Raw genomic sequence first — 139,873 nt, forward strand, 5'->3', positions numbered from 1 at the left:
TCTGTAAGTGAACGAAGCGTGGGAGGGAGGTCGAGAGGTGTGTGTGTGTGTGTGTGTGGTATACAAAGAGTTGAGTTTCTTTACAGCTGCCTTCTCCTACTGCAACAACTTTCACTGAGAAAGTTGTTTTAAAAACAGCTGAACTCGGAAGTTTCTTGGTTCACTTAATCATCAAACCATTTATTTCATCCAATCACCTCCAGATAAATCCTTTTTACAACTACATGTGTCTGAATAATGTAATGAACAGTCTGCGGATAGGAGGATTTCAGAAAACTACAAAAATGACAGTCACGTGAAGTGACAGTGTGCAGTGTAGAATTTTCTTGTGTGAATAAGTACTGGATAAAAATAAAATAAAATCATGGTATCAAAGTGTGAGCCCCTGGAGGAAACCATGAATGCCTCACTCCTCTCCTGTTCTCCTGTAGAGGCTGTAATATGAGGTTTTACCGCCCCCTACTGGCAACCAACGACCACAACAACATGTGTTACAGCAGTACAGTACGTTGTTTAATACAGTAGGGGTCGCTGTTTACTCAATTTAAGACATTTCATTGCGTAATGAATTACTCTAGATTATTAGATGCCATTTTGAATATATATATACAGTATTTATACTAAATATTATGTGATGTGAGATATAAGTTTGCCTATATTAAGTGGAGGGTAACAGTTTTTAATTATAAATGTGTTTAATGATAAATATGACGATGTCAACAACACAGAACAAAGTTGTGGAGGATTTCGTGTGATTTTTATTTTGTTTAAGCATTTATGGGGATACGTAATCTGTTTGCTGCACACTGCAGCTGCAAATTGCGCTGGAATGTTGGCGTTGTTATGTCAAAACAGACTGTTTGGTCTTCATGGTAAACATCAAACATTAGTGTCTTTTTATGAGGATTCTCTGTGCAGGTTTGTGTTTTTTCAGCTCAGTCATTAAAGATGTCTGGTTTATGCTCACAGCAAGCAGGCTGGGGAGGGAGGCTTTTTCTCAATGTCCGTAGCCAAACTCTGCTTGAGGGGCGCTTGCTGTTGTGCTTTTTGTGGAATTCTTAGATTAGATTTTAGGTCTTCTGGCAAGGAATCAAAGCAGTTCTTGATGGACCAAAGTATCTTTGTATTTAATGTACAAAGCAATCTCTGCGTAACGAACCCTGGAAAAGTGGCTTGTATAACAATTAGCCTTTTCCCTCAGTCCTGCACCTTTTGTTTCCAAATGACACATTTGGAAACCTAATTGACAGAACTGTTCTGCTCTTAGTGAAATTTTCAAGACTTACAAATTTACCTCATTCTTTGATTTGACATTCTACTTTGATGAGTCATCTTGCTGCTGATGGCTTCAGCTGTTTCCAGATCTGCCGTATGCGTGTGCTTTGGTGGGAAATGGATTTAAAGGTATTTGCTGGGTTTATGTTTCATTTTAGTGGAAGTCATGTAGTGGAAATGCAACCTACATCATTAAGTGAATCCATATGGAGAGACAATGTGGAAGAAGCATCCAACATTGATCTGCTGCTCATCTGTACTAAGCATTTGGATTTTGCAAATAATCTGCCATTTCCATTGCCTCTGTGAAATGACTCTGCGTGGCTTCCCTCCCGGTTCTCCGGCTTCTTCCCACCACCAAAAACATGCAATGTAGGTCAAGGAATTGGGGACTCTAAATCAGCCATAGGTGTTAAGATGATTGTGATTGGTTGTTTGTCTCTCCATGTGGTGACATCAGTTGGGAGAAACTCCAGAGCCCCGGTAACCCTTCACATGATAAGTGGTTTCAGGAAATGATTGAATGAATAAATCTCTTGAATTATTTCTGTAGGAGATCTTTAATGTTATAGCAACAGCCGGGCTCTGTAAGGAAGTAATTAAAGTGATTGGAGCTCCACGTCAGGATGCTATGTTTTATTATCTCAGCATGCAAACATTTCATAATTAGTACAACACATTTACAGGCCGAGGCAGATAGCATATCATTAGCAGCTTTATGGTCAGAAGTATTTGTCAAATTAATATTTTCACTTGGTTATTACCAAACTGGAAACACGGGGAACATTGTTGTCTGCAGCAATTTTAAGGGTAATCAAGTCAAAAGCATTTTAGATAAAAAATTCCATCTCTGTATAATTACAGATGGACATTGCTGTCCTTGGAGCCACACCAGAATAAGTATAAATCAACCTGTGACTCAACTGAAAAGCACTTTATTATTGTTGTTGTTGTTGTTTTTAACAGTGTTAGAATAGTAGCGAGACATAGAATGCTGGTACGATTAGTAATCATATACAGAAGCACTAAAATCAATCATTCATTTATTTTATACAGGCTACATACATACGGTATTGTACAAATGATTCTTTAAAACATCTTTGGATAAAGCAAACAACCATATTATTCCTCTAATCTGCACCAATGCCCATTCAATATTTAGCACACTGTTTACAATTCAAGTATGAATATTAAAAAATACACTTATCATAAGTTACAAATCTGAACGGTTATTACAAAAAACAAAAATAATGATTTTATTTCTACAAAATGTATGGCACATAGTGCATCAAGTATTATTTAACCTTCTGATACAGACTTCATAGAACAATTGACCTTCATAAAACGAATAACGGCCAAAAGGTTTTCTAGCTGCTCATTGACATTCTTTAAATCAAAAGAAGCTGCATTGTCAGAGTACATAAAAAAAGAATCGCCATCTATCTTCTAACTTTGGTTAAAGCCTATGATCGGAGTACAAACATGTTAGGTTGCTTCATAGTTGTAGTAGCGGTCACGGTGAAAGTATTTCATGCATGCTGAGTTAAGCACTTATTAAGGGCAGATTTCCTCATGCTGTGATTTATCTGCTGCTGCTACATTCTCAGCTACGTTAATGATGAGAGGATCTTTACATACATTACAGGCAAAGCCCACATCTGCTCAAGAGCCAGTAGCCAGTGTATTCCTTCCAAGATCAGAGGTAATTTCAGTAGTTAAAAAAGCACCATTCAAAAGATCCTCATTACAGGTTAGTGGTTATGCACTATAAATAATAAGTCTAATGCCTTTTCAGCAAGAGAGACAGAGGACAAAAAAATCCTTAGACAATGGCTTCTCCATTGGTAGTAGTCATTGTACGTTAAAACACGGAGCCTATCTATAGTCGTTACAGAATAAATATGGTCACACATAAATATATTACAATGCACATCTCAGAAGAGTATGGATGTTGGTGAGAGGTAGGGGTTGCAGGTACCTAAGTTAGGCCCGATAGGTGTGTGTGAAATGAGACGCCACACCTGATACTGTGTCACGGTGCAACAAAACGAGAACGTGTTTGTGCGGCGTCATTAAAGAGAAACCTATCCTTATTGTAAGATTTCGGCTTTCTCACAGCTCTGGTGTGTAATATGTATCCGTGTGATAGTTGTGTCGGGATAGTTGGTGAACTTTCTTTGCGTGTGTCAGCAGATTGGTGACATAACTGATGACAGGTGACGGCAAACAGACTAAAACGAAACACTAAAATGAGCTGACGTTGTTCTATCACGTTTTCCTACATTTTGACCTCTGACATAAAGCAGGTCTGGATATCAGTAGTCGCTATCTAGTTGTTGGTAGTAATATTTAGCACCAAAGATTTCAAGCTTGACATTTTGGGAAATATACTTCTTTTTTTAACTTGTATGGTAAATATAAATCTGCTCAGTCTGGAGCCTGATTTTGTTATATTGACAGTAACACGACTAACAAACATGCAGCAGACGGTTCAGAGTCAGCGGCATTGAAGAAGGACCTGACGGTGGCCCTGTAGCGCTACACAGTGTAGTTAAGCCGCCGTTCACTAAGTGGGGGGGGTCCAGCAAATCATGACTATTGCATTGTCTTCAGGGTAGGTTTAAGGCTTTGGTCTCGCCACGGCCCTCACTGGACTTGAAGGAGTAGGCCGTTGTGAGCCTGGGGAATGCACTTCCCACAGAAACCACCACAGCGACCGTAGATTCTTGTCCCGTCCTACAGACATAACGCAAATGAGTCAGGAAAGAGTGGGCAAAGGCCATCTCCATTACGCAGAGAGTGGAAGCTGGAAAATGTCAGTGATGATTCCTCTTCAGTGATTCAGACGACATTTCAGAGCAAACAATCCCATTCCAGTGACGGACATGAAGCACGGTTTCCATCCCAATAAAGCAGCCGTACATTTGCAACGTTAACCACTTTTAATTTCAGTTCCATTCCTCAACATCTTCACAGCGTCAGGAATAAAAAAGGAAGACTGTGTGCATTCATTTATAGCTTCTTACCTCAGATCTGTGGACTTTGACAGATACGTAGTTGCCCTGAGAGGTCCACTTGGTGGCCTCAGCCACTTTGAGGCCGGTGCCACTCAGATTAATGCTGAACTGGCCCTGTGGGAACACATCAGACTGCGTTACGTCTGAGCAGTGATTTAACCCTTTCAAGCCCGCACCATGAAGTAATTGTCAGAAAACTCATTTTTGGAAAATATGGTCTTAATGGAACCTTCTGACAATTTTGTCAAAAAAACTAAAAAGTAAGTGCTATAATTTATGTAACTTTCGCAAAATCTGGATTTTTTTTAATGGAAAATGCAGATGCATGTGTTGGCTTGTATCTATCAGCTTTTTCGGTGACAAAAACAAAAAAAATCAAACTTCTGAAGTATAAGTCGTAAAATCCTGAAAGGCCATGCGTATCAAATATGATACGTTTGTCGATAAAAGTTTAACCAGGAAGGCAGAGCTCTTTTATATGTGCAGAAAATGTCTGTGGCAATAACTTCATAAGGAGCACGGAGCACTACATGGTAAAGACCTCCAGTAGAGCAATAAAGGTTTGGAAGTTATTGCTGAGGTCGAGGATGTATTCCCTGCAGGTCCAGGGCCTTGTAGCAGCAATTATATATTTTTCATTACAATGGTTCAGTCTACCAGACTATTTGCCTGTCGTATTTTCCCCGCCAAGCAGGTTGGGCTTTCCGTTTGATTTATCTCTTTTGGAGAAAATACACTAGACCAGCTTTCATTCGAAGCCATGGGAGGATGCGCCATCAATCGAGGGAATGCACCCAGATGTTGGGTGAACACATTTTCATGATGATCCAGATTGCCATGGGGATGGTGTAAATCCAATTACGAGGGGAATGAGCTGCGGAGGGCTGCGCTCTCTGAGTGCTTTTCTAGTTTTTTTTTTTTCCACATTACAGTCTCATTCTCTTTATGTGGCTATTATTTAGACATATTTATAAGCACTCTTCGTTTTCTTTCTTCCCTTTAACAATCATATGACATATAACAAACAAAACATTCCTCTGAGGTCCAGTTTTCCACCCACCTGTGGACACCTGGCTGCACTATAACAATCTCCCGCCGTAGCAAAGTGAACAGGTCGGCCGAGAAGAGTCTGCGAATACTGGAGGTCTGTGACTGGCAAACAGCAAAGACACAAATCTCGAGTTTGAATGTACAACAGCAGAAGTAAACAGACAGAAGGCAGCTGCTCTGAAGTAAACAGGCAACCAGAGCATCAACAACTACAGTTTGTGCAACTGCTGGGTTCATGCCGCCTCGCCGTCACATCACCACACGTCTGAGATATGGAGTTGATCTTTGAATTCTGTGCTTATTCTAAATTTTTCTTATTAAAATCATGGACCAATCATATTGAATTCATTAGTTTTAGATTGGAAAAAAAAAGTAACCCCCCCCCGAAAAGACCGGAGATTCACGATTACCTAGTATGAATGACATCCATAATCAATGCCTTCTCCTGCTCTGCATCAAATAATGACGACATTGAAGAGATGCTTCCCTTCATGCTGAACCCATTACGCCCCACCCCCAGCTTTCTTAAACGTGCCTGAGAGCCAAATCAGTACCATTCAGAGGGAGGGTGGGAATATGTGCAGCTGGACCAGGCACAGCGGACAGGACGATGGCAGTGTGGGTTCAAATCCAACTTCCCCTCAACACACACATACCTACACACACACACTCCAGATACTCTAATCAAAGGCATACTTGGATGCAACAGACTTAAGTCATGAGCAGAGGAATATGGCTTGAAGATATGTGACTATAAGAATTTGTGATTGTGATTGCACACAAGTACAAGTAAATGTATGACATTTGTGCGGGCGCACGGTTGGGTGGCTACACTGTTGTGTCACTTCTTCTGTGTGTTCTTGCCAAAATAAGATGCACAAAGCTTTGATTTCAGAAGTGTGGGCGGGGGGCCGCACACACTACGCTTGGACAGCTTTTTGGATGAGGCGTTGAAGATGTGATGTCAGAAGAGGGGGTTAAAACAACACTTATGTGTGCTCTCAAGGCAATCACACGGTAATTACGTACTAATTATCCTCAGGGAGTTCAGGTCCAGGCGAACTTTGCTGAAGAGCGTGTATCCTGCTGGCGAGTAGTCGTTCCTACAATCACAGTCCTGCCTCCGGCTGCCGTTGTACGGACATTCAAACGGGTTCATCAACCTGTTTTTTTTTTTTTTTTTGAAGAGAACGTTTATTTTTGAAGACAAACGAAGGGATCTGAGGAGTCCTAAAAAACGTCATATTTTATACCAGAGATGCAATACAGCTGAGCTATGAGTCATCACACCTGTGGCCATACACCTCGGAATAGTTGTCTGTCTGACCGCTGTGCAAGGTCACATACTCCTTGGGGAAATCGGTCTGCATCTCCGCACAGTATATCTGAGGAAAAACACATTGAGCCAACAGATGAGCGTCTGCGGTGAGGACAGGAGGGGGGGCTGCAGATTGATTCACCATGTGTGAATTCTGACACGCACACACACACACCTGTAGGATCCGGGACTTGACTTTGAGATAGTATTCCCCATCTATATTCACCCCCTGTCTCACCTGGGCCTCTCGACAGGAAGTGAACAACTGGCCTGGTAGAAGAAAGTTGAAGGGCGTGACATCAAAAAACGCTTTGACATAAAAATTAAGGAGAAACTTTAGACAGTTTTCAGACAACGTGGAAAAAGTTGAGTGGGAATGTCACACCACAATGATAGCGCCTGTGTGGGTACCAACAGATACAAAAGTATTTGTGCTCCAGCGCTGGATGGGAAAACTCTACCAGTAAGTTTCATCATAACTCTGGCTATCACTGAAATGAATTAACCGGTTTCAAACACTCGCGTTGCCTCCTCTGTGCTGCGGAGCTGCTGTCAGACTGATTAGCTGATGAGTATTAATACTTGACCACAGTACTGGCTGTCACCCGAGCATATCGTTTTAATTTCGGCAGTTCCTGACTTGGCAGAAGCCACATCGGGAATGAACAGCCCAATGCACCAGTACTGAAACATCACAAAACCATCAGGCTTTGGCCTGCTGCCGGGTTTTCCAGCAAGTTGACAATAGACAGTGCCTCTGCTGCGGCACACACCCCTGAGGCATTTAGATAGATAGTCTGTATCTATTGGTTGCCACGTGTACAGCACAGTCAGTTTGATACCACCTCTCGACACATTTCCATTTGGCAGCACTGGTTTTACGAGGTTTGCACTTAAGAACCAAAAATAGATTCCTGGGTGTCTGAAATTATGCCGGCAAAGGAATCTCACATTCTCTGTCTTGACATGCAGTGTGAGACTCAGGTCTTTCTGCAGGACGGCAGTGTTCAGACGGCAGGCCTTGGGAGGTCACACACTCGACTCCTCGCTCCATCACTCCGGCTCCACAAGTCTGTGAGCACTAGTTCACACACAAAGGTATTCAGCTTCATGCTTGCTTACAAATCTACAAATAAGAGGCATCAGCAGCCATAAAATCCACACGTGTCAAAGGGTTTTGTGAGATTTCCGACATCCCGACAAGCCTTTTCTGTTTCACCTTGCTCCACATTCCAGCCTTCCAGTAGGATCTCTGTGGGCAGTCCCTGAGGAGGCACGTTCGCGTACTGGGAGGGTGGGACTCGGGGCAGTGGCTGCCGGCAGAGGAGGACTGGGCTGCAGGATGTGGGTGTAGGCCATGCGTGGAGGGCATCATGGAGCAGGAGACTATTCGCTGCTGGTAGCCCACACCGCAGGTAGCAGAACACTGAACAACACACAGACACTTTGTGACAATGCAATTTATTTGACCCCTTTTTTTTTCAGGTGCATTTTGTGCAGAACAAAGCCGTTTCTGTCCTTTGATTCCTACCTGTGACCACTGCCCTGTGGTCCACATGTAGCGGCAGGGAGCTCCTGTGCAGGCGCGTTGTGATGGAGGCTGAGACGCCGTCTTACAATAATCATCTGGGACGGGTGTCACACCTGGATCCATGCACCTCACCTTCCTGCTCCTCACACCTTCTCCACAGGTTGCATTGCACTGAAATCCGACAAGAGAAAATTGAGAGCTGTGCCGCGATATTAGATCTTAAGAAACCCTAAATGTGGGTTAACTCAGAATCCAGTAAGAGGTTATGGGACTATTTAAAGTAATAGTAGTAAAAGTAGTAAACACTAGTTTGTTGTGGAGTTTATTTCAATTTATTACTTAGGTTCTCCTGAGACCTGACCGTACTTCAGAGCCAAACTATGAAAAAAAAAAAAAAAGTTCTCGAGGCAAGTCAGACTCGAAGTCTGAACACTGCAAACGTTCCTGAAGCAGGAGGATACTACTGTGTGTCCCTACATGGTGCCCCTCTTTTATGTGTTGCGTTCGAGGACTAAAGCACAGGACGTTAAAGAAAGCTGGGCAAAGTAAAGAAAAAGCGCTAGCGTGACACCCAACAGCGATATTCCCCCCTCACGATTTCGAGGTTTGACATAATCTACCAGATGATAGTTATCAACAAAGGCCTTACGACTGACGCAAGAGTATCTGCAGGCCCTCTTTTGAAATGGTGCAGGAAAAAGATATGAAGACCAAAGCTGTGAGCCAATAAAAGCTTTATAGAGATAGCTAAACATCTGTTCATCTGCCTCTCGCTGGGAGACTGAGGGTAAGGAAGAAGGGAGGGACGCTTAGAGAGAAGGAATGAGTGCTTGCTTACTTCTTCCCATTCGCCAGCCACCCAACTGTAAAGTGTGCACTCTGCAGTTTGGCATGGCCGGACAACGGCCGGGCGACGGGCGGCATCGCAAATATCCTCCCTGACCCGTCCGGTGCCTTTCAGTCTGCAGTAAACATCCCGAGCCTGAACTCCGACCCCACAGGTGACGGAACACTGGCCAAAAAAAATAAATACATGAAGGCGCAGGACACGCAAATGATCAAGAACCATGCAGTCACTTCATACAAATTCGTTACGATACAGACAGAAGACATGGTGGTTTTAATGGGATTCAAACCTCAGGTCTCAAAGATGCGCTCCACTGACATCACACGTGATTAAACTCAACCAACTCAACTCAAACCAACATCGTCCTCTGACTTTACGCCGCCAGATCTTTGATTTAACTTTTTTCTTTATTTACTTTCCTTCTTTTATTTAACCTGATTTTCAGTCTTTTTGAGCAGTTTTTCGGAGTACTATGACATTTATAAAAACTTGAATGAATTCTCCTGATTCACTTTCGTAAAACTGAAGAATGACTAATATGTTTTAAGATTTGAAAAACAAAACAAAACTTGACAATAGAGGATTAAGAAAAGGGAAATCCCAGTTGTTGGATGTCATCTCAATATGAAGTCCCCCCCCCAAAAAATTTAAATATCCTTGAACGATTATTGCAAAGAATGAAATGAAGCTATTTGTGCTACAGCAATGGAGATGAGACGAATAATAAAGTAATAAAAAGGCCTCATTTCATTTCTAGTGAACTGAAGTTGTCATTTCACAGAATCAGTTTCATATGACAATGTTTAGTAAAGTATTTTTCTCTTTCATGATTTCGTTTTTCCATGAAGAATTTACCCCCCAAAAAATCCAAAGATATTCTGTTTCTTTTTGAGCTGCACCTGTGGGGTCGTGTGAAGGTCTATCTGAAGCATCTCTTTGATGCGCTTTCGGAAGCATGCCTGCATACTAAGGGAACCGCTCGCTAAGGCCCGAGCTGATCAGCCTGATTCCTCTCCGGCTCGCCGACAGACCTCAAAGAACATCCCCAGCCTTCAGACGTTTTCACGCAGTCAGAAAATCTGCACGTTATACAGCGAGTGTCAGATTTCCAGAAAACCTCCAGATGTATTTTTGTTGTTCATGTCTTGCTGCAGTCGATGTGTTATCATTGCCCTGTGGCTGAATGATAGGGGTCAAATCCTTTTAGTTTGGAAGGACAACAAAAATTGAAATATGACCTTGGAAAAAAAGAAGCTTTTTTAAAATCCTACAAAGCAAGAAAATAAAATACTGATTTAAGTCACTGTTAACTGCTAAAACAAAAGAAACCAGGTTCTGTGTAAAATTTTTACGGCAGTAAAGAAAATCATGAAACCATCCATTGATCCATTTCCTTGACCGCTTTATCCGTAATCGGGTCACAGGTCGTGCTGGAGCTGATCCCAGCTGTCTACTGGCGAGAGGCGGGGCACACCCTGGACAAGCCACCAGTTCATCGCAGGGCATCATAAAACTGCTGATGAAAAATTAGAATTATTGTGTTCAGGTTGAGTGCAGAGTCTGAAAAGGGACATGGAGGAATAAAAAAAGCATTTGGATGATTTACTGACTTAAGTGAGTCACCAGTCATTTGCAGGTTGGATGACTCCATGTATGTGAAGGACGCTCGTTCGAGATCTCACAAAAGTACATCTTTACCTCAAGACATAAAACATGCTGAGGATTTCAGGGTTGCTGGTGGTATGTGGAGGAAGATGATTGCTTCCAGACACCAGTGAGGGAGAGAGTGAGAAAGAGGGGGAGGATATCTCCAAGAATGGGGAGTGGCAGGAACCCGGGAGGGATGCGTTGGAATTTAAAATGTTTTTTTTAAAGAATATTTATGGAAAAATTGAAGACTTTATAGCTTCTACTCATCTTAGAAAGTAACTTTGCCTCTTCTGATTTCAGAAAATAAGCCATGAAAACCGATAGTACCCGACATGCCCAGCGCCTTAGACTGCGTTAGTGCGACATGGTGAACTATAGTGCAGCTTTTAGCATCTTAAAACGCCAGACTTCACCCCCAGGAGTTAGTGAGGTCAATTCAGAGCTAAAAAAAAAAAATTAGCTCCTTAATGGATGAATGAAAACTCATTGACTCTCCAGATGAACACTAATGTGCACCATGTCTGCTAACAAAGTCTGCTAAGTCAAAGTTATGTTGAAGAGGCAAACAATGCAAAATATTTATTTGACTTATGTATTTTTTTTGTACTTGTTCCAAAGAATGACAAAAAGCACAGCAGTCTATTTTTCCTTTCCGTCTGCGCTGAGAGTGAGACAACGTGATATATATGGCTTCGGAATAGTTTCCTCCCTGTGGGAATTCAATGTGACTCTGAGCCAAAACTGAGCTGTAACTCCTCTTAGCAGCACATATCACGGTTTTGTCGTCGGCTCCACAAAGACTGGGATGATCAGCAAACATAAAGGAACCTGCAGCAGTCCGGGTTCTATCAGAACATCAGGGTGTGGTCTGATAGAACGCTTCAATAGAAAGAAATCACTCAAATCTACCACTTAACCAGACATCCACACATCAGGCTCACCACACAAACAACTTGACGCCTGAGGAAATAAAGCGTTGCACTTGAACAAGAACTGAGCGGTGATTGGACAGGAGCTCATCTGATATGTCAAAGTATTTGCGCCTCTGGCAGCAGTTTCCTTTGATGCGGTCCCTGAAGAGGTAGAGGAGACAAAGAAGTGCACACATACCTCCTTCCACCTGTTGGCCTTCCATCCGGGGCATCCCTGCGCCCGGCAGGTCTTCCGAGAGCGGGGTCGAGGCAGGCGGCTGCAGTGCTCTTCCTCGACTTCGGTTTGGTTCTGATAAACACACGCTATCTCCCGCTGCTTGGTCCCCCGACCACAACTAACAGAACACTGCAGAAAGAAGGACAGTGGAGAGAGAGGGGGGGGGGGGTGTTGGATGGAGAATGAGAGACAATTACAGAACATCAATGAACTCTCAATGTCTACGTGATGAAAGTTGTGGGAGAAGTCCAATTCTTATTAGAATCAACAAATCCGTCAGAGGGTGGATCGACTAGGAGTGTCAAAGTCTTCCCTTTCTGTTCTTTCATTTGTATATTTACTCTCATCATAATCTTCTGCTACTCTACTGTCGGCTTGTCCCGTCAGGGCTCGCCACAGCAAATCAACCTTCTCCACTTCACCCCTTCGTCCTCCGCAACACCAGCCACTACGTCCATGTATCTTCTCCTAGGTCGACCTGTAGATCAGAATATCCTCCTAAAATATGCACACACAGCATCTCGATGTCAAAACGAGGAACGCTTGTACCTCATTGTATTTCATGGCCAAGTCAAATTACCATTGACAAACACCAAACAACTTCAACTAAAGTGTTGCGTCGAGCTCACACAGACAACCGTCCGGTTTGAAGAAGGAGTCGAGAAATGACTCAAAGAAAGCCGCAGAAATGAAGAAGGTGAAGAGAAAAATGCTCTGAACAAAGAGGAGGCAGTCTGATAAATACTAAAAAAGACATCTGCTCGTGAGATTGGTTTCAATGGGGCCAGACAGCGATTAGGGTGCCTGCTATTTCTGCTTGGCCAGTGAGAACCCCCCCATACAAAAACACTCCAAAAATGAGGTGCTGGAATAAAATTCACAAGATAAAGAGCGTTACATTTTGCCTTGATGCATTTTCCAGTCCAGATAATAAACATAATATTGCATTGTCCTCTAATTATAATCTCAGAATGTTGCATAACGCCGAACCCGATTTGTTTTTCCAATGTGCCGATACTGATCTCGCTACAAATGCCTGGCTGTGGAACTACGGGGAGGGGGGGGGTGGTTGGTTCTTCCCCTATCCCCTCTTAGTTTAGTAAAGTTTTTAGTTTCAGACAAAGCCTTCTCCACGGCTTTCTTCTGGAGTGTGGTGCAGGCTGCGGCTGACCCTGCGCACATATGCATCATGCACGTTGTAATTACCGAGGCATTTTAAACACAGGGCTGTCTCAGCTGACGGAAAACATCAAAGCCGGGGGGGGGACAGAACCGAGCGACTCGTCCCCTGAGCCCCGCAGTTTCACCCTGAGAACTCGTCCAGTGATGACAACAGCACTCCCCTCCACCTTAGACAAGGGCAGAGACAGACGTTGAAGGGGGTGGTGGTGATGAGGCAGAGGGTTAGCCCCTCCTTTCTGCATTAACAAAAAAGAAAAGGGGAAAAAGAGAGGAAGAAAGGAAATCGCAGCCATACGGGCTGTGCTGCCCTGAGCCGTGTCTTCATTTTAACGGCGGGAGAAAAGGCGCTACATGGCGACGTGCTCCTCCCTCCACCCTGCCAACCTCATCTGTCAGCCATTAGTTAATCAGGACTGGTCATGCGGGGGGGGGGGGACCGGTGGACAGCCTCACCTTTGAGAGCAAGAAGAGGGCAAACAGTCAGAGACCTTTGCTTCATCGAGCCACAGCTGCACCCACTCAGGTAAGACCACTCCTCTTCTAGTTCGACTCGTGTGAGACAAGTTAACGTCTCTCTATTTAAAAAATAACACCGCCTCAATTTGGAAAAAGTCGCTTGAAAAAAATGGCCAAGGTCAGTCATTCTGATTAGATGCTGTACCTGATTTCACACGCATGTCCGTGTTATATTCATGCTGTCGAGGCTCCTCTCAGGTGCTGCTGATAACTGACGAGTTTAGAATGCAAACACTCTCAGAGTCACTTTAACGAGAAGGAGAGGAAAAAAAACATAGAAATCAAAGCGTCTCCTGGGTGGCGAAACACTCCCGGGACAAATTCGCCCTCACACGTTGCCCCCGGCAATTAATTTCACATGATCAGCCGATTTAAGTCTGGTATAATCCAGTGAGGTTCATCCAGGGATAATGAGGATTACTATAAAATGGAGGGACTCGCCCAGTTTAGATTTGGCACAAAGCTGAAACTCTGACAAGCAAAGCAGCTTTTGTGTGTGTGTGTGTGTGGTGTGTGTGTGTGTGTGGGGGGGGGGGGGTCACCCTACAGAACGTCTGCAGAGCCGAAAGAGCTCAAATGAATTCCTTTACTTAAGTGACAATCTTGATATGAAAGCTCGGGAACAAATCATGTCAGAATCACCAGATGAATACTTTATTAATCCCAGAGGGAAATCCCATTGCATCATTTAGTGCTAAATCAGAAATCAATAAAATATCAATAAAATAATGCTGAGAGTTTTGAGCATAGATGTTTAATTTAGATTAAACTATAATCCGATGCAGATTTCCCTCAGATTATTTCTCGCCAGATGATCAGAACCAGAGCTTTGTGTCAGCATTGACGTCTTTACTTCGAGGTGACCCCCACCCACCGCCTTACCATGAACAGGTAAGCTCATGGGCGCTGTGGAAACCTTCTTGGCATCCGAGAGAAACTGAACAAGATTTTGAATATATGTCGCTCGTCCAACACGGCAAATCAGAGCGAGGAGGTCAAATTCCCAAAGAACCAATGAGCCTCGGTTTAGATCAAAACCACCTTGTGAGTAAAGATGCATGTTTATTGGATCACTGATTACTGCAGCCTTAAGCGGCACATGAAAACCATCGTTACTGTAAGAGCTGTAATTAAAACATAACAAATCTGGTGACAAAACAAATATTAGTTTTTTTATGGCGAGGCTTAGATATCACAACTGTGGGCATTCGTGCCAGATTTCACCACATTGGCTTGACACGCTGTTTATTTTAGCTACTATAATGTTTTACATAATAATAATAATAAAACAGCTTTTACTGCAAAGTCTGCCAACAGAACAACCAAGTAAGGAGAATGCTGTAAAGGTTCAAAAGGAAACGATGCATCCTCAGGTGAGGATGAAACCTGCACAAAGGTTTGCTTCTTTCTCCGTTTCCTATATTTAGCCATTCCAAGTAAGACGATGGCCTGATGTGGAAGCCAAGGCCGAATTCCGATCGCATTGCAGCACGTTTGCACTGCCAGCGGATGTAATACTAAGCACATGGCTCCGTAGACTCTTCAAAGGAGCTCGGTGTTGACCTGGAGCAAGAACAAACTCGCAAGAGCAGACCGTGAAAAGGGAGTGTAGAATTAAAAAGCAAGGCTCCATGTTGCCAAGGCTGCAAGATACAGAATCCCAGGTCAGATGCCCTCGTGCAAAACATCAAAAAAATCCTGCAAGGACAAAATGCGGCGTCCAGTGATTTGTTACAGTCTTCTTATCACCGTGTTCTTCGGTGCACAAGTTTAGCTGTAAATCACAGAACGGAGGAGGCGAGGGGCGGGATGAAGGGTCACAGGACAGTCAGGCTGTTTAACCGCTCTCGGTTCTGTCTTGCAGACGGAAAAACGACGCATGTCGACAACATGGGAACAGCTGGTGAGCGTGGCGCCACAGGGCAGAGGGATGTCAAGACTCGCAGATCTTTTATCCGTCCGGCTTAAAATAGACACCCCAAGACTTGTTGGGCACACACACAGTGTTCTGTCCAAACCGTCTCTCACTGATCACAGCTGTCGTTACCAAATGAATAATCTCAACACAAAATACGACAATGCTGATTTTATCATAATATTGAACTCAGTAAGGGAAAGAAAGAATGCGTGAATCACTTCCTGTTTGCAGGAGCAGCAGTGCTCTGATTGGCTAGTCCTGAAACAGCCCTTTGCATTTTATTTACGGATTTAAATAAACGAGCGGCTGAGTCGGAATATACAATTTCTTCAACGTGGTTTCCTTTTTAAGTCAACACCACTCAGAACAGATGCACCGAGCATCAAAACGAAACGACAGAGCAGTCGACGTTTCCGTCCGCGTCGACATTTCATCGGCAGCCGTTTCCATTACTGTGACACCGAGACATCCAGCGCCGCTCAGCACGCGGCTCGAGACGTGGTAAATGAGTTCAGAATAAAGCAAAGGGAGAGCGAGTGAAATTGTTGGTGACAGAATTGTTAAAAACATAAGGAGTAATTTGGAGCCAAATTGAAGGACACTCATCTCCTTGTTATTTAAAGTGGGCTGGAACAAAAGAGGAGGGGGGGGCTATTTGACACACGTCAAGCCCCACAAACTCCATTACACTCCATCAACCGGGTAGCGCCGACAAGCCCCGACAGGACCAGGCCCCACCGAGTCTGATGCGGTATAAACGAATAAACATGGAAGACGGGACTAGGAAGAGATTCCTCGAGGCTTAAAAGAACTTTATAACATCTGCCTGATGAGTTGAGGAAAAGCAGCGATCCCCACCTGGGATCGCCTTCTTAATGGTCTCTACCCTCTTCTCATAATTTTCCCAAAGGCAAACCAGGCTCAGATCAGACTTTGCTCCAACAGGAATAACATTCGTATCTTGGGGAATAATAAAACTTCTCTCTAAGCAGCCGTAAATTCTGCTGTCAAAGATCTTTATGACGAGCGTACTGTGCCAGAATGTATTTTCACAATGCTTGTCCTCAAATGTCCGATCCTGAATGACGTGCTGTGACACAAACATTCTGAATCATCTGATAGCATCGCACACCATCTGTTTTATTGTGCTCCCCCCCACCTTCGTCTTTGCTTTGCTTTGCGTCCAACACTGTTTGACTTTTAACCAGCAAATCATCATCTTCATTATTTTGTTTTCTCTCAAAGGACAGAATGAAACGTTATCTCCCAACTCAGATTTAAAATCGAGGGCCACAACTAGAACCGTGCCTATGAGGACCCAGCGGGAAGGGGGGGCCCTTCAGCCGTTCACACCCGACTGGCGTACGAGCAGGATCATGAAACACAAGCCAATGATGTCACGACCGAGTGACCCCGGGGTTGACAGGTTTGTAGAATGTTTTTGCCCACTGCCCTCAGGCCAAAGTAAAGTATGTCTACGTTGTGCATGTGGATTTCATTTGAGAGCTCATCTGCGATCCCTTTCCATGGGAACCCGACTCTCGACAGGAAACGGTATGTTTTTGTTAGCAGCAAACAAGCATAAATTACTGAACCGGCGCCTCGGCTACTAATTTATCACACACGGCCTTGCTGATGCCCCTCGCACACATTTAACGACCTTGCTTTAACAGTAATCACCATTAGCTAATGATATTTTCATTCCTGATAGTTTATGTTGAACTTTGTGACTGCAGTCCTACATTTGTGCAATAAATGTGATAATTGTCTTGTGTCTTTCTTTCTTTTCTTTTTTTTAAATATGGCAAATGTGTTTTTGATGACCTGTATTTGTGAAACTAGGGTGCTATATATATATATATAGATGGTCATTAATAAAGTCTTTGTTTATTTCCAGGATGGAGAAAATTAATAATCTTGCATCATAATTATTCTGTTTAATTGCATTCTCAGTAATTATAAAAGTTTACAATTATATACTGATGTAATGCGCGATTGTTCCTTTTTAGTCGAAACCAAACAATTTGATTTTGGTGACATCTGGATGCAGAATACATTTTAAAGAGTTCTCCACAAGGGCGCCATGGGGTCAGTTTCAAACCTTTTGCTAGAGATTAACAGCTAAAAATCTAATCATAGCTGAAACCGATTCGGTTTAGGGTAAAAATCTGATGCATCTAGAATTCAATTCTAAAGTCCAGGGGCTGGTTTTCAGTTGTATTGTAGGGGTCAGTGTAATAAATATACATATTTAGGAGTTGCTTCCATCAGAAGAGGCCGTTGAAAGGTAAGACGTATTCTGAAGCCATGAGAAATACAATACAATGTCATGTAATAAAAGCCCCCAGATTGTTTTGTCCCCCTCTCACATATAAGATAACATAATTATCGAAAAGGTTCAAATGGGGCAATAAAATATTTTTACAAATCTATCAAGGCTTCCTTTAATTTATGATATAATAACTTATGTGAAGGTTTACAGCTTTCCTCGTCGTTTTCAGGTGAATCCTGCTGGAGAATACTTCCTGATGTTACTTCTCACCAAGGTATTACCGGTATATATTTAAAGTTAATTTAATGCAATTCAAATGATCCTTTCTGTGCATACTGGCTTTTAAGGGGTTTGAGATTTGAGAGCCCCTCGTCTGAGGAATGCCAGCAGGAATCAATAACAATTATTGTTGTAGTATAAGTAGTCCTCGGGCAGTCGCCCTCCAAATGCATTATAGAGAGCTCCATTACTGGTAAGCAGATGTGCCACCCAGCGATGGTTTGATTCCGACTGTGAATGTTGTCTCCGGGGAGATTGTAGAATAAAATGTTAAAATGAATAGATTGCAGCATTTATACACTGCACTATGTTGAGGGGTATAAAGTACAATGGGTACTTTAGAAACAGCACTCCACAGAAGACCGAATTATTATAAGAATTACTGCAAAAGGCCATAAAACACAATCAAGTCAATGAAGTGTCAAATACTAACATTTAACATCAGGATCTACAAGTTAAATCTTTCTATGAGCCGTTTACACTGACTCACTCACGAACTGTTACTGCCAGTGTAAATATACAACTGTATTGTATACAGTTGTATATATTGCTTTATTAACAATAACTGTTCCCAAGCAATTATATATTCCACTACTTCCTCATTTTATATATGTATATATAAATATATATATATGTGTGTGTGTGTGTATTAGGATAATAAGTAGCATACTCTGCCTTTAGTGTAAAACATATTTAGAGTATTTTGTTTGTCAATAAATACAATATTGTATTGAGAAACAAGACAAATTTCACAGTTATGTTTCTTTAATTGTTTTTTTTGTTTTTTTTTACAATGGTAAAAAGCTACTTTAACACATTTATGTAAATTTGCATGTGAATGAAATAAATATCAATAAAGAACAACAAAACATGAACAAGAACGTTGCTCTCTTGAGTTTGAGCAACTTTGCACCAAAGGGTTTAAAACAGAGGAAGGCGGGGGAGTGAAAATGCCCCGGCTGAGGAGCCCAAAAGAAAAGAGGCTGCAGGTATCTTCAATGAGAGGACGGCAACACAAAGACAGACCCAACTGTAACACTTCACCGGAAATACGATACAACGCATACTCGGACTGTGCATGCTAAAAGTACTGCGAATCCTGCAGCGAGAGTCAAATGAGTTGTCAAAGGGCCCTTCAAATCTGAACTTTCCTGGAAACGAGATGAACGACACGATTCCTCACCCCGGCAGCAAAATCAAGAGTTGAAGAATGAATCGCTTTCCGTACTCTGGCCTATTCCATTGACATTCTTCATTCATTCATTTTCTGTGACTGCTTATCCTGTTCTGGGTCCAGTGGGGGGCATCCTGGCTGGTTTTGGGTACACCCGGGACATGATAGACAAAGTCAAACTTTGTACCAGCCCTGCGATGAACTGGCGGCCTGTCCAGGGTGTCCCCTGCCTCTCGCCCATTGACCGCTGGGATTGGCCCCAGCTTGACCCGCAACCCGATAACGGATTAAGCGGTTGGGACAATGAATGAATGAATGAACTTCGTACCAATTATTATTGTAACAATAATACATGTTTTTGGCGGCTGGAGGAAGCCTCAGAACCTGGAGGGAACCCACGCAAACTGCACACCAACGTTCCAGGTCCTCCGGTGGATTTGAGCCCAGGGGCTGTGAGGCAACAGCGCTACCCACTGTGCCGCTACGAGGGTCACATGACTGCACGGACCAGATCAGGGTATTCAGGTGACAGTTGTGTGTTATGACAAATAATTCAAGTTCGGTGTTACATCGCTCTAAAACATGACATCTGCAACAATAAATCTGTTGTAATCAAATAAATAAGTTTCATTCGAAGAAAGAAAATAAAAATCCTTCAGAAGTACAAAAACTGACTAAAGGAGTAAAGAGACACAGCAACAAATGACTAAAAGTAAAAGGAGGAGGTATCTGTGTGCTTTAGTGTGTTAAACCGACAATGATGAAAGCTGATGACCTCAGTTTACTGCACTAACAGTTTAATATCCAAGAAGATGCACCCCGGCCGCCAAGCATGAGCGGAATAAATAAAGTCCCTCTGAGCCTGGAAGCATGTAAAACTGTCTTCATGACACCGTCAACGCACCATCGTAGAATGTAAAAGGAAATAGCACCACAATATCATTATATATCACAAAAACAATTGCTTGTGCCTGGTGGCTTGATTGTATGTAAAGTCAGAACCAGGTGAACAGAAGTATGGATACGTAATTACATTTAGTTAATAAGCATTTGGGCCTCTTTTCCTATATGATCTAGACTTAATCATTTACAGGACAATATATGTTATTGAAATATAATAAACATAATATTTTAAGAAATATTATTTCCCTTTTTTCATTCTGATTTTAAGGCATTTACATACATTTTTAATTTGGGATGTTATTTTTAATGCTACATTGAGGAATAGTTTCGAATAGTTAAAACTTTATATTTAGGGCTTTTAAATTGCAACTTTGAGTGAAAACACATCAAAAATAGGACAGAAACATGCCTTTGAAAATATTTTCCTCTGTACAAACTGTATTTACTCAAAAGGGAGGTCTGACCAAGAGCACCAGCAAAAAATAAAATAAAAAAATAAAATATAATATTTAGTAACCAAAAAAACGAGCTAGTTGAAAAACAACAAATCATACTGTACAAAGATACATATACAAAATACACTCATTTGTTGCTGTTCGATAAAGTTCAGAATATTAACTCTTATACACAAATATACACTTGTGTACCTTGGATACAGGGTGAAGAAAGCAACAACAACAAAGAGCATTTAACTTCACGCCTTATATAGGAAATAAATATGTTCCAGAGTTATATATATGGCATTATTGGACAACACTGTCCTGACTTATAGGGTTTAATTTGGAGCCTTGGCTCAAAATGGGATCCATGTGTTTTTCATGATCCCAGAGGTGGAGCAGCACCGTGTTTTGTGTATTTTCTCTTTCTCACTCTCTCGATTCTAATCAGCACCATGCCACTGCAGGGCCCATCTGGGTGGGCTGGAGCGGTGCAAGATATCTAGCGCCTCACTTCCGACTCCCCTGCAGCTCCGGGCAAAAAAAAGCACATGCAAGCACGCAGGCCTGAAGTCTTTCAAAGCACACACCACGTCTACTCACGGAGACCTCGGCGAAAGGGAAACGAGTGAGCACTATCGTACCGGCTTCCACGGGCGGCGATGCCAAGAGGCAGAGCCCGGGCAGGGCTCCCGGCTGCATTGCTCCATGTCGAGCGGCTTCTCCAGGACGTCGCAGTTGTAGTCGTTGAGCCTCTGGCCGTTGGGTCTCTGACAAACCACGAGACGAGTCTTCCGTCCTCCTCCGCATGTCTGGGTGCACTGAGGTCAGCAAGCAAAATCATGTTAACAATAATACGAATGTCTTAGCCTGAGATCGGGCAAATGCCAATTCTTGGGAAGTATGAGGTTAACGAGGAATTAAAGGCCTCACCTCTCCCCAGACGCCGTAATTCCAAATGGGGCAGGGTCCCGAGTCGCAGCTCTTAGACTCGGCCGGTTTGACCCGCTCATCGCAGTAGCTGTTGCTGCGACCGTCGGCATCCTGGCAGACCACCACCCTCCTCTGGAAGCCCCCTGCACATGTACTGGAACACTGCAGAGCACACAGTGTGTCAGATTGGTACACACACACACACACACACACACACACCAATTTATTGTTGATTAATCTCACAAAACTATGAATCAATTAACTTGCTTGCTTGGAGACGTTGCAGACCGGCTGCAGTTATTAGAGTGAAAATTAACTCACATTCGGCTTCCTTCAAAATACTGGAACACGTTATTCATTCATCCATTCATACATTATCTTAACTGCTCAATCTGAAATCCGGCTCACGGGATGTACTGAAGGCTATCTCAGCAGCCTATGGGTGATAGACTGGGTACACCCTGGACTAGCCGCCAGTTCATCGCACATGTGTGCAACCTTATTCTGCGTTTACCAGAGTCCAAATGAGAACAGAACCAAAGATGGACAATCAGCCGTGAGACACAGCAGTAGTCCGCCCTGCAGCCAACTAAAGCTCAAATCCCATCGACATCTCTGCTGTCAATGGGATTGAGTGCATCCACTTCTCACCCGGCGAGGGAGGACAGCACAGAGTCGGAAGTGTTTTCCATCAAGTTCATTGTGTGACACGCAACCGCGCATGTGGACTCATGCCTCTGCTGGGAGGGCTTCGGAAAACACGATAAAGTTCTTCTCATGGTTGTCAGAGAAACAAGATAAATTCATAAAAATGTTTTATCTCCTCTAAAATAGTTTCACAATAAAAAAAAAGAAAAACAAAAGCCCACATACCGAGGATGGGGTAACATTTATCTGTTCACCAGTATGTGCAACAAGGTTGAGCATGTAAGGAGCATAAGTTAGACAAACACACACACACCGTACACACACTGCATCTATCAATGCAATGCATTTAACACAATCAATTAAGCTTGAGCCCGAAAAGCAAGCATTGTGTTACCTTTTTCTTGACAATCTGATTTATTGATGGGGATTTGAAGAGGATTATAAACCTAACTGCCCCCAAAACTCAACAATTTTAATTGCAAAGCAATTGGATTCCTGTGGGTTGAAGACAGAGACAAAGAATAGGAGGAAAACGAGGACATCAACAGCGAGAGAAGAGGGAATGGAAGAGTTTAGGAGTTCTTCTATGTTTCTGTAGACACACAACACTCACCATCCATACAGTTTCAAAACATTTCACTTGGCTTTTGGCTGTCGCGAATTAACTGACTTTTGTACATGAAGTCTCATAAAAGTCTAAAATGAATCCACCGCCAGACAGAAGAAGAAGACGATCTGAACATACTGCGCCCCAGGGTCCGGTCCTCCACTGGTTGTCTGCTGAGGGGACGTTCCAGCTGCTGTGTCCAGGATGGCCCCCTGGGTCCTGCGGGTATCCGTAGGGCTGGTCATTGATGCGCTGGCGGTGGTGGGTAGATGAGCATGGCGCGGCGGCGCACTCCTGTTCCGTGGCAGGCTTCTCGTCCGGGTCGCAGAATAACTGGTCAACCGGCAGGTGGTAGTTGGAGCAGACTACATGCCGGGTGATTCTTCCCACACCACAAGTCACTGAACACTGTGGGGCAAAGAATGACGGGGGGGGGGGGGGGGGGATTGTTGATGTCAAAAACAAAAACAATCATATAGTAATAAAGAATTTTATCTGATTCTGATAATTTACTTTGAGTGCAAGATCTCGAGATTTCTTTCTCTAGACTTGAGTGCTGGGATAAAATTCATTTAAAGGTCCAATATTATGCAAAACACAATCTGTAGAGGCGAACAGACGTAAGACAAAACCCTTTCACTTTTTTTATTTACTCCACATATCAGACAATATTTCCTGTGATACACATTTCAGACCAACTATGACATCATAGCAGGCTCACCACCATAACACATCCTCCCCTGAGGAGACACAGCGGCTGAGAGTTTACTACGCCCACACTCACGCCGGAGCTAAACAGTGGCAATTTCTTCCACTTCTGGAAAGGGGTGTGGCTACCCTGATTTAATTTTAATTTTAATACACGATACAAAGGGTGTTTGAGCAAGAAACTTCCAACATTTTTGGGGGGGACTTCACTGCCATATATTGCATTTTAAATAAAGAGTATAATTTGAATCGTTCTGTTGAATCCAAGTACACAGTCTACATTCATGTTTTTGACTGCTCTGACAATTCTATGATTTTTAAATGTGACACTATGCTGACATTTGAAGTGTAGCCACACACTCATGATCCGATGTGCAGCACAGGACAACGACATTGCTGTGACGTCGTGCTAAAGGGCTAGAAAAAAGAAGCGATGAATCGCAAATCAGAACGTGTTTGGAAATGAGTTTGGTTTCACAGACTCCCTCCTAGAGACGGAGGATGGGGTGGTGGGTGGTCCGTCCTGAGCAAATGGCATGAGCAAGGTCTTTCCTATACAGTTAATGAAGGCTGACTCTATGTTGACTTTAGCCTTGCAAGGTTCAGGATGGTTTCAAACAACAGATAATGAGCTGAGCCTTTTTCAACTCACAAAATGCAGATTTTTTTTTTTACATCAAAATCAGCCGGAATGATTTCCATCCAAGTCACAGAATTCCTCATTATAGCTAAAAAACAGCGACAAAAAATATCCCCTTTTATTTATCAGGTGACATTTTCGTGGGAGGTTTTCCAGGTTCTAAATCAGATTTAAAGTTTGAGGAGTGCAGTTTTCATTGGCTGTTCCCTGCATTGCTTCATCGCGTGAAGCTCTTTGAGGCGAATGCCCGTTATTCTGTAACTGCAGCTGCAGCAAGAGTAAAAATCTACTTCAAACGACGTGAACTGAATATTTTATCCGTCATCTCATGATTAAAGGACTGACAAAAAGCTGGTCTTTCGAGGACATCTCGAGTTTTGATCATCTTGTCAAACAATATTTCATATGATTTTAACTCAAAACGGGAAAATGCGGGCGATTACCAAAAGTCCCCAGAGTGGAAAAACATCAGTATTATGATTGGAAGAGTTTACTCACGGGAGACCACTCCCCGGCACGCCATTGGCCACATGGGCTGAAGCAGGCAGAGGACTCTGGGGGGCGGGGCAGGTGGGCGCAGTGCGATTCGTCTGCAACTCCTTCTTGAGCGTCTCTGCAGCTGACATAACGCGCCCGCTTCCCCTGCCCACATGACACAGAGCACTGGGGAACAGACAGATCGGAGAAGTGCAATTAAAAAAAACATTTGTTTCACGTCATTCATTCACATCCTGCTGTCCGACGGGAAAATACAAACGCTGACTTTATTGTTGGCAGAGGAGGATTTTTTTCCTTCCTTATATAATGTGTTTATGTTTCAAGAAATAAAGTTTCTCATTTCTCAAAACACATAATGAGCCTAAAACCCTCACCTTGTAATAGATGAGGTCATAATAAGCGTAATAACACTGTGGAATCTACACCTGGAGACGAATGTGATTTAGTCTGACATTCCTCGTGTCCCCAAACGACTCCTGGATCAACTTTCACCCACTTGCACTTCACAGCCCTTCTCTTAATGTGCCTCATTTGTCCAGGGATGAATTGCTAACGCAATCAAATGGCTCCGGCTCAATCAGACATGTTAATATTCCTCTCGTATCAATGGCGCTCCAAAGAGGATGGACGCGTCCCTTCTCAGACGGGGGGGGTGAGACCACACTGATGCCGGCCTCTTTGACATGTGAGCTCATACCAACTTCCAGCTTGACAGACAGTGAGTCTTAGAAACCGTAGACTCGTGTTTGGATGAAATCTGGATTTCATTTTGAGTCGAATAACAATGCAAATTATCAGAGAACGAGGCGCCTCTCATTCCAGATGGCGGAGCCTGTGTGTGTGTGTGTGTGTGTGTGTTTGAGCGTCCGGATGCAGTAGGAGAGCTAAAAAAGGACTGTTGTTCTGGATAGTACATACGTCTAAAAAAAATATATATATGCTGGGATATACAATAAAGTTTTAATATGTCAACTTAATGGCTGCAAAGAGAGGAGGAGACATATCGGTACTACAGAGTGCTTTTCCTCTATTAAACGCGCAATAACACACAGAGCAATATTTATGTCATCAGTATTCTCATTTTTCATTCTTTGTCAAAGACAGACATAAATCTAATCCCAAAGCCCATCAGATCAGTTTGCCTGAAGCCAAACACAGAAAGAAGAATGACAGAAGATCTTTACTGTTTAACGCAAACCATATTGCTTTTGTATATTCTTTGGTCCCTATAAAGTAAACCCTCTGACGGTAATGTGCGCTGATAGACCCAATAAACCCGGCTGGTTTCCTTACTGCGGTCCAGGAGCCGTATCTCCACTGAGTCAGGAGCTGAGGACGAGGTGTGCTCTGAGCCGGAGACGCCCAAGGACACGCCGGCATCTCGCAATCCTGCAAAAGCAAACATGAAAATGTGCACAAACTGGTACTTTATTAGGACCTTCACTGCATAAACCAAAAACTAAAGTCAACATGGAGTCAGTATGTGACGTGCACAAACATTTACTTTTGTCATATTTTTAAAAAGCTGTTGTTATGTCCTTTCACCGCACCCAGTGCTTGTGGATCTTTCGCCGGGCCTTAATATAAACCACCCTCAGGATCCAGGAGGTGTATCTAACAGAATGCGTCTCCTGCACACACTTGGAGCACCCGTCGTGCATCCCGTGCATGCTCCCCCCCGTTTAAGCAAGGCGACTGACTCTGGGAGGGGCTTAGAAGGGAGGGCCGACGCGCAGTGTGGAGACAGGGGGAGGTGCCTGGAGACTGTCGACGTTTAAGTTTTCGATTTAAATCCTCTCTCCTCTCAATCTTAAAGAATTGCATGTTTAAGGGATTGGATGATTTAAATTTAAAACATCCCAACATTTTTTACTTGATCAAGAAATGTCAAAATATTTGAACCGTTAAAATAGTGAAAAATAAAAACCAAACAATTGGATACAGGTGAAATAATTACTGGAAAAATAAAATGTATTTAATGAATTAAATCAAAACGCTGCCTCTGGTGAAATCATACGTGCTTTTTTGATTGGTTTATATACCTGGCTGTCTCTCGGCCTTGCTGCAGCGTTGCACTCTCTGTCATCTACTGTGTCACCGTAGCCCCCCGACACACACCTAACAGCTCTGATCTGGTAGCCATGGCCACAGGTCACCGCGCACTGAAAGACAAAATCACACACATACACACAAACATGAGAAGCTCAGTCGAACTCTAAGTATGTCAAGGTTGATACCTTAGACGAAAACCTCGGTCAAGGTTCACCTCAGCGGGGCCTGGGTAAGACTCCGTCATGCATGTACAGACACACACAGATGGAAAACATTGTCTCAGCTCGGTTTGCCTGATCCTGAACTCGCATGGAAAGTTGATCCGACCACGCTGAGGTGCAACTCAACAGCCGAGGAAGTGCCACAGGATGGGTTTATTTGAGCAGCAAATTATAATTACATAGGCTGTAACCACCCAATATATTACAGCTCTGTAAATACGACTGACTTCACAGAAACACATGTGGGAAGGCATTATATATATATATATATATATATATATACATAAACTAGACGGTGAGTGGCTGAAGACACACATTATATGTTTCATGCATTGCACCGTAAAGGGCATTAATCTACACACAGAACCTTGAAATTAAACTTGAAATGTGAATGCGAATGCATAGTGTGTGTGTGTGTGTGTGTGTGTGTGTGTGTGCGTGTGTGCTATGGATCAACTTTGGTTTTAGAGGATATAAGCACAAAGTCAAAGAACCATGGAGGAAAGGGAAGCTGGAGACAAACACACTCCTCCGTAACTCGCCATTATATCAAGTTACACATGCTCACACACAAACTTGAAATATATACCATCACTCCTACACACAGCATGGCTCTTTGCGACGGCGCACACACGCACACACACACACACACACACACAGAATTACAGATAGGAGTCAAACTTCCAGGGAGCAAACCACACATGAAACCCATTTGTTCAGTAAAACACTGCGTCAAGTCACCTCGCCCCAGTGTGTCTACGTCTTATCTGTGTGTGTGTGTGTGTGTGTGTGAGTATGTGTTTGTGTGCGTGTGTGCGTGCAGGACTCACCGCTCCCCAAACGCCGACCTGCCAGGAAGCACAATCTGGAAGCTCGCAGCTCCCCACAGCTGAAGGTTTCTTCGATGGTTCGCAGAAGTGCTCGCTCAGCTTTTCATGCCCTGCTCCAGCGCTGCAGGTCACTTGTCTGTGCCTCATCCCCTTCCCACAGGTGACCAGACACTGGGTGAGGAGGGCGGTGAAAAAGAGCCATAATATCAATAGAACCCCAATGCAAGTTCCAACTAGGAACTAGTTCCGACTAGGAAAGCACTCAGAGCGCAGACCTCCGCCGAGCAGCTCATTCTCCTCCTAATTAGATTTACGCCGTCCACATGGTGATCTGGATCATTACCAAAAGGCTCTAAATTGTTCTCAGGGTCTTTATACATCAACCAGTAAAAGTGAATCAGAGTTGGTGTGTATTTTTACTGATTTTTGAATCAGTAAATGGAGTTTTCAATGTTTTTTTCCTGACCTCATTCTGGATCCAATCCAGATGAAATTTGGTGGTGAGTTAGAGCCCCCCCCCCCCCCCCCCCCCCTCCCCCCTACATGACTGTGTCAAATTCCATAAACATTTGTCTATAAACGTATAAACATATAAACATCGGCAAAAAACACAACCCCCCCCCCCCCCCCCCGGCTGAGGTAATAAAGACAGGATGTGCTGCCAGACTAAAAACCCCTGACTTTGCTAAAGGCTAGTGTCTCGCTCAATGTGTGCATCCATGCAAAGATATACTCTGCAGTCTCCTTCTCGGGATTAACAAAGATTGATTATAAACCTCTTTGTGCTTTCTGTGCATGCCCACCTCACTCCACTCGCTGACGATCCACTTTGGACACTGCTGCTCGTTGCAGGGTTCGGTGACCACCCTCTGGTACTCATCGCACTCCCTGTCCACCAACCGCAGACCCAGGTTGTTCATACAGTAGGACCCCCTGCTGCGGCTTCCGCGTCCACACGTCTTGGAGCACTGCGCGCCAGAACGCATTGGATTTTGCTCGGTTAAACTTTCACACTATATCCTGCCCAGCATATGGAATACAGGTCTTCCCCTGGCTGTACCTGAGACCAGGCACTGTACTGCCAGCTCTTCAGCAGACAGTCTCCATGGCAGGGCTCTCTGGTCTGAGGTTTGGCAGCGTCTCCGCAGACGCCGGCCTCCATTGTCTCGCTCTGTCTCTTTATCAGGCTGTATTTCATACACTGGACATCCAGGCTCCGGTAGCCCGGGCCGCACTTAGCAGAGCATTCACTCTTTCCAGCCACATGCCACCTGCATAGAAAAGTGTGTCAGCTGTAGGAATTCGTTTTATGTGTGTGTGTGTGTGTGTGTGTGTGTGTGTGTGAGTGTGCTTCTGTCTGTCTGTCTTGCACAGACACCCACCTAACTTCACAATCAGTGTTGCAGGGCTCTGCAACAGCAACGGGACGAGGTAAACGTTCACAGCGTTGGTCCGACACTTCAAGGTGATCACTCTTACGCACACAGACTGCCTTTCGACTTCGTTCACCTACGCACACGCACCCCACACACACAACCACAAATAGCACAGGGACAAGCAAAATGACAAATTAAGAAAAGAAAGGTTTAAAACAGACCAAATCCTGCAGACAACATATCACATTTCTTCACCTTTAACAGGCCTGTCGAGCTGACTGACATCCAGCACTTCGTCGTACTTAAGAGTTCACGTCAGTCTCAGACCCCCCAAATGCAGCTCATTACAGGATCCTACAGTGAACTCTGACCTGCTGGGCGCCTGACTAGTTTGTTTCAAAAACGGAAATATGAGGCGCTCAGTCGGGTTAAGGGCCACGCTAAATGGAAGATGAGGCTGGGGTGAAAACGGGATTGCTGGGAAGGGGATTTATTTATCCTTAGAAACTGTGAAACCGGCGCATGAGAAATGCTGATCGTAATATGCACTGACACATAGAGCTTTGCCCATGTAAGAAGAGGTTTGCAATTTTTTTTTTTACAGATTTCTTCCAGTAGAATTCCTTGATAAAATATGTACTTGTATGTACATCAAGTGGGACAACCCCTACCAAATATTGTGGTAAATCTTTTTCACATTTACCAAAGCGAAGGAGATGCCGTCGCCCTCTGTGAGCGGGGAGATTCATTACGCAAACTGAGGCCGTACCTTTACAGTTGCGGTTGCATTCAAGCCAGGGTCCTGACGGATCCCACACAAACTGCTCCCTGTGTTCCTCGATGGGTATGTTAAAGGAGTAGCGGACATCTGGGTTGTGCAGGTTTCCCACGCACAAGACCTGTGCAAGCAATGGGGTTTTCACATTTTAAATATGCCGGTGCGTGAGGAAGAATCCAAGCTTTGACACAAGTTTTGAACGGATGAGTCAAAATTGAAAATGAAAGCGGCAGTAGAGGAGAGGAAAGCTTTCCGTCTGAACCTGCAGAACGAGCTCCTCCTCGATGCGTTCGGTGCAGTTGATACGCTCCACTTTAGTGTCCGAGCCGCTGTACTCGATGACGGCTCCCTTGAAGTTGATTTCCCTTTTGAACATGGCCACCACAAAGTTCCCGTTCAGGAGAGCGTTGGACTGACTGTCAGATAAAGCTGGAAGAGGAAATTGACAGGTTAGGACTCACCATTGATAATCAATCTGACTACACCCATAAGAAATGCAGAACTCCCAACGTGACAGAGTTCAGATGGAGGTGAAGAAATGTTCTCTTCCTAAAATGAGTGTGTCTCTAGCAGAACTGAGGTCTTGGGAATGTTTTTGAAATGTGGGATTTATCATTTCAGACTACGTATAAGTTAAGTAAACAAGCCTTTGAGTTGCCAGCTGATTGTTCACAAAACCATTGCTTTTGGGGTACGAATGTTGAAACACTGGTGGCATTTAATTGCCGTTATTCAGGGTTAGACTGCGTGACCCTTCCTAATGGCTGATGCTGCAACGCAAGCAAGGGCGCTCAGCTGATTGCAAATACAAACAAGCACATAAATAACACTGAAGGAGCCCATAGACGCTCACACCTGGCAAACTGCAACCAAAAATGCACAGCTACAGCCTCAAACCGTTTAGCTTCAAGCAACATTGCAATTTGTACATGCATGACGAAGCCTTGTACGTGATTAAGTCTCTAGATGCAATGTTGTTTACATCCAACTCTGCACAATGTTGGATGCCAGCGGGTCTTTAGCCCAAAGACGACTGGGGGGTCTGGGTGATCTACAGACTCCGCTTGTCATGACTGCTGCATTGCAGGAATTGAAAGAAACAATGCGGTAGAAAATGTGCAGACACAATGAGAAACCTCACAACACCGGAGAACGTCTATTAGTTCTCTGAAAACTCTTGCCAACCAGGAGATGTTTGCTTCTCTTTTCCAGAAAAAAAATCTTGCATCTTAATTATTGAGCATGAAGATAAATTCTGTGGTTTCATGTAAAAGAAGAGGAACATCAGTAAAAGTAGAACGGAGTTGCCATTTGAGAGAAATAATAAGAATCTGCCATCGAATAATTAAAATGGAAGAGTATAGCTCATTGCATCCTCACGCTGCAAAAAATGACAATGCACTTTTCTAGGTCTGACTTTACAGTCACAGAAAAGAGATGGCCGTAAAAAATATAGACTGGAAATAAATGCACGAACAATCCCGAGGTGTGACCGAATGGTTCGATGCTGAGCTGCTTTGTAAGGGTGCCCGCAGTGTCCAGAAAGAAGAAAAGAGAGGCACGACTTCGTTGTGTGTCACAATCCAAAAACACTTTTTTTTTACACACTGCAACAGCCACAGTGACAAAATTGTCCGCAGCCTGAATCTGGAGACACGGAAACCTGTTTACTGTCGGAACATTTTGCTTGCTGTGTGGCTGCGTCGCTCAGTGGGACTCAAAGCTTTTCCCTGCAGCATGGCAATGTAAACCTTCCAGATGTGTGTTCTAACATTTTCAATGAAAACATCTTGAACCCGACTTGAACCATCTGAAAAAAATAAATAATTAAAAATGGCCGCCTACCCCTACAACGTTGGCGTTTCCTCCTTTTTCTGTTTTGTTTCTCACTGCGCCTTTCTCATGCAAGCGCGCACGCACACACGCACACGCACACACACACACACACACACACTGAGCCTGTTGTGTCCATCTTACCCTCTACCCATATCTACTTTCATGTGGTCTGGGCTCCACATGCCTCTGATTAGCACCTATTGCTGCCTCATTTATCTTTCTCAGCGGCTGACACACATTTGCTTTCGCAAACCAACCCTCTTTGCTTTGACCAGATGGACCAACCCCTCCACGTTTCCCTACATATGCCTTTAATGCACGTGGCAGCTTCCTTTACTTTATGGAAATGGTTTTACAACCGTTTGTCCTGAGCCTCCTTCACTAAAAGTCTTCCACTACAGTTCAGGGTCACCAAGTCTACGAGGTTTATGGTGATGCTAGGGGATAATGGCATTGACTTATGGGATGAGACCCGAAAGGTCACAATAAATACACAGTTTTGTGTTGGATTTCTTCCTCTTTGGATTGAGTTTCACCAGAAACTCTGCAATCTGGTGCAATGTTGCTTAAAGCCGCGGGATTTCACAAACTCACCGAGGTAGTTGTCGTCCTCTGGCTTTCCAGAGTAGCTGACCTGTTTGATGTCGATGTTGGTGGCTCCAGCCGGGATCCGCACCACTGTGTTGTAACCTGAAGAAGAGGAGAGCAATATTTAAGAAGTGTCAAAAAGCATCACCGTGGTTTTCCTAAAAACTATGCTACACCAAACAGCAGAGCGCCTATGATCACTGGTGGTATATGCAAAAAAAAAAAAAGGTTTCATCCTCTCAAATAGCCTACAAAAGGCCTTGTTTTAGGCTCAGAAGACCAACTGAAATAGTATGTAATTACTTACTGGGCCTGACTTTGGCCTGTAATTACCACAGTGGTCCTGTTTGCCCCACGATAAGCTGACATAGAAAACAACTGAGCATGAAGGATCGTGTGAAAGCCAAGAAATAACAGCAAAAATTCAAAGAATGAACTCGAGAAATGAGGGAAGACAGAAACATTTAAAAATCTATATTCTCTTGTGAACATTATGACACACCAATCTATCTGCAACGACAGGTCTTGAAAATTGTAACGTTTTTATGTATAATGCCATTTTGTCCCATTTTAAACTCAACAGGTTTGGTGTGCCGACACACAGAAGGATCTCATGTTAGTGTCTAAAAATGTTCAGACCATCCCTATACGTCACACCGAGGACAAAAATGAGGCATAACCCAAAGATAACGCTGCAAAAAATACATTCCCGTTCATCACAACACAACAAACTCGTGTTTGCAACCCATTGGTCAGACTTCATCTGTCTTTCTGTCGACTTTGTGTTGATATTTATAGCTGATTGGAATGACTGTAACGATCCTGCATGGCTGGAGCGACGTGACGGTTAGTCTGGCACCTTGAGCCACTCGGGGGCAGCACTTGGTTTAGCTATCGTCCTGTAATTTGTCATGTAGATCTCAAACACATTTATTATTAAACACATGTCATCACAAGCCAGGTCTGCTGCTTCAGATATTCTTTGAAAATAAACCCCCCACCCCCAAAAAAATTTAATACAATCCTCCTTGCATGTGAAATTTCCTCTCTGAGGAAACATGGTATTCACAAGCAGCCAGATCCCCTAGCTAAGAAACTGATGACACACACACACACACACACACACACACCCTGCCACCGCAGGGTTACCAAGGAACGAACGATGAACACACAACCTCAAGGAAAGAAAACACAACCATGCTGCACATTGGCCTCAAACATGCTTCCCTTTGCTGCTTGAAGAGGATGCAGCAAGAGCATGCAGAGGAAAATCCCCCCCCCCCCCGATGAACGTATTCTGAAAGAAGTTGCATGCTCTAATATGTTGTTCACACTTAAGTGAATAAAACAAAAGAGCTCATTAAAGGAAGCGTGGATCAAGTCCTTTGAAGACTTAATTTGCTGAAGAGATTGAAGTGAAGGCTCTGTTTTCTGTTGAATAGGGGAACAAAAGGCACGAGGTAAAGACGAGCATTGGCACAGAGAAGACAGAAAAAAGGACCAGTCTAAAGACAAAGAAATACAGAGACATCAAATTGGACAAAAGGGCTAGAGACAGGAACAAGCCTAAGCCCGGGAAGAGAGCTATCCTGCCTGGGCTTCACTCCCACTCGTGGTCTCGTTCTTCAAGGTCAAGCCAGATTTCCAGAGCTGTTCCGGGCTTGGTTCAATGCAATCCTTAACCCTGCCCCCCCCCCCAGCCAAGTACCAGATGCAGAGAGACAGCTGATGGATTTAGAGACCAAAGCTCAGCACCAATGTAATGCAGAGCAAACATAAAGAAGACCACTCCCAAAGTCTTCTTTTTTTTGTTGCTAATGCTGTTTTATTGCCCAGACCTAAAATAGGCTTGGATGCAATCAGTGCTTGGCTTGCATCGAGGCGCCACATTAAGCAGGACAGTTGAAAGGGGTGATGTCAGATGTGTGTTTGCTATCGTAACATCTGACAGAGCGAGATTGCCGCATTAATCAGTCTCTGAAGCTTCACAGATGATCGCTGTTCGGCATTCTTCAAAACGTGGCTGATTTATTGTTTGAAATCAAATCTAATATGTTTGAACATAAGCAGACATTACATCAGCGCCTCCTACGAGGGCATAAGATGTCACCACACGAAACCGAGGTCTGTCTTATGTCGATTGTGTTCACCGTATTGAAGACATGTCGTTGCTCATCTGCTGACGTTGCAGTTTAATGAAGACACTGCCTTTCAGTCCAGCTTACGTACGGGACGGGACTCACCATACTGAGCGTCGTTGAAGGTACCAGCCAGCGTCTTGCACGATGAGTTGTCCCCACCGCACACTCCACACTTGTCATTCCTGGCTTTTGAGTTTAGAATGTGGTCGCAGCCTGCTTGCTGAAGAGGACAACCATGCAGAAGTTTGCGGTTTAATGTTATAATATCACAAACCGGAACAAAAAGGATTGCTTAGAATGGCATTTATCAGCGAGGATGCCATAGCCTTCACAAATGCAGGTTTTTCTAATTGAACATTTCACTGAAGCTCAAGTTTCATCCTTTCTTTTGAAGCCAAAACATGAATCAAGCAGAAGCATATAAGTGGGTTGGGAGCATTAAGATTTTCTGCAACGGCCAAAACGTAAAGAAGTTATTCAACAAACATAACATGAGGATAAACTGAAATTAAGGTGACGCTGATGGGGACGATTGCCTGGACGTGTGCTTATAGATTACTACATCATAAAAGACATGAGATGGATGTACCCTGCAGAGGCCTTGAACACAGATGTCGAAGGTGTCAGTCCCACATGGCGTGCCATCGATGACGCGATCCTTGAGCTGATAGTATGCTGTCGTCCCAGCAACCCGGCAGAAGAGCTTACAGCGATCCTTCAATAATACTGGAAGGACAAAGAAAGCAACTTTAACAAATAAAAGAAGCAATAACAAGATCAGATGAGATGAAGCATGATTCATGTTCCGGATTTTAGACCCATTTAGATTTAGCAACAAATCCTATCTGACAGTGTAATGGCTCAGAGGGTTGGCCTGATTGATTCTATTGGATAAATTGGTTGGTTTACACATGACGCCATCATGGTAATCTCATGAAGCTGGACAGGCGACCCTGGCAAGAAATAAGAACTGGCATACACACAATGTGGATTTGTACATGGAATTATCCAACAAGTAAATATGCAAATAATAAATTACTTGTTGCAAACAAAAAACGGTTGCATTACTTGCTTAAAACTACATTATAAGTAACTACGATTTGATGGAAATAGTGTCCATCTTTGATTAAGCTTAAGTTAAGAAAAGACATTCACACTGCATGTTTTGTAATCCACTAATATACTCACTGCCACTGTACTTGGGGACCCAGCGGACAGTGGGAGGTAGGCCGTTGATGTTGAAGTGTTTGCCATCAAACTTAGAGCATTGCTCTTCACGGAAATCTTTGCGTCCTCGTGGACATGGCTCAGTGTTGCAAGAGCGGAACTTCATCCTGCGGCCCACGCAGAATTTTCCACCATTTCGGGGCCTTCAGTAAGACAAGATGAATTAAAGGAGTGCTAATCTTTAATTTCAAACCATTTTTCTTACTGTTTGACTGGTACTTCCTAAACTCAATTTGTTATAAAAAAGTCCACACCAGTGAAGCATGCTTTTTCTGAATAACATTCTCAAATGGACCTTTGGCTGTTAATCAGATGTTTGTATGGATCCATTGTTGGGTTTACGAATCCGACTATGGCATGTCATGACCCTTCCTACTTTGCTGATGACAATTCTCCTAAAAGCAAAATGTTTTTCAGAGAGGCGCTCAAACATCATTGTCATGACGAGCCAATGGAATAGTTCACACCAATCAGAGGCGGAATAGGGTGTGCCACACCAATTAGAGTTTAACACAACTTTACAATATATCATTTCATAATATATCATAATAGCCTAATTCATTCTTACTCAGGCTTGTTGCAGTCTCTGCTAGTGCTCCGAGTTCCTCCGCCACAGGACCTGGAGCAAACACTGTAAGGCCCCCAGGGACCCCACTCTCCATGAACTGGCTTCAGGTCCAACTCCTTGTTTACGCACATCCCATGTCGGCAGTACTGCATGTGAACACACAAATGCGTGAAACGTTCTCGTTACAAACCACTGCAACTGTTGCTGGTTTTTTTTTTTTGCATGGTTGTCCTGCAGAACCGGTGCAGGCACAGCTGGAAGTGATGTTCGTCGAATAATTCCAAATCCTCTGTTTAGATCTTATGCTATGTTAGAAGAGGAATTCTAATCCATCTCTTGTTTACTCCCACGGAAGGCATCCAACTTCCACAGCTGTCCAAAGAGACATGAAGGGACTGACAATGAGATAGACAGAAATAGAAAAATTGGAAGAAAGTTAAAAGACAACAACAGATGAGAGGCCAGAAATTGAAAAGTGCTCTATATGTCAACAATATAATATTGTCCTGAAAGCCGGCAATAATCAACCATGTATTGGAGCTGTTCTTTCTGAAGGGAGTTACGTCAGTTATTTCTTGACATCCTACACACCTTCAGTCTCAAACTGATTAAAAAAACATCAACGATGATACTGAGACCTGGCACAAAGCAGTGTTAGCACTGCTTTCATAAGCAAGGCACATCAAACCCATTTCCTTTTGTGTGTAACCAAATCCCCTCCCGGTTGACTAAACTATCAGAGAGTCCTTTTCCCTTAAAGAATGCAGGACAGGACGGCGTCTGTCCGGGGCGCACAGGCACGGGGAGCAGCGGCACAATGGTAAGGAAACTCTAGAGAGGTGATAACAGCAGCAACAAAGTTCATTACTGGCTCGACAAGAGGAAGTCCCTTCTCTTGTTCAACCATCTATCCTCAACGGAACAAAGTTTTAACCTTCAAACTGAGGAAGATGCTCCCCCTCAGTTTGTCCATTTTCACTTTGTTTCATAGGATTTGTGTCTGTGAGGATCACGAACAAGCTGCCACACCCATAAGCAGATCTTTTAAGCAGAATAATTGCGCCTCGTTTCAAAAGGCCACACGCCTCTGTTCCACTAGAAGCCATTCAATCCCATACTCAAAAAAATAAAACAAAGATGCCGCATCGAGGACACTCATGAGAGCTGAGAACGGAACTGTGCGAGACACAATTCGGTGGATTTTAATGCTATCAACAAACAATGTCTTACCTGGCGAGCTCCTGCTTTAATGTAAATTAAACATTTACAGCATCTATTCCAGGTGAACAGCTGCATGAATGCAGTCACATAAACAAACACATAACTCTGGAGAGACTCTGGCCGTGCTGCTTCCTGCATCCTGGCCAGGTTTGCATGTGTATTTTACGCAGTTGCAGGTCTAATGATGGAGTTTACAGTCAGTCAGACAGGTGTTAACAGCTGCAGGGTGTGAGCTAAACAAACCCCAATCATGTCCAATACAGACCTGAAAGGAACGTGATGAAACGTCCCTATGAATCAAATGGCTTCCAAAACACAAAAGGGAAAACAGGTGCTGGTCAATGTAAGTTGAGCAATCGCCATGACAGAAAAAATGACCTGGAAAAGAGGAATTGCAAAAGACACTTTGGAAAGTTATTTACCTTAAGGAACCTTCTTCCCACCGAGCCCTCACACCCCCTACCTCCATTTCATTTTGGGGACTGTCAATCTGTGCAACCCTTCTGCACCTCCTGCCCAGGGCCACCCAACCCTCTTGTTCCTTTATGGGAATTGTAAGGGCCACACAGGGACCTCCACAGTGCAACAAAACTGCAGGACCCAAGCAACTGTCAAACACAAGGCAGACTGTCTATCAGAGACGGATGAAAGCCCATGAAAGCCTCTGAGTAATTCCACTCCCCCCGCCACTAGCACTCTGTGTTTACAACCATTTTGTTTCGCTTGAAAAGGTGATGTGGGTGAAAAAGAAGAAAGAAAAAGGGGAGTAAACGGGGAAAAATAATATGTGAAATAATGTACAGTATATGTGTGAGTGTGTGTGAAGTGTGAAAATGATTGCTGAGAGTCCGGAGGCATCCGGGGGCCATGGTCAATTCCAATTAGCCCCTTTCCAAAGTGCACAAACATGCGCCTACACAAATGCTGGGGTGGGAAGAAGTCTCTTTGTAAAGTTCAAAAATAAGCATTAAATACTCCGTGTGAGCCTTTATTTCAAAGATGGACCAAGATTTGCCCTCAATTGGGAATGTGGTGAGATATTTGGAGGTCTCGTGAGAGAAACCAGTCCAGCTGTGTCTAGCATGTGTTCCAAATTAGGAATTTCACAAACGCTGACTCAGCAACTCACACCAAGAAGATGAGCACATGCGCATAAACACATATGACACTCTGCACATACCTTATGTAGACAATTCCATTTCCTCTTGGTGCTCAACACAAATATCGACACACTCAGCATATCATAACCAGTCTAACAATACATCCACACAGTCACCAGCATGCTGACCTCTATTACTATTTGAGGACAGCAGCATCTGCTCCGAGCTCCTCAGCTGGCTGGTCTGAAAGTTAGCGCCCTGTAATTGCAGCGACCACCTCATTTCAGAACTCAAGCCATACATCACTGCAGGAATGAGAAGGCAGAGGACTTATAAAAAAAAAAAAAGCCCTTTCATTTGAACTCAAACCGTTCCATAGGCATCACCTTTCATGTTCCGGTGTCTTTCATATGACCTTGGGTTCAGAGTCCACTTTGGCCTTAGCTTGTCGGAGATTTGTGTTGTCGTCTCTGCCTCAATGCGCCCCATGATAGCCAATAAAAATTGACTCCAATCCCCAAAACACCAGAGAACATCTGGAGTCACCTGCTAAAATGAGATAACATGGACCTTCTCTACTTATTATCAAGACGGCGTTATTCTCTGTCAGTAAAAACTTTGATCTTGAGGTAAAATGCAATAGAGAGAACCCAGGAAGAAAAGCTTGGACTCAATGCAAGGCACACTTTGGGCAGAGAGGAGTCTATAAATGTGCCAAACGACAAATGCTTCTGTGCACAGGATTTCCACAGTGATACATTCCTTCCAATCTTCCTACGTGTTGAAAGGGTGTAAAGACAAGATGAGAAGAAATAACAAGAGGGAGAAGTGACTGCAAGAGAGATAACATCATGCAACCCTGACCCCAAACAACCTCTACTCTTTCCGTCTCCTTGAGTTATTTCCACTCCCCCCCCCCCCCTCCTCCCTCCCTCACACCGTTACAGGGTGTCATTACAGCGAATGAGTAGTTTGGTCCTGTCAGCTGTTCCTCTCAGGTACACTTCAGAGACACTTTTACTGTTGTCTTCCTCGCTTATTATCTCCTCTATGCTACTGAGTCACCTCTTGTAATCATCTTAAGCATCCAAATCAATATTTGGTATTAACAACATGAAAGATGATATCTGAAGGAGTACCTTAAATAAAACCACAGGTCATTCAGAGCCATCGTTATTGAAACTGTTCTCTAACCTACTTGAAGAGTCTTGTTGTATGTTTAGGGTTCACGTATACTGCTCTCGCCAGACGTTTGGCCTAATCGGCTGGAGAAAACCGGCTTTCAGCAAAAGGCTCTGGGAAACTCATGGCTGGTTATGAATGAAAATGGATAGCACACACAATGACTTAAACTTATTATGTATTATTAGTCACAGAAGTTGCCTCATTTCAAAACTATTATCAGGCAAATACATGTCTACACACAGCCAACAATGAAACCTCTGCTCACTTGTTAGCAAACTGTCGGCAAACCGTGTGAATGCTAAAACAGCAATCCTCTTGTCAGCCCAAATCCAGAGATGTGTCTGAGATGAAGCGAATCAAAGTGGAAACGTTCTGCAAATATCCAGAGATTAGCTGAGACTGACACTGATACCAGACTCCAGTGCAGGCGCATATACACAAACAAAGATACACACTCACAAAACACACACACAGCATCGTACGACGAGTCTGTTAGGCTGCCAGGGAGCTCCGGCCAACACTCACCACCTCTGCCAAGACTCCATTCTGCCCTGGATTCACTTTTCAAGACCTCACTATTTCATTCTAATTGGCTGAAACCAGAGCAGGTCATCATTCTCTTTCTCAAGGAATGTCCTGGAAATAAAAAACAACTTCCTGTTTATTCGATTAGATTTACCACTCAATTAAGCTGCCTTTCGGTACAAAAGGTCAGCGAGCCTCCATCGTACCGAAATCAAATCAACACTTTTCTTTGGGGGGGGGGGGATTTGTGACAAGTTTGGCTGGCTCATAATCTACAAACACACCGGAAGAGCTCTCGCGTTTCCGCTTCAAATAAATGTGGATGCCTTCGGAATCCTAAAAAAAAAAATGGAAGAAAACCAAAAGTCCTGCATCCGTGCATGCTCACACAATTCCAAACGGGGCGGGAGGGTAGGGGAGAAAGTGCAGAAGAAGATGGAGAGGAAGGAGGGTGGTGGCAGTATTTATAGACAACAAGTGGTGGGATGCCCTCGTTAGTGCACGGCCCACTGAGCCAGATGACAGACGCGCCGCCAAGAGGTCATGTGACCGCATTACTCACTCCGGCGCCCTTTGAGAGGGTCCATTGAGCAACAGAGAGCGAGAGAGAGAGCGAACACGGCAGGAAGAGAGAGAGACACAAGCGGAGAGGCAGGGAGTCAAAGGAGAGGAGAACAGAGGGGAAGAAAACTACCCGTGAACTCTGCAACGCCCGATGCCCTGTTTCAACTAAACTGTGTACAAACAAGCTTTTTGCACTCTTCGTTTTACGGGATGCGCCTCTCTCCCACTTTTTTGGGCACTGACCTCAATTATCCGATGCGGTCACTATTTTGTTTCATAACTAGATGGGACAAAAACCCTACAGACAACACAGCAACAAGAGATGACCACTCACCCTTCAAAAAGCGACGCTTCAAGAGATGAGTTTGGCCATGTAATCGTTTAGAATGACATGGCAGCCTTTGGTCTAATGAAAGGCTCCGATCGCGATCTTCAAAGGGAAGCTGTGGTTGCTAAGACAATACCTGTTGCTCACTTCCCACATAGAAGCATTGGATTTAATCCTCCTCCTCAGACACACATAGCTCCCTCTCAGGGCTCTGCAGACACCTCACAGCCAGGAGCTCGACCCCATACCCTGCACAGCCTTAGACCCGAACCTCATGACTTCTTTGTGCAAAAGAATGAGAATGGAGTCAGGAGAAATGGCAAGAGAGTGTGGCAGATGCAGAACATTGGGAAAAGAAGAGCGGCACCGCAAGGAGAGAATGCCATGAAGACACAAGAGACTCAAGGAGAATCATCTGGGCTTGCAGATTATCAGACTTTAGAGGGTGGTATAAGAATGAACACAAACACTGCAGACCAAAATACCACATAAAAGAGCTCTTGTGCGGGCAGGTTACTGTCGGTGCATGGTCTCCCCTCTCTTTCAACTCAAACTACTTCAAACAGCCTGCATGAAGATGAAACTGGGTCCTTGGCACTACAAGCAAAAAGAGGTGCCTTGACTGGAACTCACAAAGAAAATAGAATGGCACTCAGTCGAACCTATCCCTCCACCAAGGTCCAACAGTCCCCTTTAACTCAATTTAATTCAAAATCAAGGTCATAGCATTACTGGATTTTAATCAATTTAAATGCATCAAATGAACCAAAATGCACGAAGACCTCCTCAATATGCAGATCGGTTTTAAGATACGCTATTTTGAAATCATGTTTGCAAGATGCATTATATCCTAAGAAAGTAAAAGAAACAAACATGTAAACAATGTGTCCCCAATCCATGTATTTATCCCAATAACATCTGTCTTGTAGTCTGACTTGTAGTTTTTATCTAATCCTGTTGACAAACCAACAAACAAATAGACACATGAGTGAAACCATGGCCTCCTTAGTGCAGGCAATGAAGAATGTTTCCCATAACCTTTGTTTCGTGTATTTCTAGACCCAGCAGCTGAACCCACCAACGATTAAACAGATCACCTTTGAGTCATCTTAACTTTTCATTGTCTGTCCTGGTTAACCATGAATCTTTAATTTACGACAGACTAAGTGCAAACCTCACTACAATCCCCACAGCTCACTGGAAGCTCAACCTAGCAAAAATGAGTAATCCATTACTTTATACTATACCTGATAAACGGCCACTGTAACTGAGCGATTGTGAGCATGCAGCTTATTTCATTGCACTGGCCAAACTAGGACAGACAACTCTTAGTTCTGTTTAAATAGGTCACACGCAATGATAGAAGAAGTTGTAATTACGATTTGGTGATCAAAGGATGATGGGAAGGCTTGGATAAAATACAACAAAACATGATTAAATATTTAATGTACAGTTTTCCCTCATTTATTCCAGTGCCATTAAACCCTTTGCTGTTATCAACCCACCCGCTACTGTATTACCCTTTCCCACACGCCTACAAACACTTTTGTATTCTAATACAGCAGGGGTCGGCAACGTAAGGCACGCGTGTCACGGCTGGCCTGCGAGGGCATTTATGCTGGCACGCGGAGAAAATTAATATGCAAAAAAATTATGATGTTTTATTATGTTTAACAACAAGAAATGGAGCACACTCATGGGACAAGCCGAAAGTGTGGAGTGTAGGACTAAGTTTAGCTAAGTCAGAGCAACTTAGATTAAGGTTTGTTTTCTTTGGGCTTATTGAGGCAAACCACTTGGTGTAATTAAACTAACAGCATATCACCCCCCCCCCCCCCCCCCCCACACCCCCCACCCACACACACACACACATACACATACACACATACACACACACAAACAAGCACGCTGAGAGCAGAGTGGGAGCTGCTATCCCAGGGCCATTACTGTTTAGTCCGGTTGTTGTAGTTGGATTAAGATGTTAGCTATCCCCTGTTAACCTCTCCCAGCTAGACGGGGCAGCTTCAGGACCGAACATGGTCAGGAGAGAGATGAAGCCAGATGAAAGGATAGAAAGTGATATAGGACTTAACATGGGCCCACACTGCAAAAGACTCCTGGAGGGAAGAAGGTTAAGGAGAGAAGAGAACCCTCCTTCTTTCGCTCCCTCGTTCTCCCACTCATACACGTCCTGAATGCTAAACACCAGCCTGCTACATCTTCACCCCCCCACCCCCCCTTGTACCTCCTCCTCTTTCCTCCCCTCCCACCTCCTGCACTGCAGAATGATGTGAGGTCTTTTGTGAGAACACTGGCCGGCCTCATCCTGGACTCTGTTACGGCCTGACCGCTGACCCAGTCACCCGCCTTTTAAAGAGGTTTTGGGGTCACGGGTTCACATCAAGGTGACTCAACTGTAAACGGTGGGCGGCATCCTCTTTCAAAGGGCTCACGTCTTCGCCTTCCCCTCTCACAATTCTCTGTCCCTCTTTTTCGTCCCCTCTGTCTCTCCTCTTTCTGGCCCCCTCCCATGCAGCCCTCCTCTCCCTGTATCCTCAGTGACTGACACGCCGTCTCAGCCCTAATTAGCATAGCATCCCATAGCGAGGAGAACATGAAGGCTAATGGGGATTGCCCCCCCCCCCCGTAACAACACGGAGGGAAAAGCTTCAGGTTTCTACCCAGGGCCATCACCTGACCACATTTACATCAGTTTCGACCACCAGGATGCAGGCAGGAAAGTACTGGATGATATATTATTCCTTTTTTCTTTTCTTGGTAGAGGAAGTGAGCTGGAAGGGAAAGGCATCAAGATTCAAAGCGACACTTCATGGGTGGTTTGGCTTGTGCCAGTAAATGCTGCAGTGAGGCCAGCTCCAACAACACGGCTGAGGACGGAAGAGAGGGACTAATTTTAGCTCTGCAAATTGATGATATGAAAGAAATGTGAATTGCACGTTTCACCTTCTATAGAGATCCGCCTTACACCATTCACAAAGATGTTTTAGTGACTACAATACAATTTTGATTTCTTCACCAACACCCACACACAGGAAGGCAGAAAAACGAAGAGTCAATCAGTCTATATCGTTGTAGCGCTGTGTACAACCTTTTCCTCAGGCAATACAGGTGTGCATGTAGACCTACTCACCATTCCATGTCCGCATTCGGTCCCATCAGCCAGTGGCATGTGCTGCGTGCGACATCCTTTGTGGTCCCCCTCTGCACTCGTACACCACAGCCTCTTGCACTGTTTCTATGGGGAAATGAAGGAAAGAGCTCATCCATAGTACCTGAAGATATGAAGAACGTTTAGATGCTTTCAAAAGTGTTCAGGAACAGATTAGTTTAAAGTCCTCTTTCTCTGTCGATGCATTAAAGCGTGATAAAGACTACATGCCATTAAGTGAGTACAGTTTAATGTCTACGAATCGGGGGTGTCAGAATCTATTTCTTCCCAGACCACATAAAAAAAAAGACCTCAACGAGTCTTTTAGCGATGAAGGACGTACAATAATTTAGGAAATAAATGCTGGTTCTGAAAATACAAATCTGCCAAAAACTATAAAATAATGGCAAGCAGGCATTCATCTATTGACATCACTCCTTCAAAAATACACCATATGACAAGCAAAGTGGAGGAACACATGGGCAAGTGATTTCTGCGGGCGCAAGAAGTATTTATTTCATTGCTGCATGATTTTCTGTAATTTTCTCTACAACTGCAAACATATTCTGTCCTGTTCCTATTCTTGGTTCTAAAGTTGTTTGCTGTCAAAAGTGCTTCCAGAAATTGTTTTCCTTTGGCACCTCAAGTCCCTCATTAGAAATAAGACAAATCAGCTTGTCTCCACAAATACAGACAAGTATTTGCTTTGCAATCCTTTATAAAGAGCTTTTTTTTTTTGCAACACCTTTTTACTTTCTCCTGTGCTGGAAAGGTTATAGAACACTGCAATGCTAATACAGTGACAGCACATGGCAACTGGGTGACGCCATCATGCATCCTGGGTAATGTAGTTTTCGGAAACTACTTTTTAAACACTGCATAGATTTCAATTTCTCATATATCCCTTTCTTTGTGAGTGCAACATTTGGCCTGCAGACTGTGACACTGGCTTGGATGGATAACTGTTCTCTTGTAAACCTGAGAAGAGAAAAGAGCATCGCATTTCTCCACCTGATTCTTTGCTTTTTTCCAATGTTTTTTTTAGTCTTATTATCCTACAGCGTGTCAGCTTACCATGTAGGGACAAATTTGGGAGCCGGGTCCAAACATGAGTTCACACTGTCTGTTGGCGTTGTAGATTTGACCTGGGAGGAGGTTGGGCAGCTCGTACGTCCGACCTATGGGCTCATCGAGGAGGCACTCCCCATAGCCAGTGCTGGCAAACAGTAAGTGTTCAGTCATTTAAAAAGTACAAACCACAACTAAAATACAGGTAAAAAAAATAAAAAAACTCATGGTGGGAACCTTTCAGGAAAATTCAAAGTTTTCAGATCGTGCAGGAAGTTGTGACATCATCGTTCACAAGAACACAGTAAAAAAAATAAAAATGAGTATATGTGATTGTCTGTGATCATCCTCAGGAGTATTTTCCCATGTGAGTGGTCTGAGAAGTAACCGGACAGCGACTGATGCAGCTTCCTCTCAATGGCCTGCTAATGAATGATGTCACGATGAAACAAGAGTCAGATGGAATAAAACAGCATTATGACACAGACTGAAAAGGATCAGCGCAGTGACCACATTTCTATCCTCAGGTGCAATATCTCTGTGCTGTTGGAAAACAAGAGAATATGAAGTCATAGAGCACCTTGATTAAGTTACATAAATCTGTCAGTTGCCAGTGTTGCACTGTAATGACAGATTGCACCGTATGTCACCCACACCCTGAGCCACAACACAGTAGCAGTGGCAACAAGTAAGCACAGCTGGAATAAATGCATGCGTGCCGACAGCCTGATCATCAGCCTGAAAAGGCCCTAATCAAACATGTTAGCGGAGCGAGCCAAGCCCCAAAAGATCCCTTCCTTTTTTGTTGACTTAAAAAAAAAGGAAACTGGTGAATGAGACACACATAGATGTGTAATTACAAAACATGTCTGTGTCGTTCTGACAAATGCAATCCGGGCTAAAACACCTGCTCCATGCAAGTCCCAAGTGATGTGCCAAGCCTGTAATTACACAGGATTACAATGAGCTGCCATCACTTTGTTTCTTCGCCCTTTCATTTCCAGCCATAACATAAGAAACTGTAGCAAACAGCTTTGGGTGGCACAGGAGCGAGCGTGCCTGGAGCACAAACCGGTCATTGAAGATACTGTGAATGGGAACTATAGAGCCGCCAGTAAAGGAATCAAACAGACGGTTCCATATCAGAGTGCCTTTCAACAGCTGGTCATCTGTTTAAACAATGTGATGGAATATAAAGGAATTATTATGAAGACCAAGGCAGACAGGTAGGGGAGAAGAAGAGGTCAGTGTGGTCATTTCTAAAATTACTTTTTTTTATATATATAAGAATATCAGTGGTGTCTGGGACAGCGAGGCAATTCCTCTCAGGCAGCAGATGAGATTCCACACCTGGCAGCCATTGAAAACTTGAAAGTGGGTTTATTTATAAGATGACTTATAGATGGCTTTCATGTGCTTGTTATAAGAGACTAAACAATCACAGTTTCCACGTTGATCGCGGTGGGGTGTCCTCGAAAAAGAGCGCATATAAGTCAACTACTATGTGAGATTGATGGCCGTTACAGAGGGCTGACATACAGCATCGTGTTTGATCAAACAGCGGCGAGTAAATGCAGCAAAGCTGTCATGTCAGATGTAATAATTGCTGGGGGTAGTGATAGACAACTAGACAATGACTGGTTTGAGCAGTGCACAATTTGAATGCATAATGATCCATCTTGATTGATTTTTTAAAGACAACTTTTCCCCCTAGAACTGCTACCACAATAGGATAGCAGTTCAAGTGGGTGAGTTTTGTCCACAAAGTCCGGGTCGCGGAGACTGTTGCCTCCGCGACCCGGCCCCTAATAAGTGGTTGATGGATGGATGGATAGATAGATGGATGGATGGATAGATGGGTGGACCGTCTGAAAAAGCACTTCAAATTGTTTCGTATGGGAGTTTCCAAGAGTGGCTGCTGTCAGAGTGGTTAAGCTCATTTTTGAAAGGCACAATGGAAAAACATAGACTTTCAACACCCAGAGAACACAATAATTAGTGGGAACAGTAAAATATTCGTGTTTTACTTTTGTATTTGGATTCCAAAACACAAATAAAACTGCAGGGTGCATGAGGGGGAATTAATGTTGCTTTATGTACCGGTTGGTGGCTATCACTTTTTAGCTGCACAACATTGAAGCATCATTAAAGCTATAATGAGAGGTGGGAGAAGGAGAGGAATCTTTTTGCTTTTTAAATGGGATGTTTGAGTGTTGGCATGGCCGGTCGTCTTTTACAATGTAGGCGAACGTTGCAGATTGAATTTGCTCTTCAGAGAGAATGGGCAGTTAAAACACTGGCGTAGTTGACCAAGTCAACTCGCTGTGCAGGAGTAGTACTATAGAAGTACGAGTTTGAATCAATGCTGCCCATTGTTGGCTGGAGACGGATTTAAAAAGCTCTTGGCCGACGTTTTGAAGGGCCTTTCCCACTGCTGCAGCTTCCACACTGCAGAGTCTCTTTACATAGCTGCATTGTGTCCCATATATCGCATATGGTTAGCAAATGGTTGCACAAATGTATTCAACATTTGCATCATGAACTTCCTGTTTCTTTGCATGCTAATCAGCCTCACACGCGAAAGTCTAACACTGCCGACACGGTCAGGTCCAAATGGATGAAAAGATCTCGGAATCTTGAGCTAATTGTTCCAACCACTTCATGTTGAGGTCATCGTTGGCTGGAAACTATGCGAAGCACAACCTTCAAACTCCATGCACTAAGCTTTCAAGATGCATCTGGTGAACAAAGCTGTCCTTTGTCAAAGTTTTCCACAAGCAACAGAAGAAAGAAGGCAAAGAGTAAGGGTCACGTCCAAGCAAGATCTAATTCTAACTGACATTTCCCATCTTGAAGTGAAGGCTTTGAACACAGTGCGCGTACGAGTTTCTGAATGAGCGTTGCCCCACGCTACATGTTTTAGAGTGGAAAGCAGGCTCGTCACTGGATTACTGGTTGTCCAGCATCTAGAGAACTGAAGGGATGCAGAACATCCATCGCTCGGGCCATCCGAGGAAGATCCCAGGATTCAAACAGGAAATACTTTTTCAACACCAGGCAATAACAACTGTGCGCAGTTTACACTGCACTGACCTGTCTGCAAAGCTCTGCGAGAGAAAAGGAAGCAGATTGTTTAGCTGGCCACGTCTCAACAAGACGAAATGAATAGCTTACATAAAATGTGATCTTATGGAGAAGAATCCCCTTCATTGCATGAGAAAAGCAGGTAATTAGTCTTTCATTTCACACATAAATCGGTTTAGAACAGGCGAGGAGGGCTGATACCTACTCGAGAAACTCTGTGATGTACTTGCGGCTGCACTTGGACCACGACCAGGGATGGGTGTCATAGTTGAGGGTGGGCGCCATGACATGATACTGGTGCTTCATGCCAGCCTCCCGACACTTTGGGTTGTCATCGTGAGGCATGTTGAACCTGGTGCACAGATGAGAACGAGATATAAAGAACCAACTATAAAGGTCTTTTAAGACATTTTCCTCTTTATGTCTCTGAAATCAATCTTGATAGTAATCAGACTAGATTATAGTCAAATTATAACTGCCCAGCAGGAAATATACCATGTGTGTAAAATGTAATCATTGTACATCAGCATCCATCCCCTGTAGTATTTTAGCAGACGGGTTACTGAGAGCCTTCTCCAGCTCTTCTGTTATGTTTCAGTCGTTTCACATTCTCAAAGGCTTGGATGCAAAGACCAAACTCAAGGATATCCAATTTGAATACTGATAAAACTTTGTTGATTTACTCATACGCTATACATAGTTAGAGCAAGAGTCTTCACAGGAGGTTCCTTGTTCAGAGTAGCATAGAGCGGATGTCCTGTTCTACACCGCTGGTTGGCATTAGCCTGTAAATGCATGTAGTGCATTAACACATGCTTGCACATATAAGCACAAGACTCCATGCAGCTGTGTGACGTCTGAGATGTTTACAGCAGGATGTGGGCTAGCGCTGAGCTCTGGACTGCGGCTGAGGGTCAATCCATAAAGCCGCATAAACGAGACCTAGCCCGGGCTTGGCATGAGGCCCACCCCACAGGAGCCAAGGGTCTGAAGGCAAGCATCCAGGGAATAATTACAGAAAGCCTCTGGCACAAATCAAGCTGTTGGCTGATGCTGACAAAATCAAATCTGGCTCAAATGGGTTTCGTGAACGATTCTTTGTCGCTTATGACGGTGCGCAGGTGCACCAAGATGATGCAGGGGGAGTCCGGATAAAATTGAATTCACCCCTCCTCCCCCCGCTTGATGTCTGAGGACCCTGACTTCTATTATAATATAAAACAGCATGCACGGACGCATGGCCAAACCCTTTCATGACATTAAGATAATGCTCAATCTAATAATAGCACCATCTTTTTGCCCACTTTTAGCCCCATTGTATCAAAAGGCTCTGAGGTCCAGATGGAAGTCTCTCATGTCCCAAACTTGGCCCGTGGTCCACCAATTGCTAACCCCTGATTAGAGTTAGGGTATCTTACAGAGGGGAAAAAATGGCGGTGCCATAATTTTCTCATTATCATGAAACTGATTTGTAAGAAAGGTGAGCTCTCTTCACATTATGGAGATTTAGCTGACCAAGCTCTCTAAAGGGGATGCAGCTTTGAAATCCTGAGCCTTTTAGCGTAATTACGTCATAAATTAAGACATTTTCTGGTCCTCGGTTTGGCATCCTCCAGGGACGGATCAATGGCAGGATGAATCCCAGTGGGAGAGTACCAACCCATGCAATAAAACGCGATGACTTAAAGTCCACTCACCTTGAGTCAGGGCTTTTAACTTAAACTGTTTCACTCTAAGCATGTACCGCCCTTACAGAGAAGCTGTCAGTCTGTTATATATAACTACCAAACATTAGCCCAGTTGTGAAACACAGCAGAGAGTCTGTACGAGTCTCACCCAAGTCACAAATAAAGTCTCTTTTCTCATTATCCATCCTCCAAGCCTGAAGAGCGTAAAATGTTTCCTATTGTTCTGCTGTCCCTGTGGAGTCTGGACATAATCCCACACGACGCTGTGCGTATTTAAATGCAGCGCTCCATAAAAAAAAAGACATCTTTAACAATCCAAGTAATCTGAACCACTTAGCTAAGTGGTTCAATTGTCTGAAGCGATCAGGATAATGCCAGTGAGGTTTTTAGTGGCGCGGCTTTTATTATTTCTTAAGTTGCTGAAAGAGAAAGTCTGTGTGCAGCTTTCAGACTTCCAATCGAAATGTCAGAACTATTGATTTGTCATTCGAGACTGAAGCTGAAGTCCTTGCCATTGTCTGGTGACGGACTTGATTATATGTGTCACCTTAAAATGGCTATCAAGTGACACAGGAAATCCCTGCAATGTCTATTAGTAATTGCAAGTCCTTGCAGTCATCGGAGAAAGGCCTGTCCATTAGTCTCTCTTTAATCTGCACTACTCTCGAGTGGCTCCCACTACCTGATGCTGGCGTTCCCTGAGTGCGTAACACCCAGGAAAGCTCATGCCTGTGAAGGCAGAGATTAACCACACCAGGAGGAGGAGCCGGCCGGGCCTCCAAACAAGATGCAAAGAGAAGGTCTCATCTATGAAGCAGCTCGGGTCCAATCCACTGGGAAGATGTGTGAGAGGAGTGGAGTGTTAATTCAATGGTCCCTTTGACTATGCTATGGAAATGGACAGGAAAATACAAGGAAAAGGAACCTCCCATTGTGTCTTCTACAACGAAGGTGGGGATAAGGGAGGGAAAATCAAGCATCAAAATAGATGCTTTGTTAAAAAAAGAAAAATGCTTAAAAGTGAGTCCCATGAAAGAAAAATAAATGGTGGTAAATATCTAATCTAAAGCTATCAGTGTTTATTGAATTTCACTAGAGCTGATAGGATTAAGAAAACCCCGATATCAGAGATGAAATGGCACGTTTTCACTTTATGACTTGGACGGCGATGATGCGCCTCTTTCCGCTGCACGTGTGGCAATGTTGGCTTGTTGTGGAAACATTCACCGGCAGACAGGCGTGTTGCCATAACACAGCCGTGCTCACAAGCAGAGTTTCATATGACGTCGCCGTGACATCCCCAGCCTGTTTGATCGGTCTTCAGCGATGATGGGCGGAGAAGCATCTGGGAGCAAAGCGAGCTCTGAATATCAAACAGTGCTCAGCCTTGTCTGATAAAAGTTCTGTGTCTCGCTTTGACAAAGTTCTTTTTTTAATTTATTTACCATAATTTCAAAGGAGAAATCAAGCAGCATTCCATCAGAGAGCCAGTCCAAGCGCTGCCACATGCAGGGTTAATGTCTTGGCCTGTGCAATAAGGTATGATAAGCTGGCATGTTATTAAATGTCAAGTCTTCACTTTATTATTTTTTGCACCTGTGTCCGCAGCACTCTACGACTCTTGATAAGAGGGCTTTTGTTGGTCGAAACCGGCTGTGGAGGGATGAGATAGAATGTGCGTACTCTATTTTTGGGGTGGGGGGGGGGGGGGGGTGGCGGATGGTGGGTGGAGGGGTTAGCATAAGTGTCGTTCTGCAACTTACACATGGCCCAGCTCATGAGCGATGGTGAAGGAGGCACTAATTCCATTTTCCTCACTGATGGAGCAGCTCCGGTACTGGTCGCACATGGTCCCCAGCTCCGCAAGCCCTACAGGGTCGCGCACACACACATAAGGAAACACACACACACAGTTTTTAAAAAAAACAAGAAAAAAAACCATGCACCTTGAGTGTTAAAGGTGATTAAACCATCAAAACCGCTGCTCCGTAATAGAGAGATTAGCACGCCCTCCACCCTCCCTCCTATTTCTACCACTCCGCTCTGCCACTGTAATATTATTAGCTGACAGATTGCACATAAACTCATCAGTGCCCCGTTTACGAGCTGTGGTTCACAGGAGTGGGAAGTGAATTGAAACAGATCTGAGGAGGATAAACTTGTGAGAGGAGAAAGGCAGAAGTTTACCTAACGTGTCACATTTATCTTTCGCACGGCAGATGTCTTCCCTAAAAGACAAAACAACATAAAAGAAACGCACAATGCGGTTACCCCGTGGAGACAGCAGTTTTCTTCAGAAACGTTGCTCTCAGAGTGACGATCGGAGACGAAGGAGTACCTGGTGATGAGCAGCGCCGTGTCGTGATGCGAGGGATGGCTGTCGTCCTGGACGTTTTGGCTCTGCTGCCAGACGCAGAAGTTGTGGAGCGTCGTGGCGGCGTTGAAGCTCACTGTAGGTCCTTCCTGTTTAGCATGGCATACAATTACATTTGCATGTGGTCGAGAAACTGGATATACGTACTGTAGTTTCCTAGGGAGTGGCTGGCTAAGTTAGATTGTAAATAAATACAAAAATATAAAAAAAATTCCACTTCACTATTTAATAATCAGTTCGAGTGTCTCTCAGGTCCCCTTCTATTTGCAGGTGGCTGTCTCAAATAGGAGCCTTCATTTGTTTCGCAAGGAGATCTCTCTTGAAGCTTGAGACTGACAAGGCTGAGTGTCCTTTTACGTCCATACAGAAAAGGCCTGTTGGAGACCCTGGATGCAGGCAGCGTTGAAGACTGAGCACTCACCTGCTCATTGTGGACGACGACGAGCTTAACAATCATGATGTTGATGAGGTTTCCTACACTGGGGTCTCTGTACACTGCTGCTACCTGTAAGGAAGACAAAACACACAGACAAAAAAAAAATGCAAACCTCCACTAACCCGAACCAACAGTGCTGTGCAGTGTCAAAGCTAGACTAGCTCTCCTATAACTCATTACTCGCAATGAGATTCTGGTTCCTGGCTGAGCGCCATGGGGTTTAATCAAGGCAGGAAAGTTCACTGAAGTCAACAGAAAGGGAGGGAAGAAAAAAAAGAAGTCTAATTTGGGGCAGGTTTAATCAACGGGGTATTAAAACCAATTACGATTCCTGTACAGACTTCAAAAAAAAGAAAATAAACTGAAAGCGGGGTTCCACAAAAATGTGAAACTTCAGCAAAGCTACAGCTCAGAAGCCCCTCGGTGAGGACGGCAAAACATTCCCTCTCTGCTTCTCCTGCTTTCCTCAGGCACCCCAGTCACAGTCGGCCAGCAGTGTCCCGAGGCCATGAGCTGCCTCCTGACAGGAACTCATTAGTCCACTATAAACATTTAGCTTGTCTTAGCCTGGGGGACGCAAACACGGCCCAGGCGATGTCCAAAGCAGGCAACAAGCATGTCTGTGCAGGTCCAACGGTGACAGAGAAGGTCGCGACGTTGTGTTTGTCTCAGAAGTGGACGAGACAGCAGCACGAAATGCAAGCGGCACGCAGAGCTGAGGGCACAAAGCCGCAGAGACCAATCCCTCACCACTGATCTATTCTGCACAAATTTCCATCATGATCGATTGATGTTGGAGGTGAAATTAAAATTTCAAAAGTTTGACTGGAGGTGAGGTGTTGGATTTCTGAACACGTGTTTCTTCCCACCATCTGTTGCCCTTTTAGTGTTTGCAGAAGCTCATCAATCAAAAGGGTTTACTGGTATATGTTACATATAATTTGATTAAAAATAAATATTTATAAGCATCACCAATGCCCGAAAACCACACTTGATAGATTCATCTTTTGGGCTTCAAATTGTCAGATTTTGTTTAATTAACAAAAAAAAGTCAAATGAGCAATCGATCAGGCAAAAGGATTGAAGGTGCGCTTGTTTTTGCATGTCTGGTCTGCAGATATAAGCATGGAAGAACTGCCCCGTTTCACGTTGGTTGAACCCTCTCACCTTTGCTTACTGTTAACACCGTACTGACAATCATTACTCCTGTATAAGCTAATGATTATTTTGAGCTTTCTCTTCGTCATACTGGTGAGAGACATGCAGTTCAGCATAATTGATAACCTATCCTGCTTTGAGACATGGACTACCCCGCTGCTTCTCGTTCGATCGCGGTGGCGGCGGCGGCTTCATTAGCAGCCGGCTCTCCCGGTCAGATGTGGGACTCCTAGAGAAGTCAAGCTGTCGAGGCAGGATTTTCCAATTAACTGGCCAACTTTCATTGAAGCAGCAGCACGCAAGGGTCAAGACAAGACTTTATGACCAAAGTGTAAAGCTCCTGATAATCTGCAGGATTAGTCTACCACATTACAAAGAGGCTATATTTCCATGGCTCCACATCTTTGTAGTTATACTACTGCGGTTAAATAGAAAGATGTCACAGTTTTCCAAGCTTTTCCAACATGTCTAAACAGGAAATTAGTTGAATACAAAGTGACCGTTGCTGCGTCCCGGAATGCCCAGTCTGCCCCCGCAGAATGACCCAAGAGTGTTGAACGATGGACTCTTCCAACCTTCCACAATCGCCATGTTGGCTACATGGCGGCTTAACGGTTTACAAGCCCAGGACCGAATCGATGGGCAACAGCAGAAACAGACAAATGAAAGTAGACAGGAAGTCACATTTTGGTTAACCAGCCAAGCAAAACGCAGGATAATCTCACTAGCTTCTAATAACAGTGAACAATGTTTTCAAAATGATTTTTAGAAACATTATTTTTTACTTACTACTGACATGATTGTTAGGATGTAGTGCTCCAAGTTGCGTCCGTGGTGCCGCGCCATTCTGGCGTCCGCCGTCACCATCAGCTCAACGTAGCGAGGGTAGGAGAGGAATCGCTTGCGCCTGCGGTGGGATCTCGCGTGGATGCCGGTGGAGTTTTGGTCGTGAATATGTTTGGCATCTATCGTGGTTCTGAGAGAATCGAGCTCCTCGCCCATGTTCCCTCTGCTCTCAAATGCAACCGGCCTCTTGGAAGCCCCTGTTTAGAGAAAGAAATATCATTGATGAGTAACTAAAACTAAAACCTCAACCACAGGGGAGAATTTGTGTATCCTATGCTTAAATTCACCTTGGGTGCTCCACATTTGGTGTTATCAAGGTGTTTCATTTGTACGCCTGGTAAAAGGTCAGACCAGTTAATATTCATGGGTTTTAGCTTTTGCTGAATTCCAATCACATAACAGAAGACATAACACATCAATCCAGCGCTGGGGAATACAGGATAGCAACAGACACGAGGTCAGTGCTGAGCTTTGAAAGCAGGAGTTTGCAGGTCAGTCAGTTTGCATTCCCTGTGCATGAAGGTAAGTCAGACTACTACTGGACTTCCGGCTTGTCCCGTGAGGGTTCGCCACATCAAATCAATGTTTTCCGCTTCCACCTGTCCTTTGCATCGTCCTCCCCAACACCAGCCACTCCCATGTCCTCCCTCACTAGATCCATGTATCTTCTCCTGGGTCGACCTCTAGCCCTGTTCCCTGGCAGTTCCATCCTCAGCATCCTTCTACTGATATTGTCCCCGTCTCTCCTCTGGACATGTCCAAACCATCAATGTCTGGTCTCTCTGACCGTATCTCCAAAACATCTGAACTTCACTGTCCCTCTTATTCCCTCATTTCTAATCCTATCCAACCTGGTCACTCCCAAGGAGAACCTCAGCATCTTCATCTCCTCCACTTCTAGCTCTGCCTCCTCTCTTTTCCTCAGACCCTGTAAAATGTCTAATTCCAGATTGAAGCCAATGTTTTTAGTAGTTTGATAAAATACACAGACTCTTACTGGCCTTCTCTCTGCTGACCTGAATGTGATGAGCTGGCTGTCAGCAACAGATTCCTTAACCATGACGGAGCAAAGTTAAAGAGGAAGACAGATGCTGAGACTGGACTATGAAAGTGTAAGGATTGTTTTAATTGGAGGGGAGTAAAAGAAAAATGTACAAAACATTAAGGTCAAAGCAGAATTGACTCACATACATATTAGGAGGGCGTTTCCTCAGACAGGAGAAATGGTGTCATAACGGGCTCCACGTAACCACCAAATTACCCCCCCCAAAAAAGACACACAGTTGAAGCCATCCCAGACTGAAAACCGAGGATGGTTTTCAGTCAAGCAAAAGCTCTGCAACATCATCAGTTAGATTAATGATGAACACATGGGAGATTATTTGTTCAGTCTGATCTCCCAAAATGTTTCTGCCAAGTCGAAGAATTTATCCGGATAAGACGGATTTCCATAGGCTTATAGGCCCACGTACACACATGTATAATGCTGCTGTGCAGATTTGCACCAATGCATGCAAAACTATACAGAATATACAATACATGTGTATAGTACACCGCATAGTTCATGGAGAATGTGCCAAAGAATTGGCACAACAGCATTTTGCTCCGGTGTTAGACGAATGGCAAATACTATGATTCAATTTGTGAAAACCTTCTTATGTGTCCAATAAGGTTTCAATCTTTTTATGAAAGAGAAAGAAAGGGCTAAACACACCTTGATAACCGTTTCTTCTAACATGATCTGCCTCTGTGGAAAATAAAAACCCCAGTGGCATTTATTTTCATGTTTAGTGTTTTATGTCATGTTTTCATTCGAAAGAAAAGTGTCTTCTCTATGTAATACAGTTCCTAGATAGAGTTCCACAGGGAACCTAATTCATGGGACAAACACCAGGCAGGCATCGCTGGTGATGAGCTTCTGTGGATTTCATATATGTTTTCTGTTTTTTATTAATTGTATATAAATTAAAATAAAATTTGGGACTGCTTTAATATAATTTTAATTGATTTATAAAAATAAAAAAATGCAATTTGGTGGCGGCGTGGTTAGAGCTGTCGCCTCACAGCAAGACGGTACCGGGGTTAGACACTATCTGTGCGGCATTTATATTCTCTCCGTGTCCGTGTGGGTTTTCTCCAGCCCCCCCCCCCCCCCACTCCAAAAACATGCTATTTAAGTGAATTGGTTACTGTACACTGTCCATAGTGTCAGAATGTGTGCGTGAATGTTGTCTGCCTATGTGTGGCCCCGTGATTTGCTGGCGACGCGTCCGGAATGTACCCCGCCCTCTCGCCTGTCGCAAGCTAGGATAGGTTCTATCAACACCCGTGACCCGCAAAGTGGAAAAGCCGAAGAAAATGAATGAATGAATGAATGAATGAATGAATCATTGAATCGACTTCACGTTAATCCCCTTTGGTCTGAGAGCAACAATTTAAAAGCTGCTACAAGTGCATGCACCGACGAAAGCGTTCATCAAATAAGGTTCTGAGTCCTGGTTTTAATACGTTTTTCATTGACTGCCCGGCTTTACATGAGATAACCCGTTAATAGAGAAGAATTCCACTGCTTTCTCAACACCAAAATATTCCCAGACTGAGAAAGCAATGTCATCCGCTGGACACCCAAGGCGGAGTGTGACTCTCTGGCATGATGGCATCCAAGTCTTGGCACGGTGGCCTTCAGCCCGCTGCTACAGCGCCAGCATCCGAAAGAGTGCCAAGAGCCGTCTGTGCTGCACACGGCCTGTGTAGCTGGGCCGGGACAGCGCTTTGTACTTTCCAGGTTAAAACCTCTCCGAGGGCAAGACAGTCAGACATCAAAGGGATTACGAAGAACAGAAGAGTACGTACAATCCCCAGAAATTGGAGCTAAGGCTCAGTCCAAGCGAGTGTGCGATGAAAAAAGAGGAGGAAGAGGTGAAAGTATGGTCTCTGTTATAATAGCCTTTGAATCAGAACAGATTAGCCACACACACACACAACCGTCCGCAAATCGTCTTAGGTTGAAATCCTCTGCTCACTAGGTAGCGAGCTGCTACTTACACCATGAGAAGAGAAGGAGTGACCGCCCTGACCTGCCCAACACATAACCCATAACGTCATCCTCTTTGGGCATCAGCTTCACCCAAACTCTTTTTTTTTTTTTTACATCTCACGAGATAACCATAAAGACCATAAAACCAAGTTCCAGCAGAATTCCATAACAAAGAACAATAAAATCCAGCCCGCATGGAATGTGCGTGTGTGTGTGTGTGTGTGTGTGTGTGCGAGCACTTATAAAGGTTGTAATTTGGTTGGCTCCAGTAAAAGCAAAGCAGAAACAGATCCACACCACTCACTTTTATGCTCCAACACTTACTTGGCTTGTAAACTTGCAAAAGTATTTTTTTTCTAGAATCGTGCCAAAAGATAATCAAACACAACAAATATCATAAGCAGTGTCTGTTGACTCATCCTTAGGCGCTCCATATTCATTAGAAATTAAGGTTTCCTATGTTTACGTTCACCCACAAGTATTTAAGCGTGGAAGCCTTGTGATGCTTTAAGACACACTTACTGTTTGAGCGTACTGCTGTACTCCCAACCCGACCACAACCGTCTGTCTCGCTGAGGTTGCAATCCAAGTCGAAGAATAGCTTCTTTTTTTTTTTTAACTCCCCTTCATTTCGGTCAGAAGTTAGCCCAACAATGGGGGGGGGAACACACACACAAACACATGTCATTGTTGAGGTATTTAACATTCTTTTACAATGGAGCCGCTCCACAGGGGGCCAATTAAGCAGACAGTGTGTCTTACACTCAGAACAGGTAGAGCCTGGTCAGGTACTTTGGTTACAGCAGTTTAACTAACATGACAACTCAAGCGGGGGGGGGGGGCGTTCAAACACCGGCAGACACGGTCACAATTACGTGCAATTCTGCGGCTAGACAGAAATAAGCAAAGGCAGCAAATTGTTGGGCTTCTAACAGTGAACTGGCATGGCTTTTCACCTCATTGAAAGATGGTGGGATTTGAACCCTTACAGTACTCTCAGGCATGCTAAAGGCAGCAACGGTGCAGCTGAAGAATGTGTTTGGAGGAGCAGCTGACCTCCTCTGAGGAGACAAAACGGCCACTTATGGATCTCGGCTCCTGATGATTGGCAGTGAGCCTGGAGTGTTTTGTTTGGTAAGAATCAAACCAAGAGTTTCTGAGAATCACACTTTAAGAAACTCAGGTTAATAATATTATTGAATAAATAACTGATGCTCGACTGAAGTTATTAAAACTAAAAGAAGAAAATGTAAACACCAAACTACTAAAATAATATTTTTTTGTGTTACCTTAAGTGTTATTGGAGCCACAAGAACGTGGCTGAACAGTTGAATGGGAATATAAAAATTAATTAGAAGGGCAATTAAAAAAGGTAGATAATCCTCCTGGTGCCATACAATCCAGACTCCAGAAGCGAATCCGTAAATTCCTTTTTTGAAAATCATTCAAATAATCTCATATTTGTGAAATGTGCAGGTAACAACTCTTCAAACAGGAGGAAAAAAAATATGGAGGAAATCACAGAATGACATTTAAAAAGACAATTTCTGTGAATACTTGAGGATTTCGGACTATCTCATGCTCCACATTCTCTGGATCCCCTTTATGGTTTACACGAGTGTAAAGCTAGGGTTAGAGGTTTTTCTGAAAACCACAACACCAACAAACAATGATTGACAAAGCATCTGACAGGGGGGCGTCTAACAATAACATGAAGAACACTTATTTCCGTAGCTTTCTTCATCTAGGGAATAGCGATCAGACCCCCCCCCCCACAAAAAAAAAAAAGAAATGGCCATCATTATTCCTTAAGACTTCACAAACCTCCCTGCCTACCTCTCAGTAGGTTCGCGTTCACCCGTCCCACCCCACCCACCTCGTCACCCATGCCACTGTCACTCAAGTTGCCCTAACCATTGCAATCAGTTCCCATCTCTGAATAACACCCAGACAGTAGACAGTGGCAGAAAATAGCCCCAGCTGGAATCTGTCCGGGGAACTACCAGGATGACACTTTGGGTTCGACGGGGCTGAGCTTCAGGGCAGCTATCAACATTACAGTCTGTCTGTACCCGCCCCGGCCCCGTCCAGCCCCGTCCAGGGTATCTGTCATCTTACGGTCACATCAACATGAGTCTAATGGACCATATTATCTGACACGCAAGACGATTGATAGAATGACATGTCTAAAAGCAAAACTTGTACACACATTGCCTCAAGACCTTCAAGCAGACATTGCAAACAACAGCCGTATTAGAATACAAAATAGTTTTTTAAGGCATGTGGGAAGGGGTTTAATACAGTAGTAGTAGCAGTACAGTAGAGGGTGAGTTGATAACAGTGCAGGGAGGGTTCAAAATACGCGTAAATTAATGCTATCGCTACTTCGTGGTTTTTCACCTATCGCAGGCGGTCCTGGAACGTAACACGCGTGATAAACAATGTTTTGATGTAATCCGTTTAAAAAAAAAATGTTTTTATATCTTCATGTGTGCCAATAGAAATGCAATGGATAAGAAAACCATTCTAGTGAAGCAGACGTAAGAAGAAGAATGGCGGACGGCGGGAGCTCGAGAAGAACTTGGGGTCCCTGCCAAGCTCTGACAGGCACATGCAGCGAAGGCGAGCTCGGTGCAAATGAATGAAGAAAGGAGCGCCATCCTCCATTCCTCTGTGCCGCCTGCTCAGCAATTCCCCATAATTAGCTGGACCTTTCATCCACTGACAGGCCAATGAGCTGACATGCACTCCGAATTTTGCCGAACAATAGTAGGTGTACTTCCTTAGGAGAGATTCAGTTTTTAAGTCTGAGTCCTTTGGAGCTGTTTAATATTCAAAAGCTCAAGGCAAACTAAACTCTGAGTCTCAAGGTGAAAGCGGTTGTCAGAGTGATCAGCGCCCGTCCGTCACAGCCTGGCTGGCCGCCTTTCTTGACCCCTGTCAAGAGCCTGCGTTGAGAGGAAGACAAAGAGCTTATTGCAAAATATTTTCCAACTGAGACAAAGCAAACAATCCAGCGAGCCCAGTAATCACACGCCTCTAGGAGGAGAAAAACTTAAGGTCACATCCACCCGTCCAGTGAGTGACTCCAAACAAAGAGGGAAGTGAGGTCACAATCAACAAGTGCTTCCATTCACATACATGAAAGCGCAAAGGGAGCGCGGGCAGCGATTCAAGTCGGCTGGTTCAAAACCCAGGCGGGGGGAGGGCATTTTTCCACGTAAATGAACCCATTGACCAAAAACTTGATGCTGGCATTTTGAACTATCATGTATACTCAGTGGGCACCAAGGGGGCAATCCTATACAATGGTTGTATTAGGGGTCAAGGGGCACAGAACCCATGTGTGGCAATTATTGCTGCTTCAAAGCCAATCGCTTGGTTGTCCCAGTTAGCCATGGAGAAATGAAATGAAATGCATGGCAGCCAACTCTGTCCCACTGGCGTTTGGGTTTATAGCTGCTAATGTCTGGTGTCAAGCTGTCTGTTTCCAATCCAGACAAAAATACGACACCCCGCAGCTTTAGACATGCAGCCAACAACTGTGAGAAAAAGATACGGCACAGCTCCCGTTACCCTCCATCGCTTGCTTGTCTTCACGTGGATTCTAGAAAGCAGAGGGAAGAGAACAAGTGAACAATCTGCCCCTATGTGCAGCCGCCCTCATCCTTGCAGCTATCTCTATCGAAGGACAGCACAGGGATTCACATGCAAGGCTTGGAGACAGATACCCCCGTAAAGGTCGGAACAGCGTTGTGATTTGAGACCAGTAAGCCTCTACCATCGAACCTTTCAAAAGCCAGAACCAAGCGCAACAAGACGCTCTGTGATTTTAGCATGAAGCACTCAACATCTACCTCCACGTGAGTTATTAGAAACAGCAGGGAAGCCATTCAGGGAAGTCTGGTTGATGTTGTTTCTGGTGGAGTCGTCGCTCTTTGGAAACTTTGCATCCAAGTCCACTCGACAGCACATAGAAAGTAGCCGTGGTTGCCTGTGTGTGTTTGTGCATGCACGAACACACACAGCGAAGAAAAGCAGCCAAGTAGACAAGTGTAAAGCCACGTCTTGACTGCTGAAATAACAAAGCACTGTTTCCCATCAAGGTAACACTATAAAGGCCTTACTGCACTTCTGCTGCTGCAAACTTGCAGGTATTGACAGCAGGTGTAGAAAAAAAGTCAACTATTTGTATGGGCCAGAGTTGACAATCACAAAGTTAAACCCTTTTTTTAATTCGGATGAAAACACAGCCTTCCTCTTCTTTCAACACTTTATTTTTTTGCAGAAGTGTGCAGGGACTGTACAAACATGGGAAACGTTCAGCTTCAGCAGATACGGCGGTCCCCAGGGTTAGACGTCACGTCTGAAGGAAAACCTCATCGCAATAGACGTACCTTCCTGTTGATAGACGTTTTTGTGCTTGATAATGCACAGTGTCTTTCATCTTTCTTATCATTCACCCGTTCTGATTTTTAAAAAAGAGAGAGATTTATTTGGCAGAAGTGCAGCAATGAGAAAACTGATCTATAAGTCGTACGCCGAGATTCACATGTCAGAATCCAAGAACAGGAGCAGAGCAACAAGCGACAAGTGAGTGTTTACATCGGGCCTGTTAGTGGCAGCAAGTTCAGCGCTCCTTTCCTTAAAAAGAGAGGACGATCCTGCTAGTCTTGGCTCAATGGGGCCATTTATCACCGCATCTGGAGAGGAGCCTATCTGATAAAGTTAAAGATTCCCAGCCTGGGACACCTCACAGTCCAAATCCAGAACCACTGGTGTGTTTTTTTTATGCTGCTGCTCATTGTGCACCTACTGCCCTTGAATAAAGCTCTAGAGGTACTTCGTACATGTATGAATCCTCTTCCTGCTAGTTATACGGCACACAGAACCTGATTGCTGCAAGGAGTGCATCAGATCAGTCGAGATCGTGATGTGAAAAGTCACGATGCGTCTTATTTAGAGTGAAGTAGACGTTGAAGTTAATACTTCCCGATCAATATTTTTTTTGGAAGATCAGAAGTCAAGGGTCATTCATCAAGCTTTCACTAAGCTGGTTGTTAAGGAAGAGTGCATATAGAAGTGCCTCAGTGGGGGCCTGAGAGACCCCTTATGTTGCGCTGTCTCTGTTTACCACACACAGAGTGAGAGAGAGATAGAGAGAGAGAGAGAGAGCAAAGCGTATGAAGGAGGTCGTGGCCTGGCCCATCAGGTCAGGCCAAGTTCTTTTAACTGCCGCCACATATAATGGCCCCTACCAGGCGACAATGGCCAGGTCAGACAACAAGCAAATCAAGCAGACTGCAAATAAAAGATTTATTGCACGGCACAACAAAGGCCGCCCACTACGCTCCCTGTAAGGACGACTCTAAAGCCCCTCCGCCGTGGTGAACTCTAAATCGGTCATCCCTCTTCCTCTTGAGGGCCTCTCCAGCATCCAAAAGCCCGGACCGTAAAACTTCTAATGAAATCGAGGGGACTTTCGAGCCGCCTCCCGAGCATAAAACCTCTCCAGATCTTTTCATCGCGACTCCAAACTAAAAAGCAATTATTCCTTTCCTCTGAGATCCTGCCGCAGACCCCAGCTTGAACGCTCCAGTAGCTCATGAGTGAAAACATTGTTGGAGCGCATTTTGTTTAATTAAGTAGATGAGGTTGGGATTTTTGGGGTTTTTTTTGGTAACACCCCTCTTGAGATTCCTGAAAGCAAAAGATTGTGACTGGGTGTAATTTCTATTTCAGGGCAGTGTTTATTACTCAGACGGTGAATGCATGTCGGCAGAAACGTCAGCCAGACAGTGGTTACAGGCGGGTATAGTTAGGCAGTCTGAAAGCTGTTACCTGAGGCAGCACAGCTCTCTGTGTGGTTGCCGCTTTCCAAAATGGTCTTCCTCCTTTCATATCGATAGACAAGGTGGGGTTTGTTGTGCTCGTCATCGTATTCCTCGCCCACAGCATTTAAAAGAGGCTCCAGGAAGTATTCGGCATGCTCCGTGGTGAAAGTTCCAATCTAGAACATAAAAAAGAGAGGCGTCGTTAAGAAGCGTGTGTTTACCGGCTGCTTGTTTCACTTGATACATTTAAAATAGGTTGTGGTCAAATCACGCTCATTCTTTGCTGCAAGTTATTTCCAGGCTTTGGTTTTCTGAAGTGAAATCAATCTTTCTGTGACAAAAAACAATTCAGCAGTGAACCTTTGAGAATAATCAAGTGGCATTTTAGATGCCGTCAATCAGCTTTGCATAAGTTTTTTTTTTTATTGGGTCAGTCAAATGCAAATATTTTACCTTTCCTGCTCATGAAAATACATTTTGTCTCACAATCTGACACCGGGAGGAGTGACATCATCATCATCATCATCGCATATGGACAAGGCTGCAGGCAGAGGAATGTTAATATTGATTTAGATGCTCGGTCTGTCACAAAAGCTTCTTAGCTCGCTCAGCCATGAGGCCCGATGCTGTTTGCATGGTAATTTCATACCGCTCACTTAAACAGGATATCGGACGCTGGAATGTTATCTTAAAGGCAATGTTGTTCCGCGATCATTCCCTACAGGTGGTGGAAGTTTGACTGTGGAAAACGTGCAAATTGTAAGTGTTATCATTCAAAATGTTAAAGGATTTTCTTCCCGTTTGCACCAACCTTCCTCGAAGATGCCGCGAGGCCTTGACTGATCCATGTATTTAGTGTTGCAGTGTGATGAGCTTGTGAAAACATGGCACAGGAAAGGCACTGGCAGGAACGCATCAGCGCCCCAAAGTTACTCACTACTCACATTACAATATGTTCTGCCTACCAGCCAGTGAAGGATTGAATGAGTCACTGTTCTCATTCCAGCTACAGTATACAGCACACGGCAGCACATGCTTAGTCTTTGTTGAAACGCATCAAGGATTCTATTCTATTAATGGCAAATGCAGCATCAGGTGCTGTGAGTATGTTGTGTGTGTATATATATCCCATGCCTGAGTATCAGACTTCCATTCAGGAACACGACACGCTGCGACAAAAGCTTTCCTGGAGAATTAAACACTGAAAATGATGGAGGACATTACGGCGCCGACTCCAGCATGAGTTGCACTGAGACACGGATTTCCACTCGTATTAGTTTCTGACTTAAATTCTAGTTGCTCCAACTTAGAAGAAAACTCCAACGTAAAATAGCTGCTAAAATTTGACTGTTTAAAACTCTTTAATGCATCAAAGACTGCACATTTTCTTTTAATAACGCTTGTGGATGTGTAAGTTGTCCCATATGATGCTCGTCTGACTGTGAGACATCGGATCTGGCCAGCGATTCCCATACCTTTAAATGAAACTTGAGAATGTTGCACCTACAGCTGAGACTCACTCAGGGGAATGAGATCAGACGTTTACGAGTATCTTGTCATCTCTTGGTAACTCATTGGTGTTAAGAAAGCTGAACAGACAAATGTTCTTTTTGGTCAATGGACGGGGGGAAGAGTCTGAAGGATTTCCCAGCTTTAGCTCTGCAGAAACTCTGGCAAAAGTTTGGACGGGACACAATTAGCTGCTGTTCAGCACTGAGTGCTGATCTGGACCTCCACCGGGGGGGGGGGGGGGGAAACGGGTGAAACGGGTGCAATGACAGATCCCACATAGACGCTCTGAAACCCTGGGCATGCTGAGTCATTCAGAAGTGAGACACGTGCTCGAGGCAAAGTCTAAAGTTAATGAGGACCTACGGGAGTCAGGAGCTTGATCTTTAGTGATGCTCCTTGCCTGGTTCTGAACTGAAGATGCCCTCATCTCTCTGAGCAGGCTGACTGACCACGCACCTCCATTAGAGCGCAAGCTGGTTGAGAAACTAACATTTCCCACGGTGTGAGCAATCCCCAAGTTCCACACAACCGTCATTGACAATTTGGCAATTGTCTCATCTTCACAGCTTACTCCTCTTTTCTGCCCATGGCACTTTGAAAAGGCCAAGAGCTCCTCAACCCCCACCCCCAAATTCCCCCCTGGGGATGGCTTTGAGCGACTCTGAACCAAAGCGGAACCTGCTTTTTCTAGAATGACCCCTTTGTTTAAGGGCTTAATTATTCCTTAATGACCTCATCCCGACAAAATGTGCCAGGCCACGAAGCCCCACTGATCGGACACGGACGCATTTATGACCCGATAGCCTCTGGCGGTGTCTCTTTTGTCTTGTAATTTTCACTGAGTGACGATGCGGATAAGCAACAAGACTGCTTTTTTTAAAAAGGGATGAAAGCACATTTGGATAGGTAAGTTGTATGCATCAAAAACCGGGCAGAGGGGGGGGGGGGCATTAAAGGCTTATTTCGCCCTGACAGATTGGGCTCTTTCCTTCAAACTTACACTGAATGGGAGTTTATCATTTTGTCAGCCTGCCATGTTTCAAACTGAGTCCAGTTGCTGCATGCATTGCGAATGCATTAGTTCACAAAGCCTCAGAGTGCAGCTGATTCCCACTCTGAGTCATGCTATCCTGGTACTGTGCGCAGTGCAACTGTCTAAAATAAGGCTCAAGTCACGGCGATGGGGTGGGACGGCGAGATAGGCTCTGAGGCTATGGTTCTACTGCCTGTGTTGCTGTGGCCAATGACCCCCCCCCCCCCCCCCCCCACCATGCAGGCAGAGTCCAGGCTGGCGTGACTGGGGTTCAACCTAATGCCCCCTGACCAGTAACCTTACGTGACCCATGAAGTCATCTCCTTGGACATCTATCAAATAGGAGTCAGCAAACAAAGGCATCCTCATAAGGTATTTTAGGGCTTCAAGATCATTATTAGCCATTATTACATTAATTTAAGGTCTGAGGATTATGATCCTGAAGCAAAGATGGTGATTCTATCGTTAAAAACAAAAACATCTATTACTTCTCATGAATGTGTAAAACTACAAGCTGTTCAATGTTGACCTTTTTTCTTTGGTGACAGTAAGTTTTGTCAGCCAAACAACACAACCTGAACTTCACACTGATCAGGACCCTTTTAGTGCTTCTTGCTCATGAGACTTCGCCAGAACGCGCATGGTGGACTGTTTGCTGTCACCTTATCCCTCATCCAAACCCTGATGCCAAGACTTGCAGCATCACCCCATGCGCCGAGTGGAGATGCAGAGCTTCACGCTCTCCTCCACGGTGACAGAAATCCAGCAACACGCAATTTAATCTGGGGGGGGGGGGGGGGGGGGGGGGGCATGCGTGAATGGAATCCTCTGAAACGTCAGTGTGGCTCGATTCAAGCGACAACATTGTATTTGCAATACTCACAAGCCCGGTGCACAGGCTGAAAACGGCGGCGCGCTCGCTTTCGGCGTTGACGTGTCCACGGAAAAAGCAGTGGCGCATCGCGTTCGCGTCGTGGACGTGGGAGTCCGTGGCGTTGCTCCGCTCCAATCCCAAATGCACCACTGCGTAAGAGGGGGCGATGAAGTCGGACTGCGCGCTCAGGTTGAGGCGGAAACGCTCCCCGAACGCATCGATCCTGTAGTGAACGCGCAAAGCCGACAGGTCGTCATTCAGACTTCTGCGTCTCCTCCTGTAGTGCAGCGTGTGCGGGAACGACTCTCCGAAGTCGTTCACGCGGACGGGGGTGATGATTTCATACGATGACAGCTGCTTGATGAAGCTTTCTGCGGGGAGGAACGGACACAGAAAGTTGGGATTCACACAGCGAGAAGCATGCACAAGCCTGATCCTTGAAATCCCCGCACCGGGGGGGGGGGGGGGGGGGGGCGGCATCATCCTCTATCAACAACAGTGTCATAAATCAAGAGAAATAATCTACCTTGTTTCGGATGCAATCGCTGCTGCACGGTGTCCCGGACGAGCGCTGACAGATGACACGTTAGACCGAGCAGCCAGATTGCAACCTGCATGATTTCCTCCGAGAAGAAACCCGGGCTGTCGTCTCCTCTCCGAGGCAGTTACCCTCTGTCCTCTCCCGGGCGGATCCCCCCCCCCCCTCCGCTCCCCGCTCCCCGCCTCTCTCCCTCTCCTTTCCGCGGCTTGTCAGCAACAGGTCGTGGGATGAGCGGAGGCTCTCTGCAGCGCAAGTCTTGCAAAGTGCACTGGCCTCATCGCATTGCTAAACATGCATCCGCTGCCCCCCACCCCCCCACTATATAAATGCGGACTATTTATGACACATTCATCGCTCTGAGGGGGGGGGGAGAAATAAAATGCTGCCTAATGTTAAAATTGCAGTCAATGCCGAAAGGAGGGATCAGTGGCAAAACGTTTTCCTTCAGCCATCCCTAGAAAAAAAAAAAAAAAAAACCACTCATCAACGCCGAAGCAACGCCCCTCCGGGGTCCTGAGCCAATGGTGAGTGCGCCTCGACCACCACACATGGGGCAGGCTTGGGCTCTGCAGGCTGATAAAAAAAAAGGCTGGGAGCAAATGCATCAGTCATGATGTGGGAATCCTCCAAAGCTGCTCTTGAGGTCGACCTTTGTGGAGTTTTATCATCAGCAGGCAAAGGAAACGTTCCTTTCTTCCCTGTGATGTGTCAGTGATACGATGTGAAATGGGACGTTTAACAAGTTGTCAAGAAACTGCAGAACAGAAAGGAAAAAAGGTGTTTTTAACAGCGTGCTGAAAAGCGATGTAGGATTCTTTTTTCTTTTCTTTTTTTGCATTGCATTAAAAAACCAATGCAACAACTCAGAGCGAGAAGGTCATGGGTTCAAATCCCAGCATTATCAACATGGGCATTTTCTGTGTAGAGTTTGCATGTTCTCTCCATGTCGAAATGTGTTTGGGTTTTTTTGGTCACTCCGGTCCCCCCCCCACCACTAAAAAAAATACATGCATTCTGGCCCACAGCGGCTCAGATCGCAGCACTAAGGACTAACTCTCCCCTCTAACCTCGTAATTTCATTGTACAATTTGTAGAATGACAAATTAAGCTTCTTCTTCTTCTTCTTCTTAAAGTTTGCCCATAGTATTCTTTGTTCACTGGGAGTACTGGTCGAAATGTGATGGCGACGAAAACAAAAGATAAAAAAAAAAGGAAACATCTGTTCCTCCCCAAAGTTTACACATCGTCTTTTCCCAACTGTCGTGTGAACGAAGCCCACGGTGAGGATGCATGCTTCTCCCACAGTATTCCGTGGTAGCAGGAACTCATGGTAAAATATTAACCAATCAAAGACCAAAAGGAGGTTCACGATCATTTTTCACTGTCTTCGATTTGGATGAAGTGGACTTCCTTTGCCGTGATGTGATCGGCTTCTCGTTAATCATTTGGGCACCGAAAGTCTTTCACGAAGTTGATGGAAGTGTGAAAGGAGTCTTGTTTTTCATGTCCTTTGAAGACTAATGTCACAGCATTGTAACCAATTAGACTTGGTCGGCTCACCGGAAACACTTTTCTATCCTGTAAGCACTTTCTTCCAAATCTTTAGTCTCCAAGTCATGGCGATTACCTCTCTCTCTCTCTCTCTCTGTGGGGTTGGTGCCGTTACGGACACATTTCAGCTCAAATCAGTGTGGTCAGTGCTCGACCAAACTTTTTTTAAATTGTGTTATTGTAAAATATATTTTGCCACCCTTGAAATCCATATTAAAAAAAAAAAATCTATTTGTTTGTGCACTTCTGTTTTATCACATGGGTTTAACATCAAGATAAATCGTCACATGCTTCTGAATGTTTTAACATCCTCGATGAAAACAGTGGAGCGAGTCCATTCAAATGCAGAGTCAGCATTCGAAAGTTGCATCTGGATGTCAGAGCTGCTGAGGTGAAATCATTGTTATTTAAAAACTCTTCAATCTGCACCCGCTAAGCAGATAAAATAATTGCTTCAACAACCTCATCCCTGATGTGTAATTCACTCTCCTGACCTCCTGTGATGCTATTCATTCCAGTCAACCTTTGTCACTGTTCTTCCACCAGCTAGAACTGAGTGAGGATGCTCAAAAATAATTGAGTTTGACAGACATAAGGTCGGACAAAAGGTATATTGAAGTGTAGCGTCTGTAAAGGGTGATAAAGCTGTTTAAAATAGGTAAGGCACAGGTAATTGGATTGCGTCAGCTTTGGATTTCACCACTAAATTGATTTTTACAAAACATTATGATTTTTCTAGAATAACAAAAGTCTCATATAAAATTATAATCTCAAATATTGTATTTTTTTTTTCCTTTTCCTGGGAAATAGGGGGTCGGGGGAAAACAGTCTTTGAAAAACATGAACTTTTTTGGGGTGAAAATAATGATAGGCCCCAGATGTTCATCTGTTGTGGACTGTAAGGGAGGCTATTTGTACTGTATGGTGCACATCCAGGTGCCAAGGCCCCCAGCCATCACTTTAACTTCACTCGCCCTGCCACTAACTCGCTTTTATCACCTATAGCACATTTTAAAGTTAGCCATATGACTCCTCTGGATTGCTTATTTAAGCTCAGTGGAGTTACACACATACTCATTAATTATCTGCAGATGCCACAGATAATGGATGAAACATTCTAAATTCCTGCCAGATGTACGAAGTCAGATCTCTGTACATGACCAGGTTTCCGGCCTCTCTCTTTATTTAAATGGAGGAATTCTCATACATGGAATGTATTCCGGCTGCAAGTCAGTCCAATCTGTCATTCTAATATGAGTTAATGGTTGTAAAGAGGAAACACAAATACTCATCAGTCTTTCTTGGCGCCACTGATTTCAATTTCCTCGATGTCTCCAACAAAATCCAGCAGGAATCTCGCTCCTAATTATGCACATATTGAAGCCATGGTTCGGTAGATCGAACGAGTAATTGTCCGATGGTGGTAGGGTAGGACATTTTAACGCGTTATTGTCTCATATGTGTTTTCTTGGAGGTGGGAGGAACCCGGAGAGAACCCGGAGAGACACGGGAAGAACATATGTACACCGCACAGCTAGGATTTGAACCCGGTACCGTCTTGCATTGAGGTGACCCACCACCCCACTGTGCCGCCCTAAATCTACTGGATCAGGAAGCTCGGTCGCCCAATACTTGTATTGGCTTGCAAAAGAGTGTAAGATCCCCCCCCCTATAAACCCTGCCCCAATGCCGAAATGAAACTTCGTAATCCACCAAACTCCAAATGCTCTTTAAACGCAGTAGACCGTCAAAACTCTTTCCTCCCATTGAGCGATGGACTGTCCATAACACAGTCTCATAGCACCGCTCTCATTGGCCAATCATCGGATAAGAGAAACTGATGAGTGGAAACAGAACCATGGGGGAATAAATGATGTGATGTTTCTTATCATTATTATTATTATTAAAGCACAAAGGCGTAATAGTAAGATCTCAGTCACACTTTAGGAGAACGCATTATTCTGAAGCCTGAAGGAACACACTGTGAAGTGAGGATAATTAAAGCATACAGAGCTCATAAATAACACATGGGCTGTAAAGTAGGTCATATTGAGTAAACTGGGAACAGACGTTAGAATAGTACGTAAACGACATATTGTTGATCAGACCATGATCTGTGAATTTACATATATATTTACTGATTTGTCACTGAGCCGTTTCAGTGGATGATTCCCGTCAACCTGAGAAGCCTGACAGGACCAATATTCAGACTTCTTAAGCTTTATCTTGACTTCTGAGGAAAACATCAGGGTCTTATGCCCGACATGTGCTCGAGGTTCACCGGAGAACTGTTAAGTCTGTCAGTCTGCTGAATGTCCTCAAAATCGTGACGTCTTTTTTTGTGTGTGTCTTATTGCCAAACAGATGTTTTCTGATCTCATGCTCCAATCAGCAGGACCTTTCCCAGACTGCCTAAAGCTACCGGTGGGCATGTTCACTTGAAAAGAAACACATGCCATTTTGGGCATTTTCAGCCATTTTTCTTTTTCTTTTTTTTACTCTTTGCTCACCAACAGCCCCTAAATTTGTCTTTTTTTACCGTTTGTTGCTGGCCAGGTAGAGATCGCAATGATTTTAGAGGCTTCTTCACTACAAAAGGCTGGAGCTTGAGACATTTTTGCTGAGAGCATTGAGGCTGAACCCGAGCAGTAAAGCCGTGGATCACGTAGCCCGTAACAATGAACTGACAGACTCTATAATGCAGACCTGTACAGATGAGGGTAACCGAAGCTCTGGGTGGCAATTATCAGTGGGTAAATCTGTAACCTGTATCCTGATAGGTACATGTTATGTCTGATCCATTGTTACATACAAATATAACTGATTTATGGTCACTTTGGGGCAAATAAAGTAGTTAAATACTGTCATCACCATGAGAGAGAGAGAGAGAGAGAGAGAGAGAGAGAGAGGTTATATTAATTAGCGATTGAAAGGTTTCCATCACTCAGCAGATACATCAATTAAAAATGTTCATGTATGATTGTGCTCAGGATGTAGATTCAGACAGTGATTCATCTCTTATCAATCTGGTCCTGATGGAAGCTACTTGGCATTTTTGCAGACCCTATGGATCAGTCGTCTTTTGTTCATATCAATGAGAGTGTAGTTTAAGCAACGCTATTAATTTCTACGACTAATGGAGTCTGTAGGGAGAGAGAAGCTATGAGGAGGCGGAGCCTGCTCTGCATGCCTGCGTGTTGGAGTTCGGGAAAGGGTGCGGCGGGGAAAGTGACGGGTCTGATGTCATAAAGACCAAATTGAATGCCTCACATGATTGTATCAATTACTCTAAAATGGGGAGACCCATAATAAGCAAATTGAGATCTTGTTTAATGATGCAATTGACTTTAAAAAAAAAATAGATCGCCGGGCGCAGAGTCAGGAACTGTAAGGAGACATCACACCCAGAAATGTTACACAGAGCGGATGATGACCTAACAGAAGCTTTGGATTCTCCCTTAGCAGCTTCATTCGCATCAGCGTTTTAATTTGACAAAAGGAAGTATTTTGACAGCGAATGCCAGAGCATCCTACGTGACAGACAATCCATTCCATGTTTTCTTCCGGTGAACGAAGGTCGTGTAAATCGTTATGTTTCACAGACCAGAAAATGCTGACCGGTTTATTCTGCATGGCTTCGCATTTTCACAAGTCACATATATAGAGGACTAATCTGGCAGTGATACGTGTTGCAGGCCATGTCAGAGACAGCTGCCCGGTATTGGGGATATTAACAGCTGCAAACTTAAGGCAGGCAGTAAGTCACGAGTTTCAATGAGGTGCTCCGATCTTTGGTCCACTTGAGACACAACATTCTGAGGTTGGAGCCAAAGATCTGAGGTCATGGGTAAAGATGGTAATGAGCTCTTTATTGAGATGACTAAATAAATATTACGACTAACCAATGTTGGGCATCAACACCTGATTTAATGACGTATGGTAGTTATGGAATTGGTTACACTAACTAAATTGACCATGGGTGTGAGTGTGTGTGTGTGCGTGATGTGTGAATGATTGTCTGTCTATGTGTGGCCCTGCGATGAACTGGCGGCTTGTCCAGGGTGTAACCCCGCCTCTCGCCCGTTGACTGCTGGGATAGGCTTCAGCACAACCCGTGACCCGGTAACGGACAGAGCGGTTCGGATCAGGTGGTAGGAGTGTGGGCCGCTGTTAGCCCCGGCTGGCTCCCTGGGTGCCGTAAGGGCTTCCACTGCTCCTCGGGCATGGGTGAAATACAGGGAACACATTTCACCACATTGTACTAATGTATGTGACAATACATATTTTTCTTCCATATTTAAGAATTACTTTTCTGAAGTGGACTTGTGCAACTTGTGCATTTACATATGTCTAGTCTCAACGGGAATTAGATGGAGATTGATGGAGATGTGTTTGCTTATTACAGAGGCTGGAGGTGGGTGTAAAACAACCTTTGCATTGATCCATCAATAACTGAACTGAAGTTTCCGTGCGTTAGAAAAGAAGATAAGAAATTATAGGGTAAAGTAATAAATCCTCATGGACCACAGGCTGGACAACTGCTGCACTATTTGTGAACAGGAACCAAAAATAAAATTGAGGTCACATGGGGTGTAAATAGATAACGCCACCCAATGAAAGTATGGTGTGAGCACTCTCTGCTTCCATCACGGCTGCTCAGGAAGTATTTTTGACTGGAGAAAACTGAAAGTCAAATGTGGACTACCTCTGGCCATGCAGTACAGTAATAAATAGCAAAGATATACATTTTAGAAATGTGACATTTTTGTTGCCCGTCTAACGATGCTTATAAAATAAAGAATAATCTCAGCTCATTTTGTTATAACAATTTGTCTTTATACCTTTTTTCTGGATAAGACCAAAATAATTTATCTTAGAATTGACAAAACTTTATTTATAAAGAATTTCAATTTCAAAATCTGTTTCTGTACTCATTCCCGTATCCGGCCCTTCACTGGGATCTGTAGAAAAATGACAACATTTTCTTTCTTAGTCCCTGCCTCTTCCTTCTGTTTAGTAAATTGTTCGTCATTTCTGAAAGAAACAAACCAATCATCGCACATCGGTTAAAAACAGGACTGAAAACATGCAGAAAACCAACATGATGAGATGCAAGAATAGCACGACTCCTGCTGTGATATGCACAGAGCTGCAAAATCCTGGGCCGCTGGCTGTTTCACGTATTTGTGAATTTGACTCGATGTCACAGCAGCAGGAACGATCAGTACTTTTCCATGCGCGGACCTCTCCTGTCTTCCCAGATCCTCCTCCTGCTGTGCAATCAGCTGATTCCTGTCACCTGTGCTGCTGCGACCACCTGCGGCTCATCTTCCAATCAGCTCACACTACTTGTACTTCCTTCAGCCGCTGCAACGGTTTTGTCTGCTTGTTGTTACTGGTCACCAGTAAATCCTGTGTTCACCGTTACGGCGTTGGACTCCCTTCTCCTGTGGTGCTTTTTGGGTGCCCCTCTCAGCGGTGTGATGCTAGACTGCAGAAATGAGGGAATTATCATCCAACTGTAATGGAACAAAGCTTGCAAATGAATAGTATCGTGTATGTAATCTGATTACACAGCCCAAACAGGGAGCTTGGGCAGCTGGGCGAGCGAGTTCCTCCGCCTCCAGACTTCTCACATCTAGAGCAGCATCCCAGCAGTGAACAGTGCCATCCTTAAATCCTTTAGCTGACAACCACATCACCAATATCGCATGCATCATCAGCAATGGCCTGTTTACACTGAACAAAAAACAAAAGGCAGCGTAATGCCTGTTTACCCTGATTGGCGTCTTTGACCTAGCTGCTAAATGATATCAAGCGAAACATCGCTGCTTTAAAAACGTAACACTTAAACGACAGCGGTTCAGATATTAAGAACGCCTGCAAAGGTGATTAGAAGTGTTTAGTTTATACCAAAATATGAGGAAGTCTTTTCAAAACTTGCTCAAAAGGTGTGTATATGCATGGGGGAATGGGATTAGTGGAGGCTGCCAGCTGTACACGAGGAATGGCTGATCATTAGCAGGCTTTAACAGTGTCCTTCTGCCTGAGCCGGTACTCATCCTTCACACACCCACGGAGTTTACTGTTATTCTACACTCAGACAAAGGATTGCTCTGCTTTTCGCCTCGGTTCATTCCCTTGCAGCGGGATTAGCGTCTTGCAGCTGTGTTCCTGCACACAGAGACCAAACAGGTATTTAAGAGTAAGATACAGTTTCCCAAGCCTGGTAAATATGACGCTGCAGGTGCACAATGACTGTCTTATTGTTATGAGAAACAAGAAAAGGTTGCTGGTCTGAAGGCGCTGACTGAACATAACTAAACCCGACCAGTGCCTCTAGATCTCATCGATCAATCTCTGATTTTTGTTTAAATCTAAAAAACTTTTTTTTTACTAACTTCTAATTTCAAAATTATCTTAATTCCCTAATTCCCCTAATTATAATCTGAGTGAAAATCCAATCCCAGAAGATGGTGAATGTCCCACAAATGATCAGAATCAGAATACTTTATTGATCCAAGAAGGAAATTCTAAAATCTTGCATTAACCTGATGACTAGAGCAGTATATATTTTTTTGTTGCTCCCTCTTCTTCTTGGATCCATCTCCTCCTCTCACTCACGCTGTGAGTATTTTGGTGGAAGTTGAAAGATACACACACACACACCAAAAAACACATTGTCCTAAATCTCTGCTTGAGCTGATTCTATCAAAAGAGGATTTCAGTGTGCCGAGGTGTCAGCTGATGAAGACCAGGCCATCACAGAGTGAAAGATGGCAGTCCTCCGCGGGCCCAAGGAGCTTTCGGACACAGATAACCTGGCCTCGGAGATACTCTGACATCTAAAATTAGTGTAGTGAGAATGCCTCACGATAGGGAAGCTTGAGCTTTCACACTGCTCAGTGCTCACTTCGCTCTCCTACTGATGTGAGTACAGTCTTTCTGTCTGTATTTGACTAAGATAAAGAGAAGACGTAGTAGAACTGTGCACTTAAAGTGTAATATTTCATTCAGACTTTTAGGCAAACACACACTCATTAAGAGCAATTCAGTCACACAACAATGAAACTTTGCATAAACAGTCCTCGTCAAGTGTGTCAAGGAATGTGCAAAGTCTGACTTGAGTCCTAAGTCATCCATCCCATATGAATAAAAGGAAGATGTACTGAAAACATGACGTCACAAATTCGAGATGTTGGATGACCTTGGGGCTTTTTTGAGATTTTATATTAGAGGTTCAAATGCTGCTTTTTTTATCTTCTACCTTTTATTTCCTGTCTCCAAATCTTTAGATCACCTGCAGCCAAAAGAAAATGGGTGCAACACCTGGTAATCAGATTGGTGTTTCTGTATGGAGACAACCTGTCTTTGTTGCTTATTTGATAATGTTATCTGTATGTGTTTGCTTGCGCATGTACATGTACATGCACGCACACGCATGGGTGTGTGTTGTGTCCTCCAGATGTGTGTGATTTGTGTTTGGCGGAACAAAAGTCAAATGTGAGGCTTTTTTGGGGGGGGTTTGAGGAGACTACTTTATAGCAAAAGATCCCATGTTTTCTTGATTAAATATCATGTTATGACCTCAATTCCTTCCAAGTTTGCTTGAATTTATAATCCTATCAAGTGAGACTGTTTCATGCTCTTTATCTGTTATCAAATCAGACAAATGTGCGAGAGAAAGTGGGTGCAAAGTTTGGTAATAAAAACCATTTGAGCATTTTATTGAAGAAACTTTGCAGATTTCAAAAACCTAAACCAAAAACAGACTCTGGGAGTGGAACGTTTTAGAATGAAAATATTTTGTGTTCACAAATTCATCTTTTAATATCCAGCGGGACACGCTGTCCTGAAAGTGTGCGTGAGCTGCTACCTGCGCCGGGATCGTGGCATCAGACACTCACGAGAAAACGTTCAGTTCCTGCTTCCAATGCGCTCTATTCACTCTCCAACCAAAATAGCAATAAACTCAGAGGCCTGTTTCAAATCCATAACTGTGCAAATCCGGTGGCATGAATGCACGCAGTGGGCCGGGGGGAGGAGGATTGTGTTATGGGGATTAGCCCCAGTCCAGGTGGTCTTCATTTAGTCCCCTGGCTCCTTCGGGGGGGGGGGGTGCTCTCGGTGTTCAGCATGTGGTCTTCGCAGCTTCGGCGCAGCTCTGATTGACTAATCCACGCATTTCAACTTTGCTTTTTTTGTTAAATATATATTTCAGATCTACCCTTTTGAGTGCTGCTGTCAAACAAATTTGAATCTCTATGAAGCACGAGCGTCTCCTTGCTGCACGCCGTAACTCATCACGTTGCCTCTGTTTTGCAGCTGTGGTGCTAAATGGCTTTTACAATTCAAATGATTGATGTATGAAAGCATGGCAGTGCAGTTGCTTGGCATGTAAACAAACCAGAATAGGATTATGGAGCAATAAAAAGCAGAATAGTGTAACGGACAGACCAGTTGAACAGGGCAATAAACACGTTCACAGCAGTTTCAAGGATGAATGAAAAACCAAATGTGACACGCTCATCTAAATACGCCTTCAACTTTGCATGTCTTTCCTATAGTTCTTTAAACTCGTCTCGCGGGTATTGCCCCTTTGGTAGTTGAAGTCTAAAGTTTTGCAAACAGCTTTTAATGTCATGAAAGCTGAAGATCTGAAAGCAACTTTGATCAAAGGCATCTCTACGTGCTTCCAGTGTCAGCGCTGACGCATTCGTGTGTCCCACCATGAGATGACAGACACAGATCTGTCTGGTGCGGTTCCTTCAGAGGCCCTGTTGCATTTTGACAGACTCTGTTTGCACAACACGAGCTTTGGAAGGCGAGCTCACCTGAATTAAGGCTCGCGCAACACCCAAGCATGGACTCTTCTGCTGGACCGAGGCAACAGCATGCGTTCGAATAAGGTATCAGGCAAGCAGTTCAAGTGCGGGCCTTTTTTTTTTAAAGACATACTGGAAGCGAGTCAATAGGAATGGAGAATGGACAAATTAGTCTTCTTCATCTAACCGAACAATGGCATGTGAGTGATGGACACATTCTCAGGTAAAAGCTTTGTTGGTTCAAGACACCTTTATCCTTGACACCTCTTAAGCAAACAAAGACAAGGAGAGAAAATAAAGGGGGAGGGTGAAAGAGTGGAAAAACAGAGAGAGAGAGGGGGGGTTGAGTTCATGTCGGCTTCCCTCCTCAGCAAGATCTGCCTTTTGAAAATCCCTTTATCAAACAGAAACGGGGCAAAGCAAATGTCTTTCCAGGAAGTCCGAACTCTGGAGTGTTTTAAGCAACAATTGTTTGAGGTGACATTGCATGAGAGCTCTTCTGGCTGGGCTCCCTCTGTGCAGTTCAATTCCGAGTTAAAGGGACCACCCATTAGCCTTGCCTGAAGAAATGCCCATTCAGCCTCAGAGCCTATTCACAAACCTGCCCGTCTCCTTGGCCTTGCTCCTGGAAAGGGATTGTGGCTTGGGAGTCGGAGGAGTGGCAGGGTTCCTAAAAAGTAGAGATCTGGGGTGGGCGGGGGATGAAGGGTGGCTGAACAGGCCGGAGTCAAGGGGGTCTCCCACTGCTGGAGAGCAAGGGTTTGATTCAGCACTCGGCTCCACAGCCATGTCCCAGAACAATCATCAGCTGAAACCCCAGGGGCCTTGCTTGGTGAGAGGAAAGGTTAGCGGTAGGGTGGGCGCTTGTCGCGCACGGTGGTGACAGTGACATTGACAATGATTGGGGGGACAATGTGGCGCAGCAAGCAGCTGTGTGGGAGGTGACAGTGAGGTGAGGAGAGAGGTTGGCTATTGAGGGGCTCTGCTAACAGAGACTGCTGGAATGAAAGGGGCAGACTTCCTTTCTGACCAGCCTTCACTCGAGCCGTTAAGAGCCCAGAAACACAAACGGGGAGCGTCCAGAAGCACTGTCGTGGTTTAAAGTGGTCTTTTTGCATAGAACTAAACTAAACTGTCAATATATATATATATGTGGATTGTTTGGCTGATTGGTCAATCAGAATAATCAGACTTGCAATGATTTTTGTCTGTCGCTGTCTTAGCTTTCAAGCCGCAAACCTCGTCAGACCCTTCACGGCTTCAACAGATTGCACCGGGACCCACCTGAGTTTAGATCCAGCTGTCTGTCTGTTTCATTGTTATTTTGCCCGGCAACTGGCAACGTGCACGGCTCACATTCTGGGGAGCTGCACAACTCTGCGTTAACAGGAACGACTTAATCACCTGCCAGTTCATTAGTCACAAAAACCTTCCAGACAAACAGACCTTTGACTGTTTTCACACAGTTTGTCGGTGTCCGTATAAATTAAATATCCTTTTGACAGATGAGAGATCTTCCCTTGAATACTTGGCACGATGTCGAATTACGCTGCAGGTTTGTGTTACAATCTGAACTCACTTTGGTTATCAGTTTGTTGCTTGGAAAAGTTAACTTCCTCTTATAAAGCCTGTAGGTACATGGATTTAGATGATTTTCTTCCAGCACTTTACAGAAAAAAATGTTGCCCCCCTCAATTTTCTCACGCTATATCATTGCATATTGAGATGTTGTCATGATTAATCGGCATGAAGGCGCAAACCTTCTGCTGACAGAGTGAACATTTGCCGTGAAATTAAACGCGAGCGGTCGAAGACCGACTTGCAGATACCCACACACATCCGCCAGTGATCCTGCACAGGATCTTTTGGACTCTGAGCAGGAGTTTGGTGAACTGCAGGGTCAGCAAATGTGTTTGAAATGCTGTCCTGTGTCCTGTCTTCTGTTCTACACGCCAACACAGCAGAAATACGACACTTTAAAACAGTTCCCCATCTCAGGAGACACCTCGGACACAGATCGCCTCTCCTCTCCTTAAGCTTGATGGGGGCCAGAGAAGGAGTCCCAAGAATAATGATAACCCCCCCCCCCCACCACCACCACCACCACCATTCACCGGCGTTCTGGTTCATATTTTTGTGGAGGTCCATTGACTTTCTCCTTTTCAGGCTCCCTTTAATCCCTGGGTCTGTGTCCTCGGTGGCTCTCCACAGAGGGACTATTATTCGGAGCCTTATTACTGCGCCCCTCACGGCTTATCTCCTTCCTGGTGACAGTCTTTTCAAGCCTCTCCCTAATGACCTGGGGAAGCTCACATGCTCAACTTCCCAGGGCTGCGAGGCCCCGCTGATGTCAGAGGGGGTGGCCCCCACGCAGGGGCTCCTGGTCATACGAAAGAAAAAGAGAGCGGTCCTGTTGCAACCGGGCATTGCATCACATGGTTGCATTTTCTATACGTCTGCTACCTCCTTCTCTTGTTCAGGTGATGACGCTGAGTCCTGAGGGGGAGGGAGGATTCAAACCTAGAAAGTGGCGTTCAGTAGAGCCTCCGTAATGTTGCTTGTAATAACGAAATAAAGAAAACATCGCTTCTCGGGCTGCAACCTGTCACACGAGTCTCTGACGGGAGGGCAAAACTTGATGAAAAGAGAAAATGGCACAATTGAATTTGACAAAAGGGTTTGAATCTCAAGTTTATATTCAGAAATGATCTGCTGGCACACGCTGTGAGGCCTTCGCTTTCATTCCGCCTTGATTAAAAGTCTGTTTCAGCTAGCTGTTTCTCTTTTATAAGAACATTTTAAGGGATTAACTTTTATTTATACGACTGAATTTCTTGGCCCAATAATCAATGGATCCTCCGATGGGAGCTCTGTCTCTGTTTAATCATGCTAGATAGACGCCTTACAACATGCCCGAATCATTTCATTACAATGTACAGCAAATAGCAGGTGCAGAGGTGGTGATCGCAGCCCAGCCAGGTCACTCGCATGCATGTCCAAATGTCCAGCAGGCATGTCCAGCAGGTGCTGTTGTTGCTACACCAGGGTATCGCTGGGAAATGTGGCGCAGGTGTCTTCCTGCTACCTCGCCTGGCATGCAGGCCTGTTTCCCCGAGGCCTGGGGGAAACTACACTCCTTAGTGGTTGGGTCTTTAAATCATCAACTACTTAAGACTTGCCAAACCGGTCCAATTAAGAATGTAATGACTTTAGTGAGGCAATTTATGGAACACATTTCTGGAGACATGCCGGGCAAGCCCTTGGAGAGGTCGTGGAGTCTTTTGCTCGGTTTTGCCTGAGCCTGCCTCCCTTTTCTTGTCTTTTCAACATCCCGAACAAGTCAATCTTTGGAAACATTGCACCGCAGTGTTGTCCTGTTCTATGAGTGTGTGTGTGTGTTACAGGATGACTACCAATATTTTGGGCTTTGCTAAATCACCCTTACCACCCCACAGAGAGGTTTGCAGTGTTGCTCACCTATAATAGATACAGTAGAATCAACGTCAGCAGCGCTCTGTGCAGAAACGGAGCACATCCTCGCCTGCGTCTGCAGCCGGTCTCATTTTGCTGATGGATGCTGGCGACGATGTTTATCATGTCAGAACAAGAACGCTGCAACCAGCCACGCCACAGGCTGGATCGACACTCCATACTGAAGTTATGGCAGTCAACTAGGGAACTTGGCGCGCTACAAAAAAGATTGTCAGATCCTCAGCGCTGTCCTGATCATTCTATCTATGGTCACGGTTCTTGAGGCTAAACTATGAATCCATCAATGGTGATACCACGACCTACTCAGACGACCTCCGATCAGCTGCTTCTTGTTGTCTTGGTCGGTTGTATTGGATGTAGGTTTACCCATTTTGTATACCGGCTTGATTTCCTGACATTTTAAGATCAGAGTATCAAAAATGTGACTTTAACTTCTTTAATGAACTTGCGGGTTTATCACAACCAACCAGATTACAAAAAGCCCAAATGACTACAATAGCTAAGCTGCAGTTACTAATTAATCATTACATACAAAATGCCCACCTCCCTTTACCAGGAAGGGCAAACACCTTCCTGCCCTTTGACCCACTAAAAGGTTCCTGTTGGCAGGACTTGTGGAATCTGCAACGTTTTTTAGAGCAGAGCTATTAATGGCCTTTAACCCTTTACTTTGTGCCTTGTTGGTGCTTTTAGCTAAGCGTATTAACCCTCAACACACACACACACACCCTGCCTCCACTAACTAGTCTAAATCTGGAGGACCCATTGGAGCCTTGGGCAAACAGTGCCTTCCCTTTAGTGCTCCATTTGTAAATGATGATGCTAGTTCAACCCTGTGCATCAATAAGACATCAAAATAAATACAAAGATTGTGACTAATTCTTCACATCCCACAATAGCCTATAAATTGTATGACACAAATAAATTGACAGCAGTGATACATTCTATTTGGGTTTATGCTTTTAGCGGCTTTATGACTCGAAGAGGTATCTGAATGCATATGCAAATTAGACTATAAGAGAGGATATAGTTTATATTTTAATGACAAGGAGACCAGACAAATGATTTTTCTGTCACCCGTATGAGGGACTTCAAAGCACTTAACTCCTGGGGTTGTGGCTCTTGGCATCTTAGCTGAGCTGAAAAAGACCTGAGGACTGTTTTCCTGCCTGGTAACAGCTGGCATTGGGGGGCTGTGATAATAATGGAAAACTGTTTTGACATACAGGTTTAAGTAATTATTGGATTTAGATAAGAGGGGAATTCCATCTAATGAGAGGTAAACTAAACAAAGCAGGAGATGGCAAATTATTTCCACCAACGGCAGAAGTCCCACTCCTACAGCCCCGGGGCAGGTGGAGCACACTCGCATTACATCATGGATGCAATGGAAAAATGCATGCTGGTACATTTCTGCAGAGCCTCTTGTTAGGGTCAGCATGAGGACAGAGGGGTTCCTGTGCATAAGAGAAATGTATACGTCTGATGTTTATGACTGACTGACTCCAAAAGTATGATAAAAAAAAAAAAATGATTGCAAGTACACGGTCGTATTGTAAGCAAATGCCTATGAAATAATGGGTTCCTCACATCAAGCAACTGTGACTCAACTTGTTCCACATCCTGAGTCTGAGTGTTCTCTAATTAGAAATGTTAAAGCAGAATGCAACATGTAATCATGGCCTGCGAGGAACCAGGCTGTTATTTTTTTTATTTTCCAGATGTAGGTAGAGACAAATTCTATTAAAGTGAACTCTCAGTCTGAGCATGCAGATGCACACAAATAACACAATTATAGACCGCATCATTTAGTAGCTTACTGGCCTATCTGTTGATGTAAGACGGCTTGTATTCCGTTTTGGTTCTGCATTTGACCCGCACCTCATTTTATATTTCTTAATGGGTATCCAGAGGTAGCACTGGCCTCTCTGTCTTCCTTGTGTCTTTTCCTATGTGATGACACATCTCTCGTCTTCTTTGACACAAATCAGTATGTATGTACCTCTTGTCTGAAGTCCCCCCCCCTCCCTGCCCTTTGGCCTGGTCCTTACTATCTGAAAGGACATCAGAAGTAATGACACCTCTTCCGACCACCCCAGGAATGGCCGCTCTGTTACCGACAGACACTATTTCCCCACATACCGTCCATGCAGCCCTCAAACTCGTCTCGCTCGTCCCAACTACACAAAGACAAGTAAGCAAACACGTTAACGCCCTCTTTCTGTCACACTTGTAATATATGACCCATAAAGCCCTGCATGGTGAGTGTTCCTCTCTCTTGGCTGAATCACCCCAAGTTGCCTTCATTAGCTCCGGCGCTGTGGTTCCATGTTATTGGGGAGGATACATTCCTGGGTTTGTGACGCACATCAGTCACTTCACAAAACCCGCTGTATGGGAATCTAATGAGCTGCATTATTTCATTTGACTTTATTTATCTTTTGCAATAAGCCCCTCCCAGAACAGCAATTGTTCATTCATGACTCAGCAAACCTTACAAATTCACAAATCCAGAAGACATTTCGCATGATAGTTCATATCGGACCCCTTTATGACTGTGAAATGAATGCATATTTTGCAAGATATAATCTTTTGAAAAGCATCCATTATAAGTAAATGGGGGGGGGGGGGGGGTCAAATTTGTTTTTATCCAGACGGGTATCAGGATTGCTCTCCAAGACCATCCAGCAGTTTATCCATAATCCTTCTAACAGACAAACAGATGCCGTCTAGAACCATAACCCCCTTAGTGGAGGTGATTAGAATTCCCAGCGGCCTTGCAGTCGGTGCTCCCACCATGAACTTGGCCTGACACTTGTCTAAAGTGAGCTCTCCTGCATGAGGTCTTGATCTAGTCTTCCATTACACCATGTAGCAATCATCTTCACGTCCCCAAAATGGTGAGTGCGTTTAAAACTGAGAATTTACCGACACAGTTTGGCAGTCTCATTCCAGAAAGCGCTTCTGTTATTGTTATTTTTGCATCCTGTAACCTGTAATTGCAGATATTTATTCTTTCTTTACTTCTCAGTTGTCGTAGCTTTTCTCCTGCGACATGCAGGGAGGTGACGCTGTGTGTTGCGGTTTATAATCACACACAGGCAGCGGGGCATCAAACACACTTCTCTTCATGATACATGAAGAACGCTTCTTTGTGGCCCATGTCTTCCTGAAAGCGTCTCTTGTGTCACGCTACGGCACTTCCTGGTTCAACTTTGACCCACCACGCATAATTTAACAGTCTGCCTCCCTCCCCAGGTTCTGATGTTTAAAACGGAGTTTGTAAACCCAGGTTGTAAAGTACTTTTACTTGTATATAAATATCTGTAACAAGGAATTACCTGGACGTTAAACTGCTGGTGTTTTGATGCAAAAATCTGAAGGTAAAATGATGGGGCCGCCATGTAGTCCTTATGTCACCATATACTTCTCACAGACATAATCATCCTGTCCACCATTGTTGTGCTCTATAATCCATAGCAAGTCCACCATACCATCCACTCGCTCCTACTCTGAGCTGTTCTTATTTATATGATGCTAAATAGGACAACTCAGCACTTTAAAAAGGTTTACCTGGGGTTGGCCCCAAACATAAGCAATGCCAAAGTGGTTTGGCATTGAGGGCTGATTTTGAGATTTATTAACCACAAAGAGAACACAATCCAGGCTGCTCAGCTGCAACTTGGATACTACTACTTTCTTTTGTATACCTTTCATTTATTAGAGTGGATTAAACAAGTTATAACAGAGAAGGTAACTGAGCGGGAGGATGCGGGGATAGGACTTCACATTCAACTGGGAGTTCTGGATCCTTTCCATGGGAAGCATTGAAGTATTCCACGCCATTTATGTTATTTTAGCCATCAAAGAGCCAAAGGGAAAATATCAGTAGAAAAAAGTTACAGTGCATGTCAGTGTATAAACCTCTTTGTTTATCGCTCTAATGCTTTCCATGGTTTGGCCCTTAACTTCATCCAATCGACATGTCCTAACGCATTTTCAAGGAAAATGTTAGGAGAAAATAAAGTGGCGTATTGTTTTATATATTTTTTTGAAGAATAAAACACCTGTGGCGGTCTTTCCTAATTGTGAGCAGAGAACAAAGCTGACATGTAAACCTGCTTCGAATTTTTAGAGGAGCTCATTGTGAGAGGGAGCGGAACGAGCGCTGCAAAACCACCTTGGGTTATTTATCCAATGAAAGACATGGTGTTGTCAAAAGTATGACAATACAGGCGGAAAAAAACTTTTTTTTAAAGAAACAAGGAAATTGTAAACTATCAATAAAAAACAACACACTTTTGTATCTGAAAGCTTCTGCAGACTAGTTTCCATGCCCACCTGGGGATGAACCCTCCTCATCGTTAAACGTCTCAAAGAAAAGGTTTGGCATTTGTCATGTAAACGTTCTTGATCCGGGTAGGAATGAAATGAGGCAAGACAAACACAGATGTCAGATACTCCGTGCAGCCAATCAGAATGTCCCACTGTGGAAGCGGAAATTAGAATCTCATGATAATTTAGCCTTCCACTCATCCGTTTTGCGGCTCCTGCTTTGCTGTTAATTTCTAGGGAAGGCTAATGCTTGAAACACACACGCGTTGATGGCCTCTTTGTGCCCGTGAAGCCGTGGATTAGCACTGACGAGCGTTGGATTACAGGGTCCCTGCCGGGATGTCAAAGGGCCACGCTGGCTCCATTCACCTTCTACCCTCATTCAGGCAAAGCATCAGTGGCAGGGGTTACCGACCATCAATGATTTGCTTCGGGGAGATCAGCATTCAGGGTCACTGTTGACCCCTGCCCATGAATTACACCCCGCGGTTGTATCTTGAGGAGTCCCAACAAGAGTATCCCCCCATTAGAAATTTGAATCCAAACGATGGAGGTTATAAGATCAGCAGCAAGTTTCGATCTTTGAGGCATTGTGAATGTCAAAGTGGAAGCTCTCATTCTGAAATACATAAACGTTTGAGGCAGAAAGTTTTGATTCGAGTAAAATAAAAAAAAAAGCGACTTTGCTTGAAATCGATTTCATTTGATTAAAGCCGTGCGAGTTGGCTGGAAGCGTTTTTCACTCGTTACAACTTCTCTTTTAGCTCACGCAACAGGAATGCTGCTGCAATTCAGACAAAACCCAGGTGAAAAACAAACAAATAAAAATGTTGGGGGGAAAAAACCGGACGATCACGAGGATGGAAATGAAGGGACGGGGAGCAAACACGAGGATCCGCGTGGAGCTAACGCTAGCCCCTTTCACGAACCCAGACAAATGAAGGGAGCACGCTATGCCAACATTACAAAGGGAAGCCTGTCAAAATAACCCTTCTGGTGAATTTAACACTCTTACTCGGGGTCTGCTACTCTGATTTGTTGAGAAAGCTACAGGATCAAATCAAAACCATCAGAATTTGGCTGCCTTTCAGGAATGCAGATTTTGATTACCTAATTTGGCACCCTCAGGCTTCCACCTCTGACCCCGCCGATGAAGAAGCTCCAACGCCGCCATCTTGACAATGTTTTATATTGCTGAACTATTGGCTGCTGGAACCAAGTGTGGAAATGTGGGAGTGTGTTGAAATGTTTTCAAAAAGACATCCTGTGATGAAGACCTTCCTCCTCCTCCCACAAACATAAGAACATTTCTAACAGGGTCTGGGTCCATCACCCGCCGGCAGCATGGTCACTGATGAGCGTGTGCAGTCATCCCAGACAACGGCGAGCTAAACGAGTAGCCTTCGAGCAGCGGGAACGCCGGGATAGGCTGGTCTTCCTTCGTCTCGATGGTGCACTCGGCTGGACCGGGTTGGATCATGGCCACCATGAGGGGACAGCCTCCTGTAATCAGGCAGCATCGGTAACCACTCGAGTGTGACGCCGTGGCCAGCTGCTGCCAGAGGTCGAAGCCTGACGAGTTGTGGGTGTGTCTTTGTGTGTGTGTGTGTGTGTGTGTGTGTGTCTTTCTTTCTTTTGTGTGCCCAGGAGAAAACCCAGACAAGAAACAGCTGCTACGATATTTTCCACAGAGAAGAAATGAGGTGTGCTTAAGTAAGCAGATTTAAATACCCCGGTGACTTCTGCTTGACTGCGCTCCTATTGGCTCGCATCAGGTTTGTTTTCTAGGATTTTTTTTGTGATTAGTATTTGATCCGCATCCAGTTGTCTGCGCGTGTCTTCTTCTTGACCACGTTGGATGTTAGTGCACGGACGCATGCCACTACTGCCCTCTATATGTTACACTGATAAATAGGCTCCACGTGTCTTTAGTTGACCAAACACTTCTACAGGTTGGGAAGAGCCCCCCTACAGTTAATTCTCAACTTCCGTCAGTGACAAAAAAAAGCCTTAGACGGGCAGATATATTGAAGCGCCTTTATTGGACCCCCCCCCTCTTGTCTTGCTCCCTGGGGTTCTCCTAGTCATTTAGCTCATTTGAATTCCAGCACTGGAGACCTCTGATGAGCCGGGTGAACTGTTATGCTGCACGGCGAGACTGCTAATCAATCACATCGACTGTACACATGGCCTCTGCGGTGCTGACGTGTGAACGTAAATATGTCGGTGTCCACCGAGAGCGTTTGATGCACCTGCCCACGGCCGGCCATTACTCACAGCGGCACACGCAGACATGCTGTACATCAGCGTGTTAGGCATTAGGACCTTACTTGGGGGGGGGGGGGGGGGGCGTACGGCTAATCATTCCGGCCTGGAGACGCAATCGTAACCCTAAATTCAGTTTATTCGAGGACAGCAGTACTCGTTTATGCCAAGTCATTACAGCAGACTCAGACACAGATGTAATAATGTCAGAGGCCCATACTATGGCTGACCCCCCCCCCCCCAAATCATCTCAGTACCAGCTCTCGCCTCAGCTGTCCTTGTTTATCATCGGGGGGATTCTTGGACATCATGTGACTTCCTCTGATCACTTCCTCCACCTGTGGCGTTTCTCCCTGGTGATTTAAGCCACTCTGGCACTTCTCTCGCCTCTTCTCTGTTCCCCCAAACAGCAGGGGATTCCCCCCCGTTCCTGCTCTCCCTTGTATCATCCCCTCCCTCATTTACGTCATCCTCCTCCTTCTTTTCTCTCCTTCCTCTTCTGATCCTTCTCTTTTCTCTCTCACTCTGCCCCCCCCCCCCTTCCACATCGGCTCACTCAAACTCTCGGCTCACCGCGGGAGAGCCCTGGATTTGGCCTCGCTCCCGGTTTCTATGTGCAAACTGTGTGCGGTGCTGGGATCCTGCCACTAAGGTTAGAGGAGGCATGCAGGAGACGATTAGCCACTTCAAAGCCTCTCCTGTGTACAGGTGTGAGGGCTACAACACACTCACACACACAGTATTAATCTGAAAGGCTTGTGCTTGCAGGTCCCCGTCAAAAACATGGAGGTCCTTTGAAGGTCCCTCAGGCACCAGGCAGTATCTCGCCTTCACAAATATTAACACCTCCCTGCAACCTTGAACACGCCGAAGACCGGCACCAAGAACGGAGGAGCAGACGCTGCTCAATGTCACTCCGGCGCGAGCAGATTCCATCACAACAACTTCACAGATCTAAAACATCTCCTGTCAAACAACCACTGATGAGCTTCCTTTAAGATCATAAAGTCAGAGTTGTGTGACAACAGGGATGGAAAAAAGACACACACACACTCTTGGCCAACAGGAATGGCTCTCATTATGAGGCCTGTATAAAATAACTTCATTTGCGGGCTGTTTACAGGCTTGTTAGTAATCCAGACCACATGTGTGTCATGTCAGGATATAAAACGTTCATTAAGGGAAAGAGGTTCATGACTCGGCCTTGCGCTTTGCTTAGATCGTTATTTGTATATACTTTGCATGAGGATTAAATGAAATGATTCCTCAGCAGTGCAAAGAATGGCATGAAAGCTGCCGGTTCATGCTCAAAATCAAGATATTGATTGTTTTCACGTGTTGTGGAGATGACTGCTGCTGCTGATGATGATGATGATGATGATGATGCGCTGTGGGTCAGCGTCTCCACAGACATACTGCGCGCCATTCATAAAAACACCCCACAGTCCAACTCTTTCCCTCTTCGTTTTGCTTTTCACATTCTTCCTGGATGAATTTGTCTCATTTTTTTTTTAGCTCTGTGATTGTCTTTGTGTGCTTTTATTTTATTTACTACCTCGATTTATTTTTTTATTTCTGGTTTATTTGAATATGGACAAAGACAAAACATAGACACATGTAGCACAAGTATCTGATGTTTGCATTATAGCGCTTATAGCTAAAGCTAATTCGCAGCACTTGTCCATAGATGGGCTTTCAACACAGATATTCATAAAAACATGGAAAGGAAGGAAAATGTTTTAAAAAGTCATCTATGCATGTTTTTATCACAGAACTAACACAATTAAGAGTAAAACAAGACAGTAATAAAAAAAAAAAAAAAAAAGAAATGTTAGAGATAAAACTATGTACACATTTAAACATGGGTACAGTGCTGCTGCTTGCACATCCAAGATTTCGATGTGGCATTTCAGTCCTCAGTAAGTGAAAAGCCCCTGAGGGGGGGGGGGGGGTGTAATTGCAAGAATATACACCCAACTGTCTGCGCTCCGGTTCCAGGACGCAGACAGCAACATGCATTTAAGGTCAACCAGCTACGAACCCTGGTTAGCATTAACATTCTTGTATTATAGGAACTTGGATCTCCCAAAAAACATGCATGATATATGAACGCAAGGAACAATTACAGCTATCTAACCATTCAGCTGCACATGGAACTCAACTACCATAATAAGCCATTTGGCACGGCCCGAAGGAACGTTGGTGCTCCTCTGATTATTTCCTTTAAGGTCATCCTCAGATCAACATTTCAATTTAGTAGATGATGGAATAACTCCAACTAATGAGGCCTCAGCTGGAGTTTATGTTTTGCACATGGGCAGCGTGACGGCGCAGTGGTTAGCACTATTGCAGCGTAGCGATTAGCGCCGTTGCCTCACAGCAGGTTCTGCTCCTTATCTGGAGTTTACATGTTCTCCTTGTGCCTGCATGGGTTCAATCCGGGTTCTCCTGCTTCCTTCCACAGTCCAAAAACAATATGGCAGATTTGTGGCTTCAAATGACCTGCTCCTGTTTGTCTTTCTGCGTTGTCGAGCCCAGAGTCTCACCCAAATGTCAGTCAGGATAGGCTCTAACCGGCTCAGGGCAGATGTTTATACACTAACCCCACCCACTCAAACCATCTACTAGACAACATGGCTGGTCCACTAATGTCACTGTCAAGAAACACAGTGCTAAAAGTAGCAACTAACACACCATAAATTACGAGAGCGCATGCAACAAAAGGGTCAGCATGCACTTTAGAGGAAATGTTTGTCCTTTTTTTATATTTATGGTGTTTTGATGCAGATGGGTTCAATAAGACTGTTTGTTTCATGCATCTTGAAGCTTTGAAGGAAGAGAATGAGTCTGAATGTAATACATTTCTCTCTTGTGTTTGGTGCAACGCCAGCACGGCCAGTGGATTTAGCTGAATGTGCTCGGTGAACAACACGCTGTTGTCCTGCCTCCATTTAAACAGCTATTCCTCTCATTATTCCGCCTCCATATGGATAAAACAAATCACATACGGCCAACAGGAAGAGAGAAGGAGAGCGCGCGAGAGAATGATGATGAAGCAACTTAACTTTCTGGCACAAACTATAGAAAAGACAGAATCGCTTACACAGTTTTTATTGAAGTGCATTGAAGTTCTTTTTTGGCTTTTAAGTTAGATTAAACAAGTTACCTCTGCCAAAGAGGTAATGCTTTCATGTGACTGTCTTCCTTTCTGATCAGTATTAAGATCAGATGATTTTTTTTTCAACAAAATATAATAATGTTGACCAACTACAGGTGTCCCGTTACAACAGAAGCAATTACTATGCTGTTTTTTTATTTTTGCAATACGTATCTCCTTATGGCGGAGTAATTTTGAATTGTGATAATATTATCCAGATTAAATCAAACAAACAAAACAGGCGACGCTGTCAACTGAATTCTCTTTCCTTCCACCAGAGGGCGCTGTCATATTACAAGCAGGTGGACAAACGCAGAAGCGCAAGTCTCTCTCTTTGCTCCTTCGTGTCTTCATTTTTAACCTACATATTTGCTCTCACCGACATAAGTGATGCCCACGATGCAAGCCGTGCAAGCCGTTTAAAAGCAGGCTTTACCGCTTTAAACAACGTCTGCATTTCCGCATCGAAGGTTTAGGGAAGTTGCTCAATATCGGAGAATCCACGAACTGATCTGAGAGCGAAGTATTCTTGTTCCGCTTTCATCTGCGAACACAAGGCAAAGATAGTAAACACGCATGACGTTAATGTAAGTCGCCATGTTAGTTTGACTGTCAGACAGCCGAGTTAAGTTGCACCGTAAAATGAACGATTCGATCACTTCCGATACTTACATTCGCAAACTCAGTTATAGTTTACTCCGGAAGCTGTCGGATTTTTTGGACCCTCATGGCAGCTGGAAAGATGTCGTTGTTTCGATACGGAAGCCGAACGGTGACTTCAGGTACTCCCAGCATCATGTGAGGTGGGTGGCTGCAGCTATTACAGACGGGCTAATGTACAAACCAAAGGAATGGATAAGAGCCTATCAAAAGCAGAGCAGGGTGGGTCGGATGTGAAAGGTAAACAAACTCAACTTTGTGGAAGATATAAAATCTGTTTTGGGTTGTGAAATATAAGGAGTATATATATTTGTAGCTAATGTTCTTTGCTCTGAAGTTGACTTTATTTCTAAATATTGTTATTGACTGCAAATAAAATACAAATGCGCAGTATTTTAATGAGTTCAGACTGGTTTTGTCATTATTTACACACGCAGGGTATGACTTGTTGGTCAACGCTGCATTCAAACGTTGTCTATTTATTTCTTTTTCAGGAGATTTGATGATCTTATTGCTCAGGGTAAAAGCCCCACCGTGGAGCTCCTGGCTGACTGGGGCACCGCTAACAGTACAGTGGGCGAACTTGTGCACATTCTGAGGAGTCACAAGTTATTTGCTGCTGCTGGTCTTCTGCTACCGGAAGGTATGACTTTCTTTGTGTAGAATCAATATTTCACTAGAGAGCTTATACTAAGGCCATCGTTTTAATGTCCAGGATCTGGATAATGGTCTCTCATAATGTTGACGAAAGCAACAAAAAAAAAGTGATCAGATCTGCCTCAATACTTAATTTGCTTGAACCGCTCCTTCAGAAGAGTTTGCGTAAATCTTTCAACATGTTTTTTGACACAACAACGTCACACAAACGTGATCATGTAGCCTGAAATTATATCTGCCTTTTTAAAGTCATACTAATAACTGCATAATTGTCATTGGTCAGAACATATAATGAAATTTGACTTTGTTAACACGCAACATGTGTATTTTGCTCATCTTTGTCCTTTTATCTAACTTTAAGCAACTTCTCATCTCTTCCTTTGTTTGTCAACACAGAGGAGATCTTCCCAACGGAACCGCAGCGGCCCTTTCAAGCAGTAGAAACATACGGCACAACTCCAACCAGACGACTGGAAGACCCTGCTGCGACGACGTCGCCGCCGCCGCATGGCAGCGCCCCTCGGCAGACTCAGGCCCTCGTGGGGAACACTCAACCAAGCCACGCAGGTGTCTGTCCTTTCACTTCAAGTCCACGTTACCCACATTCTGAGATGTTTTATGTCAAGCTTAAACAGTCGTCTGCATAAAAACCTCCGCGGTGAGATGCACATGAGAGAAGGTTGTGAAGCCCTTTAACAGCAGGTCAGCTGGAAGCCACAACGCCTGTACTCGTACACGCTTTGTCTTTAATTGAAATATATGCTCTATGTGAGTGTTGTGTAATATAAGATTTTGCTAACGTGCATTACCACAATGTAAAACTAAACTAAACAAATTCAGGCATTCAAAAAGCCAAACTGGAAGTAGCCAAGTATCGTCACAAATACGCACCGTGGCATCGGTGCTGTCGTGTTACAACTACCTGTAAACCCCGGGGGAGGGGCGTTGTCTGTTTCCATTCTAACCGGGTAATTCTCTGTGCGACCCTGGCTAGATTTCTCCAGCTTCTTTTACAATGACCTGGTGAGGATCACAAACGACTTTGATGACCGTCACGTGTCGGACGGCGGCTGCAGACTCGGAGAGGGCGGCTTCGGCACCGTGTACAAAGGCCTCCTGGTTAACAGACCTGTTGCAGTGAAAAAGCTCAATCCGGTGAGTGAGCGTATCTTTAGCGATTTCTCGTCTCGCCTGTAGGTTTATGGATCTTAGAAATCACAGCGCAGGCGTGTCATTTTGTTTAGATGGATGACGTCACACTGGAAGAGCTGCAGATTCAGTTCGACCGGGAGATCCAAACGTTGAAAGCGTAGGTTTCATCTTATCCGTGTTAATCCAGTTTGCATTTGCCTTACCTGCAGCCCCATGCTCTTTTGCACACTGTTGGCTGGTCTGACCAGACGTCTGTGGTCACTAATGAATGAATGAATATATTTATTAGATAGAATGTTAGAGTACAAGTACAGTCACACAGTAGCATGTATTACAGTACAAATAGAGTCAAACATCCTGTCTAAGAGGAGCATTTCAAAAAAGCCCTTGCGGTCTTGTTTCCGTTGAAAGTCCTTCGTACATAAATCATCCACAATTAACAATACAAATTTAACAATACAAATAAAAATAAAACCAATATTCAATAACTCAATTGATGCAAAGTAACATTAGAAAAATAAAAATAAAATGATTTTACACCGCCGATGCAAACTAACAATTAATCTAAAATAAATTACACCACTGATGCAAAATGACAATGAATGGCAATAGTTTACATAAATGACAATAAATTACTAAGGCAATTAATATGTGCAACGTAGGTGGACAAAAAAGGGGGTGGGGGGTTGATCCGGAGAGAGTCGTGATGACTATCTCCGTTTCTGTCCCCCTAATCTGTTAGTGCAGCTAGCTTTGCCCTGTTTAGACTACGCTAGGATAGCCATGTCCCGCGTGTGACTTCATTTATCCACAGTCCATCGGTTGTCTCAGGAAGAAAGCAAATAAATAAATAATGAAGAATCCCTTTAAGCTTGGAAATAACTTAACATAGTTAATTAATCCTGGTTTGATGCGGCTGGTTGTTCCGCAGGTTAAAACACGAGAACCTGGTCGACATGGTTGGATATTCCTGTGATGGACAACACCCATGTTTGGTTTATGCCTTGATGACCAACGGGTCTCTTCTAGATCGCCTAGCCTGTTTGGTGAGCGCCGTCTATACGACAGTCTGTTTACCAGGACTTATTTACAGACATTCTAAACCTTTTTTATTTATTTATTTTTTGCAGGGGGGAAGTCCTCCTCTGTCCTGGCCACAGAGATGTTTGATAGCTGAAGGGACGGCAAGAGGCTTAGAGTATTTGCACAGCAACCATCATGTCCACAGAGATGTTAAAAGGTAAAAGGCTGAAACAGTCCTTCTGATCTTCTCACACAACAAACGTCCTAAAGGGATAGGCTGCTATTTTGACCAGTTTTTAGATTTTTACATGCATAAATAAAATGAGATGATAAAACATGCTGAGCTGGTGGGTAGTTTTTATTGTCTTCGTCCAGGCTAGCTGTTTGGCTTGTGAATAAAACGTCAAAGAATCGGTTTTCATATTTTTTTTTTTTTAATGTTTTTGTTCTTTTAGTGCAAATATATTGTTAGACGAGAAGTTTGCGGCAAAGATCTCAGACTTTGGGCTGACGAGAGCGTCGGCCAAGCGGACCTCGACGACCATGATGACGGAGCGCGTCGTGGGGACCCGCGCCTACATGGCCCCGGAAGCGCTCCGAGGAGAGATCACACCTAAATCTGATGTCTTCAGCTTCGGAGTGGTACGCATACAGGAGAACCTGCGAGTAACTGCAGGGTAGAACATAGAACACAACTCAGCACTTTACCGGAGACTTTGGGAAGTCTTTCCCAAACTCCTGACGTCAACACGCCCGCCAGACACAAACAGTAGAGCTCTATTTCGTGCGTCATCAGTCAGTTCCGTGGCTCGATCTGTCCTATATTACCAGCGAGAAACGTCGAACTTGTCATGACGGTAGTTGAAAGATGTACTCGACATTCCACATGTTGCTGTACACACAAGCGAGTACATCTCACTAGGACCGGAGAGGGGACAGTAGAGAGTCTGTGGACCTTCCTGGCATTTAGCCAGTAAAGGTTTTCCTTCTCTTCCAGAGCCCTGTTATTAACCCCCCCCGTCTCCGTTCCATCCACAGGTGTTGTTAGAAATACTGTCCGGACTCCCGCCAGCCGATGAGAACCGTGAGCCGCAGCTCTTGGTAAGCCGCACAAAAGAGGCTTTTGTTGAAAGGGAATTAAACCGCTTGTATAAAACTTTGCTTTTAATTAACATTTATCAATCATCAGGATCAATTAGCAGTCATGAATACAATCTTTGAAAGCAGTGGAGATCAGGTTCCCACCAGGATGACGATGATGCTAATGAGGTGATTTCCTCATTCACCTGTGATGACCCCCCCCATCTCTTCCTCCAGATGGAGATTATGTATGATCTGGACGATAAAGAAGAGGAGCTGACTTTTGAGGACTTTCTGGACAAAGAAATGGGAGCCGTTGAGCTAAGCCAGGGGGAGACGGTCTACTCTCTGGCCTGTAACTGCCTCCACGACAGGAAGAACAGACGGCCAGTCATCAAACAGGTATACTGTTACGCATCCACCAACTTCCTCTGTGACATTTTATGACTAGCTTCATCCCTCAGCCTGTTTATTTTACTTTTTATAAAATCTCTTTAGAAGTTAATTATATCCAACATCTGTTTAATGTTAATATCAACTTGCATGAACTAGACTCTCATAATTGATATTAAAACCTGTTTCAACAGGTCCTGTTGGAGCTTAAAGGAGTTGTCAAGAGCATTTCAGTGGACATGGAGGAGCAGCTGTGAAGCGTAGCTTCGGCACTTCCCTGGTGGGGAGCTTTTTTTTCCTTCTCTGCAATAACAGAATGTGAGTTTACGTGAGCTTTGTCATTGCAATTTACCCGAAGGCGTTAAATGTTAGGCTGAAACACACCCATGCCTGTCCCGTTTCCATCGTGTATTAAGGCCGTTGAAGGAATTGAATTAATGAAATACCAAAGAAAACATTTCATAATTTTATTTTTCTTTGAAAGACTCGTCAGACAACAAATAAGACCAAACGTTTTTTAATTGACATTTATGTATATGAGGTGAGCTTAACCTGCCTAATATTATTAATCAGTAGATCAGTGTGGCAACATCTTAGATCAAGGTATTAACATTCCCTTTTCTATTTGACGATGTGGATTCTCTCGGCTAGGGAAACTGGCGGCGCTTTTAGCAGCTTCCTTTTAAGACATGAGATGTTCTGATAAATATTTCTGGAAGCCCCTGTCCTTTCTTCTGCCATCCTCACACGAACAGACCAACCGCTACAGTATGTACATTTTCAGCATTTGCATAGAAAAATACATTTTTCAGCAGATGATTTTTTTTTCCTCATGTAAACCAGTTATATCAAAAAAGTCATATTTTTAATATATAAAATGCACTAATAAAATTAATCAACGGACAGTGGGATAATTCTATTTCCTGCTTTGGAGCACTGACAGTAGGAGACAAACACGTTACACAAATTACATGAAACGATAGACTCAAGGAATGCAATTTAGGAATTTTGCACATGTGAACTGAAAATGGGAATTTTTTATCATTTGGCGAAAGTTCACATTAGAAGCACAAACACTTCTCAAGTGTCAGCTGGCAAAATCATAGAAACTTCAAGTCTGACTTGTTTTTTTGGCCACTTTCGAACACTGTACAACATTTTTGTGACTGTACTTCCGTTTGGCAAGCTACAAATGGAACCTCTGAAGGATGTCATTGCTCAGTTGTCCTTGGCGTGCATAGTTGGGTCTCTGGTGAACTTAAAGAACCCGAAGGTGTCATCTTATTCTTTTAAACAACATCTTAAATATAACTGCCCCCCCCCCCCCCCCCCCCCCGATGCGCCACTGTGGAACACGCTTGGGGTGGGTTTGGTGGCCTGTCTTAATCGTCGTCCTCTCTCTCTGCGGGGGGGCGGGTGATGCGACGGCGACCCTTCTTCCCCAAAGGCCCCTTGGGCTTGGCGAAGGCCTGCTTGTGTGCGTGTTGCGTGGGATGCACCTCATCATACAGGAAGTCGCTGGTCAGTTCCTCCCCGTTTTGGATCTCCAACTGAAGAACAGATAAAAAAAAAAAAAAAGATGCACGTGAAGCATCCACTTGAGCTCTGACTAGAAGAAATAAGATTTTTGATGTCCATATGAAACAAAAAACCTTTCTAACTATCGCATTAAAAGGCATCCCCGTAAATGCCCAAATAAGGATTAAGCATTGGCCCTTTTAATAAATGATGCCCGATCGTTGCTGTTATTCTAAATTTGATGCTCATTTAGTCACGAATATTTAATTCAGGGGAAATATCTAGAATGTTAAAATGTCGGCGGCTGGTGACCTTCACCTTTTTCTCAATCTCGATCTGGAGAATGTTTTCCACCGCGTAAACACAGGACTGTTTGCAGCTGGAATACAGCATCCTGTCTCTGACGCTACAGCTGTATCCGGGCATAGAGTAGATGAAGACTGCAAGGAGACGAAGAAAGATCATCAACATCACCAGTCTGCCAGGAACACGTAGCGACTGCCTGCTCTGCTGATGACTTGTGAGAGCGTGTTCACCTGTGGACTCCAAGCGGTCGCCTTCATGGGAATGCTTGTAGAGGAACAAGTGGTAACGTGCTTCTTTGTCAGGGATCCTCAGTGGGAGCTCTTTCAGCTCCGTTGGCTCTGTGCTGCACTTCTGGATCAGTTCCTGGTCCGGATCTATTTTCTGTCGACAGAGGAAATGAGAGGGTTGCTCCCTGCATAAGAGCCTGCTGTTAAGTCGACGATAGTTTTAAAATCTAGTGAATTGGAGAACAAACTATCTCCCCCTCTGTCTCGGGTGCGACTTCTGATAACAACGGAACAGAAACCTCATTGGAAAGCTTTTAGGATGACGAACAAAGGGAACTCAGACGGCGGCGGCACCACAATTACTCCTCTGTACTTTGCCCCGATGTGATCATGTGACCCCCCCCCCCCCCCGTTGAGACTTTCACCATGAAGAACAAAGGCTTTTCGGGGTTCAATACGGTAAGTAACTCATTGTATCAGCCTCTAAACAACTCTCGAACATCACCATCTGCGTCTCATTAAACAAACATCGAAAGACAGAATTTTTTGTGTCCATGAAGGTTTGGCTGCTTGGGACTCACCAGTTGCACGTAATTGATCTTCCTTTCGCTAAAACGCCGAAGCGCTTCAATAGCATCCTGGTGAAGAGGAAAGCTCACTCCCTGTAGAGTGGGCGTCTTGGTGTCCACGCCGATGTCCGTCTGCACCTGAACACACCACGAACACACACACGCCGCAGAACTGTCACTGTATTCTGCATCAAACCGTTATATTGTTTTTATTCATTTTGATCTGTACTTTATTTGGCAAATATTTAATCCGCTTTCAAATAAGACGGGTTCTTAATTCAGAGACACCCAAATCAATGCCTGATAGGACGCGGTGTGTGTGTCGTGGGCAGGACGTTTGTTTCTGGAGCCGTCACAGGTTTTTATTGCCGATCCTGGTGTCATGTTTTGCAGAAATAAAAATAAAGTAAAAAAGGTTTTTCACATACAGCAAGTGGCTGGAATTCTGAGGCATTACTACAAATGAGGCGCTCACATCGGGTGTGACGAGGCGCAGCCGTGAAATCACACAGGACTGGAAATGCGAGTAGATTACGCTGATGGATGGCATCTATTTTTAGAGCCCTGCTCTCGCAGATGAAACGCCGTGCAAACATGATTGAGTGTCAGATGTAATTACGTCGCATATACCAAAAAGGATTGTGGGTCTTTCATCCATCTGCTTGGTAAAAAGGCAGGCCCGCCTCCCAAGGCACAGAAATGCTGCATTTCTCAGATTAATGGGATACCATCTCCCTTCAACAGCTGGTCGAGCTCAGAACTCAGTTCCCATCCACTAGATATGTTTACTCGGAGCGCTTCCATATAAGGTGAGAAAGTTATGTCTTGTTTATGCGGCCGAAGGGGACGGACGTTTTTAAGAGCCGGCTGTGTCTCCAACAACAACAAAAAAAACAAAGATTTGGTGGAATTTAGCAGAAAGATACCCTGAAGTCTGAAAAAATTATTTCCAATGCTGCGTTTTTATTCTCTGCCTGGTGGAGTCCATCTGACACGGCTCTAAAGCTTCACAGTCTTCTTCATTGCTCTGAATTATGCTGGCCTCCTCAGTAGGGAAGCATGCGATTGGTCAGCTAGTCGGCACAAGCAAATTACATAATGTGGGTTAATTATGTAGCACTTTAATCCAATTAATGTACATACAGGAGACGCTTTTGACCAAGACAAAACAGAATCACGCCGTTCACCTGCAGTCCCTACAGACCCAGTGACAAGCTCTCAAAATGTGCAGATGCTGCATCCACATTAGCATGTGGAGCTAATCAATCTGAATGCCCATAAAGAGATCCTCTCTTTATTTTATGTGGCTGTGAGCAGTATAATCCTAATAGATTTATCCCCTTCGAGCATCCTGCCGTTCTAACGCATCAGCGTCTTTGCAGTGCGTCAATACTGCCGGGGGGGGGGGGCACTCTGGGACCGCAGCTGACCTTGAACTGCTGGGAAAGGTCATTGCCGGCCCTCTTTGTAATTTAAAACTGCCGCTGGCGGGATTGAAAGGAGGACTACGGCTGTATGTAGGCATGCATTTTCACAACTCTGCAACAACGGCACGATGAGGTGCATCATTCCATCTCAAACAGACCTCGACCGCTTTGTGGTCTCACCTGATCGAGTTTAATCTGCCTCAGTTCCTCCTCTGCACTGGTGAGGGGCAGGGGAGCAGCCAGAGAGCTCAGGTGTTTTCTGTATCCACAGAGCGTCAGGTCTTCCTGACAGCGATAAAAACAAAAAGAGAACAACCACACATCAATGCGGGCTCCTGACGCTCACGTCGACTGCTGCCGGCGTTAGGCAAACCATTGTGGTGGCGAAAAGCTCTTCCTTGATGTGCCCCCCTCCAAACTCTTTCTTCAGCGAGGCTCTGGTGCCAGCGTACAGCATTTTTTGGCGCACCTGTTGAGAAAAAGTGGATGAGAAAACGTGAAAAAAAAAAGGTGGATCCCCCCCCCCCCCCCCATCCTACTGAGTGTCATTATTTTCATCGCGTTTCACGCTCGTTTGTAAAGAGGAGTCTCAATCTGATAGCTTCTTCCTGCTTTTGTGAGCTTTCACTTCAAACAGGAAAAACAGCTTTCAGTGTGAGAATGAATTCATTAATGTTGGTTTATTCATTACAGTCGACTTACGACCTGTGCGACTCCATTGCCCCCCCCCCCCCGCCCGTTTACAAGGTGTTTTTAACGACATACTGGAAAGTGATTGAGCAACAGTTTCTGCGGTCTCACCCACGATGTGTACCGAGAGGAAATTGTCTCTTTCTCCTCCTCATTTTACAGAATCATGACGCAGCAATATATACTCACGGTGATTTAACGTGGGCCGATTTACGACAAGGACGGCCTACGACAATTCTTGCAAGGCCTCCGAAACAAACCCGTGTCAAGGCAGCTCAAAACAAAAAGCTGATTTGACAAATATAATCAATAAAATAATAATCCTAATGTAAACAAAAACAAAAAAGAGAGATGAAAACACATCCAAATGCTTTATCGAAGGTGTCAGCGTTCACTGGTTGGCGAGGTGACTGCAGCTCCCAGACGAGCCTAAACCCGTCGTTGCAGCTCAGGAATGTTGCCTTCCGTCAGCCGTTCAGCGCCCGCCTCCCACACGGAACTTTATTGAGGCAACATTCCTCTTTCCGCTGCTACAGGAAAATGTTTAACGATGATGGACCACGACGACAGTCACTCGCGTGATCCCGAAAGAGTTAAGAGGCGAATGCGCCGCTATCCGTTCAGCGGGCATGAAACGAATCGCTGCCTTCATGTGGTAACTCCGCCCACACGGCCACACGAGGCAGAGGAGGACGCGGAGTACGGAACGCATTTCAGTAAGTCGCGGTTTGGTTTGCTTACGTGGGCGCAGTCTGGCGACCAGGCCAGGAAGAGCCACTCGTAGCCCTGGTTGTTAGAGGAGTCCAGCCGGTACAGGATGTAGCACGGGACCTCCGCCTCCAGGAGGGGCAGCACCAAGGAGTCGTACTCCTCGTCCCATGCCTTTGACGCGTCCTTGGTACAGCCCAGAATCAGCTGCTCTGCAAAGGAGATATTTGCCATACAACCTTCAGCGGCGCTTTCATGCGTTTGTAGCGATTACGCGTGAAGTCGTTGCTACTTACCGTCCTGGATGACTATCTTTAAGACTCTGTACCGGTCTCCGCTCTTGGCACTGGCAAAGGTCTTCTTCACGCCATCGCTCGCTGGGTGAAGACGGGGAAAGAATAAATGGACTGAGGGCATGTTTCTAGTCCTACTTTTAGCGCTTTACAACACCAGGCACCGAGCATTCACACAATCATTCACGCAGCAGTGGAACAGCCGTGCAGGCCAAACGGGCCTGGAATACACAAAAACACACACACTTATCACTCATGTGGCTTTAACATACAGAACAGTCCCCGGTGCGCCTTATTCATCGTGTATAAACTCTTCATTGTTTTTATCTCCCATTTCACGCGCAAAAGAAAAAAGAATCAATCAAGTTAACAGGCCCACATGACCTAAATAGAAGTGTGGAGAAAAATTACTCAAATCAGGGAAAGATGAGTCGGATCTATCAGAAATTACTAATGCTGAATGCAAACTGGAGGAAAAACACACGAAGCATGGCGACAAATTAACGATGCCTCTTTTGCTTTGCCTCTTTGATAACTAGAGACTTGAAGAGTCTAGGGTCGGTTGGACTCCATCATCTCGCCATCCTTGAGGAAGTTGGAGATTACGCATTGTATTATTGTTCTATTCTTATCGTTAAACGGATAAAGATGCCAACCGGGCTTGGTTTAAGAGGAAGTCCTGGATCACTCCAGTGTGGTTGTGACCGTCACCTGACTTGGATTTAAAGAACGTGGCTGTAGCATGCCAATACAGGAACATCCCAGGCCTTTGCCCCTCAGGAATGGGTTAAGATTCCTCTGGAATGTGGCCAGAAGCTGGTGTTCGGATGTTGCTCAATCTAAAGCTAATGGCAGATATGCAACATTCCCCCGTCTAATCAGAGGGCTCACAAAGCCGCGTCACGCCCTTGTGAATGACCTTTTGTTATTAGAACGCTTTGCACGGTAGGCCAGTGGTATTTCACAAGACTTACGTCATGGGAACACCGGCCGATCTGCAGGCAGGCAGTTTGTTTAAAAAGAAGGCGTCGCCAATGCATTCAGGAGGACACACACTTCTGACAAAAATACATACGCACTAATATAAATATATATTTCAGAGTCCCGCAGGTGCCCAAATAGGACACCGCTGATCACACACAGCACGGTAGCTCGAAGCTAGCTAAAAGAAGCTAGCAGGACTAGCTCCTTTCTACGAGCAGTTTCGGGTCTATGTAGCTCGCCATTAAATCACGCAACTCGCACAGAAGAAAACAAACGCTGAAACGTGGAAACGGACCCACCTTGAATGCCTGTTTGATGCGACATCGTGCCCTTTGACGCTTAAATGGGGGAAGCAGCTGATCAGGCGAAACCAGAAGAGTAGGGATGGGACGCCGTGTCGAGTGCGCATGCGTGAAACCCCGGATTGGTGCGTATCGCTTTAACAAAACCCACGTGACCGATACAGGATGTCGTCCGGATGTGCCGCGACAAAATGTAACAAAATGTATCGACTTGTTGCGGGTTTGTTGTCGCTGTGCCGACTGGATTTCCGCTTTGCTCCCATTCATGGATCGTTCTCGGAAATGTGTGAATGTGTGAATTTTAGTGTGTTATTTCATATGATTGAGCACTTTGGTTCATAAAATCCCACATAAACATTTTAACTCCGAATTTTATTACACAAATGTGCTATAATTTTCATGCCAACTCTTGAGCATTTACACAAACAAGCACAATTTGAACCCTTCACATGAACAACTTCACTCAGCAAATGGAGACAATGATATTATACAAAGATGATCATAGTTCAAGTAAGAGACGAGCAATTGAATAAAGATTAAATATTATTTCACAGGCTGATGTTGGGTTTACAGCATGCAAGTTAAAAAAACTAAAACTAATTATTTAATAATATAGTACAAATGTCTTACAATAAAATGTATTTCAAGTATCAAAAATAAACGTTTATATTGTATTTCTTCTAATCCTTCGTTTAATAATAATAATAATAATAATAATACTATATTAATAATAATAATAATATACTGCAATACTTAATAATTACATACTATATAGATGCAGCCCCATTTTTTAAAACCTCCATTTTTATTTCACATTTTGATTTAGGTCTCTGATCCGTGATAACGGGGAGATTACGCCTCTCTTGGGAGCAAATCTGATTTGGCATGAAATCCTGCAACATCTGGAGGCCTCCGGGCTTTCAGCCTTTGCTATTTGTCCCTCCTTCTGGTGAATGAAAAAAAAAAGCGACAGAACCGTCCTGTCACCAGAGGGAATATCAGCTGTGTCACACCAGACACGATCCGGGTGATAACATAAACCATTCGTCTTGAAAAATAAGAGCATAAAATTACCCTGCTACGACTATAATTTGTGTTTACGCAACATGGCAGAGTTAATCGTTCAAATAGTATTACGCAACAATAATAATATAAATAACAAATACTTATTTTGTTTTGAGATAGGGTAATTGAAGTACTTTCTGATCCTCTAATCTTGTGACAAAGAAGAGTAATGACCAACGTTCCTTCTAAGGTGCGCTCGTGCGTAATTACGCACAGTCGATACGGTCTTCGCGCAGCGAAAATCTACGTTGCGCCCCCCCAAAAAATCCTACCTAAAATGAAAATAAGATAAACACGTAAAAATTCATTCTGTGCTATTCTCCACGGTGAGTCAGTGAGCGGCCGGTGACTAGCTGATTTTATCTGTTTTATTTGTAGATTTTTATCACTTGTTTTTATGTTATTTATTTTTATTGTGTACTTTGAGATTTGCTTTCAAATGTAAAGTGCGTTTAAAATAAAATGTATTATTATAATGTTGCTCAAAGTTGTCCAAGGGACTGCTCAGGGAGTTTGTGTGTTTGCTCAGACGCATGAACAATTAGAGGGAACATTGGTAATGGCACTATATTATAAACTCACAGTATGTATAATATAATTCCCTGAACAAACATCTGTTCTTATTCATCTTATTTTGAAAGGTGAGAGCGGAAGCTGCATCTGTATTTGACGCTGCAACTCAATGTGATTTGCTCACATTGCGTTTCACTACTATGCGTGCGTGCTGTTTGAATCCGGCCATCTCCATCCTCCGCCCGGCAGCGGTGCCGTGCCACCAACAACACGCCCAGGAACCGAACCGCCTGTGCGGGAACCAGAAGCACCGCCCGGCCGTGGAAGTCCACCCGGCGCGTGGACGCCTCTGGCACAATGGCAGAGGATTTGGGGGAGCCTCTCGCGTAACAACAGGTCGCAAGGGTAATTCCACCCGAGCCCCTGTACCACCATTATCTTGTCCGTGCTTGGGATGATTTGAGCGCCTCTCCCGGTGTTTGATGTGGCAAGGAAGCCGTGCGGGAGAGCTTCTCCTCGTCCTGGCTGTCGACTGAGAGAAGCAGGTGCGTGGATGATTGGGATTTACCCGCACGCGCACAGCAAAAAAAAATACCAGAGGTTGGGGTTTGCGAGGACGTGCGCGATTTTCGGGCCGCGTCAGATCTGACTGGGCTCATTGGGCTTTTGAATTGTGTAATCGGATCAATCCAGTCCGGTTTATTGCGTTATCTGCGAGATGCGTGGTGTTGGCTGATGTGACATTTGGCGTCATCAGTGCAGTGACAGATGGGATGTGTGTGGTCACCTGTTCCCTTTACCTGGTTAGTGCTTTTATGGTGTTAAAGGATGTAACTTGAACATATAGTGCAGCTCTTTTACATTACATTTCTGCCATTTTCTGGATTACATTCTATTATCACATGTCATCCTGTACGGAGTCCTTTCTGTCGCGTTTGCGTGTCCTCCTGCTGTTATTTGTGGCTCCCTTCGGGTGCTCCATTATGGAGGGAAATTTGTTTCTTTTTATGCAATCAAAGAAAATATTTTCAAACAAAAGTAATGGATTTGCAATAAAAAAAATGTTTTGCAAACAGAACCATTATTATCTATCAACATCATTATCTTTAGTTACAAATCATTTATTTGGTTGCTTGCATAAAAAATAAACACATTTCTCTCCATACTCCATCAAGGGGTTTAAACACAAGAACACAAATTAGCAGGATAATTCCACGATTGCGCCTCTATCAGTAATAACCACTAGCTTTGCATATAGCAAACATGATACTGGTGAAATTAAATAGCCACATGGGTATTTCTATTCCTGGAGCTATGACATCATTCTGAAGTCCCACTGCTGGACATTTGGAGAAATGGTGTCAGAGAAAGGAGCTGGTTTTGGGAAGCTGCAGTCCAGCGAAGCCAGACTCGTCCACAGTGAGGGGGGGGGGGGGGGGGGTCAGACGGGAGTTTAAGGGTGAATGAATAAAGACAGGTTTAAATATACAGAGGGGAGGAGTGACCGGGGCTGCTCGGGAAGTGTCCCACATAAACACAAATAGCATTCAGATGCTTTTAAGGGAGCGCAGTGCTTCGCAGCCAGACCCCAGACTCCAGGTAAAGGACATTTACATCTCAGCTTTCTGTCGAGTCAAAGCAACTCAAGACTCTTAAAGACGTTTTCAGCAGAGTCGGCGACTTTTCATTGTCATGGAACTTTTTATTTAATTTAATTTGCTCCTCTATCAACTCCATAAACTATTTTTGGAACTCTTTGATGATGACGTTCTTTTTTAGCACTTCAGAATTATTAGCTATTATTAGCTGTTGGTGATAACCAGGCAGGCCTTTGTCACATTTGTGTTACAATCTCCGTGCTGATGGGAAGCATGTCTTTACCTTCCAGGTAACTGTGTGCTGTTGTTGCCGTTTCCAGATTGCAGTTGTCTAAATATTGCGTAATCGATTGTATTCCTATACACTCAATCCGAGCCAGATGTTTTCACGCTAATCTGCCCACCTGACTTCAGCATTTGAAAGGCGCTCTTCTCTCTGCCTTTCAGGTGTAGCGCGGCTGAGAGGTCCAAGCAGGATGGAAATAGATGCCTGTTTTCGCTACTATTTCCAACACCCGTGGTCGCGTCTCCTTGTGGCCTACCTCGTCACCTTCTTCAATTTTCTCATTTTTGCGGAAGACCCCGTCTCTCACAGTCAGACAGAGGCCCATATGATTGTCGTAGGCAATTGTTTCTCCTTCCTGTTCAACAAGTACCCCGGCCTCGGATGGAACATCCTGAAAGTGGTGTGCTGGATTCTGGCCATTATCACTGGTCTATTAGCCGGGAAGTTCATATTCCACCGCCGGCTCTTTGGTAAGTCATCCGCACGATAATGCAATGGAATGTGCAGGGTAATGATTCTACGGCAGGAGAATCGTTACAGTCAGCTCCCATCTTTGCATCCATGCATACATCAAAAGCTTATTTTGTCGGTCCAAACACTTTGGTCCTAACAAAGAAAAAGTGAGGATCGTGCATAAACAATATGATGTTAACGGTCAAGAGATTTATCTGATCAGTTGCTGCAACATTAATCCGTTTTATCTATGGTATAGCATTGTGCATTGAATGTAATAATAGATCTTCTTTCATTTTTACAATATTCTTTTTCTGTTTATCTGTGCCAAAGTGACAGGATCACAGACTTTGCAGAAACATCCATCTCTGGATTGCCGAACGCTCGTGTTGCTCAGTTTCTTCACTTCTCACGACTCTTTGATGCATTTCCTGTTGCCGTCTTCCTCACCTCTTTCAACTTCCTCTCTCTTGCGCTCTTCTTTCTAGTCTAATCGTGAAAAAGGCTTTTAAGAATCTGCACCAAACAGCCTATATTGCTCTGATGTGGAGAATTTGACTTCTATGCTGATGTTAGGAAATATCAACGGTAATTGAGTGTATTTATTTCCTTAAAAAGGATCCCCATTAGCTGATACCGTGGCAACAGGTAGTCTTCCTGGGGTCCTGGATTACATGCATCATAACATCAAATCACGAAAGCACTATACCATACATATACACACTACATATACTGTACACAGAACATCATATCAGTCTACTTCAACAAACATTACATTCAGTGTATTTACCCATCTTGGGGAAAAAAAAAAAAAATCCAATCTGAGACATCTGGAGGAGACCTATGAACGGAGATGATTCTGTTTTGATCAATATTTTAGAGCTACATTTGCTTGCAGAGCATTAAATGAGGAGATCGCTCTTCTCTTCTCACTGCTGACGCTCAGTTATGTAATCTCAGCTCAGCTGGGGGCTGTTACTCTAGTCTAGAGACAGCCTGCAGCGAGGGAGGTGCAGCGTCTGACCGCCTGGTGCAATGACAACAACCTGCTCCTCAGCACCAGCAAGACAGGGACACCTTTGTGCAGGTCACGATCATACTTTGGAGTTTGCTGTCATTTTCCCCATTTTTTTTAATGCACCCTTTGCAACAGAAGCATTTACCAAATTACTTGATTCTTATTTATTTTTCTCTCTTTGTGCTCAAAAAGCACTGAAATGATATTTCGCGTTGTGTTAAATTATTGTAATTACGACAACTATTTCCTAACTTTTCTGTCAGTTGTGCAGCGTCGCGCAGCGCTTAAGCGTCATATCCTTTGCCTTAGATCTCGTGGCCCTTTTCCGTTATCGGAATCACACATTTTCTCGTAAAAACCGTTTCCCTTCACTCGGACAGCAACTGCCTGTTTCCACTTTAATGTCTTTGATGACTGAAGTGTGCCCGGCAACAAGGTGAAGCTCTGTTCGGTGCTGAGTTGTGCGCATGCGTCGGAGAGGTAGAGACGCGTTTATTGGCTGCTCTGTTCTTGTCCCGTTTCCCTGAACTTGATAACTGTCGCCTGCAGGAAACCATCTGGGTTCTGTCATGTGTTATTACTGGAGCCACGCAAAGGCCGGGCTGCTTCTGTACGGCTGCAGTTCAGAGAGGATGATGTGCGTTTGTTTGTGTGGATGGATGGGCGGCAGGATGGAGGGTGTGTGTGTGTGTGTGTCTGTGTGTGGTTGCAAACCTCTGCTGGATGCATCTTTGATTTGTGTTTTATATTTCTGTGAATCAAATTCTGTGAGTCTGTGGGTCATTGCACGCTGTGTGTGTGTGTGAGTGTGTGTAGGTGTGTGTGTGTGTGTGTATAGAGACACTCACCCTGACATTTGCTTCCGGGTTTAGAGCGTTTCTGGCAGAGTGGCTTGAGACAGAGATGACGGACGCTGTCCTGCAGCATGTTTGCTATTTTGGGAACAGCATTAACTTGTGGAAAAAGGGTATAATATGGGACCTTTAATTAAAAGGTGTTACGTTAGCTGTAGCTGGCTTAACATGTAGTAGGAAAAACACAGATAACCTGGGTACCAGCTCAACTTGTCTTTTTATTTCCCGCTCCTCTGTCGCATACCATATACGTGTCCCAGTGGGAACATGATTACACACATATTAGTTCCGCTTTATCCAACACCTCCCATCTATAGTCAGATATCAAATAAGCGGTGCTGTAAACATTTGATCTGAATGCAAAACATCCACAATAAATCTGGAGTTTTTACTTTAACACAACTGCTCTTTTCTTACTGAACTCAGCAGTGAAAACATTTCTGTTATTTTAACAAAGAATTCAACCATCACAGGGAGGTGGTGAGAAAATGAATGAATGAATGAAATACTTATTTGTTCATCTTCTGATCTCCCTTTGACCCACGACAAACTTTGCAGAGAGATCTGAAGATCTGAACAAATAGTTGGTCTTTTTCTGCTGACTGTTCTTCTCTAGATGTCTCATCAGAGTGTCGATGACCATTTTAGTAGGAGTCCATCTTTGTCAGCAGGTTTGTGCATAATTACCCTCGCCGAAGCGGAAGCGAGGGTATTGCAATTGGGTGCGTTTGTCTGTCTGTTTGTCTGTTTGTCTGTTTGTCTGTCCGAGCGCATAAGTCAAAAACTAGTAGCCCAATCAACTTGAAAATTTTACACAAGCAAAGTTCTGTCCGTGGCTCGGTCCTCCCCGAGAATGCCGTTGATCCGGATCTGGATCCAGATTCTAGAATTATTTTTACATCTGGAATTGTGCCTGTGCTGTAAACTGCCACTTTAAGAGGGAGGGACACGAATGGCATGATGGGGAAAAAGAGTCCAGAAGATGGCTTGTAGTACATTCCGGAGCAGCAAGCTAGAGCAGGTTTGGCCCTTCTGATCCGGAAGCCCTGTTTACTGTCTCACAAGATTGAAGAGTCTTTTGGAGGCGAGGGTCTGCAATCTCTGATTGTCGTTTTCTAGTTTCCATTTGCTGTCCATTTGTTTGCACAAGTCTTTCTGGACAGCTTTGCGATCTTTTTGACAAGTTGCTTATTCATCGCCAGAGTGATGTTCGACTCTTGGATTCTAGTCATAAGCTTGCTTCTCAGCAACTCTGTGATGGCTGCCATGTCTTCCAGAGGAAGAGGGACGACAGTGACTTCTTGCATTACGTGCACTGCATAATTTTCTGTTCTTGTTCATCAGACAAACCCCTCATAGATTCCTCTAGGAATCTGTGAGGAGCATTTTTTTTATTTTATTATTTTCTGATATCTTATTGAGCGACCTGAACTTACTGATCATTAAATCAACGCACCTATCAATAATCTATATAGTGATGTGATTGCAGGTTTGTGTGGCCGCAGAGCTTTGCCTGCGTCTTTTGTTTTCTAAGGGCGTGTGTTTAATGTGGATAAAACAAAACCCACCTGGAAAATGGGCTGCGAAAAAAGGTGATTAATAATAAAAACGAAAGAAAAGCTGCAAATCAGCACATTTTGAGAACCTGCAAGCAGTGCTCACAATTTAATTCAGTTTCTGATCACCGCTTGCTTTTAAAATTGTGTATATTTTTAGCCATGCATCTGTTTTCCTGAATAATTTTGTCCTTGCTCTGGTGTCTCGAAATCCTCAAGTTACAAGGTGACCCGGGTTGACCCCCACCCCCCGATTATGCAGGATTCATCAACCTTATGCTGCCCTGCATGTTTTCTACCGTTCTTCCGCCACCGCTCAGAGGCCGTCCTCCACCTCTATAAATAGCGTATGATTGATATGGCGCCAGCGCCCGGCGCTGACCCTGAATTTTTACTTACTGGGTGAATATCTTCGGGGGGGATTGATATTTTTGACGCCTATGCAGTCTCCATCATCGTCGTAATATGTTGAATCGGCGTTGAAATGTAATTTGTTTCTTGTCTTGTTACGACCTCGAAGTAAAGTCATTGCAGAATGAAAATGACGGCTCCTGTTCCATTTTGTCGGTTCAGCAACCTGCAGATGACGGACGTTGTCTGAACGGACGTTGTCTGAAAGACGCTATTTGCATTTCCCTCGTGGAATGATCCACATGTCCGCCTGCTTGCAGAAGAGGCTTCATAACAGAAGGTGTTTGCGCAGCAGACAAAGTGGGCACTACTGACTCGAGTTGGCAATCAGAGGAAGCCCGCCGGTAAGAAATGGCTTATTTACCTGGGATGTTGGACTCCTTTGGTCGGGACCTGGGCCATAAAGAAATGAGATCATCTGACTTGCGCTGGATTAGGTACACTGGTATAGCAACCAAGTCGCCGGCTCTCTGTGTTTAATGCTCCCTGTGGAGGGAGTTCTCTTGCCACTTTCCACCAATGATTGATTATCCAGATTCCTACTTACAGAGGAGTCCAGCTCCGGGGGAAGATAGTGGGCCTTGCTCTCCGGTGGCATAATGGCCCAGCGCGTCTGCCTGTGATGAATAGGGATGCTGGCGCTAGCGTCGTTACCGCTCTGCATGTGTCAGAATGTTCATTAGGATCCCCCCAAGGAGGGTCCGGGTAGCTGTTCTGATGCCTCAGTTCAAAGCGGGATGCAGCGGAGCGGCTGAAGTGCAAGAACGGAAAGGCATTTCCTCGTCTGTCTGTGATTCTCAGTCCTCCAGGTCATCAATGGAAAGACTTCCTCGTTTGGTTCTGATGGTTTCAGGATCTGCATGCGAGTAAATCAGTGCATTTAACTCCTTCTTAAAAACCTTTATTATACAGTATTACCATATGTGGGCAACATCATCAAGACAATATCATCAGCTAAATAAGTAGCAATCAGTCACAGACAGTTAAGACGTGAAAGACAAAATGAGGATCAGAACAGGTTTGATATTTTTTCAGATGGAAAACATGCCATTATGTGGTTTGCCACTGATTTTACACTGCTCAGTGTATTTGTATTTAACAGCTTACTTGAGGCTGAGATAATTGTAAAAGTAGCTTTTGCCACGTGTCTGTGTGTAACAGAATAGTCCACACAATTAAATGTAACGAGACAAAAAAGCCCGTCAATGGAGTCACCCAATTGCCCCAACTCTCCTGCTGGTCCTGCAGCAAAGTGTTTTGTATCGTCCCTCTTTCAGGGCCAGCAGCTTCTTCTGGAACTGTTCGCTAGCCACGATATACAGCACCGGGTCCAGGCAGCAGCTCACGCTACACAAGGCTTCCAGGTACTCGTAGGAGGCAAAGAGGACGTTGGTGTTGGAGAGGGTGATCTGATTGTGAGTTCTCATGATCACCAGGGTGACGATCATGACGTGGTACGGCACGAAGGAGACCACAAAGACCAGAACAGCGGCGGTGATGAGTCGGAGAGGCTTGCCTCTCGTCCTCTGGGCTCCTCTGAGCCTGCCGTCACTCGTTGGACGCCTCAAAACCCGGACTGTCAGGAAGTAAAAAGTCAGCATGGCGCAGAAGGCCACCAGGAAGCCTATGGTTCTGACAATGCTGATTGTGCTGACGTAGAGGAAAGGGCCCTGGATGTGGTCCGTGCACGCAGTGACGTTTTTGGGCCGGTGGATTGCAAACGTTACGAACAAGTCGGGAACGCAGCTCAGGATCAACACCACCCACGTGCAGACTGAGCACAGCCTGGCTTTGCCCACGTCCCACCAGCGCAGAGAGCTAATGGGGTGCACCGTGCCGACGTAGCGGTCGAAACTGATGAGGGTGAGGAACTTGATGCTGCCGTAGACGTTGATGTTGAACGAGATCTTCTTGAACTGGCAGAAGATCGCCATGTCTTTGAGGCGTGGCCTCTGGAAGTTGAAGTAGAGCGAGAAAGGGAGGGTGAGGATCCAGGCCGAGTCGCACAGAGCCAGGTTGAACAGGAAAACGCCGTTGGTGCTCCATGTGATCCGGGAGCAGGTGTAGTTGGCCAGGGCGGCTATGTTTCCCAGAATCCCGACGGGAAGGGCGATCGTGAAGAGGGCCATCAGGATGTAGCAGTACCACTTGCTGTTCTCGAACTGGCTGCAGATGATTGTCGAGTGGTTCAGGAACTGCAGGAACATTTCTGGGATTAAAGGACAGGAAGCAGACGATTTGATGCTTGTCTTAATTCTACCGTGAGAATAATTCTCCTTTCATTGCGACAGTGCACACATATTATAATATGTGGTTGGAACAGTTTTTCCTACATGTCCCATAATGCAGTTCAGCAGCTGTCTGCTGAAATGATCCTGACAAACGAGACTGCCAAATGTTAAGATTGGAGTTGCAACAATTAAGATTTGATGAGTTAAGTTATAGTCACACCAAATCGTGAATGATTTTTACAGTTAAAACTTCTGGTCAACAAATTTGAGACGTGTTTCTTTTAAAGCATAAATCAGCATGCTGAATTCCGTAGAAGGAGATGTGCAGTGTTAGATTTCCGGAGCCCATCATCCTCCAGATCATTGTAGGTTTATGGTCTTGTAGTTTGACTGACTGTACCTACAACCCCTGCATTCAGAGAGGACGTTGTCTTCAGTCTGTGTTTGCGTTGGCCGTCTCCATTGTCTCCCCAGCGAGTGTCCAGGAAGCCAATGTTTGATGGTCTGAAGTGAACAAACACACCTGGGGACTCTCAGTTTATTGCCTCGGCTGTGTCTGCCTCTGTTTGCGCCTAATCAGACGTGATGCATTCATTCTGTTCAGGCGAGCAGATGTGAACAGCCCCTTTGGCTCAGCCCGATCGCCTCCGTCTCGCGGTGGAAACTGAAAAGCAGGATTTTTACATCCTCTCTTCTAATGGGGGATTTTATTTTTAGATTTAGACGTTGAATCAAAAGATAGAAGCTAGGTTATGTACTACTACGTACTTCTTGTCCTGTGAGGCGACGCCACAGCAAATCAGCCTTCTCCTCTTCACCCTGTCCTTTGCATCGTCCTCTCCAACACCAGCCACTCTCATGTCCTCCCTCACTACGTCCATGTATCTTCTCCTAGGTCATCCTCTAGCCCTGTTCCCTGGCAGTTCCAACCTCAGCATCCTTCTACCGATATAGTCCCTGTCTGTCCTATGGACATGTCCAAACCATCAAAGTCTGTCCTCTCTGACATTTTCTCCAAAAGCTATGTAATAATTTACTATTTAAAATAAGGCTGCATAAAGTATTATATTATATCAGGTAACAAATGATCCATCTATAGGCTAACTGCGGGAGTTAGAATGTGTTAAAATGTTTAAAGTAATCAAAAACACGGGTTGTACTTGCCGTCTTCAGCCATGTCCGACATGTAGATGAAAAGCGGCGTAATGATGAAGGCAGGCGGGGATCACATCTCAGGTCGCCTCCACGCCTCCTCCAACAGTGTATTCTCATCTGTCAGCTGCTGTCAGCGTGTGTGTGTGTGTGTGCGTGTTGGTGTGTGTGTCATGCAGCAAATGGAGGATTAAACAAACTACTCTGATAACGCCCGATATACGTAAAGTAATCATGTGTCCTTGTGTACGAGCGTTCAGCTGCTGGGTTTTACCCTAGGTGTGTGTTTTTGTTCTCCAATGCAGCCTCGTGGGTGACACGGGTAGCGCAGTGAGTTGGAGCTAACATAGCATTGCCAGCTTCTCCCTTGAGTCGGTCCCAAGCCTGGATAAATGAAGAGGGTTCCGTCGGGGATGGCATCCAGCGTATAAATGCTGCAAACATTTGACATGCAAATCAACATAAGACAATCACACGGGATCGGTCGAGGGCCCGGATTAACAACGACCGCCAGAAGCGTTGTTAACCCACGGAAGCTTCTGCTGGAAATTGGATTACTGTGGGTCAAAGAGGGAGACAAAGAGGAAGAACAGTGAATCAGCAGCAAGAGAAGAGGAAATGGGAGCATTTAGCGTTAAGAGTAGGGACTTTGAATGTTGAGACGATGATGGGAAAAGCTAGAGAGCTGGTGGACATGATGATGAGGAGAAAGGTTGATGTGTTTGGTGTCCAGGAGACCAGGTGGAAAGGAAGCGAGGCGAGAAGATTAGAATTATTTGTGACCAGCAGTTTGGCGTTATGCTTTTTTATTTCCATTGTAATGAAAGAAAAAATATTTTTCTATAATTCTTTTTTGTGTTTTGTATTTTTTTTTTATTCCTGTAAAAGAGATTTAGAATTTGACTTGTTTTGGTAAATCAGTAAAACCCTCCGGTGTATTTCTGTTTGCGACCACTGGATGGAGACACAGCTACACGGTTCATGTTCATTTGAAAGCATCTTCCAGAGGTGGATGTGATATAATCCCTAACAGAACATCAGAGGAATGACACTGAAAATACAGTAATTACAGTTTATGAATTCCAGCCCAATTCGGTCTTTGTTTCCAGGTTGTGTTTGTGCCTCTTTCTTTGTGTGTATGACTGTGTGTGTCGTTTGTGTGTGTGGCTGTAATGCCCTTCGCTGGGCCCAGCCTTGAAGGTAGACGCCGGTGGTCATAAATCACCCCTTATCAAAGCGCACTACTGTCGGGAGGTGCAGCGAATCAAGCGTCTTGGCTGAATAGTATTGAATCCTCCCCTGGTTTAATCCTGCGCTGCTTTTAAAGCCAGATACGCCGATACACACTGCTCTCCTGAATCCGAGTCCGGGCTCATTGGCACTGCAGGCAATTAAGTTCAGCCATGCAAGTCAATTCAATTTTGCATCTGTGACGAGCCCGGAAATACCACAGAGCTGGACTGACAGTGTTGGCCGTACACTCCGCTGTGTCCCCTTCCCATAAAAAAAGTCCAGTTTAACCGGTAATACTAAGTTTTATGTTCTCTTCTCGACCATTAATACCACTAAAAGCTGACAGCCGCTCTTGTTTAAAAGCATTTTCTGACTGATGGACGTGAACCTCGAAAAAGAGGCTTGTCTCCATGGGAACCTAAACATGTTTGCTTTTATGTGTGTGTGATGGGAAAACAAACAGAAATGTGCAAGCTGAGCTTGAACAGCATGTAAAACTATTGGAGAATAAACCAGCCAGACTTTAATGGGAAAACAAATGGAGCACTCTGCTGTGTGTGTGTGTGTGTGTGTGTGTGTGTGTGTGTGTGTGTGTGTGGACACCAATAGAATGAGGTCTCTGAGGAACTTTAACTCAAAGGGCTGCTGACTGAGCTGCAGGAGAAGAAAACAAAGAGTAGTTCCTGGGAAGATGGCCACTCCTGGCACCGGATCACAGCTCGCGCAGCCGTGAAGTGTGTGTGTGTGTGTGTCAGGTTGCTTAAAATAAGATTGAGGTTGACTTAAACAAGCCTTTCTGTGTTTTTTTCTCTGTGCTGTCAAGGACATTTAATTCCCTTTTCACTTTATTGTAAAGTACAAGTAGACAGGATAACCAGGTTGCCAACGGCGAGCGTGCCGTCTCGCCCTTACATCCGTCCCTTGCGGTCTCTCGCGGGGTCAAATCAAATCTTTGCTATTGCAGCACAGCCCAATGGCTTCTGAACGTGATCCAGGCAATTTGCTGCCCAAATATTGCCCTTTTTTATTGTTTTTTTTTGTGTGCAATACTGTTGGCGATCAGAATTGATTTGACTGTTTGACCCCAGTCTGAGTAACGCTGGAGGCAACGCATAATAATAATGCACACTTTGATCACATCATTTCCCAGACTCCAGTAAATTACACTGTGCTTATGTAATGTTTATTTTTAGCCCACTCTGACTTTAGAATGTGAGCAATAAAGCTGTAAATGTGTTTTGCAACAGCAGCCTTGATAAAAAAAAGAAATTTGCGTAGAAAGACGCAGAGGAGCTAAAAGCACCGACGGCCTGTGGTCTTCAGAATGTCCAGCAAGCGGCTTTTAATAAGCCATTTAATAAGCCATGTTGGGTTCATGAGTTCTCCTGAGGACAAACTCGGGGCACGTCCACGTCCAATCTCACGCTCTGCTAGAGAGAGATCTCACAATAAATGAACACCGAGCCCGGGTGGTATGATGAACACCACAGGTCCCCAAATGTTTGAAAGAAATGTGCTAATGCGGGGCTCAAATCAGGAAACAAGATGCATGAGCTGACGACGGTCTGGACGATCCTCTGTTGGGATCGGTCCAGAATCGCTGACTGATTAAATCCAGAAAGGATCATCACTCCAGGGAATGTGGAATGGAAGTGACACCTCGGCGTTGGTCGTTAATCTTCATCTTGTCGTCCAAAGGGCGCCGGTCTGGCCGAGTAGAGCGCTATCGATCCGTGTGACTAATTCATTCACCTTCATCTTCATCTTTGCCGCCATTCTTGTGAGCAGGTTGACGTGCTGAAGCCGCCCACTGACAGCGGTGTCCTTATCGTGCTCCCTTTCAGGTCGACGCCTGCGCCTGAAAATGTTCCGCGAGGATCATGGCTCCTGGATGACCATGTTCTTCAGCGCCATCCTCTTCCTCTTCATCTTCTCACACATCTACAACCTTTTCCTGCTGATGGCTGGGAGTATGAAGTAAGCCATTCATTCTCTCTCACGCCTCTTCCCTTTTCCCCTCATTCGCCGCTTCCCATTTGTTCGAGCCGCTGGCGTGATTGATCCCAAACGTCTCGCCTGAACGGAGACTTGATGCCGGCATGATTAATTGGCCTGGGCGTCAAATCGCAGGCTGCCGTCAGAATCCGCACTTCTTCTCCCAATGATCTTGATGTAATCTTTTTTTTTTTTTTGGACATCCCCCTGCCCCATGCTGAAAACCAACATTTCTTTTCAAAGACGGTTCGGCTCAGTTTACGTGTCTCTCCGCGTCCCGTTAGCTGCTGAGGAGCCGTGATGCGCGGCAGAGCTTGACGTTCGCATATCAAGTTCGTTTAGGCATTTGCGTCGTGTCCATCACAAGGAAGGGAAAACATGACCTTGAAGCCAGCCGTCCGAACGTGAGGTTGTGGCGAGGTGATTTAGCAGTTTTGTTTGTTTGGGGATGTCGGAAAAACAGTGGCTATGGCGTCTATTCAGGTACAAGCTGTCGGGAACGGGGGGCGAGGGATGAAATGGGATCTGCCAAACGCAGCTGCCATCCCATATTAACACTGATCAACTATCCATAAGGTGCAGGCAGACAAACGCCGCTAGCTAGCAGGCCAGGTATTCTGTTTTCCTACGGAGGGAGGTGTGGGGTTTGTATAATCAGCCTATCTGTCACTCCGGCCGCCGCCACGGCGTCGGCATCCGTCTTGTCGGCTGAGAGACGGGATGCAAGCGACTGAGCGGAGAGATTCGGGGTCCGCTGAGATTCGGAATTTTGCTTGCTCAGGGAAAAGTCACATTTGCAGTCGCAGCCGGGTGTGCGTCTGTCACCGAGCGGATTCCTTTTTAACCGCCTCTCGTTTCGGCGCCAAAATGTCAAGAGGAGAAGCCCTTTTTAAGTGTCAACGGTTGACGCTCCGACTGTCGGGATTGTTCGCCAGATGACGCACAGATAATACGAAGGGGAAAAAAAAATAATGAGCTTTTCAGATTATCTCAGAGAGGTAATATATAATTTATATCCTTGTGGCGTGAGCGAGCCACGCATTGTGTGCTTGTTTTATCCGCTTCGGGTCGTCCAGGTCTCGGCGGTAACAACAAGTTAAACCATGACACTGGTGACACGGCACTGGAAGCCGTTTGCCTTGGACGTGCGTCTGAGCAGCAGCGTCGGGTCATCGGCGTTGTACACCTCTCCTCCCAGAGACAGATGGCGCTGTTGTAAAGCGTGTCAACCCACCTGTTCTTTGTCCGCACTTGCCCCCCCCCCTCCCCTTTCATTTCTGCTCCGACACTGTGCAGCATCCGTCGGGGACCCGGGTCATCCTAGAAAACCATTAGCGTTCACGCCTCTGTTCAAGAGGGACACCGGAGAACAGTGTCCACGCTGAGCCGGGACAACCTGCGGACGATGGATGTCGAGACCCGGAACAGCCGGGATGCAGGGAGAGGGGTGGGGAGTGGGAGAGGCACTGCAGCCACGATGATGCCCCCCCGCATGCCCCCCCCCCCCCAACCATTGTCTCGCTCAGAAGCAAGAGGGTTGTAATCTTTTGCCCTTGTCTGGGAATGAATGCAACAGGGCGGCGCCATGAGGGTTTCTGAAGTGCAAGTGTTTTGCCATGGCTTTTGACATCCAGCCACGGCGATGCACTTGGCTAGACGGGGGGGGCGGCATCCAACACCACCCACATATTGTTCTCTGCACCTCGCAACTCCCTCAAGTTATCGCGGACATTTGTACGTGTTTGTGTGAGAAGAAAGGGGGGCGGGGGGGGCTTATCGTCCGCCGTCTCCCTGACCTGATGCTGTCTGACGCCTTTGCCTTTCTCTCATTGATATGCGTTCTTTCTCTTTGACCTTTCCATCCATCCGGAGCCTGTTTTAATTAAAGCTTGCGATGCATCTTCATGGCACACAAGATAAGCTGCCCCCCCCCAGGACCGTAAACGATCGCTGATAAGAGATTGTGCATCTTTCTTGGGGGGGGGGGGGGGGGGGGGTGATTAGTCTTGTGAAATGGATTCATCAAAGCCATTATCTCCCCACTCAGAGATTTCCGGACTGCGTAATCTTTCACGGTGTAAAAGCTAATATTTAAACAGCCACTTCCAGGCTAACCGCCATCAACCTGTTCCCTTACCCAGCAGTCAGTGGAGGCGTCACGGGAGCTGTAATCCCCTTTTGTTACCAAACTATCACATCTGGGCTATTTGCATTTGAATATAACCGTCAGATTAGGGTGAGGGCGGGGGTTGTGTGAGACCAGGCGAGTGTGACCGCCTGGGGAGTTTGACGGACTCGAGCGTTCCGTCACGCTGTACAATCCCTTTGCCGCCATTTTTACGGCGCCATTCCAGGCCGAAATCAGCCCCTAATTAGATGCTGTTATTTAATTAGGACGGCCCAGTGCACGGAGAACACGTTAATCGTGCCTGCTTCAGAGAAATAACGTGGTGTCTTGAGGAAATGTTCAGGAGGTTTTTAGAATCTTTCAGAAACAATTGATTACATTTTGGTTATTATCCAGAAGAGGTCCTGGATTCCAGAATCACTTTGAAATGTTCGGTAACATTGCAGTCAATAGAGATTTTTTTCATCAATATCTTTGTTGATTATTGACCGATGTTTATAGAATTTGACACAGTCATGTAGGGAGGGAACCTCTATCTCACCAGTGAATTTAATCCGGATTGGATCTGGATTGCAGATATTATTGATTTCTTTTTATGGGGGTACATTTGCGGTTTTTGGCCCACTGTTAGAGATTTCTAACGTCTTATAGCCGAGTCAATTCCCCATCGGAGCAGGTCAACGGATTTGCTACCTCCACCAAGGAAGTTATGTTTTTGACACAGTTTTTTTTGTCCGTCTCTTTGCTAGCAGGATTACTGCTGGATGGATCATGATTGGGGGGAAATGAGCTGCTTGCCGGAGGTTTTCGCTCCCGGAGTGCTTTTCTGATTATTTTTGTTTTGTCACCCAGTAAAGGAATAAATTGATAGCTTGGTATCAAGGTCTGGGGAGAAGGGGGTAGCCGGAGCTCTGGATTTTGGGAAGTTGGTGGATCTCCTTCATGGGGAGGGATGAATGTGGGATTAGACTACAGCGATTCCCGACATGGGATTAGACTCGATCATATTAGGGTATTTATCTTTGCTTACAATGATCCTTTGTGCCGCCTGCATGCCAGCCGCCCCTCATCTGTCTGTTTGCCTGTCTAGCTGGGGTAATACCAATACCAGTGGGTTTAAAGGGCTGATAAATAGCATGTTGTGGTTTGGGGATGCGTCCCGTTGTATGCAGCTACACGAGAGACACGGCTGCCAGCATGCAGCAGGATATTTCTAAGTATACTTAGAAATAAAATATTTATTTTGCATCTGCGTTTAGTCAAGGCGTGTATCGTTCATTCGTTTGGAATCTTCTTTTACATCAATGTCTGTCTTCTTCACTTCATAAATGCCTATATAAAATGTGTAATTAACTCTATTCACATCTAAATATGTTTTTTTTCAAACCCAAACATTCACTTGCAAACCCTGACATTGAAACGGTAGGAACTCACTTTTTTTTCTGATGAGAGAAGAGACTTTAATCTTTCATTTGGTAGGTTCGGCATTTGCATAGTCATAATAAAGAATATTCTGTGGCACTTGGAAAATCGGGAAAATGCGTGACAACTGGGGCACTCAGCATACAGCTGAGTTATAAATGGCTGGCACTCAATGAGTTAAATGTTTTAATAGATGACTGCACGGTTCCGACTCGAGCCGTTCTCTGGCTCTGTTTTCCAGTCAAAGGCATAAATGGCTCTGAATCATTGTCTGCGCCGTACGGCGCCCAGACCGTTCAGGGTTTATTTGGACCCTTCTTCCTTCAACTGACTGGTTTGAGTTAACAGAAACCTCAGAATAATGTTCTGTTTTCTGTTATTTAGGACTCATTTTGCAGTCGCTCTATTATAATCTGCACTGATTGGGATGCCAGGCCTCCGTTTACTTTTGTCAATGACTTGTGATTATCTCTGAATGGAGGTGATTATTATTATTTTTTCTAACCAGCATTTGTTTGTTTGTTCGGCTTTTGTAGGATCACCCAATAGAGACTACTGGTGCGATGAATGAAAGGGGAAATGGAGCTGCCTTGCATTATCTAGTTATTATCTGACAAAGCGGTGATATTCTTGCTGATATTGATTTGTTTGTTTGTTGTCTCTTGTTTTGATTACTTAAAACGTTTTGTACACATTTAGATGAAATGATTTTTGAATTGCACCGCCGAAGAAACAGTCGGTTGGCTTTCAATAGTAATCCTTATTTACTTCTAATTTATGTAATTTTGTAATAATCCATTAATTTGGTTGGTTGGTTGTGTCTGGGAGGCACCCATTCATTATCGAAGCAGACCACAAACAAGTGTAAACACAAAAAAAGTTACGAAAATATAAATCATTCAATCAATCAATTTAATGTTTGAGGAAATAGCAAAGTCCAAATGTGATCAGATCTAGCTGTGAGCTATCAGTTCGCTCGTATATTGATATTTCCACTCATCCCATATTCCCTTCCAGACACGGTGCTACTATTTAATTCCTGCGTAGCACCGCGCTGCCGTCAGTAAATTGCAGTCAATATCTTGCGGGTTAGATTCATTGATCTATATTTGCCTTCCTCGCGCTTCCACACACCCACGCTTGCTTTCTAAGCACGTCGCTCGCTGCTTCTCACACTCCTACACGCGGACGTTACATCGGGAGCTCAAAAATGACTCATTAAAACGTTTAGTTAGCACGACGCTCCCTCTCTCTCCAAAGTCATTTTCTCTCATCTCATCTCGTCTCTGAAACAGGCTGTGAGCTCGGTGACACGGTAAAGTCATTTCCTCTGATTATGCTGCCCTGCTGTTTCCTAACAGACACGAGGACGGAGCGTTGGCGGCTGCAGCCGCCTCGCCTTGGTAAAGATCGTACTCCGGAAGCTGGCTATTTTGCGTGTTGCATTAACTGATTGCACCTTCTGTAGCTAACGCTTTAATAAAAAATAAAGACTATCTTCAATTCGTTTCCTTCCCAGTTGTCCCTGCGGCTTTAGTTTAATGCTCACGCATGAGCGACAGTTCGAACAAGAGGTTTCATGTGTTTTGGGTTGGCGTCGGTTTCCCCACAAAGCCTTGAGGGAACTTCTTCATATTTGAAATGCAATTTAAATTTGAGGATGAACTGATTTAGAGAACTTTAGACTAAATATCACACAATATCTAAAATGGATCAAATTGATAATGCGAGGACCTCGTATGGAAAAAGTTCAGTGTAGCATCATAACGTTGTACAAAAACACTTTTATGAGCATTATTTGAGATAACATTTGAGAACATGGAAGGACATTTGATATTTTTTTTTTCGGTTTTGGAACGCCAAAAAAAATAAAAGGCTTCCCTCACAACGTCTTTCATTTTGTCAGGAAATACACTGAATAACTTTAATTTTATTTTATACACCAAAATCACCAGTTTTCAACAGAAACCTGAGAAGTCGAGTGTTTTGTGCAGAGAAACATTTCAAGCAGATCACGGACTTTGACTGTAATATTTTTTTGTTTTACTAGCGCATCAAATATCTCAACGGTTGCTTACTTATAGAAAACAATAACAACAGACAATAGAGCTTTTGATTTACAACAACATACAACGGCTGCTCCTGGGTGATTCAGACAGCAACCGATCGTCGGACGAATCCAGGTCAAGCTCACTATATCCATCCCGATCCGACCCTGAATCTGAACCCAAACCGTCAGTTGAGCCGTGAGTTGCGATGCGGTGAAATCACAGTTTTACTCTCATCATAATAAACATCACAGCTTTTCATTTCTCAGGTTTTGGGATTTTCGCTTTTCTATCTCTCACGTGAAATTGATGACAGGCGATGCAGACGAAGCTCTGAAAAGCCTTTAGAAAGTCACGGCTTCTCCAAAAATCTTTATAGCACCAAATTGTACTGATGTCAAAAACAACATAAAGACCTCAACAAAGAAAAAAAAAAAACTCTTAACTTTCACAGCTCCGTCCTCTTTAGTGCAGAATTGTAATTTCTTCCATGTGACGGAAGAAGACTTTGAAAGAGGTTGAAATGTCCTCGAATATTATGTCCGAACAAACTGTGGGAAACCTGATAACGTTCCTCGGAGGGTCAAATCTGCCTAAGCCAGACATGCTGGCACCGCCACCGCCACCGGCTCTGCGATTAAACCATGGGAGCCATTTTGGAGCTGATTATTCATGGCGCTACGATACTGATGTTCCACTACACTGAATCCTCTCATTAGGTCATCTGGCTCTGAAGGCCATTAAATCTGCAGTCAGCATGAATAAGTCAGAGGTAGAGCTCTCTGATCACGCGTTGCAAAGAGTCCCTGAACTCATCATAGGTACTCTGCCAGGGGCGGGGGCGGGGGGGGGGGGGGGCTCTCTTTTTGCACAGGGGTAACATTTGCTCAATTAAATATATGAGAGGAGCAGGCTTTGGTGGCGGGGTGGTGTTTTTAGATTTAAAGCCCAGCACGTGGTGCCAGGCTGCAGCTTCAGAAGTATCGATCAGAGTGCTGCTGCAGGTGAATGGCTCCCAGTGGGATCGCCTTGGAAACTGGAGCAGTGCCAAACCACGGAATGCCTGACTGACTTAATGCAGGTATAAATCGCCATTCCAATCGAGGCTGTTTTATTTGCAGGCTTGCTCGAAGCGATAAGTCACCCTGCAGGACTGCAAGTTTTTGTCAATAAAATCCTGTCAAATCCTTTTTAGATGCATTGATGACGTGTGATTTAGACTTTTTCCTTCTCGGGAAGGGTACAAACAGGGAGTTATAAACAGCCGGGGGGGGGGGTTCCGGTCACTGGCTTTCTAGAGTTACAATTGGAATCCCACTCTGTTTCCGTTGAGGATTCGGTGCACTTTTCAAATTGTGCATAATATTCAAAAAATGATGTGTAATTACTAGTAAGAAAAATAAATGCCCAGTCATTCATGAATCAGATAATTGCCGAAAGGAATTGCCCTTACCTGCCCTGTTTGGGATTTGTTCCGTGTCGGTTGTATTTCCTGCGCAATACAAAACATTTTTTTATTGGTGTTTATGGCCGGCCAGAAACTGGCCAGGAAAAACAAAGATGAATGAAGCCGTCGACTTCAAATACGACCCCTTGAAAGCAGAGCCAGAGCCCAATCCTTGCCTTCTATTATTTTCATGGGCCGGACCTGCTTGGGGTGAGAGTCGGGTTTAAAGGGGAGGTGCTGGGCCTTCTCCAGTGAGACCCCAGGTTGCCAATAGATCAACCAGACCCCTTCGCTCCCCGCTGTCCTTCTCCTCGCTTCCCGGCACAGGTCCTATAAGAGAAGCGACTGACCCACTTTCCTTCCATCCCCGGTGCTGTTACCTGGAGAAAAACAGTGATGTGGTGTGTGAGTGTTTTTGGGTGGGTGGGTGCATTTGTGCTAAAAAAAAAACCCCCACAATAAATATATTTTCCTCTACTGTACAGAAATGAAGGCACAATTTCTTTTCTGATAATGCTGCTTGTGAGATTCCTCCTCCTGCAGCGCATCCGTCGATGCTGTCGATGCTAACCGAGCTTGCGCAGGTCGAGCGCGGTAACCGCGGGGACCGCATCGCTGCTGCATTGTTGATTTGAAATCAACTAGACATGAGACAAATTTAGCAAACAAATGGGTGTTTTGACACAACTAGGATGAAATGAGGGCGATGATGATGCGGCGTGCGTTTCCATCGCGCTGGTGTAAATTGTTTACAACCCTCGGGGCTTTCGCTGAATCCGTTGCTCATTGTTTTCACTGGATCAAATTGATATCGATTGACTCTGACAGCTAGCATCACGACGCTCCGTGTCACTGACTCTCACCCTCTCGGCTCTTTCAGCGCCCCCCCTATCCTTTTTTTTTTACCTGCCTTCATAGCATTTACTGGATTATTTATGTCCGTTTCACTTCTGGCCTTCTCTCCTTGCAGACCTCACATGGTGACAGAGTACATGGGCATCAGGAACGAGAGCTTCATGAAGATTGCCGCTGTGGGGACATGGATGGGAGATTTTGTCACTGCTTGGATGGTGAGATTCTTCTATATCCTCAACATGACAAGTCTGAAGATCTTCATGGTCTGGATCGGACTGATTTCTTTATCCGATATCTACCAGGGCTCCACATTTACTTCCTCTTTTTGCATCTTCATTGTTCCCATATAAAGGTTGATTTAATTGTTCGATTTATTGTTTCTTTTGATCGGGTTCAATTTTGCTCTCAGACTGCAATACATCCCACCAGAAGAAACTCCAGTTTCCAATTGTAGCAAAAATGCAGACTGGCATACTAAATGTTAGCATGTTAGCCCACATTGTTTTATGTGATGGCTAGATTTTATTCAAAAATTCATCTTGTTAACATCTGTCTGTCAAAATGCCGATGTCAGCACTTTGCCATGATAATTTACTTTTTTTTTGGGACGTTCAGCTCGAAGCAGAGTTGAATGAGGATTTGTCAGGACTTCTGCCTTTTAAATAACCTTACAATAAACTAAATCGTGAACTCGAATGTTCACAGTTTTTTCTAAAATCTCATCTACTTGCTGATTTCTCCGGTCAGGTGTATCATCTCGGATGTTTTTAGGCGCCACATAAATTGCATTTGTGCTGCCTGCTACCAAATCCTCAGGGTAACATAGAGTTTGATGCAAGACGGGTCAGAGGAAGCAAAGAACATGCAGGCGGAGGCAGACTGCGCTGGAGGAGAAACATCCCTCCATTCATTTGTCAATATAAAGCGAGGAGGAGCGCTCCACTGGGAGTGGGGCTACCTGTGGCGGGAGGGGTGTGGCTCTGACACCGGCATGCACACAGCTGAGACAACTTGACAAGCTCCCTCAGCGGTAACATTAGTATTCTAGTGTGCACTGCAGAGACAGATAGGAGAAGCAGGCGAGGAGGAGGAGGAGGAAAAAGAGGAAGAAGAGGAGGAGGGAGCCAAAACGAAACAGAGGTGAAGGGGAAATGTAGAAAAGTGAGGCCAATGCAAAATGCTGATTCCAGAAGTTATTCAGAAGGTTTCTTTTTTTTTTTTCAAACATTCAATTAATTCGACGAGGCACTTTGAAGACGACCGCTGCGTCTCCTCTGCATATCCAAACCACAGTTTACTCAAGATGAACGAGCGGAAAGTGTTTTTGCATCGCTGCGACGGCATTTTTATTGACAAATTGACCTCCACCCTCAAAAAAAGTATTCTGGATTGTTACACTCGGTAAGAAAAGCAACCTCGGATACGTATGGGAAAATCTGTCCTCGATTGCCTTGAATGCAAAACACATTAACGACCAAAGAAGTCTGTGTTTAATGGAGGAAACCGCAGGCCCAGTCTTCTCCGATCACAGCGGATGTGTTATTCTGCATTCATTAACACGCATCTCCTGACCGCCTTGTCTGTTACCGGGTCGCGGGGTCATGCTGGAGTCCATCCCAGCAGTCTGTGCACGCCGATGTTTTCCCCACATGTCCTCATTGAGCAAACAACAAGTCAACAGCAGTTACAGCTTCCCTCCTTCAGGGATAACTTTCCACAAGAATTTGGGGAATAAATACGGCACCATTCATCACTAGAGCGTCTACAAAGTCGGCCACTGAGATAAAGGCTGGATCCGGGGTTGGTGGTTCAGTTCATTCTAAAGGTGTTTGATTCTGTGCCATTTAAATTAATTTACACAGAATCCTAAAAACAGGTCAGTACGGAGCTCAGTTTTTTTTTTTTGCTCTCCTGCTGAGAATTAGATAAGAAAACTAATGTTGTACTCGTGAAACAAGAAGCTACAGCTAGCATGGAAGTAGTCTGACTCTTTTTTTATAAAGGTTTCTTATCTGAAGCTCACTCATTAACAGTTTATATCACATTTAATTGACAAAGGTTGGACAAACGAGATGATCTTCTGATCAATCGAGCATCACAAGTCCTTGAAGGCAAATTTGATTTCCTTTGGACGCAGTCAGGGCACCTTATGCTAAGCTAATCCTAGCCGCCACACCCTCTTCATCCGATCTCTATAAGCGATTGATCTTCTGCACACTTTTCTTTCTGCAGGTGACGGATATGATGCTTCAGGATCAAAACTACCCAGACTGGGGCAAAGCTGCCAGAAGGTTCTGGAAACAAGGCAACAACAGGATTGTTCTCTTCTGGTATTTTGTCCTCATACATATCTTTAGCTTCATGTACCAGCTCAGTAAATGCAGTGGGTGTTTGTGGGTGTGTCTGTGCATGCATCTATGGTCTCTGCAGGTCTGCATGCAGCTAATAGCCGTGTTAATCTTTGATTGGAAGTGCAGATTGAAAAATCAATGGATGCATCAAGGTGTCGGGGCGAACCATGACCCTGCCTCTTACCTCTCACACCAGAGGCCGTCACCCTTAAATAACTAACTAAACAAATACTCCACCAGTCCAGGTCCCAGCAGTGTTCATTCACCAAAGTGGATCCGCGCTGTCAGTCAACTCTGACAGGCAAACGACCCCTGGGTGGGTAATTTTGGGGTCACAGCGAGACGCGAAGGACGAGCTAAGACGAGGATATGGTTTAAAGTGTCTGACATCTGTTTGTTAAAATTCACAGAGATCTCAAAAATTCAACGACTGCTCGTCGGTGGCGTTTGCAGAATCGATTCAGCCGCACTTAAAATGCAAGCAGATGAATTGTTCTGTGACTTTTTTTCTGCAGCCCTTCCGTTATTTTGACGGATGTCCCGACTCGCACTGCCACAACAGATGGCATATGTGACGATCCAATATGGGAAAAATTCAGAACTTGAAATGGGATTGATAAATGCGCCGGATGCATCTCGTCAATATGGGCCGAGGGGTCGCGGCATTTTGTGGAGGACTGTTCCTGGGAAACGATACAAATCCTCGATTTGTGTCACCAAATCCATCATCTCTCTTCCGCTCTCTTCTTTCCCTTTTCCCCTCCTCTATACGCTCATTTCTATTGTTCTATACTGCCATTTTAAACTTTTCCTATATCTATTGGTCTTGCCTTTCATTTTCTGTTCATCTCTCCTCTTTTCTTCACTCTTATGGTACCCTTCTCATCGTTCTGTTTCTCATTATTTGTTATCCTTCCTTTCCTTTCTCCATCTTCTTCCTCCCATCCATCTTCTCTATCCTTTTCCCTTCCTCTCCTGTCTTTCTTCCTTACTCTATTCTGATTTCTGTCCTTCCTATCCCATCCTTTCTCTCATCCTCTCTTCTGCTTGTCCTCGGCCCTTCCCTTCTTTTTATGTTTTCTGCTCACCTGTATGCTTCCCTCCATCCTCCTCTCCTCTCCTCTCATCCCTGCAGGACAGTGCTCATCTCTCTGACGTCAGTGGTGGTTCTGGTCATCAGTACTGACTGGATCAGCTGGGACAACCTGAACCGAGGCTTCCTGCCCAGTGATGAGGTCTCCAGAGCCTTCCTGGCCTCCTTCATTTTGGTCTTCGACCTCCTCATTGTTATGCAGGTAGACTACTCCCCTGTGGCCAATTAAAAAACGGGGAGCTGGGACATCTCCTGGCATACTACTCCTCTACCCATCCTGTGTTCTGCCCTCGCTCCACCCACCCTCCCTATTCATCAATGTGGGACAACAGTGAAGGCGTCTCAGTTCACATATGCACATTCTATATATAAAGACACACAAACTACTGTTTACATCCTCTGTGTTTGAGGACTTCTATCCCAGACCTCAGCTCTGAACTCCCCTCTCCCCTAATCCGATGTGAATCCCATCTTATTTCCTTTAATGATGAATCACAAGATTGGAGTTTTTTTCCCACCCTCCCCTCCCAAAGGAGAGTGTGCATCAATAACAGCCTGTGTCAGTGCTTATAAATATGCAAATGTGCTAGTCTGAGAAAAACAACAAAAACGTAGTGGGATTAAGTCTTTTTTTTTTTTCGCTTTTTTTTTTACACACAAAGCTAGCTGGGAGCCAGAACCACAAGCCAATCATCTAATGTGGTTTGACTGTGAGCCTAATTCAACATGGCGCCTCCAAATGCTTAATGAACATATTTAGCCAGTCCTCGATGGTGGGAATTGGAGACACGTCGCAAGACTAATATTTGGTAACTCCTAAATATTCGTTTCTACTCTGTTGATCTTGTTAATTTCTCTGAATTCAATTGCAGAGCTTCACTGTTAAAAAATGCACCACTCCACAGAAACTGGGCAAGGGCGCCATGATAATTCCCATGATGACCAGTATTAGAAGTGCTTTCTAGGCTTATTTATTAAAACAATTCATTATGTTAAAAAGGATCCTTCCTACTCTGGCCAGCCATTACTCCATCTTGTATTCTGTTTCTCATTCATTTAACCAATTATAGCGTTTATGATAATGTGTAGAAAAAGCTCCGGATCTGCCACTTCCCTGCTTCCCATCTCCTTATTTTAGCATGGAGGTATATTATATCATTCCCCGCTTGCAGGGATTTGTATACGACAGGACTGTCTCTTTTTCCAGGCTGCGTACAGCATAAACGTTTAACTACACCTATTTACGAGCGTTGTGGTTCCATCTGTGAATAAAGTCTCTCCTGGCCCCGCCCTCATTCACTACTAACATGGGGCGTCTTACCTCCATGAGAAAAGACTGGTGCTGTTGTTCTCAATCCAGTTAATGCTCCAATTAATGGCCTGCCTGGATTTGCCTTGGAGCTAGGTTTTTCTTTTACATCTTTTTTTTTTTTTTTTGCATAATTGTGCTGCTTTTCCCGGCTAAACCTCAGATAGCTACATCCTTTGTGTATACGCATATATATATTATACGCCCTGCCAGTTTCTGTTGTAGAGACTCATTATTTTGTCAGAGAGGGAGGGGCACACTTTGTGCCCTTTAGTGCTATAGTAACGCAGGTAGAGAAGAGGAGTGTGGGGGGGGGGGGCGCAAATCACCGTGCTGTTATGCTGCTCATGGATGATGGCAGCGGAGATTACATAAGGATATCGTGAACGCCGGCGTGTGTTAATGGAGAGAGCGAGAGCATCTGTAGCAGAATCGCATGAAGCGAGGGGAGATGCAGCTCAATTAATGAAAACGCTCAAAATAATTGGGCCTGTTTTTTTTTTTCTTTCTTCCATAACGATATTTAATTAATAAATAAATAAAGCCTCGTTGTGCGCTTTTCATCACATTCATTGATTTTTGCCGTTTTAAGTGCACGCTTTTCACAACACAAACGATCTAATTATAGGTGTGAAGGCATGATGGCACTTTTGCAAAACTAGCTGTGTGCTTCTAATGGTGGCAAGGAGAACTTTAAACTGCGTGTTAGCTACAAAATGAAACGTTTATTTCATTAACTTTGCATCATTTTGTACCTCATCAGGAGTAAGCCCTTGTTTTCTTACCAAACACAACGGCAGGATGGGAAGAAAGCACACAGACACCGCGGGGGCTTGGACAGCTTCTAAATGTCAGTATGGGTTTCCTGTTGATGTGTTTTGACACGTTTAAATCCCCGTGCACACAGTGGAGTCCGCCACGCTCGCCGTGTTTGACCTCCGGTCAGCGCGGTAGACTCCTCAGAGATTTAATACCAGCTGATATGAGAAGGTTCAGCGGCGTGTTGAACATCCAGTGAAACACGATGCCTGGTTGACATTTGCCGCGTCTGTGTTTTTACCTGAATGCGTTCAGTTTTTTTTTTTCTTTTTTTTTTTACAACTTGGGCCATATTGTCACAGCCGTGAGATAAATTAATAAGATTGTTGTGTCTGTCTGTGTTTCAGGACTGGGAATTCCCTCACTTCATGGGAGACCTAGATATGAATCTACCAGGAATGTCAACAACACACGTGAAGGTCAAGCTTCCTGTCTGCAAGGGGATCTTTAAAGAGGAGTACCACATTCATATAACGGGTACGCAACTGCCGCACACAAAGAACGTTGCTCCACGGGGAGTAAATCCGCCGTTCCAGCAAACAGTAAACATTAATAAACTGATTAAAGAGCAGAAATGTGGCACAAAACTTTGGCCTATTTTTGATTTGCGAATATTAACAATGCTCTCCCTGCTCAGCGATGCAATTTCCCTCCATGTGGGTTGAAGCATTTTGATGGTTAAGCCACAGCAGCCATTTATAATACATGTAAAGCTGATGTGGCACGCAGGTGGCTTCCTGCCCCGGTCGTTCGCCCCCCCCCCCCCCACCGTCGGGCCAGATGCATCTCTCATTATCTTCCGTATTTCTGTCTCTTAATGTCCTCTGCCAACGACATTATTTCCCGTCTGAAATCGTCCACCCAGTTTTTCCATTTCGCACCGGCGCTTGCACAGAATGAGTCGGAAACCATAAAGGGAAGGCCACGCCAATGTCCCTGTTCTAACGCTCGGTGCTTCGCCAACGGTCGTTAACCCTAAATGCATCGCACATCCATTAAGTATTATGGAACTGGCGACGTGATTGGTTTAACTAAAAGCGTATTTACGGTATATCACGGGAATCATTGTCATGAATACACTTGAAGATGGGAGGACGGCGGTCTCAAGATAATGCCCTGGTGTCATTTAGAAGACTCTTGAAGAAGTAGCAGCTGAACGTGAATCCGTGTGTCTCGCTGCATAGCTTTGGGATTCCTGATTAAAGAGCAGCATAGCCCCCCTCTTGGGGTCTGCATTTGTCAATTGGATGGCCCGCATGTTAAACAAGCTGTTAAAATGACCCGCTTGTGTTCTAACACAAGTCACGTGTCTTGTTTACAGGTAAGTGGTTCAATTACGGAATCATCTTCCTGGTCCTGATCTTGGACCTCAACATGTGGAAGAACCAGATCTTCTACAAGCCCTACGAGTACGGCCAGTACGTCGGTCCTGGAGAGAAAATCTACATTGTAGAGGAGCCGGAGACGCTGGCAAACTTCAACCGCAGCACGCTCACCTACGAGTGGCGCTCCGCCAACGTCGACCCTAACACCAACGTGACCTATTTGGAGCGGGACATGTTTCTCCACAGCCGCTACGTGGGAGCGAGCCTGGACGTCAAGTGCCTGGCCTTCGTCCCGAGCCTGGCAGCGTTTGTCCTGTTTGGGTTCTTCATCTGGCTGTTCGGACGGTTTCAGGACAGTGAAACCTTCACGGAAAGCCAAGACAAGACGTACGAGAGGATGACGAGGACTTCGCCCTCGGAGTACAGCAAGGAGATGGGCGTAACACCGGAGGAGACGCTCGTGAGCATGACCGAAAGTCTCAAACACTTGGGAACGCCGACACTGCTATCAGTGGACGGGCTGCACTTTGGAGCGACGCCGTCGACGAACTCCACTATTTCCATGGAAACCCAGGAGACGCACCCGAGCGTCGTGATCGACAGCGCAGAACAGGAGGAGCCCGTGGCGTCTTGATGTCCACGAGCGCTCCGCGTTATTTCATGAACAGCCGACACTTAATTAATTATGAAACAGTCGGCAGACGTCGCAAAATGCTGTTCCAACAGCTCGACAAGAAATTCAGGAAAAGGGTTAAAGTGATCTCAAACCTGTCCTGAGTTTCAGTTGCGTTTGTGTAAATCTATTTTTGTAAAACAATATTTTTGCACCTCTAAAATAAAGATCAACAAGGCATTGATTCCGATAACGGATGCATCTTATAGCATGCAGACTTTCGACTGACGAGGCGTTCACTGGTTGTTTGACATTTTCATAACTCAATTGTATATCGGTGCCTAATGTCAGAGGAGTGTTTTTACATTCACGACACAGCTTTCCGATGGATTTCATTATGTCACACCAGAGTTACAGCGACACTCGTGCCTTGATATTACAAATGTTCAGATGCAGATATAAACGTATTCCAAAAGTCTATTCTGCTATGCAGGCGGTAAAAGATGTCGGCATTCTAATCTGCTGTATAATCGTTTATATCTTGTGGACATCATTTTCTCCTTAAACCATTTTGATCCATGTTACATCTCTCTTTGTTGAGTTTAAATTCATCGTTCTCAGTGACCCGTCCGTATCCCCTCACTCGATATTAGTTGCAGGGGGTTAAAAGAAATGCAATCAGCCGAGATCAGAAATAAACCCAACAAACCCACCTCCCGATTGCTTATGTGGCTGCGACACCCCGGCCTGGAATACCAACCGCGTCAGAAAGGTGCTCCTGCCCTTGGCATAAACATACTATTGAAGTTGCAGTGCAGGCTTTCTGCTTCAAAGCTCAGGGCTTCTTTATATCTATACAAACTTTGAACTTTTGTGAAACAGTTTTGCAGTCAGGATGAATGCATGGAAAATGTATTGTGTATTTCAAACTGTATTCCATTGTAAAAAAACAACAACACAAGTCTAGTGAAACCTGCAGCTGTTATCCTGCATGATGCAGGCCTTTGAAAGCGTCCATTATGTTGTATTTACCTGGGCGTCTCAGTCTCTTTAAAATACACACCTTTGGACAATTATCAGTACATTAGTAATCTCATTGTGTTTCACAAGTGTCGCATTTCACCCTGTGTCAAATTTTCAACAAATATACCAACTAATTCATTTATTTAAAAACACTTATTTTGTAAATTATATTCATCCTAAGGGAAAGGATGTTTTGTACTCTTGCATATGCGAGAATAAAGACCTATAATGTACTAAATTAGAGGAAACTAGGTAAACTTTATACATCTCTTCATCTCACAAAGCTTTTTACGAGTTACCGGTTCATACATGTGTATCCCACTGTAAAGAATAACTTTGAGGTTATAGTTTAATTGGTCAATCAAAATGTTAATGTTTCCTATCAGTTACCTATAATTATCATTGTTTATTCTAAAAATGATTTTATTATTCCATATCTGTTCTGTAACACACATGCATAAACACTTCATGTTAAATCTCGAGCGGCAGCAGACGGAGCTCTGATTGGCTCAGCTGCCGTCTGTTGGGCCAATCAGAGCTCTTGCCGCTGCTCCTCCTGATTGATGATGCAGAACACTGTAAAACTTGATAATGACTCTGGTGGGATGCTCTAGAGTTTAGACTCTTTACAGGAAGAGTGTGTGTGTGTGTGTGTGTGTGAGAGAGAGAGAGCCGGGCTTTCTTTGAAGAGCTCAGCTCATTTAGCTCGGTTACTCTGCAGCTCTTGTGTTGATCCTGTTATTACACTTCTCTGAACACTTTAGATGTGTGTGTGTGTCGCACCAACAAGCAGAACCTCTCTGGACTATATGTGTCTAACAGGTTTGTAATGCATTGTGTTGAGGCTAAAATTGTGTGTCGTTCACACAACATTCATTGATCGCTGTCAGAAAACTGACCTTTGGTTCTTGCGTGTTTGTGCTTTTTTTTTTTTTTTTATTGCAGGGGAAATATCCTGTCACTGTTTGCTCAGTGGGATGTTCAGCTGTGTTACAAATAAATGCATTTATGTGTTGTGTCCATTGATCTGTTTCCATGAGTTGTTTTTTTTATTCATTTACATTATTACATCTCGAAGGTGGCTGATCTCGTTATGTAATTATACCAGGGACAAAAACTCTAGTTTACAGTTTTGCTTTAGGAGATTGTTGCCAAGTAACAGCACGGGTCGAGCTTCTTGCAGCTGCTGATCAAATCCATGTGGCCGATGTTAGAAATTATGATACTATCTTCACAAGGACACTTGGTGATGTCGCCTGCATACGCATGACACCTGGCTCAGATTAGGAAGAGTCGTGCTCTGTTCTCATCTGTTGTTTTCATGCATTATGTGTTTTGTTGCCCTGTAGGATGTGTTTACACTTCATGTAGAGATGAGTTCTAGGTTTGATTGGAAACTTATCGGGGGAGGAGAAATAGCCAGCGGGTGCACAAAATTTGTTTAGGGCCATGGGATGCATCAACATTTGATCCCGGCTACATAGGGCACTCAGGATCAGCACTGGACAACTCAATAGGTAGTCGGCTACATATGGAGCTGATACTGAAGGTGAACTTCAGCACTGGACAGCTCCATATGTAGCCGGCTACATATGGCACTCAGGGTCAGCACTGGACAGCTACATGGGTCATCGGCAATATATGGAGCTGTCCAGTGCTGATCCTGACAGTGGTTTGCGCATGTCCATAACTTTGTTCCTGCGTGATGATTGCATTTGAATGGAACTTTTCCACCATATTAGATGTGTTAATTTATTGCCATCACAGACTTTGGTTAATACTTATGATTTTTCTCATTTACAGTATGGCTTTATCTCTAAAAACTGAATATTGTTTGGAGATGAGAACTTCATATTTTATTGTAATTACTGTGGCGGCTAAAGAGTTAAATAAAAAATTAATAGTTATTTAACAGCATGTTAAGGAGTAGTTGCATTTATTTTACATTAAATTAAATTACATTTAGTTGTGTTACGGTTTACATTTGGCCTTTGGAGCGCAAACATAATGCTAATATGGTCCTTGGAGAAAATGAGTTTGACACCCCTGTTTTACATGATTGATAAAAGAGAGGAAATTCTGTGCTTTGCTACAGTGTGTACTTTTATTTTGTATTACTATTTTAGATGTTTATTCACATAAGAGATGCAGCTCTAGGGAAGCAACGTCACTCAGATGATTCATCCAAAACTCCAAATGAGATTATCTCCAGAGCATTCATGAGGATTGCTGAGACGTTTTGTGGCCAACATTCCTTTTCCATAAAGGATGAATAATGTCTTTGCTTCTTGATGTTAGCGCCACCTTGAGGCTTGACGCAAAAATAAAATCACCTTAATCATTGGCTGTTTGCTTCTATACTACGAACACATGCCCAAAATTAAATAAAAAAAATATTGCGTGTATAGTATTTTATGTTCAGTGATAAGTATCTGATTGCTATGGTAAATGTTATGCATGCTAAGTTGAACATGTTAGCACATTACAGCCTCAGGAAGATGGCTCCGGAAAATACAGATTGATGATTTTTAGGTCTCTGAAATGTGGGATTAGAAGTGAAATTGACTTTCCGGTGAAACTCCTCAAACCTCACTGTCGGATTTTTAGATAAAGCAGTGATTTAAGGGAGGGAGCCATGAAAGATTGTTGGAAGAGCGGCAGTTCGGAAAACAAATCTCTGACAGTGATGCCGCAGGTTTTTATCTCTGCAGCGGTCCATCATCGGTCGTCCTCACAGAAGACCCCCCCCCCCCTAATAATAGGATGGGTGAGGGTGCTTTTGATGGCAACTCTGATGAAAAATAACAGCCTGCTGTGTGGAAGCTTGCTCTTGTATGAACAAGTGTTGTTTTTGTTTCCGTAGGCCTTTATTCCCCAGCCTGGGATGGCTCTGAGAAATTGGATATTGATTTTTGGATGACTGCAAAGTAATTAAGAGGAACCCAAGTTTCAAAAATGTTCATAGGTGCTGTTGGAACCAGAGGCTCACGTTGTTTTATTGACCACTTCCCCAGAAGTAGGGCATGCACTCATGTTGGCAGCGTCCGGGATTGATAGATTGCATTCTGCTCTTGATATTTTTTATTAAGATTCCTTCTTGTGTTTTTGAAATTTTCTGGAGGACGTTTAGAAACCTTTGCCTTTATTTTCTATTTACTTCCATGAAGACACACACACAAGCCTGCTAGTGTATCTGTAGCTAAATATAAACCAGAGCAATCCCCTAGAGGTTAGCCACAACTACAGCACCTGTGTCTTTGAGCTATTCTCCAATTAGATCAGTGTATCAAGTCCTGGCATGGCCCATCTCTGCGCTGACAGCTCTGTGACTCCGGGAGACGCTGTGAAATCTATCAACCACTCCATCCCCCAAAGATGGGCTATGTCCCCGGTGGTCAAACAGGAAACATAATTCATCGCCGATTCCTTCTGCAGGTTTGTGATACCGATCAGAGGAACATGTGGCTCAGACGAAACCCTTCATCCAACAACTTACTTTGAGGAAGACGTTTGTGATGATGATCTCTGCCTTACTGTTACTTTCGCTAGCTCCATTAAAAAGAAATGCATTTTAAAAATTTATTTTCTTTTTAATCTCAATTCAAATAATTATTTAATTCATTTATTATTATTATTATTGCCCCTATTTTTACGCATCACTATTATCTTCTAAAGACAAATCAATGGAGAATTTGAACCAATTTGGTAACCCGAAAAGTTTGCGCCAGTTTCTCAGTTTCATTGAAATATTTTTGTGTCATTCCTTTCAAACGTGTGTGAAGAGGATTCTCAGTCATTTTACTTCCACACAATTTTAACATCTCAGTTTAGAATGCTGTCCTACTAATGTCTCAGGATTATCTGTCATCTGGAAGAAAGCCAATCATCTGGGAACCACGAAAGTCTCAGCATCACTGAATGGCAGCAGCAAGTTGTTGCTTTTTTCCATTTGATTTACTGACTTCTGCAAGCTGGCTAAAACCATGACAAAAGCACTTCCTACTCTCTTGTAGCAGCGTTGTATCTAGTTTCCAGCATATGGCAGGAAGCAGCTCCAGCAGCGGCGCAGTTTGAGTTGACGTTCATCGCATTTGGAGAGCACTAATAAAAACATTTGTCACAGAATGATGCTTGCAAGAGGACAGAAATGTATGCAGAATGAATCAGTCCTTGATGAATGGCTGCTATCCTGATTGTTGTCTCGGTTTCAGCAGCGGCCGCCGTCAGATCTGGGAAACTAAATCCACGGGCGCCGTGGGACTGTGGAGCATTTGTACTTGTCTGTGTGTTTGTTTTCATTCAGACAAATATGAGTTATTGTTTTTTTGGCTGAGGATCTTCACGTTTATGCGTACAGTCAAAGGGAAACCGCCGAGCATCCGCTGCAGTGATATCTGCTAACGATCACGTGAACAAAAGCATCAAGCAACTCTTAACAGGTGTTGGAAAAATGCTTGCTTTTACTACCGACTCAGACTTTGTAGACCAATCAGAATGATCACCGCAAATGGAATTCAAACTGTCATCTGAAGGAAAGCTGCCTCTTCTCTGCTGCTTTGCTTAACCAATAGTGATCGTCGCCTCACAGCAAGGAGGTCGCGGGTTCGAATCCTGTCTGTGCAGAGGTTATGTACCCCCCCCCCCCCCCCCGTTCCATGGATTTTCTCCAGGTTTTCCAGTTTCCTCCCACCTCCAAAAGAAGAGGAATTTAGGTGAATTGATTATTTCAAATTGCCCGTAAGTGGTTGTCTGTCTCTGTGTAGTCCCGTGATGCCCTGGCGAAACGTCCGAGGTGTACTCCACCTCTCGCTCCATAACAAGAGTGGATATGCTCCAGCTGTAGATGAGACGATTGTCTCAACTACAAGAGGATGGATCGACAGATGGATGAATGATGTGTGCTCACTTACAGTGAATATAGGACAGGCAATGAAGAGGACCCCCCTGTGGGTCCGGTCATCTGTTGCAGAGGGTTCAGCACGGCCATGGAAAATTGAACATTTAGTAGCCAGCTGGAGGACCGGCCTGCCCTGCAGCGCCACCACTTCTCAGGTGCCCGTGGCTTCGTGCCACCACCAGCTCGGAGCCACTGGACCGGAGCGGGGCCAGATGGTGCCCTTCACCAACCCACCAAGCAGCAACTGCGAACTGCCCACTTTTCCAAACTCAGTTTGGAGTCTGGATGAAAAGTTTAGCGGTGGAGCGAGGAGCAGAAAAAGTGAACAGAGGGTGTCTTAGAATATAAATGGGCCCTATTAGTCCGTGTGTTTGTTAATGTAAGCAGCTGCGAGGTGGAGACGGCGAGTCGGTCGGTGGGAGAAAGACTGCTCCACAGGGAAATAAAGCCATCTCCAGGCTGAACTCATTTGTCCGTGGTTGTGAATTGATAGATCATTATATTAGGAGTTTTAAGTGCAGAGCCACAGGACAAAGTGGGGAGGAGAGGAATCGCTGCGCTACAACACGGCTAGTCATTGGTCTGCATCCAAACATGTGGATGATGAATTGCCTGAAACTCAAGGCGCCACAATCCAAAATCCAAATCATGGAACTAACTCGATTAGAATTGAATGTGAGATCCCACAAACTTGATTTTACTTTAGAGAATCAATCATGTACTTTATTCAACCCAAGATGTTGTCTGGCATATAAACCCCCTGTGTTAGCAAACTGTTTGATAGCTTTAAATAATTTAAATGTGTTAACTCAGGTAAT

General features: G+C 44.5%; 5 protein-coding genes across 6 annotated transcripts; 2 read left to right on the forward strand and 3 right to left on the reverse strand.

Moving 5' to 3' along the window:
- Window positions 1-3,921: 3,921 nt before the first annotated feature.
- On the reverse strand, window positions 3,922-67,822 carry LOC137893507 (A disintegrin and metalloproteinase with thrombospondin motifs 20). The gene is made up of 39 exons (XM_068738918.1): window positions 67,732-67,822; window positions 67,215-67,576; window positions 63,794-63,962; window positions 54,859-55,112; window positions 52,897-52,980; window positions 52,440-52,564; window positions 52,289-52,329; window positions 51,865-51,970; window positions 48,619-48,765; window positions 45,336-45,477; window positions 44,244-44,348; window positions 36,170-36,315; window positions 35,563-35,744; window positions 34,964-35,100; window positions 34,477-34,594; window positions 32,240-32,335; window positions 30,072-30,238; window positions 29,801-29,930; window positions 29,038-29,164; window positions 28,716-28,926; window positions 28,459-28,623; window positions 27,656-27,826; window positions 26,595-26,714; window positions 25,846-25,941; window positions 24,553-24,717; window positions 22,845-23,114; window positions 21,452-21,613; window positions 21,163-21,339; window positions 11,799-11,966; window positions 9,030-9,203; window positions 8,192-8,362; window positions 7,880-8,086; window positions 7,612-7,741; window positions 6,836-6,930; window positions 6,633-6,727; window positions 6,372-6,505; window positions 5,353-5,444; window positions 4,302-4,406; window positions 3,922-4,011 (listed from the first exon to the last, which is right to left on the reverse strand). The coding sequence occupies exons 1-39, from the start codon at window positions 67,820-67,822 to the stop codon at window positions 3,922-3,924; spliced, it is 5,727 nt and encodes a 1,908-aa protein (XP_068595019.1).
- A 24,191-nt stretch (window positions 67,823-92,013) lies between these two features.
- Window positions 92,014-97,055, forward strand: irak4 (interleukin-1 receptor-associated kinase 4). The gene is made up of 11 exons (XM_068739803.1): window positions 92,014-92,174; window positions 92,526-92,674; window positions 93,085-93,255; window positions 93,683-93,843; window positions 93,933-93,997; window positions 94,772-94,886; window positions 94,971-95,080; window positions 95,319-95,505; window positions 95,902-95,964; window positions 96,181-96,345; window positions 96,531-97,055. Exons 1-11 carry the CDS (start codon window positions 92,014-92,016, stop codon window positions 96,591-96,593), a joined length of 1,410 nt encoding a protein of 469 aa, XP_068595904.1. The 3' UTR covers window positions 96,594-97,055.
- twf1a (twinfilin actin-binding protein 1a) lies at window positions 96,838-103,382 on the reverse strand. 2 transcript variants are annotated; one of them, XM_068739804.1, is made up of 9 exons: window positions 103,358-103,382; window positions 102,078-102,158; window positions 101,815-101,993; window positions 100,757-100,852; window positions 100,564-100,668; window positions 98,969-99,094; window positions 98,391-98,541; window positions 98,173-98,294; window positions 96,838-97,886 (listed from the first exon to the last, which is right to left on the reverse strand). In XM_068739804.1, the coding sequence occupies exons 1-9, from the start codon at window positions 103,380-103,382 to the stop codon at window positions 97,719-97,721; spliced, it is 1,053 nt and encodes a 350-aa protein (XP_068595905.1). In that variant the 3' UTR covers window positions 96,838-97,718. The 2 variants fall into 2 exon arrangements, with proteins under 2 accessions (XP_068595905.1, XP_068595906.1); XM_068739805.1 differs by having other exon boundaries at window positions 102,078-102,154; window positions 103,354-103,382.
- A 3,630-nt stretch (window positions 103,383-107,012) lies between these two features.
- Window positions 107,013-133,156, forward strand: tmem117 (transmembrane protein 117). Its single transcript, XM_068739749.1, has 7 exons — window positions 107,013-107,292; window positions 117,575-117,707; window positions 125,741-125,840; window positions 127,858-127,955; window positions 129,112-129,271; window positions 131,545-131,674; window positions 132,519-133,156. Exons 1-7 carry the CDS (start codon window positions 107,013-107,015, stop codon window positions 133,154-133,156), a joined length of 1,539 nt encoding a protein of 512 aa, XP_068595850.1.
- On the reverse strand, window positions 112,326-113,321 carry LOC137894362 (P2Y purinoceptor 1-like). Its single transcript, XM_068739843.1, has one exon. The coding sequence runs from the start codon at window positions 113,319-113,321 to the stop codon at window positions 112,326-112,328; it is 996 nt and encodes a 331-aa protein (XP_068595944.1).
- Window positions 133,157-139,873: the final 6,717 nt, after the last annotated feature.

The sequence above is a fragment of the Brachionichthys hirsutus genome, chromosome 5 (assembly GCF_040956055.1).
Source record: "Brachionichthys hirsutus isolate HB-005 chromosome 5, CSIRO-AGI_Bhir_v1, whole genome shotgun sequence".
Classification (NCBI taxonomy): domain Eukaryota; kingdom Metazoa; phylum Chordata; class Actinopteri; order Lophiiformes; family Brachionichthyidae; genus Brachionichthys; species Brachionichthys hirsutus.

What these genes read in the sequence shown, in the direction of transcription:
- LOC137893507 (XM_068738918.1), bottom strand. Translation starts at nt 67,822, where the DNA reads ATGCAGGTTGCAATCTGGCTGCTCGGTCTAACGTGTCATCTGTCAGCG. An exon ending in TCGTCGTCCACAATGAGCAG is followed by an intron (nt 52,565 to 52,896) that starts GTGAGTGCTCAG and finishes CATGCTAAACAG; the next exon opens with GAAGGACCTACAGTGAGCTT. An exon ending in AGGCCAACAGGTGGAAGGAG is followed by an intron (nt 9,204 to 11,798) that starts GTATGTGTGCAC and finishes TTTTTTGGCCAG; the next exon opens with TGTTCCGTCACCTGTGGGGT.
- irak4 (XM_068739803.1), top strand. Translation starts at nt 92,014, where the DNA reads ATGAACGATTCGATCACTTCCGATACTTACATTCGCAAACTCAGTTAT. An exon ending in CAGTGAAAAAGCTCAATCCG is followed by an intron (nt 93,844 to 93,932) that starts GTGAGTGAGCGT and finishes CATTTTGTTTAG; the next exon opens with ATGGATGACGTCACACTGGA. An exon ending in GACGGCCAGTCATCAAACAG is followed by an intron (nt 96,346 to 96,530) that starts GTATACTGTTAC and finishes CTGTTTCAACAG; the next exon opens with GTCCTGTTGGAGCTTAAAGG.
- twf1a (XM_068739804.1), bottom strand. Translation starts at nt 103,382, where the DNA reads ATGTCGCATCAAACAGGCATTCAAG. An exon ending in GCATCAAACAGGCATTCAAG is followed by an intron (nt 102,159 to 103,357) that starts GTGGGTCCGTTT and finishes GTCTTCACCCAG; the next exon opens with CGAGCGATGGCGTGAAGAAG. An exon ending in AAAGATAGTCATCCAGGACG is followed by an intron (nt 101,994 to 102,077) that starts GTAAGTAGCAAC and finishes TCTCCTTTGCAG; the next exon opens with AGCAGCTGATTCTGGGCTGT.
- tmem117 (XM_068739749.1), top strand. Translation starts at nt 107,013, where the DNA reads ATGGAAATAGATGCCTGTTTTCGCTACTATTTCCAACACCCGTGGTCG. An exon ending in ATTCCACCGCCGGCTCTTTG is followed by an intron (nt 107,293 to 117,574) that starts GTAAGTCATCCG and finishes GCTCCCTTTCAG; the next exon opens with GTCGACGCCTGCGCCTGAAA. An exon ending in CTGATGGCTGGGAGTATGAA is followed by an intron (nt 117,708 to 125,740) that starts GTAAGCCATTCA and finishes CTCTCCTTGCAG; the next exon opens with ACCTCACATGGTGACAGAGT.
- LOC137894362 (XM_068739843.1), bottom strand. Translation starts at nt 113,321, where the DNA reads ATGTTCCTGCAGTTCCTGAACCACTCGACAATCATCTGCAGCCAGTTC.